Source organism: Perca flavescens, chromosome 17, assembly GCF_004354835.1.
Source record: "Perca flavescens isolate YP-PL-M2 chromosome 17, PFLA_1.0, whole genome shotgun sequence".
Lineage (NCBI taxonomy): Eukaryota > Metazoa > Chordata > Actinopteri > Perciformes > Percidae > Perca > Perca flavescens.
This window is the reverse complement of record NC_041347.1, coordinates 24,781,203-24,882,707: the sequence shown is the minus strand read 5'-3', so window position 1 is coordinate 24,882,707 and position 101,505 is coordinate 24,781,203. Positions and strand designations below refer to the sequence as shown.

Genomic DNA, 101,505 nt, shown 5'->3' with positions numbered 1-101,505 from the left:
TAATTTAAATCCCTGGACAAGGAGACTAGGTAATGATGGGCTTCTTCTTGACAATGCCACAAACAGAGGAGGGTGAAAACATTTCATGCACATCATTTAGTAGGACAAGTACTAAATAACAGAATTAAATGTTCAAAGATAGATAAATATATAAGCCTGCTGTTGCTTTATGATCCTCCACCTGTCAACATACTAAAACATATTTCTTCAGTCATTCAATCTTATGATCCAAACCGCGACTATTCATTTTCAACATCTTTCAGACATTTCAAGTTTCAAAGAATATTTCAGTACAGGCTCTGATTAGATGATATTTCTGCTAAATAAGTAGAAAGAGATCTCCAGAAGCCTTACACAAACCTCCTCCAGGACAGGCATATGTTGGACTATACAGCATACAGTATGTGCTAGTGTACTATTATTATTATTGTCACTCAGATAAATGTGTGAGTAAATGAGTTGGCAGCAAAATAAATACTATGAACAGTATTTTTTAACAATAAGTAGATTTTGTATGATTTCTTACTATTATTCATGTTCTAACATTTTTTTTAAACTTGAATGGCTTCTGGATTTCAACTTTATACCAAATCACTTTATGTTTCTTCATCACTTTATGTTTACAGCTCAATTTGAGGCTTAAATTAATGGATGTAGGGCTGTCACTTTCTTTCAATTCATACATAAATTGATTAAGATAATTGCCCATCACAATTTTTTTTAAAGCCTAAGCCCCATCCAAAACCCAAAGACATTCAATTAACAATGATGTAAAAAGAAAAAAACAGAATATCTTCAAATTTGAGAAACTGGAACCAATGGATATTTGGCATTTTTAACTTAAACAATAAACAAATTAACAAAATTGTCAATTGATTAATTAATTTCAGCACTTAATGAATAGTACATGAAGATGTCCATGTGTGGTAGTGATGGATTTACTGGTGTTCACATTGCCCCTGGCCTCCAAACATGGGGCTGGACACCTCTCTTGGTGGCAACAAAACGTGGTTTTGGTGCCTGAACTGGGTCGGACTTGAGTGGAGGCAAAGAGGCAAGGATACTAAGCTCAGGGGCGCTCTGGAACTGCTTGGCTGCCTGTAGCCCAGTGGTGTATGATACCGGAGTGTAAGGTGTAGAGACTGCAGGGGGCACATGCTGTGTAATAGGGGCGGCAGAGAATTTTGGGAGGCTGGGCAGTCCAACTGGTTGGGAGGGAAGTAAAGCTGGTATTGGGGCATTGACTGGTGCTGGTGTCAAGTGAGGGGCCGGGGTTGGAGTGAAAGGAGCAGGAGGTGGGGACATCATGCCAGAATGAGTCAAACGTTCTCCGAGGGTAGTGGCCGAGCGAGGGGCTATGACCTTTGGAGCTAGAGTGGGAGCTGACATAGGTGTGGGTGTGGAGAATCGCTTGACCTCGAAGACACGGGCTGTTTTGATGGGGATCTGCCTAGGTGAGGTTAATGAGCTGCCCACCATTGTTGCTGTTGTGTAGTCACCATGCTGCTGCCTCTGGGCCTGATAAGAAGGCATGGCTGATAAATTAGCAGTACTGCCACCATAGTTGAACATAGCAGAGTTGAGCTGGTAGGGTTGCCTTCTCATGAAATCCAGAGCTTTGATGCCCTCTCTTTGGGAGACTCCTCTACCCCTGCTTTCTGGCTTGCCTGTATTTCTCTGAGGCCCCGTAGGGATAGAGGGGGCCAAGAGTGGGTTGTACCCAATTGGTGGAGGAGCACGGACATTCGGGGAGTATTTCCACTGAGAGACAAGGGAAGGGTTTGAAGTGGAGTCAACGAGTTGGGCTGCACTGTGCGAGGCCACTTCCTGCTGGTAAGGGGTCTCAGGTGGGGTATCCACTACATACATACCCATGCGGCTCTGCCTGCGGGCAAACAGCTGTGCCCCCTTACCTCCTGCTTGAAGAAACTGTGGGGCCTCATGGATGACCCGAGGCTTGGGTGCCACTGGAGGAGGTGCCCTACCCATGCTGGTCTCGCCACTCCTCTCCTCCTCTGCATCATCATAGATAGCCTCAGACGGTGGTTGGCCATATTTGTGTCGGGTGGACCTTTCATCCAGGTTCTGCACCATACACAATAGATCAGGATTGGGGGAGTTCTTCTTGACATCTGGTAAATTGAACATAGGTTTGGGTTTGCCACTTCGCCGTCGAGCATCAACTAAGATCCCTGTGCGACCTGTTGGACCAGGAACAGGGGTTGGAGCTACAGCTTCTAGCTGAGAGACCATTGACACTGTAGCTACAGGTGCCATAGAAAAGTGAGGTGGATGTGGTTGAGAAAATGGCACTTGAAGTGGAAGCACTGGGTCAACTGGGTTAGGTGAAGAAAGAATTTGGGATACAGGAGGAGCTGGGGCTGGAGCCATTGGTGCTTGCGAAGCCAGGAGCATTGAGGGCATAGACACTGGGGGCACAGCTACAAATGGAGCCTGGGGAACAGTAGTTATTGGTGGTGAGGACTGCATTTTCTCTACAGAGGTAGAGACGACTGGAGGGTAATAGGTAACAGGAGCTTCTGGTGTTGGGGCCAAGGGACCTTGAGGTACAAAGGATGGTGGGGATGTTACTGATGTAGTATTCATGGCTAGTTCAGAGGCAGTGGAGAATGGTAGTTGCACAACAGCTGCTGAGGCAGGACGCTGGCTTGTCTTTGTGACAGATGGTCGAAACGATACAGGTGCTGTCGCAGCTCGCATGCTGATGAAGCCAGGAGTGAAAGGACGTGCCGTTCTGTTGAGAACATTACTAGCAGGTAGTTCTGGTAATGGTGTTTCAGCTGGTGGTGCAGGTCTGGTCAGAACAGTCACTGAGGCAGTGGCTGGTTTGGGTGTCACAGGTGGAGGTGTCATTTTCATGCTAGCTGTACTAACTGCCGAGTAGGATAGGTCCCCATTAGACATTCCATAGGCTGCAACTGGACCTGGAGCCTGGGAGAGCTCTTGCTGTGCTATAGTGCCAGGTGCTATCATCTGCTGAGGCTGGAGGTTTGGCTGCATCTGTGGTTGTGTCTCTGGTTGCAACTGATGCATCTGAACCTGCCCCTGGACTTGAGACTGTGGAGGAGCTTGAGGTTGTGCTGCCTCTACCTTCTTGGCATGCTCAGCAGCCCTCTTTCTTTGCTGCTCAAACAACTGGGCACCCTTGCCTGCGATGTCACTTAACCCTGGACTTGGAGCATCCTCTGCCCCATCCCCACGACCTTCAGTGCCTGCAGTTGCCCTCTTCTCCAGCATATCCAAGTAGTCACTATCCCAAGTTGGGTCAGGAACGGCAGAGAAGCCATCCTCATCAAACTCTGATTCGCTGCCAGGGAATACCCCATCTTCCTCTTGTGAGTCCTGACACCTATCCTCATCCACACTACCAAAACTGGTAAGGGTGTACTTTTTGGAGCGCTGCCGCCTTTTTTTGAACATCAGCACCCCCTTAGAGTGAGGGTTGGGAGCATCAGTCAGTAGGGACGCAATTGTTCGACACTTGGTTTTGGCTTCCTTTACATGCTTGTCTTGCGGGGTATCCCCTCTGTTCAGTTCTGCAGGGTATTAAAGCAATAGCTATTAGGAACAGTTTCACAATATCATGACATAAGTACTACAGTAAGGTCAGAGAATTCTGAATTTACAGATTTAACCTTTAAACCAAGAACTGACTCTGACATGAACAGCTAAACCTGTTCTGATCGCCATGCCTTCAACAGGTGTCCATCTCTTAACTTGCCACAGAAGCACTTCCAGGAAAAATTCCAGGCAAGCCTTCAGCTTCTCACATTAGCTGGAGTGAAGGATACATTTGCACATTATTAGTCACATGACATCTAACTTAACTAGAAATATCTGCAAGCTAGTGGAAAGTTGCATGTTGTAGGTGACTGGAAGGGGAACTTCAAAGGCTAGCCACAACATATTCTTTAACCTGTTATGGTATTAAGCAGATTCATTAATTTGTTACCCTAATATGCACTGCCACGTGAAGAGAGTTCTTAGTTTGTCTTGGACAGGGTAGTATGACATTAGAATGTTAAACTTGCACTCAGTGATGGCAAGGGGGATTTACAAGAGTAAATTTATTCAAGTTCTTAACTTCTATTGACTTAAAATAGCCCAGCTCTGTCCTTTTCCTGAGCTTATTATGGATGATGGACAGAATGACAAGTTGTAGTCAGTGCTCTGTGTCGGTTGTTTTCTCTCTCTTCAAAATTGTGAATAAATAAACTAAAATTCACATCAACATAAAGATTAAGTACTCATTCAGATTGGTACTATAAAAAATGTTGGTATCAATTCATATTGTCAGGCATCAATAGGCTTAAATAGTATTGCTTTAAAACTCATCTGTCTATCTGTAGAATGATTATTGTAAATATGTATGTTCAAATAGGGACAGGTTTGTACAAAATTAAGTCTACTGTTTGATGATACAGCTATCTGTTTGAACAGTCTACAGGGCTGTTTCAAACCAATAGTTGACTCTTATGGAGGTTTGGTTTAGAGATGAAATGTTTGAACAAAGAAGGTAGTGTAGGTAGCAGTATTATTAGCGTTCAAGGTGTGAAGACTTCAACTTACTATTGAACCTTCTGCAAATATCTAGGTTTTTCTCTGGTAGGTTTGGGGGCATATTTGTCTTCAGGTTCAACAAAGGCAAGTAAACTGTACATACAGTATGATCTCTGCCTAAAAAAGTCAATATCACACTGACATATACAATTATATGAGAACGTTTCTTCCATAGAAATAATACACAAAAAATAACATTAAGAAACATGATCAAAAAGAGCATCCTTGAGAAAAATATTAAAATATGAGGAATTTCTATCTGCCATGGGACTTAACAATCTAATGACATATTTATGTGTTTGTAGGGTTTAAAAACGTTTTATGACTCCAACCAGTTGAACCAACCAGTGAACATGAACACAATATGAGGTTGGAATGTGTACATAAGTGTGGAGAACCCATGTAAAGCACAGGATCTCTGTCATTGTTCTCCCTCAGCTGAACTTACTGGCTTGTTTGGCCTTTTCCATGTAGGTTGTTGTAAGCTCCTCATCAAGGGGTTTATTCAAAGGACCCACCATGGGTACAAACTGGCTGCGGGAGCTCAGCATCATGGCCTCCTTTGCCCTCTCAGGGGATACCAGTGGCACATTAGTTGGCTCTAGAAAGCCACTATCCTCCTCTTGACCTCCATCCCGTGGCCCCTGGTCATCTGCTGAGGAGATGATGGAGGAGGTCTCAGTGGATGTCTGGGAGGACCACATTCCTGGTCCAGGAGGCTGATAAATCACCTCCCTCCGTGCCACCCCTGGTAGCCCCCCTCCTCCATCTCCATCTCCCCCACGTTTATCCAATAAACTAGGGTAAAGATGTGCATCTGGAGCACTGTCATAGCCACTCATCTCTGAAGTCTCCCCGCCCTCAGGGGATGCTCTTCCTGTTGGTTTTCCTGGGTTGGAGTTGCTGGGGCTGCGGCGTTTCTGCCGGCGCTGCCTCTCATAGCCCGCCACATCTGCATCACTGTCAGTTTCGCCGTAGTAAGCCTCACTACCAGGTGGAGATGTCAATCCACTGGTTATCGAGGAGTGGCTACGGTTGACTTCACGGACGGGTGCGTGGTGGGAGTGGGTGGGTGACATGGCACGCAGAGCAGCACGGTACTCTTTGTCTATACGGGGAGATGGGGCACGGGTCACAAGCACAACGGACTGAAAACCAGCAGGCACCCTGCAAACAGTGGAGGGTTTAAAATATTAAAAGGCTCAAATGAGGGCCGTTGGATGTGATATTAGAATCAAATTTCCAAAATCTGGGGATATAATATGTAGTAGTATCAAACACATGCACATTGTAAATAGTGCATGTCCTGTGTCAGACTTGAGTCTTTGACTTGTGCATGATATAATTTCTACTTGATCCATTATAATGGGTTGATGATGGTTTATCAATAGTAACAGTATCATTATTTTGTTTCTCTGACCTTTTAACCCGGATGTGTAATATCCCAGGGGAGCTGTCGATAAATTCCATGGCCTGGGCATGGGATAGCGTTCCACATGGCTGTTCATTGATGGACACCAGTTCATCAGCCTCCCTAAGCCCAGCCCTACATGCCTTGCTGCGTTTACGCACCTGCACCAGTAAAGAAAGGCACAATTAAAACACTCACATAGACGACATAAAGTTACACCAATGTTGAGTTTTGATGGGTTATACATAACATATTTTTGGAATGAAGCTAATCTATTTTGAAGGGGGAACATTCAAGACAACTGTCAAGTCCTTCAGGAGACATCCAAGTCTCCATTATGTCTCAAGGGCACAACTCAAGTCAAGTCTTAAGGCCTTGAGGGCAAGCTTAAGTCCAAGAAATGCAAGTCTTTCACATCTGAATACTGACAATTCAATGAAGGGCATATGTATATTTTTATTTATTTATTTGATTTTATATCAAAAATGTCTTGGAACTTAAGGCCAGGTCTCAATTCTCAGGTCTACCTTTGGTGTACAGTAGATACCTAAAAGAGAATATAAAGCCAATTGGTACAAACATCAGCACTCGTTTTTTTCCTGCTATTTTATTAGTTCCCTTAGAATTGTTATTTTTGAATTTTGTGACTGCAGGGATAGAAAACAAAAGCCTTACAGAGATATGCTGGTGTCTTGTCTTGGTTTGTGATAGTGACTGACAGAGAGCAGATTTTGTCCAGACAGCTTGATCTTGCTGTGGTACATACGTATGCCACATATTGCAGCTTGAGTGGGGCACTCATACACACTTAAACAGGGAAATGTCAGCCAGCAGCCATCTTCATTTGGAGCTTTGCTATTTGTGCCCGAGGTCTGTCAGGACCATGGCATTATGCCCAACCTGAATAGCCTCAGGTCAACATGTCCCATAATAAATTCAAATCAGATGTTTGAAAATGTTCAAAGACAATGACTGCAGTGTCGATAGAATTGTGAGGGCACTGCCATGTATTGTTATATTAATATGTAATATTGATTGTCACTTGGTTGACTTAAGATGTCACTACGTCTTCTTAGTTTGACTTTGTAGAACTTTGGTTCACAAATTTAGTTTTCTTTCCAGCTATTCTTGTTTGCCTGTAATGAAATCCCACATCCACATTTAGCTAAGCCTTTCAAAGTGGCCTGTGCTGCTTGTGGTACAGGATGTCAGTTATTCATTCAGTCAGTCAGTCCCCTGTGGTTGCTAGTCATAACAGTTATAATACCCTTACATGTGTGTGTACACACACACACACACACACACACACACACACACACACACACACACACACACACCACTGATACAAAAAAACAAACACGTGCATGCATACCCACAGGCACCAACCCAGCACTGACACACCAGCTCTTTCAGTGAAGCCCCAAACTACTCCACCTGTTAGGGACAGTATAGTATGAGACTTGACAATATTACACCTTCCTACATTCAGGGGTGAAGGAGCACTCTGTTTTGGATGGTCAGACAGAAGCAGCTGTTGTCCACCACCATTAGGTGATTTGGTGTCCTGTGGCTACATACTTCAACATTTGCATAAATCAACTACATGTTGGATTAACATTCTTAATGATAAATACTGCCTTGGTGCATGGCCCATAGCACATTTTGTTTCTGATAAGCAAACCAAAATTACCATCTTCGCCAGTAAATATTCCCCTTTGTCCGGCAAAGGGAAAATATTTGTAAGACAGGTTTTGCCATAAATAATTTGTGAGGTCTGTAAGCAGAAACGTTTCCTTTACCCAATGAGAATTGTTGTGCCAATGTATTAACCTTCATTTGAACATAATCGTGCATTATAGAGAGGTACATAATGGAAAATGCAACTTGTCTTAGATATGTATGAGGTATATAGATAACAAAGATGTATCCTAAGCCTTAAAAAGACCAAAGCAAGTTGGTTTTGTTCCTCCTGGTCATGTATTCACAGCTCATGGTGCCTGAACAGAAATATATGGAATACAATAGAGGTAGCAATCAGGATTTCTTTTGAACGTGAACAAAAAGAAGTCATAGGTTTATCTCCAAGCAGCAAGATACTGAGTTGTGCATGTATAAAAATAGTGTATCAGGGTAATTTTTGAGTACTGAGCTGAAACGCATACCTTTGGCTGACCCCAAAACCAAAAACCAAACCAAAAATAGCCACCTAGAAAAGGAGTTCTGCACAGTCAACAATTATTGAAAGTGTGCATGTATGTCATATGTGTACATGTATTGCATGTGTAACGTGTCTGCACGAGTACTAAACCATAACTATCCTATTCAGAAATAAGATCTGTCTATAATATAGACAGATCTTATTTCTGAATATAGTTATACAAAGAGGTCATTGCAGAGAGAGAGAGTAGGCCCAGGTCTTTTTAAACAGGAAGGACAAGGTTGATAGAGTGAGAAGCAACAGCTGTGGATTGATAATTTTTTGATGGGACAGATCGTGATGACATGGAACTGACTTGATTCTAACAGCAAAGGAGATAAAATATCTCTTAGATGTACTATTTCTTGCTGCTTGCAAGCCAAAATAATAATGTTATAGAGTATACAGTATTTGGCTTACATGTGATTCTTTGCTTTCTCAAATGGAGATCAAGAATCAAATCTGAACTGCGTCACTGGGGCCAAATGTGCACATTACATTTTTATCCATGAAGAATTTGCTTTAGGGCAGTGTTATAAGGTTAAATATTTCCTTTACACAATATTTTTTTTTATTTATCTTTGTTATAAAAGATATAAAAGTAGTCTGCAATATCATTTTTTATATTTTATATCAGAGACACCAATGTGGCTTGAGTCTGGCCTGAGCCACAGGGATTTCCAGAACTGAACTAAATCACTTTCATGACATTCATTGCTCACTTATGTGGTTTGCCCCATGGTACTGTTACAACAGTGTTTTCAGATAGATTTCAGGTAATCTGCCAACTCAAACATGACCAAGCATTGCTGGTGTGATTTGAGTTTCTTACAAAAATAATGATGTAGTGGAAATATGCTTGTTGAATAGCATAAATCAGCTCCCGGTCATGGGTAAAGTGTGTGTAGTATCCATAAGCTCCTCACAATAAAGATAAGTTAACAGTTTATAAAACGATTACCTTAATGTACCAAAAATCTCTGCTATAATGCGCATGTGTAACCGCTCAAAGCACTACCGAAGAACAGCTCCAGTTATTTGTCAGAAAGTAACCAATGTAGAAAAGATCAGATTTTCTGGTCATTATCACTTTAATTTCATTAGAACTTTAATAGGAGAAGCAGCATTCAGTGGAAGATATGCAACAAGGTCGCCCTATATTCCCAGCTGAACTTGAAGTTTTAAGTTCACCCAATCAATCATTGGTGCGCCTCTGCATGAAGACTGTTCTCAAACAAGATGATGACTCATATTCAGGCCCCAAACCAACATGCATGGCAGCCAATATTCCATTTCAACTTTGTTCACAGCTCCTTAAATCTCCGCCTAATATATCCCAGCTGATGTTTCACTTTTCTTTACTGAGGCTGTTGAATCTAACACAGTTTTGTTCCTTCCACTCAGCAAACCATGAAACAACTGCTTCTGTCAAACTTGCTGAATGACCCGCCTTACCTTAGCCACCTGTAGCGGTTTCTGATGTTCCACACCTCCCTGGAGACGAAAGCCCCATGGCGCGCCACCAGACAATGTAATTATCACTTCCTCTGCAACCATTGTTCTGCTCTCTCTGTCTTTTTAAGCGTTTCTTCTTTTTCTTGGTTATTTTCAGCTCCTCTTTGGCTTTTATATTTTGTCTTGGGGGCCCTCAGTGCATTTGCCCCATGGTCAGTGGTCAGGGCCCCCTCAGAGAGCTCTGACGTGCACTTGCCTGCCACACTGTCCGGACGCCGACTTCTCTCTGAGTCTAGCTCTAGCTGTAGGCCGACGCTCACACCTGAACACACACACACAAACACACACATGCAAACACACACTTCTGTGCGCCCACCCATACCCAGAGTGGGCCAACCATCATAGCCAAGGGAAAGCGAGAGAGAGAGGGAGAGAGAAATATGATGGGAGGGGGGTCTGTGTCTGCTTACACTGAGGAATGCCTGCCTCAAACGAGCGAGGGGAGGGTCCAACGCAACACTTGTCCTGTCACTCAGACCTATGTCACTGGGTTGCTGATAGCCCCTCCAAAAATAGGACACCCCTCTGCTGCTTTGCATGCTCGTCTGCAGACCAAGGGAAAGGTAACATTCAGAAAGTCCAAATGGCACTGTTTCATATCTGGCTTTACAGCATTAAGGTCATTAGTAACCTTTAGTAGAGTTACAGCCAGACTCTCAAATCTCAGGGATGAGACATGCCATGATAGGACAGTCCACTGTTGCTCTGATGAAAATTAATGATGTAGACAATAAATTGATTGACTTTGGTACTGATTAGTCTTTAACTGCTGAGGCTGCTGTGTATCTGGGCGGCTCCTCTGGATCTACATGCATTCTAGGCTGTCATCATGGAGACTTTAGGATAAATACTTTTACAAGCCCTGGATAAACAGCCTGCATAGCTACATTGAAATGTGTCCTAAATCCACAGTGTTGACTGAATGACAAATACTTTGCAACACAGAAGGAACCCATGCTTGCTTGTATATAACAGATGAACAATTTTTTTGCAAAATGGTTTCTTGTTGTGTACTAAATCAGAGAGACATAATGATATCTCTTGTAATAGGTGCTAAATGCTAATGTCAGCATGCTAACGTGCTCTCAATGACAATGCTAGCATGCTGATGTTAAGCAGCTGTAATGTTTACAATGTTCACCATGTTCACCAGTTTAGTTTAGCTTTAGTGGTTATACATTTAAAGGTAACTGGTGCAATAAGAGTGCATTGCCAGTTTCATGGATTTTGATTTTGAGAACATTTCCAGACACATTCCAACCCCATATTTTAACATGATATTTCCTGCATTGTTCTGCCCTATATTAGTTGATTTTGATACTGTATTGCATTCAGGTTTCTAATTTTTATCACACACTGCACAGGTGACATTAAGTCAAATTACTTTCCCACAGCCTGGCTGAAACTGAAGGGTGTCTTTTTACCACTGACTGAGTTTTCAGTAGTGGGTAAGATACAAATATTCTTTGAAGGAAACTTCCAAACTGATTAGTTAAAAGTCAATCAAATGAGGTCTATACTCATGAAAGACACTGACACATTTGATCTTAACTTAAACGTCATATCTTCGAAACTGGCTATACATTTTTGAATATACAAATTTGATTCATGAATCCAGTGTTACGTTGGTGCTTCACATTGTTACAATCTCTTCTGTTCTCTTGTTTCCCTCTTGGTCCTTATCTTTCCCGTTTTCTGTACATGTCTTACTCACTCTAATCTTGATTTAATTAAAGCACTGAAAACAATAGATCTAAAAACCCGTCAAACTGAGCAAACAAATCAATCTCCACTGCACACTTGGTCTCAGTGCATGTGAACTTGCTTTAGCTATGTTGGATTTTCCTTTGGGGGCATTGGCAGGCCTTTAAACCTGTTGATAGAGCCTGGATGATCCCCTTGCTGCAAAGGCACCACTGCCATTATCAATGCTACAGGAGGTTACCAATGATAGCTGCTCCCTTTGGCAGCCTTGCTCTACAGCTGTCTCCAGACCTCAGGATAGTAACCAAGATCAGTCCTGGGCCAGACAGTCAGAGAAAATGTCACCCTCTCTTCCTTGAGATGGTATCAGATCTAACAGAGCACCACAGTTAAAACAAGTGATTAACCACACAGATACAACTGATACATTTTATATCAGATCTGTATTTACACAGGGAAAGTGACGCATTAGACAGATATCTGAACAAACATAGCTGTAGAACAGTTGTGCCAACCACTCCCCCTAGTGGTTAAAAGTAGGCTAGTTGTTGCCCTCCTGGAGCTTTTACTTCTCTATTAACTTCTCAATAATTACTGTATTTATAGTTATTTTTGTCTCTTTTGTTGTTAAAGATATCTAACATTAGATTTGACATATTTTTAACTACCCTCTTGTGTTTTGTGTTGGATGTTTCACTTTACACCAAGTTTTATGATACATGACAAGCAGTTTTCAGGGTGCATGTCACTACATTCACAGATCATATCTTCCTAAAATATTTTAGGACATGAAGAAACTAGTCTGCACTAGGATTTTAGCTACACTGAGGTATGAAAAGGTGACATTTTGGTTTCAAATTCAAAATGGTAAAAAGCTTGACTCACGTGAGTTTATAACTCCGACATATCTAATAGCGTTGTTTTTAAAATTTTCACATCCCTCTGAGTCCAAAAACAAAACCCTAATGCTGTCCCAATATAGTTGTGAAAGACTTGAAAGACCTTCTGACTTTGTGAGAGGTCAGATCATTTCCAACCAATCCTTCACAAAAACACTGCCAAAACAGGAGTGAGAACTCTAAGAATAGAAAGAGAATTTTGTGATATTCAATAACAGACTTGTGCAGCTAAAACCAATACAATGTGTTGTTAGCTGTTGTGTTTTCCTGTCAAACTAAACAAAGACACTGCATTGCCCGCAACAACTCAGGAAAAGGTCTGCTAAGTCACTCTGCCACACTCTGCCACTTTTTTACTTTTCTTGAAAGACAGCCCAGAAGTGGGCTGTCTAAAAGTTAAAAAAAAATCCATATGCAGCAGCATGGCAAAAACGTTTTACTTTTCCATGTGGCTCCATATGATTTTTTTGTACTCCATATGCGTTCTATTGTGCCGTGGCATCAAAATGAATTAAAGAGGTGCATAAGAGTGCAGCTGAGACTTGCCGATTGTGGCTTAAACATAGGAAATGGAGGAAGCGGAGTGTTTTTTCCTGTGGACATGGGAGAACTGTTAAGTGAGGAGACAGCTTCCTCCCTGTTCCCGCTGTTAATTAGTTTGTGTCAGCCTATCTCTCCGTCGTGTTTTGTGTTTTTTTCTCCTCCTTTTCAATAATTTTTTACTGTGAAGAGCTTCAGACATTTTCTCTGTTTTCTCTCTCATTTTTCTATTTAATGACTTCACTGTTGGCCAACTTGCCTTCCCAAGACGACTTTGACAGATACATTTGTTGAGTAGCAGCAGGCACAGACCCAGTGGTCTTTAACTGAGGGATCTGTGCCAGCATGGCAGACACTGAGGTGAAAATGAGACTGCCATACAAATACACATGATGTAAGCAGAGCTTTTTGAAACGGCAGTGCACAAAGTAAACTGTGTATATGTTTAATAATAAAAGTAGACACAGAAAGTAAGGACGATGACTATACTAAACATTTGTGTTAATTATTTGCAACTAGTTTCTTTTAAGCAGGAATATTAAGGCACTGTGCACATTAGAGAGGCAGTAATCAAAGGGGATGGTGTGTGTTTTATGTATGCAATTTTATTTTTAAAACATTTTAAACCTTTAGTTTATTTTATCCATCCATCCATCCATCCATCCATCCATCCATCCATCTTCGTCCGCTTATCCGGTGTCGGGTCGCGGGGGGAGCAGCTCCAGCAGGGGACCCCAAACTTCCCTTTCCCGAGCAACATTAACCAGCTCCGACTGGGGATCCTGAGTTCCCCAGGCCAGGTTGGAGATATAATCCCTCCACCTAGTCCTGGGTCTTCCCCGAGGCCTCCTCCCAGCTGGGCGTGCCTGGAACACCTCCCTAGGGGGCGCCCAGGGGCATCCTTACCAGATGCCCGAACCACCTCAACTGGCTCCTTTCGACGCAAAAAGAGCAGCGGCTCTCCGAGCTCCTCACGGATGACTGAGCTTCTCACCCTATCTCTAAGGGAGACGCCAGCCACCCTCCTGAGGAAACCCATTTCGGCCGCTTGTACCCTGTTATTTTATATGCAGGGAAATGCCTGACATATGACCTGTACATGTGAAGAAGGTAATTTTCACAGTGTAGCTTTAGAGAATTGTACTCAACATCATACTGTACCCTTTTGGGAGAGACATTTTATAATACTCTTGAGAGTCTCACATTTTTAAAATGTCAAGTTAAAAAAGGTTAGTTTTTCTTTTGAAGGAGATATAATTCTGACATTTTGCAATATATTTTTAAACTCTAGCTTTTTTCTAAGGCCCATAAGATTTCTTCTTCTTAAATTATATTATTTAAGATGACATTTAGTTCAGATTCCAGCCTCGCTAATTGGTGCCGTCCAGTTCACTTTCTCTCTTTCTGCAAAAACAGTGCTTCCTATTTATTTATTTTTTAATTTTTGGATATATAAATGTTTAAGATGTCAGATTGTATCTACAATGTAATTGTCACTACATAGTAATGTGTGTGGGGCAAAGTTGGCTTCAAGTTGGTCTAGATCTGAGTTTTTTGGTGTGGCAGTCAAATCTCTTTACTGTGTTATGTGTGTTAGCACAATGTTACTGCTTAAAGATCCCATGGCATGAACATTTCACTTTATGAGTTTTTTTAACATTAATATGCGCTCCCCCAGCCTGTCTAAGGTCCCCCATTGGCTAGAAATGGTGATATGTGTAAACCGAGCCCTGGGTATCCTGCTCTGCCTTTGAGAAAATGAAAGCTCAGATGAGCTGTTTTGGAATCTGCTTGTTATGAGGTCATAACAAGCAAGGTTACCTCCCCTTTTTCTGCTTTGCCCGCCCAGAGAATTTGGCCAACCCATCAGAGAGAGACATCATGGCTTTCAAACGAGAAAAGTGGCAGTTGGTCAAGGCCACACCCCCACCCTCCACCTTGCCCCCCCTCCTCTTCAATAGCTTCAGACATAGAAATGGCACATACTAAGGAAAGCTTATTGTGGGACTGGCTCTAGTGGCTGTAATTCTGCACCAAAGCTGAATTTCGGGAAAGAGACTTCAGATACAGTATTCGGGGACCACTAAGGTCTATATAAAAGCATCCAAAGAGCACCATGTCATGGGACCTTTAAGTTTCAGCCACTTGAATTTGCCTCCACCTTTTCCCCCCTAATGCGCTGAACTGCTGACCCCAGTTTGTGACAGACTGTGCTGCATCTCTCCCAGGACTCCCGCTGTCCTGGGAGAGATGTGTCCTGTGTCATCTGTTTCACGGCACAGAGACGGCACAACGCCAGTTGGTCCCTCATAACCTCCATGTGCTGTCACCAGTGTGTCTCACACACACACACACACACACACACACCTGCAAACTCACACAGAACAATGGCGTAAAAAATATACTAGACAACAAGGTAGGCTATGATTGTTTTAGTTTAGTTTAGTTTTTTGTTTTTTTGGAAGCCTGGATTTCAGGTAGTATAATCTGAAAACTAATCGTTGCATGAATAAACATCCTTTATCAGTATTTGTATATTGATGTCACAGTGACCTTTATACTTCTTAGCCAGTCCACTAAACTCATATTTAGTAATACAGTATAACTATTAAACCCATAATGATGTTAACAAATGCCCTTATGGGTATTTGAGATTAAGTAAATAAATACTCACTGATGAGGGAAAATGTGGTGTTTTCTCAAAATATTTTCTGGAATATTTTGGGAACCATCCAAGCCATATCATGGCAATCCATCCAATAGTTGTGAAGACATGTCACTAAAAAACAAAAATGTCAACCTGCCTGTGGCACTGGAAGAAAGGTCAAGGGATCACCAAAGTCGGTAGGATTCATTCTCCGGGGACCCTGAACATTTGTACAATAATGTGTACCTGCCAACAGAAGCCACCGCGCTCTGCAATAAGCATAACGCCATCCTGTTAGCATGACTAAAAATACTGAAAAGGAAAAGAGATGCTGTCCTCAAGCAACAACATTTTTACGAGGCAACATTTTGACCATCAACATCATCAGGAAGAGAAAGAAAAGAAAGAAAGAAAAGAAAGCTGTACATGCATATACAGACATAAATCACAGTTTAGATCACACAATGCATCATGTGGTATTGAGTTTTATAGCCTGCCCTTTCTTCACATTGCCTGACTGAGACCTTACTGGTTGAAATGTTGCCTCATTAAACTTCAGGGGGCTTACAATATTTAGCGTAAAAACTCCCACTCTTTTTCCTTTTGTGTGCTGCTTTTGTCCTTTACCAGCTGGGTTTATAATACTGAAAAGACCATACTTTTAGTCTGTTAAAAAAGAAAAGTTTATTTTATCTAATTTGGCAGATTCTCCTTTAAAATTTAACCTACTTTAATCTGTGAATAATTTGAATGAATAAAGGCACCTAATTGCAAACTTAAACTCTTAGCCATCATTCTCAAGTGCTGCAAATTTCCATTGCAACCTTCTGAATTTACAACATATTTCTGAGAAGCAGGGTCCTTCATTATTCCCCCTCTATCGTATTTGCTATCAATCTGCATGCATTATTCCTTAAATCCTCATGGTGGCACTCCCCGCTGACTGTACCACAACAGTACACACACATACTGTACAGTGTACACATTAAGTTAATGTGTACAACTTAATACATTTTGTATGAGTCAAAGCCAGCACTCACTCTCCTCAGGGAAAATGTCTGATGGGATGGAACAGCCTGGCCAAAGAGGTACTGTAAAGAGCAGGAGGAAAAGTTTCCCTAAAGTTTATTAACTTGACATAAGGCCACCAGCATCCTCCGTGTGGGTGGGTGGTTTGTTTGATGTGATGAGACTAAGTTGTCCCCCACCCCCTCAGCTTCATCTTGTCAATCCATCGCTAAGTAAGGCGAGGAGAAGAGGGAGTGGATTGAGTTTCTGCTGACTGAAAGATGATCCTCGAGTATTTCAGGAGCAGCAGAGCCAGCCTCTGTCAGAGTCACCTCCAGGGCCAGGAGTGACAATGTTTGTGTGATGTCTTAGAGCCCACGTCTGCCTGTTCAGAGAGACCGTAAGCTGTAAACTTGGACCACCTAGCCTTAGATTACACTGTCTGTGTGTGCTTGTATGTCTGTCACCAGTACTTTATATAGTTCCAGGGCACAGTAATGGAAATTGTCAAATTATCCTAAATAAGGTATAAACATTAAGCTGTAAATGTGCTTTGAATGAATACCTGTTTCTTAATTTGTTGCATTTCACAAAATGTTTCATATTTATTGCTGTATGTATAGCTGCTAGCTAAAACGTTACTATGTAGCAGTTATTTGTATAATTGTAAGCATAATTTAAACTATTGAAAGAGCAGCGACAGCCATTAAAAGCTAACGTTGATGCTCTCTGGACTAGTTACATTCCTTTAAGTTCATCAAGGTGTCAAACTAGAGCTGCGAGACAGTATTAAAGGTGCAGTAGGTAAGACTTATAAAACTAACTTTCTGTCATATTTGAGGAAACTGACCCTATGTTCGAGTAGAACTACATGAAGCAGGTAATTAAAATAAACAAATCTGGCTCCTCTGGCACCACCTCCAGCCTGTAGTGTGATTTGCAAAAATCCACCGCTCCCTGTTCAGATGCACCAATCAGGGCCGGAGGGGGGGTGTCTAACTGCGTGTCAATCACTGCTCATGCATTCGCATTCATTCTCCCTCATGGGGGGAGGGTCTTAGGAGACCTTTAGCTGGTCTAAGGGGGGGAGGGACTGAGAAGTTGTTCTAATTCTTTGGCTAAATCCTGGATCTTTACAATCCTACCTACAGCACCTTTAACCAAACAACTTTAGAGCAACACATTTCTCTGTGAGTTGGTCACTATGTTATTGCTTATGTCTGCCTTTGGGAAAACATCTGATGGTTATTTTCTTCACCTACTGTATTTTGCATCCAGGTGCATTTGGGTCAGAGTATCTTTTGGTCATTCGATTTTCATTTCACAGGTATTAAAAAAACAAAAAACAAATGGTTTGATTTTCATTTTAAAATACAAAATTTGAAATTAAAATTCCTGGTCAAAAGGGGATGAGAGATATTTAAAAAATATGCTTTGATATTCATTTCTATTTCATATAATAAAAAATAAAATCACTCGAAAATAGAAACAAAAAAAGGCCTGTTTTTTGATATTCAGAGACCAGATGTTGTCATTTCCAAGGCAACAGCGCCAGTGAAACTCTTTCAGCTGATCTAGTCTTATAAAAGTTTCCGGTGCTGAGTCTAATATTAGTTGCTGCCGTTTTCTTCAAGTAGCAGCTAGCTAGCAGCTAGCCATCAGCCCGTTGAGACCATAGGTTGTAACCCCATCCAGTATGCTGCAGGCCTGAGCGGCGGAAATGCCTTGTTGATGCTAGAGGTCAGAGGAGAATGGGTTGATTCAAGCTGATAGAAGATCAACTTTGACTCAAATAACATTACAACCGAGGTATGCAGCAAAGCATGTGTGATGCCACAACACTCACAACATTGAGGCGGATGGGCTACACCAGCAGAAGACCCCACCGGGTACCACTCATCTCTACTAAAAATAGAAAAATGAGGCTACAGTTTGCGACATTCAGATGGTAGAGTCAGAATTTGGCATAAACAGAATGAGAACATGGATCTGTCATGCCTTGTTACCACTGGGCAGGCTGGTGGTGGTGGGGGTGTAATGGTGTGGGGGATCCCTTTCGCCTTCAGAACTGTCTTAATTCTTTGTGTCATTGATTCAACGAGGTGCTGGAAGCATTCTTTAGAAATGTTGGCCCATATTGATAGGACAGGGTCAAACACAGTATTAGTATAGTGTTCCTAATAATCCTTTAGGTGAGTGTATATTGACTAATGTATATCTTTATATGTATTGCCTCATTTATTCATTTCAGGATGTATTTCATAGCCATATTTATGTATATTTATGTAAAGCGGTGCAAATGACAACATCCGGTCTCAGAATATAAAAAAACAGACCTTTTTTCATTTCTGTTTTCTAGTGATTTTATTTTTTTTTTCTGTTAAAATCATATCAGAAAATATAATGAAAATCAAACTGGTACATATTTAAATATTTTTTTCAAATTTTATTTTTTGTTATTTTAAAAAATCAAAGCAAAAAATTTTCAAATTTTGTAAAAACATTTGTTTTTTTTTTTGTTTTTTAATACCTGTTTATGAAATGAAAATCGAACGACCAAAAGGTACACTGACCATTTTGTCACAGTTTTCTGCAGTCCCAAAATTACTGTTTAAATTCAACATACAGACTTTCAGGTTCCCAGTAACATCACAACGAACGTGGCTCTACTCATTTCTTATTTGCTGGACATGTTTGTACAGATTGTAGCTCATTTAGCAGAGTACAGTATATAGTACAGCAGTAGCCAGTACTGACACCATGAATACATGTGTGCGTATTGTGGACTATTTTAAATACCAAAACAAAATAATGTATAAATAGACTCTTTATTTTTTATGTTTAATATATGAAAGTCATTTTCAGATGTAGTTTGACACACATTCCCTTCCTTTAGCTCCAGCAACAGAGATCCAGATCAAGTGAGTCACTTATTCGTTATCATGAATAAATCCCACCCACTGCTACTCTCTTCTAGTCTGCATCACTGCTTTTTCCAAAACACCAATACACCAACACATATATTCACACACTGTACAAATACACTGGGCTACAGTTGCATTATTTACCCTACACAGAAATTGACCAATTTGTTGCACTGTAGAAAGGGCTTTTGTTGATAAAACTGTACAGAATGCCCTGAAAATGTTGCAAGTGTTGTAAAAATGCCTTTTTACATAACGTTTTAAAATGCTATTTTATATTTGACTTTATTTTCCTTTAAAATTAAAATGTTATTATTGGGTGCCTTTTTAAAGTGCACCTCTGCAGACAACACAGTATATACAAAATAATCTATAACATGAGTTTTCACTTTTGTGATATATACAGACAGTTGAGGAAAGAACACAATCCCTTTCTCTCTTCTCCTCAAGAAGACATTTGTCACTTTCCATTTTTACAGCCCGCCCCCTCACAGCGGTAAAACAGAGTTCATGTCACCCTGCATTTCCCTGAGGCAAACTGATGGCTACTCCCAGAGACCCAGACGTACATACACAGCAAGACAAGGTGACTGTTCCGTTTATGCCACTTTGTTTATGCTGTACTGTCTCACCTCAGATAGTGAGGCTTTCTTTTTCACTTGTGCACATTATTGCTTTCCGTCTCACTGTTATCCCCCTTTTTTTCTCCTTTTCAGTATCCCTTTTGTCGTTTTCACTTACTGCTTAATTTATCTTTTTTATGCTATGTATTCCTTTTCATATGTTCCCATTTCCCCCCAATTCTTTCATCTAATCCACTGTAATGTATCACCCCATCCCACTTTGTCAGCCTCATTCTTACCTCATCGTCATCTTTCCCTCTCCCAGCATATAGATTTCAATCTCTCCAGCATACACTTCACTCTCACTGTGAGCAAAAAGCCTGTGAATTTTCCCACAGGGTGAGGCAACGTGAGTATGCTTCTACAACTTAGTAAATGGACTCACATCTGAGGCATTGATTTCCTCTCAGCATTATGGGAAGGAGATGTCAGTAAAGTGAAGGCTAAGAGCGCTTCGGTCAATACACATTCTCATCACAACACCGGATGTTCTTCCGTAGTCGGATTGGTTTTATTGCCCGGCACGGGCAGTAATTGTCATCAGGTGACTTTATTAGTTGAGCAGTATCATGCAACAAAAAACAGATGAAAGGGGTTATTTGATTTTCATTGGGAATTTACAATATAGTTTGGAATATACAGTACGGGAAATTCTAGTTGATATTTTAGCTGTAGCAGTTGTAATAACACTTTAATAGCAGTGGCAGTCAGAAAGGAATAGCAGTAATGACAGTAGAAATGATGGTAGTAGCAGTAATAATACATATTGCCTTATTATGGATCAGCTTTTAATAGTCAGTTTCTTCTAAGTTACTATTAGGCTACAATGACTAGAGTGGAAAATTACTTTTTATCAAAGAAGTAGTGAAAACAGTTACAGTGAGTTCAGTGGATTACCCAGAGCAGTGATTGCCAAACGTTTTCTGTCATTTCCCACTTTGAACGCAAGCAAAAGGGGTCACATTGGAGTTGTACACATAAAAGACACAAAGCTTTTCTGTTATACTGACAGGGAAATTGAGAGATGTGTTTGCTGTTTTGCTTTCTGAATGTGTGTGTGTGTCTGTGTGTGTGTTTGTATTTCAGTTGCCTAGGTCTTCCCAGCTATCGTATGAGGCGCCTGAAAATACATAGGAATGTAGCAAGGTACTGCAAAGAGAGAAGCCTCTCTCGCTCGCACACACACACACACACACACACACACACACACACACACACACACACACACACACAGTTTTTCTCCACCCACCACAGCAGCTGGCCTCAGCTCAACCCCATCTCACAAAATCAAGAATATCCCCCAGAAAAAGACGACAACTCATACTTAATGGGCAGATAAGACTTTCGGACGAGCTCCTTGGGCACACAGATCTGCCCATTTCTCTGGAGAAGTGATCCGGCTTGAGATTAATTGACTGCAGACTAAGCAGAAAAGAAAATACAGACAAAATCTGACTTTAGTAGATAGCTGGAAATGAGGGGAGGTATCTTTTCTGTGTTTTTCTTGGTGATTGGGGTGACTTTGCTAAGAGGCCTTTCCTGCCTGGGTGAACATGAGTCTATGGATGACAGTTTTGGCACAGAGAAGGTGAAAAGGTTCAGGCCCACACACTTTATCTTTATCATGGTGGATGACCAGGGTTACGGAGACATTGGCTACCATGGCTCAGACATCCACACTCCTGTGTTGGACCAGCTGGCGGCAGAGGGGGTCAAACTTGAGAATTATTACGTCCAGCCTATCTGCTCACCCTCTCGCAGTCAACTCATGACAGGGCGGTGAGTAATTTCTTTATCATTACATAATTGCTAGAATTAGAAAATTCAGTTACTGCATCTGTTCTCATATAATATAATTATGCATAGGCTTTATTGGCTTTTTGTCTTTTGCTAACATCTCTAATGGTGAATTCAGTGACGGGGCAGCTTTCAGTACAAAAAAAGGCCATAAAATAAAAGTACCACAAGTACTGCCAAGATCAAGTACTAAATTATTTATCTCATCTAATCACTAGAACAAAATATATCCATATTCTGAGTTTTATATGGATATAAAAGAAACAAAGAGATAACTCCCATTATACTGGAATAAAAATACAATGTGTTTGATCATGATATTGGCTACAAAAATGATCTGTGTTTTATTGACTTTTCAGTGTGTATATTGCTGGAGAGGTATGTCACAGACAGCTGTCTCACATCATAGAAATTTTAAAACTGAAATGCTACAATTCATCTAATCTGTATGATCCTGAATAAAACACACTGTAAATATATGTATATCTAAGTCTGTTCTGTTGTTTGATACTGAATTTTTATTATCCCCGTGGATAACTGGCCACATATTTTCAGTGCAGATTAAATAGTTTTCTGGTAGAAATGTTGCAGGTTAAAAGTAGGTACCACAAAAAAGTTAATAAAAAGCTCCTCATCACAAAACAATTCTATAAAATCACTGAACATCTCTCCTTAATAAGTAACAGTGTGAGAGTATCCATGGGTGCAATATTTCTTATTGCATCAGTGAAATGTCCCATTATTGTGTTACATCTTATACCTATCTTGCCAGCTACCAAATACACACTGGACTCCAGCATTCGATCATCCGATCACGTCAACCGCTCTGCCTGCCCCCGGCCATCCATACACTACCAGAGCGTCTGGTTGAAGCTGGTTACGCCACACACATGGTGGGAAAATGGCACCTGGGCTTCTGCAGGCCAAGCTGCCTACCCACAGGACGTGGCTTTCAGAGTTTCCTGGGCACACTGACTGGCAGTGGGGACCACTTCTCCTATAGGAGCTGTGACGGGGCTGAAGCTTGTGGATTTGACCTGCATGATGGAGACAGGCCTGCCTGGGAGATGGCCGGCAACTACTCCACTCTGCTGTACATAGAGAGGTGAGCATCCAGGTATAAATTAAATTAAACAGATTCACACATACAGAGACAAAAAGCACTTAAAATCCCTCCTATTTTCCTTCTGTTCAACCAGAGTGAAGCAGATCCTGAGGAGCCACGACCCCCATAAACCACTCTTCCTCTATCTGTCCCTTCAGGCCGCCCATACACCCTTGCAAGTACCAGACCATTTTTTGCACCGCTATGATTCCCAGGGGAATCGTCTCAGGCGCCACTACGCAGCCATGCTGAGCTGCCTGGATGATGGGGTTGGACAAGTTGTCCAGGAACTGAGGACTAGTGGGCTCTATCAAAACTCCATACTGATCTACTCATCTGATAACGGTGGGCAGCCGCTCTCTGGGGGGAGCAACTGGCCGCTGAGAGGTGGCAAAGGGACCTACTGGGAAGGGGGCATCCGGGCTGTGGCCTTTGTGCATAGTCCCCTCCTGAAGAAGAAGGGTGTAGTCAGCAGAGCACTGATCCATGTTTCTGACTGGTATCCCACATTATTGGGGCTGGCTGGGGCCCCACAGTCCCACCGTGGCCTTGATGGTCACGATGTGTGGGGGACCATCAGCGAGGGCCTACCCTGTCCTCGCACTGAAATCCTTTTCAACATTGACCCAGTCTCCAGGAAGCCTGAGGAGCCATATGACAAGGCGTTGGTACTCAACGGCTTTGGGATCTGGGACACAGCCGTAAGGGCAGCGATAAGGGCTGGGGACTGGAAGCTACTGACAGGAAATGTGGGTGACGGGGACTGGATACCCCCACAGGCTCTTCCCGGTGGTCCAGAACGGTGGCAGAAACTTGAGAAGCGGCGGAGTGAGCTAGGGAAGTCAGTTTGGCTGTTTAATGTCACCTCTGACCCCTACGAAAGGTCAGACCTGGCAGAAGCTCGTCCAGAGGTAGTGAAACATCTGCTGACAAGGCTGGCAGAGTACAACCAGACAGCTGTGATGCCCAGGAATCCACCAGATGATCCTATGGCTGACCCTGAGCTCCACGGAGGGGTGTGGAGCCCCTGGCTGGGCCTGGAGGGACAGGAGGGGGATAATGGAGGGGAGGATGGAAGGAAAGAAAGGATGAAGATTAAGCACTGCAAAGTATGCAAATTAAAAGCCTTGTTTAAGAAGGTGGAGTCACGCCTGCAGAGGAACACCCTGTTTTTCTAAATGTCTCATCTAACAAAATTGATTACACTAAAGGCTTCAATATGCTTCAAATTAATTAGGTTGTACATGTGTTGTCTAAGCACATCTGAAGGCAAAACTGTTAATACCTGTTCCCATTGGCCACGCTCAAAGTCGGGGCAAAAAGCCTGCTGTGAGATGCAATGAATCATACAAATGCGGACAGGCGTATATAGTCTCTCCTCAAAGGCATTCATGGTGTGCACGTGAAAAGTGGCAGAAGTAGTTGTGTGAAGAATGAAAAAAGAATCCTGCATACTTTTTCACCTCCAGACTCCTGGTCAGTCACTGTGTAAGTTGGCGTGCTCGTATTGTCAATTTTGGAAAGTTGCTAAAATTTGCATATGCAGGTGGGTGGCGTAGGGGGGCTGTTCAATCACCTGGCAAGGACTTAATTTGAAGCATACTGACACCTTTACCAGGGGGAAGTTAAAGGGAAAAGGAGATGGAGACCAACAAAAATACAGACAAGCAGGCAGGTCAGATAGACAAGATAAAGCTACAATCAAATACTGAAGGTCGGCAGATAAACAGGCAGCCTGATAGAAAAGCAGAAAGGGCTGTGCGGCTGGCTAAGCAAGCTGACTCACACTGCCCTGCAGCCAAACTGCAGCAGGGTGACTTTGGGCCTTCGTTGGACTGCGTAAGGAGCAATCTGTGTGTCATTGTGCATGTATGCCTGTATTTGTGAATAGTTTGACTGCAGATAGAGCGCATGCATGTGGAAGTGAGGCCTGAAGAAATGGAAAGAGGATATAAGGGTGACGTCTCGATGTCTCATCTCCTAATCATCCGAGAGAACCCTTCAAGGATGACACAAAGACACCCCGGGGGTGGTTTTTGTCAAATGTCACCTCGTTCTTTTGTTAAGGGGTTATACAGATTCACTTCTTTTCATACTATAGCACACTCGTCTGCCTTCGAAAGTCCTTTGACCACCACACAATATCCAGTGCCAACCGTAATGACTAACCAACGAAAGCTCAGTAGCTAATGCTTTCAGGCTTTTCTGGACTTTTAAATGTTAAATAACTCATGTATTGTGTTATGGAATGCTGGAAATATAATTCAAATTATCTAAATAAAAAAATCAATGCAAAAAGATAAATCTTAGCATCTCATGACTTCACACAATGTTTGCAGAAACTCATGGACCAAAGCTGTTGCTGTGTTGTGGCACATAACACGTAATGTACTGGTTATAGAGAAAATAGAGAAAGAGTGTCAAATTGGTACACGCTCGGTTTAAACCTATCGCCATTTCTAGCCACTGGGGGACCATAGGCAGGCTGGGGTAATGCATATTAATGTTAACAAACCTCAGAAAGGGAAATTTTCATGCCTTGGGACCTTTAAGGTTAGGAAAAAATTTTATAGGAGTGCAATGATAAATCAGCGGGGTACACTTTTAAGGTTAGGGAAACCTTTATGATAATGTTTGTTTTTTTAAACATGAATTGCAGGTCTGTGACAGGATGCAAACTCAGAGAAGTCAGATGTGCTTAATGCCCATCCACCCCCCAACTCACAACATAAAAGGCACACTACTTCCTGTGTTGGCACTGAACATTGGCAATGGACCTACCTCGTGAGGTGCAGAATCATCTAATATGGATGTAATTCCTACTGTAAGGATACTAGGCTGAGGAAGCCATAGTTTAGGCCGTCTGATTAGGTATGATGTGTCTGCATGCCCTGCTGGTGAAGCTGCTGCTGTGCTACTGATCTGTATCCTAATAGGAATGAATCATAGGTGATGTTGCTTGGTCTAATACAACATGTAACATGTAAACAGCTTCAACATTAATAGGTACTGAGTGCAGCAGCACATTCCTTGACCCCAGCCTTTAGCTATGTGTCTTAATCTGATCTGTGTGGATGTTGATGTGCATCTGTGTGTGTCAGCAAGCAGCAATCCCACACACAGTAGCAACAGAGCTGTAGATTTCTCCTCAGTGGCCTGATAATGAATATTCAACTCTTCTTCACTATTTCTTCCCCATTTTGCCTCCTCCTACCTCCCTGTCACCCTCCCTCCTTTTATTCCTCAGCTCTTTCCTCGTCCTACCCACTTGTTTGTGCTCATTTGCAAGATCAAGTTAGAAGCATTAGCAATGTTTTTGCTCAGAGCTCTGTGGCGTGCAGTTAAATAAAAAGAGCGGAGGAGGGGGCTGCAGGGGGCTGTCATGTCTGAAGTGCTTGTAGATCTGATTAAAATATCTTGTTTAGTGAAATAGCCTCACTGCATACATAATCAAAATCAGAAAGGGCTTTATTGCCAAGTACATTTTTTACACATACAAGGAATTTCTCTTGGTGTTGTTGGTGCATGTCACATTCTCTAGATGTAAGAAGGATAATAAGAATATAAACAATATAACTATACATATATACACACAGTTTCTATTAATAAAGACAGAGAATAAAATGTAAAAAGGAACGGTACAGCAGAGTAGGTACAGTGGCATGAGGAGCTAGAGGTGGAGTGTGGGGAGAGTCAGGGTGGTTTCCGGGCCTTGTTGATAAGGCTAGTGGCGGAGGGGAAAAAACTGTTCATGTGGCGTGAGGTTTTGGTCCTTATGGAACTCAGCCTCCTGCCAGAGGGGAGTGACTCAAAGAGTTTGTGTCCGGGGCGGGAGGGGTCAGCCACAATCTTTCCAGCACGCTTCAGAGTCCTGGTGGCGTTTAGGTCCTGGAGCGGCAGCAGACTGCAGACCGAATGACATGCTGCAGTCTGCCCTTGTCCTTGGCAGTGCCAGCAGCGTACCAGATGGTGATGGAGGATGTGAGGATGGACTCGATGATGGCTGTGTAGAAGTGCACCATCATTGTCTATGGCAGGCTGAATTTCTTCAGCTGCCGCAGGAAGTACATCCTCTGTTGTGCTTTCTTGATGAGGGAGCTGAAGTTCAGCTCACTCTTGAGGTCTTGGGAGATGGTAGTTCCCAGGAAGCGGAAAGACTCCACAGTGTCAATTTTGGAGCCACAGAGGGTGATTGGGGCAGGTGAGGCTGAGTTCTTTGAAGTCTACAACCATCTCCACTGAGAGCACTTAGAGCGTTGAGCTCTAGGTTGTTATGATTGCACCAGGTCACCAGGTGGTCAGCCTCCCACCTGTAGATGGACTCGTCACCATTGGAGATGAGTCTGATGAACTGTTGGTGTACAGGGAGAAGAGCAGAAGGGAAAGAACACAGCCCTGAGGGGATCCGGTGCTGATGGTCTGTGAGTCGGAGACGTGTTCCCCCAGCTTCACATGCTGCTTCCTGTCAGACAGGAAGTCAGTGATCCACCTGCAGGTGGAGTCAGGCACACCAAGCTGGGAGAGCTTCTCCTGAAGCAGAGCCGGAATGATGGTGTTGAAGGCAAAGCTGAAGTCCACAAACAGGATCCTGGCGTAGGTTCCTGCAGAGTCTAGGTGCTGGAGGATGTAGTGGAGGGCCAGGTTGACTGCATCGTCTACAGACCTATTGGCTCTGTAGGCAAACTGCAGGGGGGTCCAGGAGGGGGTCAGTGATGTCTTTGAGGTGTGAAAGCACAAGGCGCTCAAAGGAATTCATAACCACAGAGGTCAGGGCGACGGATCTGAATTTGTTAAGTCCTGTGGTCCTTGGCTTCTTGGGAACAGGGATGATAGTAGAGGACTTGAAGCAGGCTGGCACGTGACATGTCTTCAGTGAGGTGTTGAAAGTGTCTGTGAACACTGGAGACAGCTGATCAGCGCAGTGCTTCAAGCTGGATGGGGAGACAGCATCCGGTCCACCAGCTTTGCGGGGGGCTCTGTCTCCTGAAGAGTCTGTTGACGTCCCTCTCGTGGATGGAGAGAGTCGTGACTGAGGTGGGTGGGGGGTTGGAGGTGGAGGTGGTGACTCTTTAAGGTGGGCATTGCTGAGGTGGGGGAGGTGGAGGTGATGCACACAGTGGCTGGAGCTGTAGGGAGATGTTGTGGGTGATGGTTTCAGGACTGTCCTTTTGTCTTTCAAAGCAACAGTAGAATTAGTTAAGGTCGTTGGCTAGGCATTGGAATAAAGGGAAAGTTGGAAAATCTTTCTGTTAGGATAAGGCTTTTATTATTGTCAACAAATCCCATTAAAGGACAAATCCCATTAAGGACATTAAAGCGGTGAGCTAATGAGTATTTACAGCACAAGGACAGTGTATGTGGGATCGACTCAAAACAAACCACGATGTTCATCGTAATGAAGAAAAATGTTACCCAGTGCAACTGTGTGGATCATCAATGTGTTTTTAACAGTTTTGGACAACAATGGTACAATGAGAAACTCAATCTGTCATTTTAAAATGTACAATGCGTAACAATCTATCAACTTTGCAATCCGAAAAGAGAGATGCTGGTGGTTGGGAATACACTTTGTGGATTTGTGTGTCACTGTTTAGCAAAGAGTTTGTATCTGTGAGTCTAGATAACAGCTTAAGTATTATTAATAGGTACAGCATGTGCGGTCGGAAGTGGACAAAATAGAAATCACATTAGAAACTACTTTAAATTTACTGGCTCACAATTAGAAAGGGTGTGCAAAGTTTCATTGCAAACTTGTATAGTAATAGTAGTTGTTTCTTTTGTCATGCACATACAGTACAACTTTATGAATGGGAATGTCTGGAGATTGGTCGGTCTACTTTGGTCCAGAATGAATTATCTCAACTACTAGTCGATGGACTGGATTGATGGATTGATGACACTTTGTACAGACATTCATGGTCCCCACAGGATGAATCCTACTGACTTTGGTGATCCCTGACTTTTCATGTAGCTCCATCATCAGGACAATATTATTTCAATTTGTCCAATACTTTGGTTTATGACAAAATGCTAAACTAATGGCATTCCCATAAGCCTCAGCTGTACATTGTGTTTAGTGCTAACTTGCACATGTAAATGTTATGTATTAGCATGCTATCACTCTAAATTAAGTAAACATACCTGCTTAACATCAGCATGTTAGCAAGTTCCTATGACGTGTTGTCCGATCACGTCAGAAATGAAACGTTTTTTACATCTGATCTGTTAAAAGCGGGTTGGGATGTTGTTTAAGTATGCGGAAAATTGCACACATTTTCAGAAAGTCTACCCTGGAAGGCTGTCATAGTGTTGCACTTGGTTGTCCACATGAAAATTGACAGAAATAGTTGTGTAACAAATGAAAAAGAAGTTCAAACCCTAGCAACGTTCTAACCCACACAGAGCTGTCAAACCCCTGTGTCACGTGGGTGTGAATGTTGGATTGTCGGTTTTGGAAAATTATAGAAATTGCACACAGTACTCCCCAAATCTGACATCGGAAAGGTGTTTGCTATTCGAATATCTGTCAAGCAGTTCTGATGGAGTCGACTGGTGCCTCATAGAGCCGCTAGCATGGCTGTAGACTGTTAGTCTTATTAATCCCTCTCTAAAGACACAGTATTGCTCTAGCAATTCAAGAGCTGTTTCACAAATGCCAGGAGAAACTCAAACAATTTCTGTGACCTCCACCTTTTTGAGATGTACTGTACTGAAAATCAAACAACTGGTGGCTTTCTATTCTCAAAGAATGTCCATTTACACAGAGTTAATTACTTCCATGACATCACTGCAAGGAGCATTGAAGCTAGGCACTTTGTTCACCTCCTGTATATGTGTGCATGCAATAAACATACACAGAGAAAACCTCACACCATCAGAACTAGACCCCAGTGATGAGATTTGATGAGACTGCTTTGGGTTAACAGTAGGACTGTTGCTCAGAGAGCCTCAGAGTCCCATACATGTGAGAAACTGGTGAAGACAATCGTTAGATGCCCACACATCTGATTCCAAGTATACTGTGATGGCCCGCAGAAATAAGGCACCGTCAGAAGATATAAATCACAGAGGAGGTGTCACACACACACACACACACACACACACATGGACACACAATGCTATCCAGTACGTGGGAGGGAGCTGTCATATCCACTGTTGGGTAATCAGTTGAAGGTAAGGCTAACTTCAGATCTTAAGATTCTTTGGTGAAGTCGTGAAGTTAAACACAATAGGCTCATGAAATAAATATAACTTTTTAGTTCCTTGAGATGGACACTGTGTTCTAGATAAGGCACACTTAAGTAAATGCAGCCCTTTCTTTACACTAATTCAGTGAGACAGAGACTCGATAAGAAGACTCTATTCTCTATTTTAGCAGCAGATATGAGGTTATGACCTCTGGCTGTTGTGTTGAGGAATGATAATGGTCACTCCCTCAGATACACACGCAGGCACACACACACTCACACACGTGCATGCGTGTACACACATGTCAAACAGAAAAATAGTACAGTGAATTATAAATAATGAGAGCCAATTACCTCATCAAAATGAAGTCTGTTGAGCATGTGTATGTTGGTTACATTTTTTTCCCGTTCTCTTTTTGTATTCTGACCTCCTCACTTTACAACTCATGTATCACTCCCTAACCGGCTTCTTCCTCCCAAGGTCTACCTCACCAGGGGTTTCATGGGGTTATAAGATGAGTCTGAGTGGTTGAAAGATTATTAACAGTAAGGCAAAAGAAAAATTTCCTCAGACACAGAAAATGATATTCACTTTTTCTAATCTTTGCTTTTTTTCTGTAATACTGTTTCCATTGTTAGGCTTCTAACAGTTAGCGTACTTAAATAACAATATCCAGTTAGAGGTGAAACCACTTTTTGGGGAAATTGCTCAGAACTCATAGGGATATGCAACTTGCAAGTACACACTTCTTCATTTTGTTCAAGCCTGAAAGGTTGAGAATGGCTGATCTATTCCATTGTTACCACCCACCTTTCAACCTGCCACTGCACAGCCTGTCCAAGACTCGTCTGACAGGCACATCACCAAGAAACACAGCAATTCAGCAATTAATACGACAGTACCTCTGCACCCTCGCTAATTAAGCTTTCATATCAGAGTGGCTCTCTGTAATTATGGCAGAAACTGGTCGCACTGCTCCTGTGCTCACTGCAAGCACTCATTAGTCGCCAGCAATGCTCTCTAAACACTGTTGTAGATGTACACTCACAGTTCAGAAGCGAGGCAGAGAGAAAAGAAGAGATTGAGAGTTTGCATTTACACATATTGAAAATGTCAAAGGCATTGTTCTGTTTTATTTAGCAAATAGCTAGAAAAGTCTCTAAGTGTTTGTCTGTTTTACCTCTTGGTACTATTGTACATGTCATCTTTAAGTAATACTGGCAACAGGAAACAGGACCAAAATGCAGACCCACAGGCAGAGAGGGATGGTTTTAAGGGAACTTTTTTGAGAAAGGGTGGCAAGGTTTCAAACTCGAACAGACAAGCAGGCAGAAATGGCCTGTTTTTTGGGAAATCATTTGATTTACAATTAATTTCCTACTAAAAAGATACTAGAATTGAATCAGTCAAATACAAGACGTGGTCCGTTTGATCATATATTTTAAACTAACATGGATGAGAAGTCCTTAAACCTGCAGACTTGTTTGGCAACTTGGGGCTGTAGGAAATAAGCAGTACAGACCATAGAAATATTATCAACTTAAATTAAGTTGGTATGAGGAACTTTAAAAAAAAAAACAGTTGCTTATTTACTTGTCCCACAGTCATGTTTCTGGTGACCTGTTGAATTCAAGCCCGATTTTTACTCTTTTTTTAACTCTGTTTTTGGTCACCACCAGCACCTGAGGGAAATATCTGTCTCTTCAGCTGCTAAATGCTCCACTATGTTCACTAGCTAGTTTCTAACTTAGTTGGCAGTTTGGTGTTGGCCACGTAGTGTACAGTTTTTAAAACGGAAACAATGTTGATGAGAGCAGTGCGCCTGAAACCGCAACAGTGAGGGGGCTGTGAAACCAGAGAGTAAGCTAAAAGACACTCTGTAGAGCTGAATGGAACAGTAGAGTTTGTCCCTGGTGACACCTTTTTCTCATTTGACCCATTGTCAAATAAGAACATTGACGAGAGCAGCTTTTAAGTAATCAGAAGACATCTGTAGAGGGAGATGATGTGATATGACCAAAATTATCAGAAAGTACTTCTTTTTTTATCTTATAGGACTATAAAAACAAATGTGTCTCAAATCCTACGCAGATCATCAAATCAAAAAAGAAATATGAGAGACAAAACATGTTTTGCTGACATACAGTAAGCTTGTCACATTACCTCACTGGAATGTGTGCAGCTGTGATCACCCACCACAAACACACATATATTTGAACATGGTGCCAAGATGATATATTAATACCCTGCATGAGATATTCATGAAAGCTCAGATAAAGCTTTACAGTGCAGCAGGCCGTTACATAACGTATATAATTCCCTGTCTTTTACAATGATGCTCCAGTTTACAGTTAAAATCCCTAAAACTGCATACGAGTCAGATCGAAGCCTCGACTCCATGAACAGATCTCTGCTGGCTGGTCTAGCTAGAGATAATAAGGTATCAAGGCTCTTTGAACACTGATTTTTGTCTCTCTTTTATTAATTTTAAATTCCGTGGTAAAATTGGATTTTTATAAATCAAAGTGGGCATTAAGAAATGGTCATGACTAAATCGTGATGACAGTTATGATTGTGAAAAGGTAAGACATTGTGGAAATACTGTGATAATGATGAAGATAGAGAGGTATTCACGGGGAAGCTTTGGCCGCACTATGAAGGCAGATACACGTGTTGTTAAAGGATACAGAGGAAGGCATGGACATTTAGCTGTTAAGCATATACCAATGCTCTGTCACAGGGAAACAGCCTTAAGGACAACACTAACAGTGTGAGATCATCATTGTGGTCTTTCAACAATGTTGTGCTGGAGCTGTGCAGAGACATTAAAGCGCCTCTCAGATATGGAAACTAAATGACACATATACAATACAATATTGTGTCAAGTCTTTAAATATCCTCAGAAAAATGTCACATTTCAATGAATAAATCTTTTCTTTTTCAAAACAAAATGTCATTATCAGCATAAATTCAAAGCACCTTTAGAAAAGGTTTATAGCACTGTCAATATTGTAAAAGCTTTAGTTTTTAAAAAGTAAAAACATATATAGACTTGGTTTGATAGCAAGAGTTACGTCATAGATCTGTGATGTATTGTTCTGTTCTGAGGTTTAAAAATGATTTATATTAACTACAGGTGTCTGTTACAACAGATTTCCTTTGTTGAATATTAATATATAGCCTATATACAGTATATACACACTTGGTTTATATTAGGGAGAAACAAACAGTAGATGTGAAACAAAATCTAAATAGTTAGTCATTATTGTCTCCTGGTGCCATATTTTAAGCGGTGATTGATCCTCCTTTTTTGGGAGGCCCAGTTTAGGAAATGAAAAACATAATACAGTGGGCATGCAGCTTATTGCTCTGTGCCAATATTAAAAGATTGCGGCATCACATCTCACTACATGGTCTTTGAAGGATGCTGCTCTTTTCAGCTGTTCTGGTATCAGCTTTATCTTTGTGCAAATATGTCGAAGATGGAAGGGAGAGATGGTGAAACTGAACCTGGATCTGCAGCTCCTGGTAAACCAGAAAAGATCTCTCGCGCGGCTTACATCCTACCTCTACCACTACTGCCAGAGAGAAGACAGCTGAAAGAGGTCTCACTCTGCAATTATTTCTGGTTCGAACCAGCATTTAACAAACAGGCTGTCTGAGAAGATAGTTTTTACAGACTGATGAAAGCTTAAGGGAAATACATTTTCCTAGACTGATGAGCCTAGAAAAGAAAATGTTTGTTGTTTTATGCATTGTTTATTTATGAGAGTATTTTTAGGACATCTAGCCTCCGCTAATTTGCGGTCCTTGTCCCTGGTCAGGCTTTTACAAAAACAATCACAGCAACAAACAGTCTATTGAATTCTCAAAGAATAAAATCAAATAAAAACACCATTAGCGCTCACATCTCTGTTGTTGTTTAGGCCATAGCTTGGCTTTTGTGTTAAACACTTTTAGTTCAAAATTCATATTGTCAATAAGGTCATTGTTAGTTAAAGGAATACGCCACCGTTTGTTGAAATAGGGCTTATCACGGTCTCCCCTAGCTGTAGATAGGGCCAACGCATTTTTTGTGCATGCATCATTTTAGTCCGGTGCAACACCGGCAGCGTCGCCGCTAGTTAGCTTAGCGTAGTGAATGGAATCCTATGTTGCCGGTTAGCATGTTGTGAGTAAAAGTGAGCCAACAAAAGACAAAAAAACAACCTAATTACTTGCACTGAGACAAAAAATGTGTTGGCCCACCTATCTAAAGCCAGGGTAGACCGTGATAAGTCCTATTTCAACAAACGGTGGCGTATTCCTTTAATTTTATAACAAAAAAACAATTAATGCCACCAACATATTATCTAGTGGCATGGCTCTATGGATGGTGATGTCAGTCGGTCCACCACTTTGGTCCAGACTGAATTATCTCCACCACTATTGGATGGATTGTCATTACATTTGGTACATACATTCATGTTCTCCTCAGGATGAATTTTAATAACTTTGGTAATCCCTTGACTTTTCCTCCAGCGTCACCCTCAGGTCAAAATGTTTATTTATCCAATACTTAGGTTTATGACCAAATATCCATGGAGTGCCTTTGAGTTTTTCTTTGTTGTGACCTTTCATGGCAATTTTGATATCCCACTCTGACAATGAGACAAAAATCTATGTAAAGGTTAGTTTGTAATATGCACACATCTGGTCAAGTTTTTTGTTTTGTTTTAGTATCTTGCATGCCTTTGTTGTTAAGACAAAGGGCTCATAAGACAAAGGCCAGAATCTTCTGATGACATCCAGGTGGGAAACAATGCCCTAGTTTAGGCAATCAGGCTAAGATTCATACAGTTGAAGATTACATACATACATTAAATACATTGTAAAGAATTTAGCATGATCAAACAAAAGGGAAGTTGTATGCATGATCAAGGGTAAGCTGAAAAAAACCTAAACGTACAATATGTAATTATCTGCTGCTAGGGGTCTCTCAATCAAAACAATGGATGGTAATCACGGACTTTTGATGACGTTGTGAAGTTGCGTGGAATTATGGGAATTGTATCTCTTCACGGACGAGTTTACCCATTCAAGTTTATTCACGTTACGTTTAGTAACGTTTATTCATGTCATTCTAATAAAATAGCTGCAGTTTCTCCCAACATAACTAAGTTTTTCTTCAATTAATTTGTATTGGTAGCTGACCAGTTTGAGCAAGCAAGCTAACATTAGCCAGCAGCTAAAACCACACTATCACAATATATTTCACATGTCAATGTCACCTTTTGGATGTTTGTTGTAACGTTACTCAATGAGGCTGAGAGATGGATGTGGGTGGGGATGGCTGGCCGAATCTCAGGTCCAGCGAGGACGTTTAATGGCTGATGTTGTGCAGCAGCAGAAGATCTCCCAGCTACCTGGAATTATCTCCCCTTCACTTTTTTGTTATTTTAACTAGTCGTTTTGGTGCCTAAATCCCCTTTTGTCGGGTTAATGTTGCTAACTGTAAAGACAGCTAAATGCGAAGGGGGGAGAAATTAGGCAGGGAGGAGCTTTTTCTAATGGAGACGTATCGTTACGGATGGCCGCTGTTCTGACTCTGGAGCCTGGGTCTGATATGGCCTGATTCCCTGATGGTCCATTAAATTGCCGTTAGCGTCAGGCTAACGTTAACTAGCTAGCTATATGTCCCGGGGCTGTTGTCAGCTTTCATCCCGACTGAAGTCTCTTAGTGAGGCAGACAGACCAAAGTGTGTGCTAGCTGGCTAAATTAGCATTAGATTAGTCGTCTAAGCCAATTAGCCACTTAGCTACTTGTCAACCAGCACATTGTAGTATCAGTCAATAACAATAAATAAGGAATCTGCTGTATTACAGTGTTGCAAAGTGGCATGTAGCTAATCAATGAAAAAAGTATGCCTTGTGGCAGAAAAAAAGCAGTATTATGGTTACTAAGTATAACTCTTTCTGTGACATTGTATGATTTACAATATCTCTCGAAGGTATCATCTGGGTGTTTTGACGGAAGTTAGAGGAAACAGAGGGGTCAAAGGTTATGAAGCCACTGACTAAAGGAAATGTACCGTGTCAAAAATAAAGTTGGAGATTTCTCTGGGTTTGAAAATTTTTGGAAACATTTGGGATAGTGTAAGTACAAAACTCAACAAAACATATAACATAGGTATAGTCATTTTTAGACATTTTAATGCAGAAATGTTACATATTGTACCTTTAACATCGAACTTTGTTGAGTGTGACTTAAAACAAACACTTACTTTACCTACTTACTTACAAAGGAAATGCTCTCTGCACACGTGTACACTACTACATTATTTCAAAAAACTTTAAAATGGGTTCACAGTAACGAAATATTACATGAGGTGATGCATAGCATAAGATGGTTAACTTTTGCAAACCAGTTTTCACTTCCATTTATTATTTTTTCGACACAGAGTGAGTCATCATCCTAATGGAGGATCTTTGTTACTACAGCCCCTCCCCCCTCCCCCCTTCCCTCCAATCTCTCCTCTCTCCCCTCCCACTCTCTGCTCCTCTGAGCTCGAGAGCCTCTTCCCCCTCTCTCTCTGCCTTTACGAGTTCTCCTCCCGAAACCTGTGTGAGGCGGCCACTGAAGCGCGAGGTGATTCCCCCCCTCTCCCCTACAATCAGTCAACATGGCTACAGTTGTTACCTCGACGAGATTTACAGACGAATATCAGCTGTACGAGGAACTCGGAAAGTAAGCGACCGTCACCGCCGCCGCTCTTGTTGCATTCAGTGTGTGTGTTTGCACGTTTTTTCCTCCTCTCTGCTGCTGCTGCTGCTGCCATTGTGCGCGTTTACTTCAGTGTTGACAAGGCAGGAGAGGGGCTGTCAAAAAAAAAAACAGGGAAGGGTAGGAGAAGCACCTAAGCAACAGTAAGCTGTAGGCATTTTCATGTTGGCACTACAAATGCGTGTGTATAATCCTGAATGTGTAGGCTATTTAAAGGTGTATGTCGTACCACTGTGGCAATATTTGTAACGCAAAAGGTGTGAAACCTCCGCGTATTGGACCAACTTGTTTGCCAATTTATCTGCACGCGTCGAAAACTCGTTAGCACGCATCCGTTGACTGGTGGCATCCTCGCGCTGCTGTTAAATCATTCAGCTGTTTTCGTGCATTTCTAAGCGGACTGCAGGGCTACTGTAAATGTAAAGAAAAGGAAGATAAGGCTTTGCTGCCAACAAGACTGTAGCGGTTGCACCTTTTGGCTATGCGTATCACACACGTACTGCATTCAGGATTAAAACATGAAAGGACACAATTGTTGTGTTACGTTACAGTGTATGTTCTGGTAACATCTAATCTCTGCGTGTGGCTAATGGAGCTGCTCCACCTTTCAACACAGCCGACCGCATGAGTTTAAAGGAGGCGTCTGCAAAAATGCAGCCAGGCTGAGAAGACACGATTCAATGTTAATTCTACCTTTCAGTGGCTTCATTCTCCTGTACTCCCGTTAAAGGAACACGCCGACTTATTGGGACTTTGGCTTATTCACCGTAACCCCCAGAGTTACACAAGTCGATACATACCCTTCTCATCTTTGTGCGTGCTGTAACGCTGTCTGACGGCTCCAGCGGCATAAGGCCAGCACAGAACATGGAGGTAAATGGTTCCAGCAATCCTACTGCTCCAAATAAGTGACAAAATAACTCCAACATGTTCCTATTTACATATTGTGATTTGTAGAGTCACAGCATGTACAAAAAACAACGTAACATGAGACACAGCCGTCTTCTATCCGTAAACAAACTGGGAACTATATTCTCAGGCGGAAGAATATAGTACTTGGGCGGAATGATTTGCTTTGCAGCAAGCCTGTCTGAGAATATAGTTCCCGGTTTGTTTACTGTTAGAAGATGGCTGTGTCTCATCAATACGTTGTTTTTTTACTGCGCTGACTATACAAATCACAACATGTAAATAGGAACATGTTGGAGTTATTTTGTCACTTTTGTCACAATTCGGAGCAGTAGGATTACTGGAACCATTCACCTGCATGTTCTGTGATGGGCTGCTGCCGCTGGCGTCGTCAGACAGAGTTACAAGACACACGAAGATGAGAAGGCTATGTATTGACTTGTCTAACTCTGGGGGATACGGTGAATAAGCTAAAGTTCCAATAAGTCGGAGTGTTCCTTTAAGAATGAAACAACCCCTGTCCCACACTAGTAGCCAGGACCTCATCTTCTCACATCTTATACACACACATATCAGACCGTATTAATTATGCAAATGGCTTCCTTTCCCCCTCTCTTTAGCTGTATATGATTCATGCATGCCATGATAGTGTGTGACAAGTTTATGCACTTTCCCCTGCCACACACCAACGTGATGGGAAGTTTTGTTATGTTTTGAAATGGTTTCACTGAGCTGTCATTGATTTCTTCTGCTCCAGGGGTGCCTTCTCAATCGTTCGCAGATGTGTCAAGAAGTCCACTGGCCAGGAGTATGCTGCTAAAATTATCAACACAAAAAAGCTCTCAGCCAGAGGTAAGTAGAGCAGATGTGTAGCTCAGCATTACAGTCCCATTAATTTATGCAGACTAAAAGCTGACGACGTTACGCTGCTGTCCACGCTGCTGTAGTTGCTCCGTGATGTCGGTTCAGCTGCAGGTTTGGTTGTTTATTTCCTGAAGAGCAGCGATCCAGGCGCTCTGTCCTGTCCCTGTCAGCGGAGATTCCTGAAGAGCTGGCAGAGCTGGGCTGTTGCGGTTTAAGTTGTACACTGAAGTTCAGTGGGCTTGTCTGCAAACATTTTTGGTTTGTTATGGTTACCATTAGTTTCTTGCATCAGCTTGACCTTTAACCTAAAATATCCTTTTACAGCAGCTCGCAGAATGAGATAAAGGAAAGTTCTGGGGTCTTATTTTAATAGTTTTGGCCACGGTTTGGCCTGGTTTGACTTTGACCTACTGGACTGGCTGTTGTTGTGAGTGCACACAGTTTCCCTTGGCTCCGTGTTTGTGCCTCTCTTGTATTTGAGTCACAGATGCTTAGTTGTGTAACTCAAATGTAATGATAATACACAATTGGCGTACATTGGGGTTAAATAATTCTGTGCAATGTGTAGGGGTGTCATGATGTTTGATTCTAAATCGAAAATCGATCGAAATGAGCTTTCGATTTTGATCTTCGAAATCAAAAGCTCAAATCTGCCTTTCTCCAATTACAATTACAGTTAGCAGTTTCTGCCAGCCTGTGTTTGTGTGTTCACATGCAGCAGTTTAACACATGTTGAAATATCACCACCTGTGCTGCAGTATTTGTGGCAGATTTGTTGATTGTCATTGTCATCAGTCTGCCTGTTGCTCTGTGTGTGTTCGTGTCATGGCATTCCTTCTGCCATGTAGCCGAATCCAAGCATTTCTGTCTGTCGATTTTTTTTTTTTTTTTTGTTTGCACATGAATTCCATTGATCCTTTACTATATATCTCCTCTTGTCTTGGTGTGTGAGCATGTTGCAGACTCTGTGTGGGCATGTGCAAGCATCAGAAGGTTACACCAAAGGTTGAGTGATGATATGCAGTGCAGATCAGGGCCACTTCTGGACTGATAGGGCAGCTCTTTTCCCAGAGGATGCAGGCTGAATTGCTATGTCTCCCTCTCTGTCTCTCTCAAACCCCCCCCCCCCCACCCATGTCATTTTCTTTCCTTCTTGTGTTCTCTCCCCCCCCCTTCTCTGTAAACAAATGATTGATTTAAAGAAATATCTTAAAACCCCATCTCAGGAGGTGTGTGTGTGTGTGCGCGTGTGTGTGTGTGTGTGTGCGCGCAGAGGGCTGTGTAGTAACCTGGCAACAGCACGGGTGAAACTCTTCATCCCATAGGCTGTCTGGGTGTGTGTGTGGGGGTGTCTCTGTGTCGTGGTCACAAACACACGCACATAGACTGCTCTTTTCTCACATAAAGCACAGTTTCATACATTTCTCTCACCTACCTAACCGTTCTCACACTTAACTATATGCGTACAAGGCCTGTCTGTACACAGTTTCACATTGTGAAATACACACACATTAGACACACACACACACACACTACAGAACTGAAAGAAAGGCGAGGAGAAATGTGTCACTGGGACAGTTAAAGAATGAATTTTGTTATTACAACTTAATTTGTAAGAAATACAATTGTATAAACAACTTATTTTCATTGTTCAGGTCATTGTTTTTTTTAGGTCATAGTAAAGTTCCACTCACCAAGTCAATTCCTGAGATCTGGGAATGCAGCAACATCACTAAAAGGAAATAATATATGAAGCAAGAAAGACGAGCGGTCAGGCGATTGGACAGGTTTTAAACAAACCCCCAGGCTGGCCAAATTGATATGGAGTGGAAAACAAAGACTAACAGTAAAATTATTCACCAAACCATCTGTTAACTGACACCTACTTTCTATAGTTTTGCACGTACACAATTTTCGTTTGTCCACAGTATGTGCCTCCATTATATTTGAGCCACAGAGCTAATGATACAATAACATCTGTTTGTCAGTGTTGTCAACATTCATCACAGTGTCCTTGGTGGTGGTCGTGAGCCTGCACTATAATATACTTTACCTTGAAATAAAGTGGTTTTGGTAATCTGCCATAACTGTTGCTTTGTTTATTACGTGTTCAGTCATCTGATTACTTCTGGTTTCTTCTTCCGTATCAGACATCGTTGTAGCAATATTGCGGTGTTCCCTCATCTCCGCCATTACTTCAAGTACATTGTAATCATAACTGATTGAAATGTTGAACAAAAATAATCCCAATTCCTAGCCAAGATAACACAATCATTATCAGAAATATCTTTATTTACAGTAATGAATGTTGTCTCCATAAACACACACAACATTAATTTGTCAGGATTGCCCAGCACAAGCATACTGCAGTACTGCAGCAGCCGGAGGTTTAGTGCATCTCTCTTTTGGCCTTTTTACAGCTCTAAATGAACAAATCCACACATACATGTTAAGTATGATCTCTGCTTATGTGTTTTTTGTTACAGTTTTCAAACACTGAACATACAGTTAGTATAATGGCTTTGGTGGTTTGACGTTTGGACAACTTTGGAATATAGCTTGTATGTACAAGGTTTGTGTTTGTGTGTGTGTTAAGCCTTATTCTGTGTGGCTCAAGGAGAGCACATTGGCTGGCGGTGAGGTCAGCAATTATGGCTGGGTCATGTGGTGTCGCATGCATGCGCACAGTCGCTCAAGTGTCACACGTGTGTGAATGTCACTTCCACTGACATTCACACACATGTGCATCAACATCACTGCACATCGTTAAGAACACACTACATTTGGTAACGGTTGTAGTTTAAATTTCATCAGTTAAGAGTCATTTTTTTCGATTATTGATGCATTTTCTTTTCTTTTTATGAACCTTGACAGTATATTATCTTTAAAACCAAAAGTTCAGTTTATTAATTCTTAAAAAATATTCTTAAAAAGATGTAGGGATCACAAATAAGGATTATAGATTTCAGTGATGGATACAAAAATGTACAGATAATGCATAAGAAAACAGAAAAAGCATAGAAATGTTAAGACCAGAAAATTACCAGAGGTACATCTTTAAAAAAAATTGATATTGCAGTTGATAGGATAGCAAAGCTTAGTGTACTGTTTACCATACTTTAAAGTTTAGTGTTTCGGCTGAACATTTGATTAACTGATTGATCTTCATTTTCAGACACAGCCAGATAAGAAGATCGATACCGCTCTCATATCTGTCAGTTTTAAGATTCAGCCTGCTGCCAGGTAGCTGAGCTTAGTATGAAGACAGGAAAAAAGGACAAATAGCTAGCCTAAAGTAACGAAACATGCCTACCAGCACCAATAAAGCTCACTAATCAATAGGGGTGTCATGATTCTATTGTAATACTTTATTTCACAAGTGACTTCAACATCAGTTAACAGAAGTAGATAATGATGACAACTATTGTTAGCCTGAAGCAGCAGTAACTGCCTGATAAAACCCTTGGGAAGCAGAAGTTAAGAAGGGAAGTGTGCTCAAAAGCTTATGTTAGTGTTACCTTAGTGGTAGAGGGCTCTCACACGCTCTCATGCACACTCTGATGAAAAGGGGAGATCAGAGTGGTACAGTCCTTTCCGTGGCTTTTGTGATGAGCCATGACTTCTGTACATCTTGTGTAGAGGCTTTAATCCATGTTTCAACAAAGATACAGAAGTCAGTGGTTTGATTTTGAGAATACAATAAAAGGAAGTTTGAAAAAACCTTGCATCTACAGTATATTAGCAAGTCAGCATTTGCTTTTGCCCACTTAGTTTTCGTCTGCAGCTTTCTATCTATGGAGCTCACTGTCACTCTTCACTTCTTCTGCTTTTACAGAATCCACTGATTATGTTGCACTAAATCTTCTAGTACATGTTAATGGTAAATGAAACAAAAAGCACAGCAGTGGGCTGACATTTTATTTAAAGAAATTCAGTGATGTCAAAATGGGGATTTCATTATCATTTATTTGGAGTGTTTGCTCTGTTTTTGGTCTCAACCAACTCCTGAGGGGAATAACTCTGTAGCTACTATATACCAGCTAGTCGCTAACTGTGTCCGTCTGCCATTTGGTGCTAAACAGGTAGTGTACAGTGGGTTTTAGAGCTTTCTTACTGAAAACAGCTGCCTGCTATGGCCGAGTACAGAGAAAATGTACACACAGTTAGCAGATTTATATTGTAAAATGTATACATGTCCCAGTTGTATAATGGCAGTTCTCCCAGTAAATGTAAACATGTACAATGATTCACTTTAACCAAACAATACAATATGTTATTCTGAACTCATTGAGTGTCAAACTCAGGTATTACTTTATAAAAATGACACTGTATGGACTAAAGCATGTTGTGTACCTGCTCAGTCAGAGTTTTTGGTTTCAGTTGCAGGATTTACTCTGTACATCTGAATCATGTCTGTTAGATGTTAGCCACTGAAGCTGTGAGCCAGCAATTGGACATGTCCTCAGTGGCGCCAAAATTGGTAATTTCTCAAGGGACTGTGTTGATGAAAGCATGTTGCTACAGGTAACCGTAAGAACACAAGCTGGGAGGCCGGTTATATCAATATAGCCATGGGTAACACTGCACAGTAGTTTATGTTTTACAACTCAGGAAATTCAACACAATGACATTTTTATCGTCCATCCCACAGTTGTTAGGTAAACAGTATAACTGAAATATCTACTAGGAATGTGTACATGCATGTATTTCATGGACTAATGTATATGCTGTACTGTAAATACTAATGCTAGCTAACGCTAAAGCTCAGCCAAGGAGGACGCCATTAATGTTTACATCTTGCACTGTCACAAGCAAGAGCCTCTAGTCCATGAGTATGCTTCCTTCTGTGCAGTGATATGGTTGTCTGGAGTAGTTTGTTAGAAATAAAACTTTGAATCTGTGGATTATCTTGAGTAATTGGGTCATGGTTTCTGGAAAGAGACATTTACTGTTGAGGTTTTCAAATACATTTTTACAAGCCGAGTGCCATCTATTTGAATTATATTCGAGAGAAGGCAGACATCTCTACGGCCAATATCTCCAACACTGGACAACTCGCACCAAAACAATTTAGATTGATAAATAGCACTGCAGGTAAGAGTAAAAAATATGTATTTTTGATTTTGGGGTGAACCTGTAAGTGCCCATCCAATTTTGGCTCAGCATGTAATCCTGTCATACAAAAATGCCAAAAACTCTGGTTCCAGATTCTGAAATGTGAATAGTTGCTGCTTTTCTCAGCAGTTAATTGAATATCAGTTAATTGAATTCAGGCCCAGTATTGAATGTAGGTCACCCACGTTTGGCAGTGCTCAGAGCCCAATCACTGTAGTTATGCAGTCATAGTAAATGGAAGAAAATGGACTTGAAAGTGTAAACATTTGCTCCAGGTTGCGTTTACCCGTCTATTTTGCGAGTGAAACGCGAGCTGTTGCGTGTCCTTTGTTGACAGCTAGATTAGTTGAAATAGGAGCATATCTCTTCCGGCAGGCAAGAATGAGACTGAAACACACGGCTAAAACGCTTTCTCCATAGACACGCCGTAACGCCCAAAGGAAACCATATCAACGCTGTTTCTTGTTATTTTTGAAGTGAGTGTATTTTTACACTGTTATTAGGTAAGGCCTTGCGATGTCCGGAAAAGGGAGAATGAGAAGGAGGGGAGGGGCTGGCGGCACTCGTCCCACTGTTGAATTATTGAGGTGCAAGGCTGCTCTGCTTTCACTGAATGTGGACACGAGCTGAGAAGTGGACCCTCAGACTCCTTTTTTTGCTTCCTTTCTTCATCTGATTTTTTTTTTTTTCCATGTGTCACCCTTAGCCACATTCTCTTCCTTTTTTGTCTCTTCCTTCCTCTTTCTAGTCCTCTCCTCTACATCGCAGGCCATGCAGACAGACAACGTGTGTGTGTGTTTTCAGGCTTTTGGTGGGCTTTTAGTGCACCCACTGGAGGCTGATTGGTGCAGGCAGATGAACGTAGCAGTGCAGCGCGGTGAATGTTTAATGGGACCAACTGTGAATATTTGATGAGAGTGAGAGAATGAGAGTCATTTATGGAAAGAGAAAGATGTAGATATAGAAAGAGAAAGTGAGACGGTCAGGGTTACATGGTCCAATGCAGAAATAGTGCACTGTAACACTTGAATGGTGTCAGTCCTTCCACAGCATGCAAACCTTCCAATTTACTTCTCAAGGCTTAGAAACAGCACTGTGTGTGTGTTTTTCATATTCATCTTGCCGTCTTTTCTCTTATCTGCTCAACATTATCCACCTTGTCCGAAGCATATGGCACCAGATGGGAGCATATACTGAAGTGCTGGACAAGGAAACAGGTTGCTGATTGTTACGTTTGAGGGCATTCATTTATCACCAGAAAGTTAATCTACAAGTCAGTAAGAGGTGTTTGGTGTTCTAAGCCCCCAACGTTAGGGTTAGGTGCCTTGAAGTCGACAGTTGCAGCACTGCCTTGAAGTCCACATTGGGGGCTTTAAACACCATCGAGCTCAGCAAGACTGCAACAAAACAATAGGAAATGTAAATATAAAAATAGTAAGCAGGGTTCAACATTAAGGTATTTTTTTCACTTTGGACTGTTTGATGGACAAAAACAAGGTATTTGAAGACATCAGCTTGGGCTCTGGAAAATTATAAACTTTAATAAAATGTTCTATAAACACAACAACTAATTGATTGAAAGAGAAAATAATTGGGAGATCAGTTGAAAATTTAAATAATTGTTAGCTGCAGCCCTACTGTGTTTACATCCATTCTGCCTGCACTCCTCACTCCAGGAAACTGGCAAGTTTGTTTCAAAGAGAAGGCTTCCTGCCAACACTTCATTGGATTACACTACATTAGAGAATCACAGGTGTGTGTGCTTGTGTGTGTGTGTGTGTGTGTGTGTGTGTGTGTGTGTGTGTGTGTGTGTGTGTGTGTGTGTGTGTGTGTGTGTGTGTGTGTGTGTGTGTGTGTGTGTGTGTGTGTGTGTGTGCGCGCGCGCATCCTTGTCAGTTGCTGTCACATCAGTGTGTGATTCATGCAGGAGGTCTTGTCCGTAGGTCCTTCAGTGGGAACAGTGGCAGAAGACTTGTTCATGTGTGGAGCTTGACTAATGTCCTTGACTGAAAGAAATTGCACAGACTAGAGCGTGCAGATGCGCATACTTTTATTTCTGTTGTATTCTGGCTCCAACACCTCTAACAAACATTTAACTTGTGCAAGAAGTGTGCTCACTTCCAAGTAGCTCTCGGTCACCACTTTATTTGGTTGAAGCTTCTTGAGGAGGTACAGCACCAGATTCATATTTAGTTGTGAGATAGGTGCAGTAATTACACTTCACAGGGGAAGCAGGTGCTGTCAACAGTGAAGTAATGCTGTTCTCCAAATAGAGAGGCTTTTTATTGAGAATATTTATTGCAGCAGTTGGATGAGTGAAAAGGCAATAAAGCAGGGCACACACATGGGAGAGGCATCCAGCAATAATGTTGTGACTGTGTGTGTGTCTGTGTGTGTCTGTCTGTGTCTGTGTGTGTCTGTGTCTGTCTGTGTGTCTGTCTGTCTGTTTGTGACAATGAGATCCCGTCAGGGCGGTAAGTTCTCAACTATGGCAACTGTTTCTAAGCTTTCTCTTGCTTTTTCTTGCTTTTTCTACCTCTCTGCCTCATAAAAGTTTTACCATGCCGTGTTTCACACATGCACAAAGTCACTGCTTACCATGTGAGCTAAATGAAAATCAAATTTCGTTTTGGTTTGACTTTTACCCCCAAAGAAAGCAAGTAAAAGTGAAAACCAAAGCAAACAACCGATTGGTTAAACTATATAGTATTATTATTTTGCTGATATATTTTTAAACCTCATTTTCACACAGACATTTGTATCATTAATCTTTATTGTAAATCCCATTTTCACCAATTTTTTGATATTCAAAATAATCACTGATTAATTATTGAAATTATGAGCAATAACTATGTCCAGCTGTGTGTATATGTGTAATTGTGTATAAGTGTGTCTGCGGCTCTTCAGACATGCCAGGGGAATAATCTCTTCCTGAACACACAAACACACACTGTCATGCTGTCAATCAAGCAGGGTCTCCATGGTTACAGCTGGCTCACATGCATCCTATTCTTCCCACCTGACAGCCAAGATTACATAAACGTGGCCACCATATTCACTGGGTGTCATGCACAATGCATAGTAACATAGTGCAGTCTAATTCACCATGTAACTCTAAAGTCCTTAAGCCACATTCACAACTCCCGGCTGTCAATCAGACAAATTTAGGTTTTCCATAAAATAGACCTCTGTAGCCCGCTCCTCATATCTGCTTGAGGCTAGCAGCTCGAGGCTACATTAGCCCCTACTAGCACGACACACCCATGTGTTGCATTGTGGGTAATGTAGGTGCCAGATTGTGACAAGGGAGAAAAGTGCATGGAATAAAAAAAGACTGCTGCATCAATTTTGATCCTTTTTAAATTTTCCATCATAAGTTAGTTATAGAAGTGGACTATATTTGGGCATATTTTCAAGTCTTCCTACTGCTGTCTGTGGCACTCCCCAAGCCCATTGGTTCCTACTTAATACCCAAATCTTTGAAAATGGGTCACAAATATGTAGTTTTCTTTTCAGTAATACACATATGGTGCTTCTTAGTTTTTGCACTGAAGTGTATTTAATCCGCCATTAGCCTTCCTGCGTGATTGTTGAATATTGAGGTGTGAGGTTGGACGACGTGTTTAAATAGGTGAAGATCAAAATGCAAAAGCCTTTTGAGTAATGGGAACAACATGGAAAATAAATTAACTTAAAAATACTTTAGACAGAGTGGATGTTTTGATTACTTCAGCCAGTTATGGTTGCCTTAAGGGGGAACTTTGGTATTTCTCAACCTGCACACTATCTTCCCATGCATTTATGTATAAGTAACTAATGTGAACAAAAATATTTGAAATTGGTCCAGTATTGAGCGATAACACTGTAACCGGCAGCTGCAAACCGGGCTGCAATGTAACCCTATGGGGCAGTAGCGACTGGATGTACGTCCAATAAAAGTGCACAGATTGTTATAAGTTTCTGACTACATTATGGAAAGATGGTGAAGTCTCATGCTGAAAAGTGAGGTGACTTGTTGCCGGAAGACAGCGGTGTGGAACCGTAGATGTATAGTGTGGAACGCGAGTATAAAGCGAGGAGTGATCTCTGTATTGATTTAAAAAATTGTGATTATCATTTTGGCCATAATCGTGCAGCCCTATTATGCAAGTATATTCACACACAACATGGTGATCTCTGTAAATATTTGTTCACCCTTTGTTGCCATTATTTCCATTTACATTAAGGTTTATTTTCATAAGGCCACTATTTTCCCAAGAAGAGGACGTTTGACCAGCCACTCACACTGTTTATTTTCCTCTTTTCTATGCGGTTCCTGGTCAGTTTGGTCTGTCAGTTGTTTCACCTTAACAACTGACACCTGCCTGCAGGCTCTTAGCCAAGTTAAAATCATTTGATAATCTCTGCTGAAAGCTGCTCTTCAGCTCTTAAAACAGTTTGTAGCATCCCAATAAAATTGTTGAATGGAGTGTGGCGTGTGGCTACATCATTTGGTTAAAGTGTGTACTACTGTTGATTGGCACACCACCACCGCAGTTGGTGTGTTTGTGTCTGCTTCCAAGGTTACAATCAAAACATTCTTTCATAATAAAAGACTTCTCACAGTACTTATGTTCAGGGCCCGCTGTCTTGACACACTCTTGTGCCGGTGTGGGGGGGATGCAGGTTTTGTCAAGGCTTTAGTGGAATGAAGCACAACTTCTACTTGATCACCAGTGGATTATAATTACAAAATGAGCTGCCACAACAACAGGGGTGTTTGATGTCAGCACTTTTTCCAGTGATCCAGGACTAGGATCATTTTTTAATTACAAAATAGTAACTTGCATCATATTTTTCTCCTTAATTGGCTAAAATGAGATGCTTTTTATCTTTAAGTTGGTATGTATTTAATTAATCAAGCCATACTATGAAAAATTGAAAATTTTTCGACAAATTACTTTTTACATCTGTCATTGTGTCCCATCCTTCCAGGTACACTGCAAATCTTTATTTAGGTCAAAATCTTTTAATCACTTTTGGCCTGCAGGAGAACCAAACATTTACATTTTTAAACATGGCTACAGCTTTAACAGCTGAGCAATAATTGTAAATGAACAATAATTATTGAATAACTGGCGAGTGGCCATGATATACTGTATATGTAAGCAGAATAATCAATTCCAACCTGTGCAACAATAAAAAACACTCCTCAGAGGAGCGATAAAAGCACACACAGCTCATTGCTTACACAAAGCGTTGTAAGCCTGCACTGTGTCAAGTCCATACAATGTCTGATCTGGTGTGTTTGGGTTAATATTTGCATATACAACAAACAGGACTTGTTTTACAACATCGTGGTTGCTTAATAGGAATGGTAGAGAAATCTGGTAAAATAATGTAATTATTTGCTTTTGAGGAGGACTAACTCAAGGCTGTACAATTCACTGCTTAGCTGCTGTCAGACTTGATCCTCGTCAGCTGTCACTCTTTACACAGCTTAACTGGTTGGTTTACATTTGTGTTGTACTCTGGATGTGTGTTCATGTGTCGCTTCAGGTCTTACAAAAAGGACTGGCAGACTCAACACACAATGGAGGCCATTATCCTTTCTCTGGGAATAACCAAGAGATAAGTCAGTGTGTGTGTGTGTGTGTGTGTGTGGGTGTTTGATCAACTCTCAAAGCTGGTCATTGTCAGGGTTGAAGCATGACTCCCTTGAAACAGCCTCTCATCAGTGATTAGTTATCACTAAGCGAGGATCAAGGCTGCACTCTGACACATCAAGGCCGGGAACTCGGGCAGTGTTATTTATGTGCTGGAATAAAGGTGCCACTATTTGCCTCCAGATCTATTCTTAGTACTAATTTGATTCTCATTCTCAGCACATTTCCTTTTTAACATTCCTGCAGCCAAATACAATATGGACATGCAGTATTGAAAACACTGCTGTCATACCTTGAATCCTTCAGTAAAAGCTGTTATTCAAATATGGCCACCACAAACAAATGATGGTTGATTATTAATAAAAGCCAAGTTTAAAAAAGAAATATTGAGGGGTGGTGGAAATAGTTGTACTCAAATAGTTCACATGGTAATGAACATTTCCACTAAAAGATGACGCCACTGATTCAGCATTGCACTCCTGTAAAATTGTCGGACAACGCAGCAGAACCAGAGATATCATATTTTTTTCCCATGCATTTTTCTTCTTTGTCAAAACCTGACGCCTACATTACCCACAATGCAACCTGATTGCAGGCAGTTCAGTCGGGGATTCGTGCTATTCGAGTTATTCTAGCAGCGAATATAGCCTTGTGCCACTAGCCTCAAACAGAGATGAGAAGCGGGCTACAGAGGTCTGTTAAGCTCACTTCTTTCTAACCCAGCCCCAACAACGCTGACTCAAGTTACATTTCTTGAGGCAATTTATCAGACCTCACACAGCTCCCTATGGAGCCATGAAAGGCTGTATACAACGTTTTTCACATATGCTGTACTACTAGAGGTGCAACTACCCAGTGTCAGAGGGGTTTGGTTTGGGTTTCTTAAATCAGCCTAGTGATGGCATCAGATAAGACAACTATTATGCAGTTGAAATTACATTCACAGTTGGGATTTTAAAAAGTACAAATATGGAGAGCCACTTAGCACAGACCTTTTAAAGAGAGAGAGACATGTGACCCTGTAATTACAGCTTCCATGTCACCCAACAGATTTAACCATAGCCTGTATATCTGACAGCACAGCTAACATGAACAGCTAATGGTAAAACAAAATCTATTAATGATTCCATGGTAAACCAGAGTTATTGCATAAGTTATGTTTTCCAGCTTCTTGTCATTTATTGTGCATGCTGCCTTATATTTACCAGCTGTTATTTTACATTAATAAAATTGAGATATGTCATGCATGGGATTAGGGCTGGGCGATAAAACGATAACGATATGTATCGCGATAGACACATAATCAATATCAATAGAAAATGCGGTCGATAAAACGTTCGATAACTTGTTTTTCTTCATCAGAAGAAACCAGAGGTTGTGAATCAAGTTTGGTTGCATGAACAAAGGCCCTCACTCTCTGGCAACCTAGCAACGTGGGGAGTGACACTCTAACAGCCAATCATGTAACAGTATCAAGTTTGGTTGCGCCACATCGCTGTCTCGTGTTCTTCAATAACAGAACCGGCGTGGAGTGGAAAGTGAGTGCCGCAGCGAGCGAGGAAATCGTTGATAAAACCATAGACAGTATAAAACAGGAAAAGTCAGTATGGCAGTTTTGGGGATTTTATAAGTCTGACCGTAGTCAGACCAATGTCGTCAGACCATCGTCCCCACCAACACTGGTACGACCACAAACTTGTTTTACCACTTTAGCCGCGCTCACACTTTGGAGCACAGCCGTATTCGCCATCAACGTCCAACAACATCTGCAGCTGCAACACGGCACAAGCAGCAGAGCACCATGGAGAGTCAGCGCCTTACTAAACGCTACAAAGAAATAACGGAGGCAGACATGCTGAGCACTGTCCAGAAGCCAGGTTACCAACCTAGCACTAAACCTGCAGAAAATAGTTCCTTCTCAGGTTTCTTATATTTAGCTAACACTTTGCACTATTTTATGACACTTTATTAAGCATTTCTTACTTATTCTTTAATTTTGCACCTTAATGTTAAGAGATAATTGTTAAGTGTTCATTGTAATTTTAGACCTGTTTACATTTGAATTATTTGAGTGTTTTCCATGGTTGTGTTGACATTTCTGCTTTTATAACTGAGGGGATTATAATCAGAGCAGGGTTAAGTTTAAAATAAAAATGTTTAAATTTAATATATTTTTCTCCTGGTCCTTATTTTAAATAGGTCATAAAAAATATCAATAATTATCGATATCGACCGATATGAAAAACTTATATCGTGATACAGTTTTCAACCATATCGCCCAGCCCTACATGGGATTAGTACCATAGGGTTTAACCAAAATCTAAATGTAGCTATCAGAAACATTGGCTGCTAGTGTTAGCAAACACTAGCAGCTAAAGTGGGATTTACGGCTAGCTTAATGCAAACCAATGTTGCTGATAGCTACATTTAGATTTTGGTTAAACAGTCTGTTATAGGGTGACCAGATGTCCCGGTTTGACTGGGACAGTCCCGATTTTAAGTTGCTTGTCCCGAGTCCCGACAAAAGTCTGTCGGGACGCTAAAATGTCCCGGTTTACACCAACCTCTATGAAATTGTCCCGGTTAAACGGTTAAAAGGATGACAGCTAAATGGTGTAAAAGTGTGACGGTATTGTAGAGGATTCCAACAACGGGACATACAACAGTCTGCCGCTAAAGCTATGAGCTAAAGACACAAACTAGCTAGCGCTTGGTCACTGCTGTTGTTGGAAAAACAACACCGACGTGAATAAAGGTTGCGTTTACTTAAAACTGGTAAAACTCGTGGCGCATTCAGTTATTGTAAAATACCCTTTTCTCATCTGTTTTTGTCTTTTAACAGTAATTTACTGGTGAAAGAAGTTATTGTTCAAAGTGATTGTTATTACATTGTTAATAAATCATTTAAATTCCCCCCTTTTTTTTGTGCTGATCTGAAAATGTATCCGATTTGTGACTCATAACCGTGATCCGATCCAACTGTGAGTTTTGTGATCTGTTGCACCCCTATACAAAACCCTTCCAAATAATCAAAGTGATGTAAGGCAAAACAGGTTATTGAACTCGTGTCAATTCCTGATGATTGATAAGATATAAAGGAATGAAGTAATGCACAAATCATGAATTAATTCATGCATTAATTCATAATTAATGTACCCTTCCCGTAAAGTGTTATCATAACCTTTAGTTCAAGCCTGTGGCAGCAGTTCCAAATAATTATTTTAGTGCCATGCAATGAAAAATACCTTTTCACAAGTTCAGTGGGTGCATTTTCCAAAAGAATGCTTTAATTCTGAAAAATAAATTTTTTCCCCACAAAATTTACGCAATGTCTTTTAATATTATTTCTTAGATATGTAGGCTACATACCAAGAAAATTCATGAATATTAACTGAGATACCCCATTATGTTGTGAGCAGTAGGCATACATGTGCTGTTGGCAAAATTGTGTCTAATCTGTCTGTGTCTATGTCTGACCTTGGCAGGCACATGTTCACGTTAAAAAGCGTGTGCGTGCACTACTAAATCTGATCACCCTAGTCTGTTAAAATGGATATTTGCAAGCCTCCCAGTTTGGTAGCAAATCTATGCATGATTCCATGCTAAACCAGAGTTATTGCATTAGTTATGTTTTCCAGATTCTTGTCATTTATTGTACATGGTACCTTATATTTTCCAGTTTTCACCTCAGCAACCTCTGTTTTGCATATTCTAAGCTAGCCGTAAACCCCCATTTGGCTGCTACATTCCCAGTGTTAGCAAATGCTAGCTAGTCTGTTAACATGAATATTTGCAAGCCTCCAAGCACAGACGTCACACTTTTAAATCCTACCTGTTGCCTTTCACCATCCACTTATTTAACTGCTATCACATCCCTTGACATGCCATCTCCTTTTCCCTCTTTCTTTTTCTAGCTCCCCGACAGCTTTCTTGCTTTATCCATCTTTTTCCATAGACGACAACTCGCTACTCGTACCTGCTCGCTCAGCGCTCATGGCACCACCCCCCTATGGGGTCAAAGAACAGGCGAAGCAGAATATTTGTGAATGAATGTTTAAGAAGAAAAACTCAAAACAACTGAATAGTCTGTATGACACAACTTTATTGTTGTACTGACTAGAATTAGTGTGGACATGTATCTTACACTGAATTTATCAAGACAACAGTTACACATAGATTAGTTATTTTGAGTTGTATAAAAAACAAACTGCAAATTAACTAGCTATAATATGATCAAATATACTCAGAAAATAAGAGCAATCAGAAATAAAAGCCTGTTTGACATTTGATCTGCACTTGGGTTAAATTGAGTCCTCTGCAAGTGTTTTAGAATTTCTGGATAAATAATCATCTGTTTTTTGTAATAATTGAACCGTTAACATGACGTGTTTAAAATGTGTTTAAAAATGCAGTTCCACAACATCACGTGCTTCTGGCAACAGTAAAACAGGCTGCTCTGAATGTGCTCTTGAATGACTCAAACCATGCCAGTACTTAAATGGCTTCTTTATTTAGTAAAAAAAACCGGAACTTATGAACTCAGTCATAGTATCTGTATAGTCGTTGATTGAACTTGCAACAGGGTCACAGCTCACACAGCTCTAATGCTTTAATGTGACATGACACGGTGAGCTGGCAGAGTAGTTGTAATACATCTAATTTACCTTTAATCTCATGATGTATTTGCTTAGCCACAGTGTAGTTGAAATAACAAAGAGGAAACAAGGACTTGTGGCAGCTGTTTATATTTAGATGTTGTGATGTCAGTGTTTTCACTTCCATGATGCAGTAATGCCAAGTTCATATTATTAAAAAACGAAAGTTTAAAAGGTATTCTACACAAGTAAGCATGCAGAAAATGATGCAGAACAGAGAACATTATGGTGAAAAATAGAGAAGGATACACAGTGTGACGCCACATGTTTTGGTTGAGCCCCACCTTTCAAACCCCCAACACAGAAACATGCAGTACATTCAGAGAGCACAAAAGAATGTAAGAACATTGACTGAGCAAGTCCAGGGGCCTCATTTATAAAACTGTGCGGCAAATTTGCGTCAGAAGTGGCGTACGGATGAAACATAGGATGTGAGTACACACAGAAATATTCAAATTTCCTACGCTGGATTCCCTTTATGAATCACAATCGACTCTAAATGTGGCAGAGCTTTGTTTATTAGATAGTCAGTGAAAGGCACCAAATTAATATTCATCAATACTGACATCATGCGCGCAGTGGAAAACAAAGCAAAGGATTTTTACTCAATGTGAAGTTGTAGTTCTTGTTAGAGAAGTAGAAAAGAGGAAAATATGTTTGGGAGGCACAGTGTGGGCATTACTAATGCCACAGCCTCAGAGGTTGGACCATGGCCCAAATAAAAACGAACTGGTCCGATATTATTATTATTATTATTATTATTATTATTATTATTATTATAATAAGTTGATGCAAAAAAAACGCCTAGCGCTACCCTGAGAAAGTGTTTATGCCACGGGACACCGGAGTTGACCCCTGTTGAAGTGGGACTGGCACGGCGTGATTTCTCCCAGTGCTCCTCTGTAACGCTGGGTCCAAAACAGCACAGAGATCCAACAGGACACCTCAAGGAAGTCGGAACTGGCTATGAGGCCACTCGTCCTCGTTTGCCAGCAAGTCTTCCTGCTCTTGGTCTCCATTTGCCACATCTTCCAACAGTGCAAAACTAGCCATTGTGCGTCATTACGCATGACATGCCTTTACCCATTCATTGGATTGTATCTAAAAAGCTAAAGGTGTCGGAATTAATCTAATTGTAAATGACAAATTGTTTTGCGCAAGAAGCACGTAATTAGTAAAACGTTCTATTGCCCCTTTCACAATGGTTAAAACATGCTTTAGACCTGCAATAAAAACAAACATTTAAACAAAAATAAAACTATCTAAAGCCATAAAAATAAACACTGTATAAAACACTATGATACTGTAGGCTATAGGATGACCATATTAAAACGACGTGCTCCGCCAGACGGAGGCATCGAAAACAGCATCAGTCTATTTGTCCTGTTTGTCGTATTATTCATGAGAATAAATTCCATAACATGCCAATATAATTACAGAACATTTGAGTTTTCTTTGCAAATATTTCTTTGTTTGAATTTACGGTAGTATCTTGTCTGTTTTTCACTGCAGTTGGATCAAAAATGTATTTGTGTAGGACATTAATTGTAAGAATGGCTTTGTGAATTCTTCATATCATCAATAAAGGGATTATTTCGATTTGTTTAACATAATATTCTCAGATTCACACAGTTTCACGTGTTTCATCTATCTTTTTTCAAAACTTCACGCAGACAGCGTTTAATGGCGAGCCGAAAGAGGTCGCGGTGCTGTTTACGTTACACTTCCTCTTAGACAAGCAGGTACAACAGTTGTTTCTCTGCCCTGATGACTGACTGACACACAGGCTGAGCTTGCAAGGCACTTTTATTAAAGTTACTCTGAGTGAGCAGTGTTACCAGAATTTTTTAATTTTGATTCCCAATTAATGTGGAAAATAAAAGCTTTGTTTTTAATGTATTTTTATTGATGTTGAAATGGATTTTAAAACATATGGTATCGAAAAAAGTATCGTTAGGAACCTGCATCGAAACTGAAGTATCGAAATTGGCACCGGATCGAAAGATTTTGAACGATGCCCAGCCCTAGTCAGAGTGTCCGTGGAGGACTGCACATTTTCCTGTCAAGTTTGCCTTTTATAAATCCCAATTCTTGCGTAGAAAGCAGCGTACGTCTTCTTTTGTGTGTACACCACGTTTGTAAATAAAGCCACTGTTCTCATAATCATTTCACTTGAGCAACCGTGCATTTCAAAATACATGACTTTAAATTAGAAATTAGAAACGACTTGGAGCAGCCACTGGGTCAAAACAATTTAAACTTGAATGACAATATTTTGTAGATGAGGCATGCGTGAGAGAATTGCAGAGGACATAAAAGAGCAATTTTTCCACAACTGTGCAAAGCTGTGTTTATTAATGCAAAGCAGAGGTCAGGACAGCCTCATTAAAAGTAGTGAAATCTGTTTAATTTCTGCATCACTGCATGCTATGAACTGAATCCATCAGGAAAAGGAGGGGAAGCAGGTTCACCTAAACATACCGGTATGTAGCCAGGAGAGAGAGAGAGTAGGAAACTGGGAGCTTTTCCACTGGATACTTTACAAAATAAAACAAATTTCAAAATAAAACCACCACAAAGGTTTATGGTGATTTTGGCTGTCTTGACTTCTCAGCTGTGTAAAGAGCGAGACAGGCGATCAGGCACACAGAGCGAGACTGACGGACGGACAGACAGAAAGACGCATGCGCACAAAGAGAGGCATTATCGGAGTGCTACATAGTTTAAGAAATAATAATGCATCATATTTTATTTGTTACATTTTTATGAGTAGAATCTGAATATGCAACGTTCTCTGTCATGTAAATGTAGTAGTGCAATGTTTTCCTCGGAATTACAAGTACACAGTAAGGCAGTAGTTTACAGATAGTTGCATATTAAGTGCTTTGGGGTCCCTCTGTAAGTTATTTTAGAGTACAGTGGTTCTGGAGAAAGCTACAAGCTGCAATACAGGAGGCCAAGCAATCAGCCCATTCCAAACTGGCATGTTTTGAACTGGCACTGCACTAGTTAGATTAAAAACATGCTCATATAGATAAAACCGGTAGACCGGTAAAGACAGAGAAAACACGACGGAACAAGAGACATGTAACACAAGTTAAAACAATATTGTTATGGAAAGGGAAATATTGTATAAATTATAAGTTATAGTGAGTAAAGCAGGTTAAACGGGTGGGTTTTGAGGTGGGATTTGAATGATCATATGGTGTCAGATGTGTGGGGTCAGCCGTGGAGCTGAAAGCCCTCGCACCCATGGTGCTGAGGCATGCGGTGGGGTGGTTAGTACCAGCTTATGAGAATTGTGACATTATTAATATCATCTCCTCCAGCCCTATCCTCTTTGTCGTATTTGTTTTAAATCATTACGCTGTTGGCTTTGAGTAGGCGAATAGAGCCTCAGCATTGGCCCACTGACACCAGACTGACCCCTCACAGCGACGAGACGCCTGACTGGAGTCACTTGTTGATGGAGGAAGCTGTGACAGGAGGTGGAAATGATCAGTGTCAGAAACTCGCCTTCGCCATTCTCGTTTCTCTGTTATCTGTCAGCCTTCTCTGTTTCTGTTTCGGTGCCTCTTACTTTCTGTCTCATTGTGTCTCTGCCTCTCTGCTTGGTGATGCAGGGCGGGCCAGGTCACTGTGATTCAGGGCTGTAAGCCGGAGGAGGATTGAATCTATTTATAGTCTTGTCTGCTCTGGGCCACACTGACCCGAAGTCTCTGTCTGTTTTTCTGTATCTGTCAGTCTGTCATTTATTTATCTCATCACTTGGTCATCCTTTTATCCTGTCATACCTCCTCAGATAGGAAGACATTACCCTCCAGTGTTTAACAAGCTCTATCTTTCTGTAGTTCTCTTGAGGCAATGTCTTCAAGATGCTCACACACATACTTGTTTCTATATTTCTTGTTATCCATTTATTTTTCTTCCTTTTCTTGGGATAAGAACATAAAATAAATTTCCCGAACCAAACACTGATCCTGAGATGAAATGCAACTAACGATATATACATTATATATTTTGATATATTTGACATGATAACAAATGCCAATCTCAACATACTTGAGCTCAGAGTAATGTAATAGGATGTAATTTGTTCTAGCTTCACAAATGTGAAGATGTTCTGCTTTTCTTTGTCCTATACGATGTAAACTTAATATCTATTGTTTTGGTTGGTTTTTTGGGGTCTTTGGCAAGCGATTAGAGGGCATCACCTTTGGCTCAGAGAGAGAGAGAGAGAGAGAGAGAGAGAGAGAGAGAGAGAGAGAGAGAGAGAGAGAGAGAGAGAGAGAGAGAGAGAGAGAGAGAGAGAGAGAGAGAGAGAGAGAGAGAGAGAGAGAGAGAGAGGCTTTTAGTCTTCATTGACGTCTGGAAAGTCGCTAAGGGCTTTAAATGGAATTACTAGGTTATTTAATGGCTTTGTTCGAAAGAAAACGATGTGAACACACACACTTAAGCCACTGAAATGCACATAGATGATCATGATGAAGTTCTTTCAAATAGAGAAGCTGTTCTGTGTGTGCTAGTTGTGTCTAATCAGCAACTCATCATGCTAATATCCTGCTATGCTTACAGTGCAGGTTGCCAGGTCCAATCAGAAGATGGAAAACTGTACCGACCATGGTCTTTTGTTGAGGCAGCTTGTTCTCTGACAGTCCCTGGAGGACTTTGACGGAGCAGCAGACTGACATGCTGAATATTTAAAGCCTGGTAGTGGCAGTTATGACCTATGACATACAGGGCCCTATTTTAACGAGCTAAGCGCACGCCTTGAAGCACCTGGCGCAGGTGCGTTTAGGGCGTTTGCAAATCAAATTGTGCTAGTTTAACAGCGGAAAAAGGGGTCTGGCGCATCGTTCAAAAGGGGTGTACTTAGTGTCTTAATTAATTCATAGCTGTGTTCATTTGGGCGTAACATGCAATAAACCAATCAGAATGTCATCTCTTCTTTAATATCTTTAATAGCCAGGCGCATTTGTACCTTGACGCATTGCTTTTATGATGGCGGATTAGCTGCTTAATATTTTTAATTTTTAATCTTTTGCATGTTTGTGTGTGTGTGTAACAAGCATAGTGTGCACATGCTGTGGACGAGCCTAGGCACATTTTATTAACAATAATAATAATAAGAATAACTTATTTATAAAGCGCCTTTCATAAAACCCAAGGACACTTTACAGAAAGGAGGTTGTAGGCTCCAGGGGATGTAGCATTTTGGATAATGCGCTGTTAAAATAACAATGAAATGCTACGTTATTGAATTTAGACCAGCTTTAAAATGGTCAATGGTGCGATCATTTTCAGCTGCCTCAAGATAGCAATAAGTTATGATATATTTTCTATTCTTTCGAAATACTTAAAGAAAATATATCTGGTTGACAGGAAGTTTGATACTACTAAAAGTAGAAAAAGAAGCCATGTGTGTTAACTGCTACATTAAAGGTGCTCTAAGTGATGTGACGCGTTTTTTAGGCTACAGCCTTTTTCGTCATATACAGCAAACATCTCCTCACTATCCGCTAGCTGCCTGTCCCCTGAACACACTGTAAAAAAAACGCGGTCTCTGAAGACAGCTCAGGCTCCACAAATGGAAACAAAAACAATTTTTTTTTTTTTCACCTTTTTAATGCCAGATTCAGCAATAAAAGCTGCAGACAGTGCAGAGCAAAAATGCCACAACAATGACCACTTGTCAACAAATGGAAAACTATCAATGTCAAAGTGTTTTGGGCTGTTTGTGTGTTTACTCTCTGTGCTCAGTTAGTTGGCATTTATCGTAAATTATTATCTGTCTCTTTCCCTGCAGGCAGAAGTTAATTGATGTACATGGGGGGAGGGGGTATGGATCATTTTTCAAACAGTGGATGTGGGCTGAAAGAAGCCATCTATCCATCCACCCATTCATCCACTGCTCCAGTCTGTTCAGAGCTTCTAGATGAGATAGTAATAAGGGGGTGGGCTGGATGGATAAATGAATATGATGATGTGCCACGCCGTCGCTCATCACTCAATCAAATTGGGCCAAGTGCTGTGTTACTGTGCTTTTCGGAGCAGACCCTATGATATCACCGCATCTCTCCGGAAAGCTGTGCAAAGGGTATGTGAATGTGGGTGGGGATTGTAAAGGCAGGCAATGAGTTTGACTCTTTCACTTGAAATCCTACGAAGCAACTGAAAGAAACGTTGCCAAGGAACATTACACACCAGTTCTTCCTCCATGTATTTACAACTGTAGCCCACCACAGTGATAATGTGATCTACCATGGGGAAATTAGGCTATTAACAAAATTATTTTACTTTTAAAATAGTTTGAATGCTTTTACCTGGTATTCTGAATTGGTCACTTCTCAACTAATGTCCCAAACATTGTTGTTTTGGTTTGGCATTTAGAGACCAAGCTTTACACACACCCTGTAGCCACTGGTTCAGCCTGTTCAGTTTGGTGAAATTGTTTTAGAAAGTTGTTGATTCAACCTTCAACCCATTGTATTTCCTGAAGCTGAGCAATATCTGTTGAGGGCCCTAATGATGCTCTGTTACTCTAATATGTGATATTTGATCTTTAAGCTTGATGATCAACTTGTCCTTTGTGCTGATTTTATTGAAGAATATTTTTTTTTTCTATCATAAAAACTGCTATTTTTAACGGGGTTACCTTATGTATTTGACACCAATCAGCTTCTGTTAAGCTGCAGTCAATTTCTCTTGTTTCTGTTCTTTTCTATACAATATATCCCTTTGAAGCCTTTACATGTTCTCTCATCTCAGTCAGTTTCTAGTTTTTTTAAACTGCCACAACTGTTTGCCATCGCAAGCATAATAAAGCCATTATCTCAGGCCAGCATTAAAAAATAGCCCTATTTTTGCAGACTGATCCAACTTCTAAGAATACAAGCAGCTAAAATAGCCTGTTATGGCTCTGAGAAGAAGGTTGTGGAATGTCTGCATAGTGCTTTGATTTCTCATCCTCTGAACACAGGTCAGATTAAAGCGCGTGCGTCCGTGCGTGCGTCCGTGCGTGCGTGCGTGTGTGTGTGTGTGAGGTCCTAACAAAACCATACCGGATATTGAACTGAACAGGATAGGCCTACACGTCTGAAACATGCAGAATAGATACTGCAGCTGATTGGCTTAGCCCTTATGGGTCAGAGGTTTGGGGTCACACTTGGGATAGCATAGCACAACTCTCCCTGGGGTTTCCTGCAGGAGCTTGTTGGTGGTGAAGGATTTAATAGGAAAGCAATGCACCAACCTTTTCGCCGCTACTCATTTCAGAGTTAATCAACACCTCCTCCCTTTGGCGAATCTCTCAAGGCTACTAAAAAACAATCCTGAACGCAACAGTTCAGAACCAGCAGATTGAGATTTTTGATAAATATTGAGGTTTGTCTAATTAAGATACAGATAACATTAGCCACATGCTTGTAATGGTAGCTTTCCACAACAGACAGTACTATTAGATAAATAGTAATAAATTATTACTGAAGAGAGAGATCACTGATGTCAGTTATATATCACTGCCTCACTATAATCAGTGCCATGTTAAATACAGAAGTGTAATTTGACATATGTTTTAAATGCTTTGTATGCACACAAGACCACAAATTAGAAATTGACGTAGTAGTTTTACATTTTCCGCTGCCTCTAAGGGCCGCTCAGTGTTTGCTGTGAAGGAAGGAAGTATTTCCTTTTCATTCCAGAGTTTTTTTCCAGCCAGTCAGGGAGTTTGAACAAACTGAATCCTTCTCTAACCTCTGTACATATAACTCCATTAGGTTTCTCAAGTGTCTAAGTGTGGAATTTCTGGTTTTGACCATAACTGCTACTTACTGTACACCTCTAAGTGATTGACGGCTTTGCCACCAGAACTGCTAATGATTAGGATACCATGTGTTGACTTCCATTTGTATTTAACTTTGTGTACAACACTTTTTATTTTTGCTATCTAGTTTGCTGACTCACCAGGGTGGAACTTGTCACCATACATATTTTCTCCCAACAAGTTTTAACAAGCCTCTTCTCTTGTCTTGTCTTCTCTTCTCAATTTCTGAAAAGTCTTCGAAATAAACTGCAAATTAGTTCATGTTTCCATCAGCTGCTGTTGTGAAAATATATTCGAGGACATGATAAGATTAGATAATTACTCAAGCACTAATAACATTGTGACATTTCATTGCTGCTTTCCATCATAGATTGTGTTTATGCTATTTTAAGTAGTGTCTCTATTCGGACATTTTATAAATCAAACTATGAATCGATTAAAGGAGGACATAATCTGCAGATTACAATATATTAAAGATTATTACTAGTCGTAGCACTAACAGACACTGACACTGTTTTGGATGGGATTAGGGATGTTCAGTGTCTCTCCCCCTCTGACATGCACATGCGCGCACACACACACACACACACACACACACACACACACACACACACACACACACACACACACACACACACACACACACACTAAAATCAAATGCACATGTGTCCATGGAGGCAGCCCATCTGTCCACTGAGACCAGCAGCTGGTAGATCTCAGGAGTGTACAGTATGAACTTGACCTCTGACACTCATGAAACTGATGTCATCCATTGTATCTATCTACTGTATCTGTCCTACAACCAATCGGCCTGTCCTAAACATGCAGCTACACGCACACACACACACACACACACACACACACACACACACACACACACACACACACACACACACACATATCCTCCCCTTGCCATTAGAATCATTAACTGGATGCTGATTATATTAAGGCCGGACCCACAAGACTAATTTCACTAAGTGCAAAAAGTGTGTGTGTGTGTGTTTGTGTGTGCGCATGCGCACAGTATATAGATTTCTGTCAGTCCACTTGTGCAAGCTCATATTAGTTGACAGCCACTGTCTTGGCCTGTCTGGCTCGCCGTGTGTCTTACCTTTCTGACATCCTGTCTCTGCTGTCCCCTCCAGCTCTAGTCTATTTGATGTTGGTCATAAAATGGCAGGTTTAGAAGAAAAACATTGCTCTGAATTGGAGTAGGAGGAGCAGACGAGATTGGAGGGGGTGGGAATAAAGTGTGTTTGTGTTACAGTGGCACAGTTAAAAGAAAATGTTTAATCAATTCACATAGTAAGTAGTGCAGGCGTTTCTGAAATCCTTCCAAACAAGATATCAAGTTTTAATGGTTGCAAAAATCTTTGCTTTAGAAAAACTAAACAAATGATTTATTATTTATTAGCACTACATCTGTTAAAAATATGTAGAAGATGTTTCCAGAATGCAAGTTTCAAAAGTGCTATTGAACAACGTGAACTGCAGTCAGATTTAGAAAAATAATTTAGCCCTTCTGGTGGTGTGCTTTTATGTTTGCTTTGTGTTCTTCTGTGTCCACTCTCTGTGGGTTTCCAAGAACTTTTTTTTCCCCCTTGTGTTTTGGTCACTGTAACTCACATGTTGGACAAAAACAAAGTATCTTGCTTCTCTTCCTGGTAATGCACTTGTGTCCTTACTGTTTCCTCTCCCTCTTTTCTGTCCTCAGATCACCAGAAACTGGAGAGGGAGGCAAGAATCTGTCGTCTGCTGAAACATCCAAACATAGGTGAGTCATTTTTGAGAGTTTAGTGGATCAGTGGAACGGCTGTGTTAATTCAGAACAATGGGAAAAGAAGTAAAAAGCATGGGGTCTCCAGTTGTAGTAGTGGCTGTGACACACAGCTCGTGGAGGCAGTTAAGGTACAAAAACATTAAAGCCTGATTGCCGCAATTTGTGTCAAAACTCTCACTCATTCTCTGAGTCATAACTGTCAAATCTGAACACACGTGATACACTTATTTTTAGATTCAGTGTGGCTTACACTTTCTGAGGATATTATTACTATATGTCCATTGTGCATTAATCTACTAAGAAATCTTGGAAGAAAAGACTCTTTTTATAATATTATATTAGTATCAAACTAATTCAGTGATAGTTGTCTGCACCACCATGGGTACATTGCAAACAAGAACTGCTAATTTGCCAATTTGCCAAAATGTCCCTGTAGCAATAGATTGTCAGGTAGACACAAGGCTGTAAATATCTTTAAATGTCGTACATCTGTTATATACAAGTGTATCTAAGACTTGAGTTTCATGATATCTTTTACTACTGAAATTAACCCAGACAATAGGCAGTGGCCCCTTGAGAAAGAGGGAAATGGCAAAGTATCTTTGTGGCAGAACTGACAAGTGTTTTATCATACAGTTGTGTGCTGCCCAGTGCGTGCGCACGCGCACACACACACACACACACACACACACACACACACACACACACACACACACACACTCTCTCACTCTCTCTCTCTCAGGGTATGATAACAGCATAATCAGTATGGTTTCATATATTTTCTCTTTCTTCTGATTCGTGCTTCATCATCGTCTATTCTTCCTTTCTTTTCCTCCCTCGGCTGCTCTTTTCTCATCCTGTTCTCAAGGGGAGAGCTTGTCAAGTTTTCCTTTCTCTGAATATAAGCCATCTGAAGCAAGAAGAGAGTAATATCTAACATTTCCAAGCGTAATTTAAAGCATCTTCATCCAGCTTGACACAAGCAGGTTTTTATATCTAAATGAACATCCTGAGCTGCTGGTTAAATAAAGCTGTTGGTTAACAACTTCTCCTGTATGAAAAAATATGCTGATCGATGTTTCCTACCCACTTTTGTGCTTCTTTAACAGAAAGAAAACCTAAAAGGAAATTACCAGTATCACATTAATTATACATGATTAAAATATGGCAACCATTCTGTCAACTTTGTCATCCAAAAGCTGATTCCTGGTTGCCAACAGGCCAGGTGGCACTCAGGCTTTAGAAACCTACTGTCGATCCCTGGAGTGGATAATTTCAGATGGGCAGGGAAAACTGTGCTGCTAGAAAACCGGTATCCTCAGAGGACTATGTATCACTTGACCTAGTGTGTGTTTGTTATGATTGTGTAATAAAATACCATAAGAGCATTGTGATGACTTGTGTTAAGTGTGGTTCTTGTGCTTTGTTCCCACTGGCCAGTGATCAATGATGTATTGATTGTCTGCCACATCAACAATAAGTTATCATTTAAAGGTTACAAAATACACATTGTAGGTTTTCCTCAATAACAAGCTTTACACAATTGTCACAAGGTATTTGTATTTGTTAAATGATTTAGTTTATTTAAGTAACACATAAGTAAATTATTTGAATCATAAACAATAGCACAAATGTATGTTGCTTCAGCTTCACCTGTCCTTATTCAACAATTGGTAAAACTAAATTAAACGCATCAAGAGTTTCTGGAAGGTCGTCTTACCTAATGAACTGATTTCTGAGTCCCTTTCTCCTTCACTAGTACGACTCCATGACAGCATCTCAGAGGAAGGCTTCCATTACCTTGTCTTTGACCTGTAAGTAAATCCCATTAACACACACACACACACACACACACACACACACACACACACACACACACACACAGGTTCAAGCCAGAGTATTGCTCCAGGATTAATTGCTTCACCCAAGCAACAAGAAAGTTGACATTTTCTCAGCCGTATAGATCAGCTGAAAAGCACTGAGCTGCCATGATGGAAAGCTTCATTCTACTCTTAAATTGAACCCTATTTTAATAGTAATTGCACTAAGGTGTTTAATAATGAGAGTTTGTGACTGCAACTTCACCACAGTAATTTGTTACCACGTTTTTCACATGTATAATGTACATTAGCTGTACTCTCAGTGCTCACCATGTTTAGCCCACAAATAAAGATTATCGGAAGAGTTGAGAGCGGCAAGCTTCCTTTTTCATAGTATGAATGTGCCACTCGTGTAACATATACTATATTCTCTCATGGAAATGTTAGGACTGTCCCATGAAAAGAAATAGCATTTGTTATATAACGTTTTACGTATATTCCCCAACTCGAAGTGTATTTACAAAAAATTGTATTTTCTGATTTAAGTTCAGCCAAATTACCTAAAATAAACAGGTACAGTCATCTTGGAATATAACAATCATTAAGTTTTCATGAGTGTATAATCACCTGAAATTAAGAAGCTTTAAATGAGCCCTTCATATCTACTTAGGGAGCGGTCCTCTTCCACGGAACTCGGCATGATATTGCATCACCATGTTTCAGCAATAGCCCAGAACAGACAAACCAAACACTTAGAGAGGGCCTATCACATTTTTATGTTACCTGAAGGTCACCATAGGTTATACTACTTGCTTGGAAAGGAAGGGGTGAGAGGAGGGGGTAATCTGAAACCTCATTGCTCAATGCCACTAAATCCTACACACTGGTCCTCCAAAACAAAATGCCAGATGAAAAAAAGCCAAACTGGTATTTTTTTTCCATTTGTAAGAGCGATTTTTTTCATTTCATTGTTTTTGTGAACAGAAAGGAGAAATAACCAAATCTCTATTTTGTTTGTGTGTCTGTCTGCAGCGTCACTGGAGGAGAGCTGTTTGAGGACATTGTTGCTAGAGAGTATTACAGCGAGGCAGATGCCAGGTACAGTATCTCATCATGCTAACGTGTGAACATGTTATGTAGTCAATATTTAGTGTCACTAATACATTTTGGTGGTAAAATTCTATGCTGCCAAAGCAGTGACGTTGGGTTATGATAGCATGGCAAAATGCCATTTGCCAAATCTGTGTTAATGTACTTGGTGCTTTAGTAGCAGAAGCTATGCTTGTGGTCTGTGGCAGTCCTATGAGGTTCTTTATTTTTGAGTGTGTGACTCAGGGCTTTTAAATTTAATTCCATTAATAAATAATGACAAAGCTGTCCTAGGTTTTGAAACATTATTTAGGGCCTTTTGCCAGACGTTGCAGTTGTTTTTTGCACGGCAGCACATAACTTGCCTGGAGTGTGCAGGCTAAACCTTATCTAATGCTCTAGCAGATTTTGGTCCGTCATGTGGCATTGCAAAACGCAATTACATAAAATGATGCATGGTTCTGCTACACGGCTAGCAAAGCATAGACAAGTTTGTAGAAGGACTGCCAGGTAAACGTAAAGCAGACGATGAATCTACACCAAACTACCAAAACAAAAGCAAGACAATATGTAGTGGTGACCACAATTCAATATGAAAATATTTATATCTACAAAAGGGAGGCTGGGAGAAAAGGTTTGGAAACAAGTAGTCTATAGAATGGACAATTACATTTGGGATTAGTTCTCTTCTGATATCGATATGTACAGGTGATACTACACCAAAGGCTCCATTTGAGTTAGAAAGAATATAGAAAAGAAGAAGGAAAAGGCAATATAAGGTGAAGAGTATTTGAGACCGGGCAAGAGAGAAACCGTGCGGGGGTGTACGATGATAAAGTGAGTAAGGACAGCAGCAAAATAGTCTGATGGGCACTACAGTGTATTAGCTGCAGAAACGGGGAGGAGACTCAAACGTGGAATCAAGATGAAGCCTTTTGGGCATGTCAGGAACTTTTCTTTTGAGTCTGTCTCTTAGAGAGGACAGCACTCTCCCAAAAACTGTCTTTGTGCCCTGACCCTGACTTCACCTCTACTAATCAATTCACTTTCAACTCTATTTACTTTAAACAAAATAATTGTAATTTGAACGGCTCATCAGACCAGAAAAATTGTTGATATGTAAGCTTTTCCCAGTTCATAATTCATCTCAGTGTTTTGACCTTGCTGGCCACAGTTGAGAATACATTTACTTGTATTTATTTTGTTGGATTTCAGGGAGACTCAAATTTTTTTAATAATATGAATTCACCATTCAAAATGTACATAAACGGCCAATGATAAGGAAATTGTCGAGTTCAAATATTTAAAAATTCTCACTAAACGTTTTGTTACTCTCTGTCTGCACTCCATTGTCATCTAATTGAGCGTTTGTGAATTGACAGATGTGTCTCTTCTCTGTTTCTCATCCTCCTTCTGTCTCCTGCAGCCACTGCATCAATCAGATCCTGGAGAGCGTCAGTCACATCCACCAGCATGACATTGTGCACAGGGACCTCAAGGTGAGTTGTCATATACCAGTGGTGAATACTCTCTAGTTGTTCTACTATACACACACTCACACAGACATCAGTGTGACGTTGAGAACAACTGAAGAAATGAGCGTCATCCGTTCCTCTTTCCACCTGCTTTCTCTATTCCCCTCTTCCTCTACGTCGGTTCCCCCTCCCTTTTTCCCTTTATCCCCCTCTTTATTTTACTCTTTTTTTTTTTTTTTTTTTTTTTTTCCCCTCTCCTTATCTCCCCTCCTGCACTGCTGAGGAGTGACGTAAGCAGACCAGCTGCTATTAATAGCAGGTTGGTGGATGAGATGACGCAAAGTGACGATTTCCCTCGCAGCCAGTCTGTTCACCCCTAACAGAAACCAACAGCACATTGACCTCCTCATCTGTGTGATTTCATTTTAATAATAATTAGGTGAATGGAGACAGCAAAGCGAGCCAATATTGAAACACTTGGATAATTGCACATTTCTTTATTTGCCAGTTCAGAGTCCTAAACTTTATTAGTTTACTTAAAGTGGTCATATTATACAAATTTTCAGGTTCATAATTGTGTTTAGAGGTTGTACCAGAATAGGTTTACATGGTTTGATTTTCAAATATTTTTGTTGTACTACACATTGCTGCAGCTCCTCTTTTCACCCTGTATGTTGAGCTCTCTGTTTTAGCTACAGAGTGGGACATCTCACTTCTGTTGTATGAGGGCGTGCCATGCTTGCAGCTAGGCGAGCATTATAATGTGTTACAAAGTGACGCACGTTCATCACAGAATGTTTCAGGACTGGTACAGATCCCTGCACGGACCTTGGACAAAGAAAATTGCACCACTAGGTGGCGCTATAGCAGAGATACACGTTTGGCGCTATACTTCCCAAACCGTACATCACACATTAAAAATACACATATCCACGTGTTCCCTGAATTCAGCTGAATCTTGTGATATAGGCCACACCCATTTCCACCTAGACTATTATGCGCGTAAAATCACGATTTATCGTAATCCTACTTTTTCTAACTCCCCCTAGACCGTGCAACTGATCTGCACGAAACTTGTTAGGTACCATCTCCAGACCGACCTGACAAAAAGTTATCAAAAGAATCTTTATCAGATAAAAATTGCGCAAATTACGCGCGACCAAATTTGTGTAGCTAGCTACAAAAACGTCAACTTTGCCATATCTCATTGGCCACTAGGGGGCGCTACATGTCCCAAAAGTTTATATCTCATTAAAGGCTCATCCGATTTTTACGAAATTTTGAGGATATCATCGAGGGCCACTCTTTAGGCCACCCCTACAGTGGGGTACTGATTTGTCAAAGTGGGCGTGTCCTAAGGTACCCAGGTTTGGATTCATCACTTAAACTAATGTGAGCAACTTCAAATTTAAAGTGTAGATGTAGAATGGTTCATGGACCTCACATACCAAATATTACACATATGGACCACTAAGTGGTGCTATAATAACATCAAATGTGTTTTTGCCTATAACTCCCACATTACACAGCATATTAGAACACCTTACATCCACGTGTTCCTGGAATCAAGCTGAATCACAGGATATAGGCCACGGCCATTTCTGCTAACAAGTTTTTTTTTTTTTAAACTAACTTTTTCGAACTCCTCCTAGGCCATGCGACCATTCTCCACAAAACCTGGTACAAAACATCTCCAGATGGACGTGACAAAAAGTTATCAAAAGAATTTTGCTATGTTAAAGTATGCGCAATTTACAATCAAACAAATATTCATAGCTAGCCACAAAACACCTCACAGCCGTCGTGCTTTGGGTTCTCCTTTCGCGGGCTCCGCTGTCATGGGTTCCGCTTTCTTGGGCTCCGCGTGTCATCAGGGGCGACTCACGCCGGGGTGGCTTGGACCCCGTCATAACTGCTTGCAGTTCTAGTTCACTTTGTAAACCTATAACATGCACAAAAAGATATATATATATAACACAATAAAGGAAAGGGTAGAAGCCAAAAAGCATAATATGAGCACTTTAACAATCTGGTCTATTACTTTAATGTGACAGAGCAAAGTGAAACCATTACTCTAGGGAAAGTAGACAAACCTAATTGGATAATGAACAATCTGGTTTTGTGTGTGAATGGCCTAAATGGATTTTTAGCCTGCATATGAATATCGGTATCGAATAAACTTGGAAAGGGAAGAGCTTTAAAAAGACGATAATGATGATCGATGAGGAGGACAGAAACAAATAACCGGTATAGCCATTAATTTCCAAAAATACCAAATATATATGAATTTGGAGAAAATGTGTCTAAAATCCTCTACAAGACATCTGGAATATTTTTGGAGTATTTATATTGCCATTGCATTTAGCAAATGTTTTTGCCCGAATCAATTTACAGTAAGTGCATTATTTCCATGATGGCTTCAATGAAGAGCTGGAACAAGCTGATACAGATTATTTATCGAAACTGAGAATGAGTGCGAGTCTTCCAATTTTAAACCTGCAATAACTTAAACTCTGTTTTGTTTCTCAACACTCTCATCAACCTGGTTTCCAGCAGCATGTTGCTTCGTATCTGCTGGATGTGTAAATATGCAACTATTTTCCAACAAGTTAGCCACCACAAATGTATACATTTTTTAATGTGAATGTTGTGTTTACAGTGTGTGCCGCTGCCCCCAAATGGACAAAAATAATAATCAGTTGTTACTGTTTTAAGGCATTAGTTTCTCTGTGAAAGATTCTTGGTTCTTGAACAAGCCATCCAATCATCTGACTGCTAAAAAAGAAAGCAACATCTGTTTTCTTCCCAAGAACTTCCTGGAGATAAAGCTGCCAAAAGTGACCTCACACATATCATATGTTGTCTCCCTGTCAAATAAGGAGGGCCACTTGCTGCAGGGAAAACAAGAACTAGAGAGAAAAGAGTTGAGTGCTGTTGGCTGGTGGCAGGCTGAGTTACCATGGTAACTGTTGGGTGAGGTCACACGGCTGCTGCAGCACCAGCGCTCATTATGCCACCTCCCATCTATCTCTCTATCTGTCTCTCTCTTTTCTTCTGTTGCTTTCACTCCAGCTCTCTGTCCCAGTGCAGTTCCCCTTTTTTATTCTCTCTTTCCTATTGCTTTAGGTCTTCCTGATATAAGGTAGAAATGGTAGGAAGGAGGGATGTATACATACATAGATAACTTAATGGAGAGGAGAGACTGACAGCTGAGAAGAAATGGACTATAACCACAAAGACAGTGTCAGACATCTGTCTGTCTGTCAGCATTTTAACTGATGAGGATGGCTAACCACCGCAAAGACTTTTGCCCTCAAGACACACACAACCCACACATCAGTCCTGCCAGTTGGGACTTGTACTATGGAAGATAGGGTCACCACATTTGTAAAGACCCCATTTAGACCTGGTAGAAGTTTAAAACTGAAAATAATGGCAGGGGAACAAAGAAAAAACAAAACAACTGCGCAGCTTTAATCAGTAACTGACCTCGTGCCAAATTACACTTGACCTGACACATTTCCTTAAAATTTCCTTCCTTAAGTGAACTATGATGTAATCAGACACAACTGAAGCAGTTAAGACAACTGAATCACAGTTAATATGTCATTATATTCTGTGCTGAGTTAAAAAAGAAAGTGCTTTGGGGAAGCCTTTGTGGCCTGTTTGACCAAATCATTCCTCATTCCTACTGTAGATGTCAAGTCATTCAGACATTTCCTAAAGGAGGGTACATGGTTATCTCTTTGCCCTTAATTAAATGTATTTTCTTTACCTCTGTTTGCTACAACTTATTTTGTACTATGCAAAATGTTGAGAGTTTGTCCAAGGATACATTTAACAACGTGTTCTTATTAAAGAACTTGAAAATTGAAGACCTTTGGGGTTTTTTTGTGTTGGAAAGGAAAAATATGAAACTAAATTGTGATTTGGCATGTGTCTGTATGCCATTTTTGATATTATATTGACTATAGTTGCAACCTGAGTGAATATATTTAATCTTAAAGAACTATTTATCTTTCTGTGTTGTAGCCTGAGAACCTGCTCCTGGCCAGTAAGATGAAGGGAGCAGCTGTGAAGCTTGCAGATTTTGGTCTAGCTATCGAGGTGCAGGGGGACCAACAAGCGTGGTTTGGTAAGAAATAACACTCTGCTAACAACTTAAATATTTAACCTTATTATATGTATTTATTCAACAGTGTTCACTTTCAGCAGCAGTGTTTGATGCAGCAGGAAAATCATAATCACTGCTTACGGATATAAGCACTTAAATTAGTTGCAAGCTAGAGTTTGTGTTTCAGTACATTATGATAATAATAATATGCTGTATTTTTGTTTCTGTATAAGATAAATACATCAACAAGAGCATACATTTAAGAGAAAGTATTACATATTTTTTTAGAATTTGTCCTGGGGGAATTTCTTTTTAAAACTACAACTATGTGGTGTTTATAGTTTACTTATAGTAAGGTATTATTGTGAATATTAGTCTTATAAAACAGCAGTAGATAGAGGATAGTACTGAATTGTTTTATGTAGTTAAAACATTAAAAAAGAAACCGGACAAGAGGAAGGTGAGGAGCTCAAACCATGCGATAATCAGAAAGAATGATGTATATCATTATTGCGTTATCATAAGAATAGCCATTTTCAGAGAAATCGAGACAAAGTATGTTTGTATTTCCACAGGTTTTGCAGGAACTCCAGGGTATCTGTCCCCAGAGGTGCTGAGAAAGGACCCGTACGGCAAGCCAGTGGACATATGGGCATGTGGTCAGTTAGTCTAGTTTCTGTCTGTTTGTATGCTGCTGAATTCATGCTCTCACAAATATCTATTAGGACAATTATGCCTCTGAAACTACTTTTTACACACTTTGTATATACAGTATGTTCATATAGATTTTGTGTGTTTGTGTGTGTGTCAGGTGTGATCCTGTACATCTTGTTGGTGGGCTACCCTCCCTTCTGGGACGAGGACCAACACAAACTGTACCAACAAATCAAGGCCGGTGCATATGACGTGAGTACTTCCCTCTCATGTTCTTGTCGTTGACTTCCTCAACATTTGTACTTGTGAGCTGCATGTGTGTTGTTTGTGTGCAGAGGTTCAATGCAATTTGCCTCGAAACTGTTAACGTGACATGGCCAGGATTAGGGTTAGATACTGAAACCCTACACAACTGGTAGGAATCGGACCGGATTAGAACGCACATTTCGGTTCCTCATTTCGGTTCCACTTAATGTTTTGACTGAAATATTTTCCCTCCTTATATAAATGTCACACTTTCTCTGTAGTCTACCGTTAGCTAACTACCGTAAATGTAGGCTACTTTTAAAATGCCATATTTTCCCTCTAGGCTCACGAAAATGGACGTAAAAGCCTTTCTTTAATGTCATTTTTCAGTTTTTCAAGAATCGGTTTAGGAATCGGAATCGTTTTAAAAGTACCGGTTCGGAATCGTAAAAATCCAAATGATTCCCAACCCTAGCCATGATATGGAGTAATTCAGTTTAGTGTTGTGGAAATGTTCGGTATACTGATGGAAGACAACAGGTAATTATGTAGAACGTTTTGAGTGTAAATGGAGAACAAGGGTAATTAGAAAAAGAGGCATGTTTTCCTCTGCCACTGAGGTGAAGGCCACTATTTGAGAATTTACAGTACAGTTGATCCATTATTAATATAAACATATTTATTAGTGCAGCTTAAATAAATGCCCTTCTTTTATGGGACTCATACTTGCAGGCTCATCCCAGGTTGGCTGATCCATGATGAGAGTTACGGTCCACAGAGTCTGTTAGAGAGCTCCATCTGTGTTCACTCACCTTGAAATCTAATACATAATCTCAATCATAATTTATGTGAATGTGAAAAACAAGCACAGCCTCGAGATGAGCCCTACTGGATACCTTTAATTTCAAGTCTCGTCAAATAACACTCTGAATTCTTTCGTGCAAGTCATTTGGAAATTTAATTTGAGTTTTGAATTGCTTGGTACTTGTTATTGCATGATTTTTTTTTTTATCTAGCTGTAGAGAAAAGTGATACACTATGACAGAGTGATAAGCTTATTTATTAGATCTTGCCATACTCCTCTGGGAGATAGAAATTTATAACCCGTATTAATTTCCATAATTGGAAGCAACCACATCTAATAAATTTGCATAATGTGAGCATTGATATAAAGTGACTGTTACAAGCACACTTGTTTTATGACTTGTAATAATGTGCTTCTTGAGTATCATTACTGTCATGCAGATGCCTTGAATCTCATTAGTCTTTCTTTTTGTCAGTAAGTGACAACTGACACTCATGTTTGATAACAAATTTTTGGAGTAAATGTCTTTTGACAGCTTGGTTTGATTTTAATAGTAAACATGTTTGCTGGCATTTTATGCTACTTGGATGGAGGGATGAGGGCAGCAGGTGTAGGTGATTGGAGTAAGAGAAACGACAACTGAAAACGCCTCCTGTTACGACTAAATGGCTTCATGCATTGACCACAGTTTGAAAATGACTCGGCTTTTTCCTTTAATCAATGAATGATTTTTTTATTTGTGTGTCATTCTATTGAAATGGCCCATCAAAGAAAGACAAATCCTTGAGTCATTCCACATATTGTGCATGTTCCAAAACAAAAGAAAATAATGTAAAACATGTTTTATACAAAAAACAGACTAATATACAACACATTTTCTTCTCAATGTCCATGCATTGTCCAGATAAGTGAGATAATTGAGTTTGCAGTGTGTGTGGGTATTCAGCAACTGGTTTAATGAAGTATATATAGAAATATTTTAGTATAGTTCTGAGTACATTAGGAAGTATTTAACATGTTCATGGAAAGCAATAAGGAGATAACGTAAGGTGAATCACAAAATATTTACTAGGCTTTCAAAAGAGAGAGAGTCCGAGTGGCAGGTCAAGCACTTCAGAGTGGAGCAGGTCGAGATGGTGTTGATATGTATTTTAATACTAAGCTAATTGCAGTCAAATGCACTCGTGAGTGTCTTAAATAAATGAAAGAAAAGTTCAGTTGCAGCCTGTAGTGATTTTACAGTTCATGAATCGTCAAGTAAAATAAAATTTAACAAACACAAACTAAAACTCCCTGTCCGCTATTTGTTTGTGTTAGATATTTATTACGTCAGTTGTTCCAGGATAAAATGTTCAATGAACGCATACCAGTAATATACATTTTTAACACTTGTTCATTTTTTTATCTCCCTCTTTCTGCAGTTTCCTTCTCCAGAGTGGGACACAGTGACCCCGGAGGCCAAGAATCTAATCAATCAGATGTTAACGATTAACCCTGCCAAAAGGATCACTGCCGACCAGGCCATCATGCATCCCTGGATCTGCGTAAGTCACACTCCTCGTCTTTAAAATAAATCTCTCATGTAAAACAGTGGTGCAGTGTTCGTGCCATATTCCAAAACATTTTCACTCTCTACCTTTTTAAGCAGTACAACCTCTCTCTCACACACGCATAGACTCCCAGAGTGACACTGTAAAATGGCACTGCTTTTCACAACAACAACATAATCACTTCTAATAGTTTAGTGTTAAAATCATGAACTGCTAAACACAGAGGCCTACATTATGTACTCGAGCAGAATTTGTAGTTTTTGGTAAAATGAAACCCATTCAAAGCTCTTAGGTTCATTTGTCTCAGCTTTGCTCAAAACTACATGTAAAAGCTTTAAACATTTGGATAAATGTACAACATAATACCATGACCATGGAAATATGTGGTTCTGATTGGCTGGCAGGTGTCCATTTAAGTCGTATAACAGGACAAAAAAAGCTCCAGTAACTCATAATTCCCATTTTATTATAATGAATAAATTTATAATTTATAATTTCCTTTTATTCATTAGTGGTTTATTTATTAAAGAAAGACGACGCAAACACAATGTATTCATTTATCAGGACTCCTTGTCATTTGGGTTCGATATAGGAGTGAAAAGCTTTGACATGGTTTGCATTGAAGTTAGGTTTACTGTATCTATAATGTTGTCTCCTCTCCTATACATACAGCAACGCTCCACTGTGGCCTCCATGATGCACCGTCAAGAGACTGTGGAGTGTCTGCGCAAGTTCAACGCCAGGAGGAAACTTAAAGTGAGTGTGGACACACACACACACACACACACACACACACACACACACACACACACACACACACACACACACACACACACACGTACGTCAATGTAACACAAATCCTTATTATGTTGATATGTGTGTCTCTAGGGAGCTATCCTCACAACGATGCTGGTGACCAGGAACTTTTCAGGTGAGCTTTGGCAGTGATACTAATCACACATCAAGCGATTCAAATAAAGCCGTACAGAGAAGCACTTGGATTTAGAGAAACTTAGATTTTTTAAAGATATTTTTAGTTTTAACTTTATTGTTAATCACTTTGTCCTGATCTGATACCTAATAGAGGCAAAATGATACAAATCGCTGTTGTTCTTTTACTGTCCTTAACCGCAAATTATTATTTGCTCGTCAGCTCTGTCTGCAGTTTTGATTTTGCACTTCAGGGGTTTGGCTTGGATTTCCTCCTCGTAAGCAGTTTGATCACCAACACTGTTCACTTTTGAATGAACACCCAATTTGTGGGCCAGACGATGGCCTAGCAAGCTAATGCATTGATGCTCTTGGCCCTGTGTTTATATGCTTTCGTGTAAGTAAAGCATCTCCTGTGGATTACAGCCAACTACTTTCTACAGGTCGAGATCGATCTAAAGAAAGCAGACAAGCCAGACCTCTGATTTGCTTAGCTGCAGGCATGTTTATCAAAGGAACGTCCACGGAAATAAGATTAATAATTCCGCAGTGCAAGTATTTTGGTGCCGAGAAGATTTTCCATCTGCTGCTTCACTTCATCCTAATAAAAAGGAGTTAGGTATCAGAGAAAAAAAATCTTGTCTTCAGTAAGCCTTCTTGATCCAAAAACTTTCGGGAAACCCATGTTTTGTCATCCTTGTCTAATACTAGAAATTAAAATAGAAATTTAAGAAATCAAGAAGATAAAAAAAAGGTTTTAGTGAGGCTCTCGACCCACCTGTGCCTCCACATTGAATCCCTCTCTGTCCAATAGTGGGACGGCAGCATACCAGCCCTGCCGCTACCACCAGCACGGCCTCAATGGCGCAGGAAGGTACGTCTGCTTGAGGGGGTGTTGGAGTCGGGCACTGCCAACTTTGTACTCAGGCTATTGGCATGGGGCCTGGGCTGCTTGAACCCCTCCACCTGCTGCCTGCTGCCTGCACACTGATGAACCACTTGTGAATGGTTGTTGTTGCACTGGGTCATCTTAAACATACACAGACACACAAACAACTAAATGGAAACCACAAACGAAGCTCAGCTCTTGACCTTTCAGTACTGCTGCGTGTCTTGATGCTCTAATGAACAGAGCTCCTCTCCAGGACTGGCTATTTAATTTCCTGTGTTGAACACAACAGCCATTTAACTGACACCCAGCATGACCCTCTGACATCCCTCCAACTACCGCAACTGGCACCTAGCGAAACTCTGGTTACACATCTTTGCATTAACGCAACTTGCGCAGGCTGCATATATTTTCCTCTGCAGCATAAACATTGTAATCTTTTATAGATAAACACGTCAGCCTTCAACCTCAGTACCCCTTCCAGTTTGACTTCCTCTGAACAGCTTTTTGTCCACAATACTTGATGCCTGCCTGTGCTCACTGCAACCTTCCCGCCGCATGGCTCTGGCACGAACAGCCAGCCAAGCATGTGTATGAGCGCACAGTACAGTACAGTACAGTATGACAACCTGCATGGGAAGCTGTTCAAACAGAATGCATTCCTTTATTATATATTTTTCTTTGTCTCCTCTCTCCCACCTGCTCCGTTGTGCTTGTGTGAACAGACAAAACCACAAAAAACCTAAAGGTGTCAGTATGCTTCTACAAAGTGTTTTTAGGATCATCAAGCAGTGTCTGAAACCACCTCCCCTCAGATCAGCATATTTATGGGGTCTCCGTCTGATATTTTTGTCACTTTATGAAACCGACAATTCAAAGAGGTCAAAACTTTGGCAACTATGTATGTATGTATGTATGTACAGTACAGGCCAAAAGTTTGGACACACCTTCTCATTCAAATGCGTTTCCTTTTCTTTTATTTCCATGACTATATATATATATATATATATATATGTGTGTGTGTGTGTATATATATATATATATATATATATATATATATAAAAACAAACTATTACGAGACCAATGTGTTTCTGCTTGTGACCTTCATGAGGGTCATCATCATGCAACACATTACAAAGAGGATTTGGTCTATGGTCATGTGGCCAGTTTTTTTCTAAACTGGTAAGGTTATGTAAGGGGTGTTCCTAATGATGGACATGGATAACATAATATATTCGGTCCATTAACAGAAAAAGTGCACCTATAGTGAGGTACCCAACCTTATATAGCAGAGGACTTGACAAAATGAGCCTCTTTAGTGTGGCATACATTGCAAACATTTTACACACACATATATTTATTGTATATAAAGTCATAAATGCTAAGATAAAATAGAATTAAATAAAAAGGAGTACTACAAATGAAATACATTATAAAATCACATGAATGAAGCATTTGGAAATTTTTAAGAACTTGCATACAAACATTATAAAACATACAGTAAATACCTAATAATAGAGGTTTTCATTCATGGATTTATCTTTATCTTTTGAGAAATTGACATGAATATATTTTGTAATATATAATATAATAATATTGAAAAATATTGACCAGGCTTAATGACTACTTTGCCTATAAAAAGACAAATTTTATTCAACTTTCAAGTTTCAGCAACAGAAATCCTAAATGCTGTTGGTGTTCCCATTTGTTATGCTTATTGCCATTTTTAAAACCGACAATCCAACAAACACAGCCACTTCCATTGTCCGAAACTTCATTGGGTGTCGCCCTATTCTATGAGGGCAGCCTTTTAGCTAGACTAGTTTGTATGAAGCATACTGAACCATGACAGGGCGAGCTGCTTGCTTTAAGGCTGTTTATACAGGAATTACTATGGTATTATTAGGGTTCGATGAAGTGGATACTACGCCCATAAGTTGTTAATGATGCATTACTCTTGATGCTCGATTACAATTGTTAAATTTCTTCACTTACTGAGTTGCATACAGTGTAAAAGTGAAGAATATGGTTTTAAATTTGCAGAGATGATGTCCTGAACTTAAAGGTTTCTGCTCAGCTTGGGAACTGTAGGGAATGCACTCCTTGGCATCTCTTTAAAATAAAGACTTTTAAGTAGATGCTGCATGTTTATAAGCCAATGTCGCATTGCATGATCCCACCACCTCTGTGAAAATTATTTAAAGAATGCCTTTTAACACACAGTAAAAGCCTTGCAGGTGTTTGTTCTTCCAGTTGTCGTCTTCAGTTTTGTTTTCAGTTCAGATGTTAAGATGCAGATATTAAATAAGTTACTGTTTTCTTGCCTTCTTCATTGCCCTCCTTCCTACTTTATAAATGGAAGGTAAGGGAGGATCATTGGAACACAACTAACACAAAAATGAGTTTAAACAGTACATGTGTGTTTATTTTTAATCTGTGTGTGTGCATGCATTTGGAGATTATAATTCACTTGTGTGTTGGTGTCATTTCTATGCAAGTCTGCTTATAACTGTGGACAGGTGTTCAGGTGCACATGATATGTCTGTGTGATCAATGTGGGCTAACACCTAACATGCACTGGTTAGATTACAGTTGGTGGTGTTTGACACCGGATATATGTCAAAAGTTTGAATATTTTTCTTCTTCTTTTTCCATATTCCACTTTTCACAAAGTCGTTCTAGTGCTAGTCGTTGGGTGGAAAAGTGTTAGCTAAATTGCACTGAAATAAATTAATTGATCTAGGAGAGGAACACAAACAACAGGTTGTTTTGGATAGAAGCACCTTGTGTTCAGAAAGTAACTCATTCAGTCATTTATTTAATTCATTAGTTCATTCATTCATTCATACTTGCTCCCTGGAGGCCCTCAGGAGGGAGTTGGATTGTCTACAGATCAAACACTAAACCAGGACCAATTTATCAATTATTAGTCATACTGCTTATGTTGTGTACATTGTGACACTGTGTTGAAATGAATGTTGGTGTTTTGGGGGCAAAGTAACTATTATTTTTTTTTACCTGCTTTCAATGTTTATAGTTTTAACTGCTCCTAGAAAATGTTGACATTATGGAGGATGATTTTACCCAAAAAAGAAAATAGAAAATGGTTAACTTTTTGTTGATCTACCGCCAGGAATAAATATGGATAAACACAAGTTCAAAATAAAAAGTAAATGGGAAGGGTAATTTGAAATTTGATTAAATTAAAACTAACATTGGAAAGTAAAAAACACAGTGCTTTAATGTATATTGCTGACAACAATAATATTTATATATAAAACAACTGAAAATAGAACTAGTGCCTCTAAATCCCCAAATTTTCTGTATTTCTGTTGTGATGTTTTCAAATAAGCAGTGCGTGTCAAAACTATGGAGGCTAATTTCTGCCAGTAAAAGAGAAGAATAGATGAATTTATGCATGAAAAAGTATTCTGTAAATCAAGATTAGGAGATACTGGGTCAGGTTATTAGATTGGATTTACTAAAAGTTTTTAACTCTTTTGACCTTCTGTGGCATAATTTTAACTTACTCATAGTTTTTAATGTTGTATCATAATTTTGATTTACACCTATTGTTGATTCACTGAGTCATAATTTGTGTACTATCTTATAATTCAGTCAAACATTTGTCATAGTACTTTACATTTTTATTTTATCGTGTCTAATTTTCCAATCTTTTTTTTTTCTTACTTTTCTTGGCAGAACTCTGCTTCCATACAACATCACCAATGTCCTGTGGAATAATTGTGGGAGTTGGGGGTGTTAATTGGCTCTATAACAAAATCAGCGAGTGTAGGCCTATATTTAAACAAAATAATATAATGAAAAAAGGTTTAATCAAAAAAACCTTGGCACATACATGTTCCAAAAGCAGTTATTTTAATTTGAATTATAAAAATGTTTATAATTTTTTTTTATCTGGTTTTCCATTTCAGTTTGCTATTTCTATATCCAGTAATATATATCAAAAGGCCTTAATTGGCCTGATTATCCCCAGTGGAGGAGAAGTAATACTTTGGGGTTTGATTGTCCGTCATACAACAGTTATATGTGAAATCGGTTGGACACACACCAGGCCTGATAAACCTTTATTTGTCCTGCTGTTCTTTTTGTGCAGTTACATCTCAGACTGTGTCCTTACCATCTTATCTCTCTTTCTTTCAGCATGCAAAACCTTACTAAACAAAAAGTCTGACGGTGTGAAGGTAAGTTCTCTGACCCATGAGGGTTTTAATGACTTTACTGCTTCTGTCTTACTTACTCTTCCTATCTTCTGTTGTCTCCTTTTTGGTCTTTCACCCAAACTACTCTCTAAACACATGTACCTCCGATATTATGAGCATATGGAAAAGCAATTCATTTAACTGGATTACTTTTGTGCTCTGGTGCTCCTTTGTTAGTTTTTCTATAAAATGTGATTTAAAGATTTTTATAGCTCAGGGAAAAGGATTGATCTTAGAAAAAAATGGCCGCTTGATCATGTTTATGAGTTAGCCGTTAAAGGTAGGGCACAGGTAATACAATTGTGAGATTAAAGTGAAAGTAAGGAAAATCGTAAAGACCAGTAGGCTTTTAAAATGCTGTTTGTTTTTTACCACCAGGTTTTCTTTTCTTTTTCACAGTGATTTAAACTACCGTCATGTCTTGGTGCTCATTTTGTTTTGATCGACAGCCAGCGCCAATGCATGCAGTGAAGTGCCATGATCAACAAGGGTCCAAAATAAAATGTCCATTACATATACAGTAACTTAAACAATAACTGAACAATCCCCCCCCCCCCCCCCCCAAAAGATAAAATCCCAGAAACATTATACAACTAAACTGCACAACCAATGATTTAAATCCTTTAGTTCTCCTATAAAAAATGTATTCCCTATATTGTTTTTGCTGCTGATTCTGTTTATTGGCTGAAACCCTCTTAGTGTCTCATTGTTCCTGTGTAAGCTTATACAGCTGTTTTGTTTTTCCGTCTTTCTGGAACCAATCTGGCAGCTTCACTTTTTTACTATTTTGATTAGTTCCTTGTTTCCCCGATGACCTCTTATTTTTTTCCTCCTCCTTTCCATTGCTGTCTGTCAGAAAAGGAAGTCCAGCTCGAGTGTTTGTTTGATGGTGAGATCGGCTCTGTCGTTTTCGTTCATTTTTCATTCTTAGTCTTTTCAAACCTTTTCCCCCCTCTGGTCCTCTCCTCCCCTTCTCTGTTCCCCTTCTCTGTTTCATTTGTTTATTTTATTTTTTTTTAAATGTTGGGGTAAGATGCTTGAGGCGTTGTCTATGACAGTTTTCGTCTTGTTCCGATTTCTGTTGGATTTCCTAACTCCATCCCTGCATCCCCTTCTGCCATAAGCGCCACCAAAACCATTTCAACCAATCACACACACACACACACAGACACACACACACACACACACACACCCTTCCAGTTATCCTCTTCTGATGTCTAAGATCAGGCATTTTGGCTTACTTACCCTGCCAGCATCCCTGAACATCACAGGAGTGAGGTACATTTTAATCACTGTAAACATCAATATACAATAATTTCCCCTTCTTAAATTATTGCATATTTATTGTACCCTCATTATTATTATTATTTTTTCTTTTTTCTTTTTATGAGTGGACTTTTTTTCTCTACCTGTAACTAAAAAGGCTGTCTTGGTCACCTGCAGATAATCAACACAGTTGAACTAGAGACAGGTCAGGACTGATATACTGACGAAGTGCTGTGTATATGTAGTAATAAAGTAAAAATAAATTTTAATTTTATTTTTACATACCTTCACACACACATACACTATTCTCCACAATTAGAGAGAAACCTGTCATCAAGGCCTTTCACTGCATGCACAGACTTGGACTGGTTATCATTATTAAAAACGTATTTTCTGACTCAGTTACGCATATTTTGGCTGTGCTTCTGCCAGAAATGGTTCACTGATTTATGGTGCTTGTTTTAGATGCAAACTTGTGATTTCTCTTTTAATCCCAGCAGATGTTGATTTACCTATTTGTAAAAGTGCTGGGGAAAATACTTAAAATCCAATCTGAAAATATGTTCATTGTTTTAAAAATGCATGTGCTGAATAACTGTTCTGTATTTTCACTTTTTTAATGTTGTGACATGTTTGCAAAAGTTGTAGACATTAAATGCAGGCATAACCCAGGACGCTACACATAAAGAGTCCTTCAGTCACTCAATGCACAGCTTTATAAAAGAGAAATTATTTGCGTGAATTAAACAAGTCAGGAAGCGAGTACACTCACATTGTTGTTGGAGCATAACACTTAATCTAATTCTACTAGTTCCTGATGATCAAAAGAAAAGATTATTTGGAATCTACGTGCTTCCATTTAGCATTGAACCCCAATCCCGGATTGTGCGGTTTTAAATCCTACACACTTACAATATGTTGAATGTTTATATTGGCCGTGCAATTGTTCTATTCCTGTTTTCCACCTGAGATTCCCATCAGCTGGCTTATGGTTTAGGCCCAGTGGGAGCAGCAGGAGTCATTCTGTGTTGTGTTTCTTTGCCCCAGTCGCAGGGAACCAACAGTAAAAACAGTGTAGTAAGCAGCGGCAGCACCAAAGACAGCAGCATGTCATCTTCAGCACCAATGGTACCTCATCTTTATTTGGTTTCTATCACATTGCTTTTTTTACGGCATAATTTCATTGTTTCCATCTTCTAAATGTTTAGTTCTGTCTCCTCCTCATCTTTTTGTGTCACAACCCATATTTAGTGAAATCTTTTCTGTACTTGGTCCTCTCCCTTGTCCTTTATCCTCTTCTTCTTTGCTTCTTTTTTTGAACACAAACTGTGATGTTGGAAGTGGATTTGATGACTTTAAAATTAAACCACTGAGTGTCTCTCCTGGCTCGTGTTTTACCCAGACCTCCTTCAGACACGCTCCTATTTATATTTATTCAGTGCATTGCACTGACAGGTAGACAAATGACTTTCATTTTTTGGTACAAAAGCAGACACAACACTTTAATCACATTCTGCTCAGCCATATCCCAGTGACTCCTTGTTGATGTTTTGCTTTTTAAGAATAACAGGTTTATGGCAATTTCTCAGAAAGCAGAGCTCCAAAAAGTTTAAACCTTTGCATCAAAAGAATGTCTTTTACAAATTTCTCTTCAATATGTGAATTGTAAATGATGAGGACTTCTGGGTAAAGCAAGAGCTGGAGTGGACGGGTATCAGTGAGATATTGTATGAGGATGCAGCCCCTGTGTTCATACTGTACATGTAATGGGGTTAAGCCATGTATATACTACATACAATATAACTTAAACAAGGCTTTCCCCAGGTTTCAAATATGGCAACAAGAAAGAACATCTCAACTTAATGAAAGCCAAACCTCTCCTATTATCAGTCAGTGCATCAGTAAAGTCTACTGTGTCGCCAGCTGCTTTTTAAGACCTGAAATGACCTGAGTTTGGTCCAGCTCTATGGAAAATGAGAGAGGCCAGCACCCTCAGAAAACAAGAGGGCGAAGCCTTTGACCTCTGCCTGCCCCTCCACCCCTCCTACAAAGAGGAGGAAGGTTGGAGAGGTAGAGCAGAGCGCTGAGGTTTGTAGTTCAGGGGCCCTGGTGTTTCACAGTTCTCCAGGGGCCCCCTCTCAGTTTCTCTCCTCCCTTATCCAAGAGGAGGAGAGTCAGGGGCAGAAATTTTCCCAGTGTCACCAAGCACTTTCACCATGTTCAAAAAGGCAACAAATAAAGCCTGCATTCTTACATCCAGGTGCAGAGCCAAGGGCGAAGAGCTCCCCTCAAAACAAAATAAAACACAAAATAAAACTGAGCCAATGTCAGGTCCCCTTAATCCCTGCAGGGGGAGCGCATGCTCCTCCCAGGGCAGACCGCTCCCTCCAGGCCGTGGAGGTGATGTCACTGCAGTGTGACTCCAGGAGCCCCCTCTCTGCCCGACACACAAAGTGAGTAGAACCCGCGCAATGTCCGGAATATTTGGGTCTCAAAATAAACTCTCTCTCCTACCGCATCACGCTATGGGTGGGGAGATTAGCGTCTCTGGTACAATGTCTTCAATGTTCAGCAAAGCTGTTAGGGAGAACATTGAATGGCACATGGAACCGGAGGTTAGCCCAGGCTCACATAGCTTATGGCGGTGTTTCTGGCTCTGAAACATTTTCTGCACATTCTCCACGGTCGTCATGTTTTCATGAAAACAGACAATTCCACTGTGGTTGCGTACATCAACCGCCAGGGCGGCACTCACTCACTGCAGTTGCACAAGTTAGCTAAGGCATTCTAAACAGGGGTGCAGATATCCTTTCACGGGGGAATCCTCTGTACAGAGAGTGGACTCTCCACCCACAGGTGGTAGAACAGATCTGGCAGAGATACAGTCAGGCAGCCGTAGATCTTTTCTCCTAGCAAGGAAACATGCCGTGTACAGTGTTCTTCTCTCTGTCAGGCATCAATGTACTGCTGGGTGTGGATGCTCTAGCTCTATTCGCCCTACATGTCTGCAGTTTGCCCCAGGGCTCTCTAAAGTCTGTTTGCGGCCCAAACCAGCCTTTGAGCCTAAGGTGGTAGAGTCAGCCTACAGGTGTCCCTCAGTGGAGCTCTTGGCTTTTTACTCGCCTCCTTTCTCCTCAGGAGAGAAGCAAAGACTTCACATGTTATGCCTTGTCTGGGCTCTGCACATCAGAAAAGCGGACCAGCTGTTTGTGTCTTGGGCTACTTCCCATAAGGGCAAGCCATTGTCCCGCTAGAGGTTGTCACACTGGATTGTGGAGGCCATATCATTGTCCTATGAGTGTAAAGGTTTGCAGGCCCCCAAGGGCCTGAGAGCTCATTCCACAAGGGGCATGGCTACTTCATGGGCCCTTTTCAGGGGTGTGGCAGTGAAGGAAATTTGTGCAGCGGCGAGCTGGACTACGCCTCACACTTTTTGTGAGGTTTTACAGGCTGGATGTTTCCGGTCTGTCCTTGGCACAGGCTGTGCTGGAGGCTACGGCGCCGGGGTCAGTGTGAATCTCGGTTCAATATGATTTTGGCTTTGGGAGATTCATGCAGTCCGGTGGTGGTCTATATCTCCCATAGTGAAACACCAAACGAAGTTAGAAAAATAACTTTAGGTTACTTAACGTAACCCCGGTTCTTTGATAACAGAGTGAGGTGTTTTGATTTGTAAGGAGCTGGTCGACTGTAATTATATGAGGGGGCGTGGCCCTAGCACAGTTTGACCTGTCTGTCACGGACAGACATGGTGTCATCGGAGCTTCCATTGTTGGTCACGCTGAGGCAATTCCCATAGTGAAACACCTCTCTGTTATCAAAGAACCGGGATTACGTTAAGTAACCTAAAGTTATAGCATTTTTCAAACTATTCTGCTAAAGTAAGAACAGCTTATGAACTGGGATAGTGACATTCGTTGTAACTTCCAATTGAAGCTAAATGCATTTCAACACTGTTAAATAACTTCCAGGTGACATAAATGGGGCATAAGATCTGCACTTACTTACATGCACATACAGTCTATCATAGAAACCCTCCTTCTCAGGCTGGCTGGTGGTGTGTTTAGCTGTTCACTGCTGTTTTCATGCATTTGGAGACTCTAAAATGATCCTGTGAACACAATGCTGGGGACAGACTGACACTGAGCACCTTGACATCTACAGCCATCTATTTAATCACCATAAATGCTCCACAGCCTCTGTACTGTAGCTACTGTGCTTGTTTTGGCGTGCGCACATGTCTGTCATCACTCAATTCGTTGGTATTCCCTGGCATCTTCCCTGGTGCACCCACACACCTACACCCCTACCCCCACCTACCCATTTTCTCCCTGCATGGTAAATTGTCTCCTACCTCCCCCCAGGAAGCCCAGACAACTGTTGTACACAACCCAGCTGATGGCACCAAGGTAAGGCCCTCCCTCCCACCACAAGCCACTAACACACGCAGGTAACTCGTGAAGGATTTTCTCTAAATATACTCCATACATTGCTATCAATACAACTGTAATGACTCTCTACGCTTTGTTGTGCACATAATGTGAGCTGGCTTCTGTCAGCATGTTTCATTATGTCTACTCCTGTTTACCAGAAGGGAGTTGAGGAGAGTCGAATCCTGTGAACTCCCCAAATCTGGAAGCAGATTAGTACAGATCTTGCTTGTAGTGAGACTAGCTGACATTTTAATCAATGTGAAGGTGCACTATTATGGATCCACTGGAATAAATGTAGAGTGTCAGTGTTTTATTGTAATCAATTATTAAATGTAAAAAAACACCATACTGCTTATCCAGGTCTCAAATGAACTGGGATAACATAAAGTTAATTGTAAAGATTAGAATACATGGATTAATTCATTTATAGATATAACAAGGAAATAAAATTATTAATTGGCAAATTTAATGATATGTTAATGATAGTATGTTTTTACCTTGAGTTTATTAAAGTGCTCATATTATTCTTTTTGGCTTTTTCCCTTTCCTCTATTGTGTCTTTTTTGTGCACGTTATAGGTTTACAAAGTGAAAAAGCCCAAAGTCCACCCCAATGGGGACTTACCATCTCCAACAGAAAACACTGTTCACAAACTGCTCCAAACAGCTCTATTGTAGTCCAGCCTTTACTTCCGTTACGAACGTGCGTCACTTTGTAACACGTTATAATGCTCGCCTAGCTGCTAGCATGGCATGCCCTCATACGCTGCTTCTGATTGGGTAGTAGTCCTTACCTAGCTACTGCATATGTGCGACTCCCAACAAAGATGGAACAGAAGTGAGATGCCTCACTCTGTATCTAAAACAGAGCTCAACACACAGGGTGAAAAAAGAGGAGCTGCAGCAATGTGTAGTACAAAAAAAAAATGGTGTTTTTTGAAAATTAAACCATGAAAACCTATTCTGATATAACCACTAAATACAATTATGAACCTGAAAATGATCATAATATAAGCACTTTAATGCATAATTTTAAATGAAAATGTAATTAAGTCAAGTCCAACTGGTCAATACTAACTAATTTAGCCTAATCTAGTCTCGAATTTCCCCAATTTATAAGACTTTGGTGACATTGCGACATGCTGCTCTGATTAATTACTGCAAAACAAACGTATGATGTGATTGATCAATCAGTCATCTGCTCAGCTGAATCGGACAGATATTGACACATCTCAACACATTATCAGTGTAGTTACTAGATGATGGTTTAAATAAATATGTGGCCTTTATAGTTTTATAAGCTTAAGGGAAAACTTAAGCTTAAAAAGCCAAATATGTTTCATAAAAATATAATAATATATTTTTTTCCGATGTTAGCGAAAGCGCTCCCTATTTCAGGTTAGGCACCTCCATTATAAAACACTATGGAAAACCCTGAATTGATTATGATTAAACACTGTAAAAGTATATAATTATTCTGGTTTTACCCTTCAGGTCTATACAGCATCACAGCTAATTTAAAATGTATAAAAGAGAAAATCCTACATGTACAGTCTTTAACAGCAGCACATGCACACTGACTACTATATACTATATCAACTACTCATGTCAGACTTTTTATTAAACTTGGAACCAACTTCCATGCTGCTTGTGCTGTTATGTTGGTGTACAAGCTTGCAAATTGACACTTTGCTCACAAAGGCTTGCTTCCTCTTGAGGAGCAGTTACGCACCGACATGCACTGTTACAATCAGTCACACAATTTCAAATTGCTCATACCCTTTGCTGCTCATATATGTGTGGCTCTCTGCACTTCTCCTCGCTGCTGTCCTAGCTGGTTTGTGCTCCTGGGAGGGAGTCGTCCACCCGTCCATCTGTCCGTCACGTTGTCTGTGTCCATATGGGCAAAGTGTGCAAAGCTTTCCAACCCTGTTTCACCTGCACATTAAAACATTATTTGTCTTGCTATTTCCCTTTTCTCCCTTCATCCATCTTTCTCTTTTTCCAACAACTTTCTCTTTCCATCTCTCTCTGTGACAGGGCTCCACAGAGAGCTGTAATAACGCAGAAGAGGAGGAGATGAAAGGTAGGAAAGGTACTTGTCCAACTTTCACCTACTCTGCATGCCTTTTTTGTTCACTTAATGTGTTGTTAAAGTTTTGTCACTGTGTTTAACTCCAGATCAGAAAATATTACAATATCTAGGGTAGTTGAGGCTTGGAGATCAAGTAAGTTTAGTAGACAAATGCCTTTGAGCATCACAGGAAAGACAAATGTGAGAGGAAGAGTTGGATGTAAACACTGTGCATGTATGGGGACAGATTATAGTGCTGCCATGCCAAAGGGTATACTTTTGCTCTTGTCTCCATTTACATCCTGTTCAATTGCTCGGGAGTCAAACGTCAAACCTGTTTAGCCTCATTTTCATTGTGGAGTGCGTGCATTATTTACACACGCCACTTACGCCTTTAATTAGTCGCCTTTAGCTCGGGGATAACCCTTCAGTGTTTTCAGGTGAATAAAGTAGGACAGAGCTACCTCCAGAAAAGAGTTAATCCAGTTACTTAAGGTAGTTTTCTCTGGGTTTACCGGCACTGATCTTATAGTGGATCATCTCTGACATGCAATAAAGAGGCTGCTCTGTGTTTCTGTCAGGTTGAATGCATTTTATTTTTTTAAGTTTCTTTGGATAAAATAATATGCTAAATGAATGTGATGTAATTTATGTGAGTGAAGTTACCTCTACCACAAAGGTGAACACAGGAAAGGTCACTAAGATGAAGCACAGAAAAAAGCGGCCTGAACGTCACATATTCTTGGTTTTTATGCAGCCTGTTGCACCAGCTGTTAATTAAGTGTAAATGGACACAAATTACTAAATTGTAACTAGTTAGTTTCACATTTAACTCACTTTGATCAGTTACAGAATCTCTGCTTACGCTACAACATAACTAAATAAACCAAACCTTGTCGTAAAGTGACGTTTCATCTGCAGCACTCTGCAGTCAAGCAATAAATTTGGAATTAATGCATTTAAAAAAAAAAATCAATGTTTTGCAGTCATATATTCCAAATAACGGGGAATACTTAACTTTTAACATCTGGTTCTCTTTGACTAATCAACAACATTGAAGTTAAAATGTACAGTATGTGTATGGGATAGTAGCTCTTTGGTTCCACAATGGAGCAATAGTAAGTTCAAGTGGTTTAAACTAAATGGTACACATTTTAAGTTATATCTAAACACCTAAATCGAATTAACTTGTATGGTGAAACCTGTTTTTAATCCCACACTCAAACTAAACTACAGTACACAACAAAGCGAGTGCAACAGGTTGCTGATCTCCATGTGACGTTGATGCTCGTGCTTAAAGCTTCTTAGAAGTTATTCAGTTTGGAGCACAAGTGACCTGAGAGGTTTACCTTGTCCTGCTTATTTGTTTCTTACTTTCTGGTGTCTGAAACAGCTGGTTTTGACTATTTCTGTCTGTGTGTGTACAATTGGTTGCTCTCGGGTATCAGTGTGCCCTCTTTAGTGTGTTGTAATAAGTACTAGACTGTAGGGGTGGTACGGTTCACAAAACCCACAGTTCGGTTTGTATCACGGTTTTAGGGTCACGGTTTTCGGTTCCGTACGGTTCTTGTTATTTTTTCTTTTAATCTTTAACACTCCAGAAATATACTTCCGCATATGATATATAGCTTAATTATCCACAATGTAGGATACAGTATTAAATAATTATATAGTTATATCATGTAATCATGCACAAACTGAATTTGACTTGACTTTAAGCACATTATTGGGACCATCTCTGAGGAGAGCTAGGTGAGATTTTGATACAGCAAGAGGGAAGACATTGATGATTTCGACATGCTTTTAATTTATTTGGCAACAAAAGGAGACTGTGTATTGCCATCTACAGGAACTTATGTGCCTTTTTAGCACATGAAGATTGAAATATTACAGAATGTCAATTGAAATAATTGCATTTATCAAACTGCCAACTTCAGTGTAGCTCTTACAAAAATGTATCCTTTAAAAGAAAAAGAGAGGAATTCTTAAAGCTCCGTCTTTTGCAGTTTACATTGTTATTTCCTATCCTGCCCTGGGCTGGGACACACAGTCATACGGTTTGATAAAGTACTTATTGGACTTATCATTGCACTTACAATAACGAGCGTAGCTATCAGGTCCTCCTGTATGTTTCATCTCCGTTTTTTCCAGCATCCTGTGTGTGTGTGTGTGTGTGTGTGTGTGTGTGTGTGTGTGTGTGTGTGTGTGTGTGTGTGTGTGTGTGTGTGCATCAGTCGCGGGGAGAACTGAGCAGCCCCGCCCGCTGCAGAGACCCGACAGGATCTAAACTGCAGCCGCTTCAGCGACTTTAGAGTGAAAAACACATTACAGTACGTTAAAATGTATACAGGTTGGCAGGACGGCCTGAAATGTTTTGCACGGTCTTTGGCTGTACGTTTTGTTGGTAACTTGTCCACACCTCTTCTTTCGGGCGAACGCACGTCACATACGGGCACCTGACGGGCACGAGGCTACATTGCGCATGCGTTGAACCGTGCGGCACACACACGCTCCGGACCGAGACAAGCGGACCGAGCGGTTTGGATGTTTTTTCATGAACCGTACCACCCCTAGTAGACTGTCATGTTGAAAAATGTGGTCAATGAATTGAGTAGTTGGTGGATGGAAAATAATCAACAATAATTAGTTTTTTATGATCAATTTTTTATTGTTTTTATATTGATAAACATACAGAACAGACAAACACAATTGAACAAGAAATCAACAATAATTTTGATAATTTGAAGCAAACATCTAGTCTCAGATCTCAGGGGTTTGTGGCTTTTCTTTATTTTTATGTAAATTAATAATATAAGAATAATTTTGCTCAGACAAAACAACAACAAGCAATTTGAAGATGTCTCAAGCTGTGGGAGTTTGTGATTAGGGCTGCAATCAACAATTGATTACATTATCGATTAATCTGCTGATCATTTTCTCAATTGTTATGTCTGTAAAATGTCAGAATAAAATGTTATAATTTCCCACAGCCCAAGGAGATGTTTTGAAATGTCTTTTTGTAGTTGGTCAGCTGCAGTCCAAAACCCAAAGATACTCCGTTTACTATCATAAATTACAGAAAAGCAGCAAACCTTCACATTTGAAAAAGCTGGTACTATCAAATTTTTGGTATGTTAGATTAATATATTATCAAAATAGTTACAGCATAAACAATCGATTAAATGATAAACTATTGATAGATTCAGTTATAAATAATTAGTACCAGATTGTGTCCAAGGCTCCCTGTCAGTGTGCTTGTATTTGTGTTTGTCTTGGGATGGGGGCAGTGGCTGCCTCTGAGTCTGAGTCTACTGGTACAGACAGTGCCGTTTTAAGCCAGTGCAGCCCTACAGAGGAACAGACCATGTCTCCTCACTGCGCACCACCCACGTGTAAGTCAGCAGCAGTTTACCTGATTCAACTCTTAGCCCTGCCTGACCTTTGTGTCCTGACCTTTCTTCAACAAACAAATCTACCCTACAAGCAAGATAAGACATTTTGCCATTTAAAAAAGGCTCCTTCTCTTCCCAACAACTTACTGCACCAGTTCCCCTCTGCCCTCCTGTGCTGCCACCTACTGGCACCCAGGCCTGCCTGCAAGCTACTGTTCCCCCTCTACGCTGAGTGTCTGAAGTCTAATTTCCTACAATAACTTTTTCATATACTTTGTACAGAATTAACTGTTTTAAATGCCATGTAAATACGTATATACATGGCGTCTCAGCTTTGCTAAATATAACTTTATTTCACTGGGATGCCTGCAGCTGGTCCCCTGCAGGAGGCTGCTAGCAGCCCCAGTGTCCCTCAGACCAGTCCAGCTCAGAGCTCCTGTCCTGAACCAGAGTCCGCTCTGTCGCCCCACGCAGGCATCAGCCGCAACCTGCAGCAGAGTAAGTGCCAGGCAGGTTGTGCAGTGCTTATGCAAAGGCTCCTGAAGCAGTGTTCATACCATTTGTTCTACCTTTCCGTGCCACCTGATGGCAGAAGGTGTGAGGACTTATGAACACAGAGATACATGCAGGTGTGAAGGATTTGCTAGCTGGCTTTTCTGGCTCAGCAGCTGCATGCTCACAGTGTATGCATGCAGTATGTGCTTTTCTGGTGTGATGTTTTACAAATGAATTAATGCCACATTCTCTGAATTTGGATGTAATGGTTGTGGGTTTGTGTGTGCACAGAGACATTTTTTTGTCTTTCACTGTGTTTGAGCTGTTCATATTAGTTGAAGTCATTTCAATCATTTGTTAGGGCATATTTTGACCTGTGATATCTTTAAAATGCTTTATTGCACTTAACTCAACCCGATTGAGCTATTTCTGACCAGACGTTGCAGACAGCTTCCTTTTCAGGAAGTTAGCGGCAAAAGTTTCACTGTTTGCATGTATACAGTTTGTGGTGACATTCTCATGAGTAATAAATTTACTTTTCGAGGGTTTACTGAACAGAATAACATAAATGAATAACCTCCAAAAAGTGATGACTTTGACATAATCTTATAAAAAACATGATCTGATTGTTTTAAAAATAAATTCAAAGTATTCATACTGTCTGCCATATGATAAATCTAATGTTATTACATTGAATATTTTTAAATGAGTGATCTTTTTTTTTGTTGAGCATAGCTGCTCGGGAACGCAAAAATTACTATCAATGTAAACTGATTAATAATGCCAAATCTAAGCATAATATCAGTTGATGGACAGTGACAAACCTCACTCTGATCATTGGGGACAATACAACTCCTGCCTTAAGGTTGTGTCCAAATGTCAGCGATGGTTTGCAGAAAACAGAAACGAGAAGATGATTTATCACCCAAAACAAAGTGTTGCTTGTGGCCCAACAAACAGATTTGATCTGGTTCTATAAAGACTGAACTGCAGATTACATGATATTTTTGTGAAGACTATTAGGCCTTTTTTATTTAGTTATCTTTGGTGTATGTTGTATGTAACATGTTTTATGTCTCAAGTTCCTGACTTTAAATGTCACTGTTGTTATTTCCAGAGGCGTTGCCCAGAACTTATTTCAAATGTCAGAGGTTTCAAGTAGCGGTATTTGTATGTTGAACTTCCAAATTATCTTTAACCTCTTCTGGTTGTCTTCCCTCTATTTCTTTCTGTCTCTATGTTTTCAGCTCGTAAACAGGAGATAATAAAGATGACAGAGCAGTTGATTGAAGCTATCAACAATGGGGATTTTGAGGCTTACACGTAAGTTTACATAACGTAAACAATACAAGTCATTATCTTTCAAGTGCCCTTTTGAGGCTCAGATTTTTGCCTTGAGAGTATTTTTGTCACTATATTTTCCTGTGAAATGCATACATTATCTGTCATGTACTCTACAGTATTTAGTCCTCCACATTCTTCACTGCAGGATAAATTCTTAAGGTTATCTCTGGTTGGGTTTCTCCTCTGACAGGAGAATCTGTGACCCTGGACTGACTTCTTTTGAGCCAGAGGCTCTTGGAAACCTGGTGGAGGGCATGGACTTCCACAAGTTCTACTTTGAGAACCGTAAGTTGCCCAGTTTTGTAACGCAGTCTTCATCGAGTTACTGTAGTTCTTGATTGATCTCTTTGAATGTAGTAGAACTGTAGTATTACTTTGTAATATCCTAAATTGTGTTGTGTTTACATCCATGTTTGCTAGCTTGCGGTCTTATTCACTGCTCACATTGCTACGTTTCGAGTATTTCCGGCACCAACTCCCAATCGGTGGAATAGCGTTAAACCATCTGTGGGACTGTATCCTTGTGCACATGTATGATACAAACAAAACAGGGAGATAATCTCTCTGCCTACAAGAATTAACAATGTGAAACTTAGTGGTGAAATACAGTTCACCATTATAGAAGACTAAGAAAATATAGCAAATATTCATGTTTGAGAAGCTGGACCCTGTGAGTTTGGGGCATTTTTGCTTAAAAAAACTTATCGACTATCTTAATTATTGCAGATTAATTGACTAATCGTTGCATCTGTTCTTTTAACCCTTTAGAAATCTTTGGTATAAATGTATCAGAGTGGCAGGAATATTAAGCTCTTAAACCCTGCAGTGTGTATTGAAACGTGTACATTTAGGGTCAAATAGAGAGAGATTCCAGCACTTCCAAACACACCTACTGTCATGCTGAATTTTCGAGGAAATGTGTGTAAAATGATAAGTGAGATATGATGAAACATGAAAATGCCCTTTTTATTCAAATACATAAATTATAAATTCACTTTCCCCTCAGTTATCTAACACTTGGCTCCTCAGCTACACATTGACACCTGACCCGCACATTTCCCTCCCCACAGTTCTGAGTAAAAACAGCAAGCCAGTGCACACCACCATCCTCAACCCCCACGTACATCTGATCGGTGACGATGCTGCCTGCATCGCCTACATCCGCCTGACGCAGTTCATGGACGGCCAGGGCCGGCCGCGCTCCTGCCAGTCAGAAGAGACGCGCGTGTGGCATCGCCGCGAGGCCAAATGGCTCAACGTGCACTTCCACTGCTCAGGAGCACCGGCTGCACCCCTGCAGTGAATTGCCAACCCAGGCCCAGGTAAGGTGATAACTCCTCACTGTTGGCAGTCTGAAGGGTTAACGGTTTCCTGCTGCATGTAAGGATTGTGGTAGACCAGGGGTTCTCAAAGTTTTGATGACTCTGTGCCAATTTAGGGAGCTGGCATATACATTTTAATGACATTATGTACAATGACATTTTTATAATATACTATACAATAACTATTTAATAGCATTTTTATCACATACTATACGATAACTTCTTTGACATGTTTTATAGGACTTTTATAGCATTTTTATGACATACCAGAGATGTCCAAGTCTCTCATGGTTATAATGAGTGTTATATCACCTGCTGCGTTTCATCCAGGCTGCTTAGAACACTGTATATCAATAAATAAGGAATTTAAAGCATGTAATATGATATGACTCCTTTATGTATTAGCATACAGTATCAGCTTGAAATAGTTGTTTGGTATATAATTAGTATAAAAAGTCTATTGCAATATGAAAAAAACAAAACAAGAATGCTTTACTTTCAAGTTAATAACTGTATTTTGCCTTGTAACATGAACATACAGTACAGACCAAATATTGAGGAACTAAAAAAGAAAGGACTCGCTTGTCTGTTGCTGAATCAAAATGACAGACCTTGCCTACTATTGTGCAGGCTCTGTGGGGGCATAAGATCAAAAACAACAGCGCCATAATTAACATCCCATAGTATAAACTAAAAAACATCACATTGTAGTTAAATGCAAAACACAATTGCTGCCAAATGTGAAATATACTGTAAGTTCACAAAAATGTTAACACGCTGCAGTTAACTTCCTTATGATAGACAATCATCAAGTATGTTATTTACTAAGTGTCTGGATAGCACAACCTTTAAATGCTTAAAATGTTTCACTGCTTAAACTTTCTATAAATTCTAAACTGACCAACTTAAAATGCTTATCTGTCTAGTACTAAGGATGATATAGTTAACAATTGTATGTGCAACAAAACCCATCTGGAACCACACGGTTCTGAGAGAAGAACTGGATAAATGGTTACAGAATGTTACACAGGGTGTCAGGAAAATATTGTTAAAATTATTAGCAAGAAGAACTAACCTATTTTTCACTTAGAGAGCACAAACATGTAATGTGCACTGTGTCTACAACTATTGACAGCTTATGAAGTACTGTAAATCAGCACATCCCCAGACTCTCAAACCCAGTGTAACATTAACTACTGAAATGACATAATGAAATAAATAACATTCAGCTCAGACGTTTCCTAAAAATAAAGATTGTTCACGAGTCCCACATCTCGAGTCTGAAGTCTTTTGAGGACAAGTCTCAAGTCAAGTCTCAAGTCACTGTGTGTGCGACTCGAGTCAGAGTTTAAAACTCGAGCCCCCATCTCTGTGACATACAATAACTTTGACATAATATACTATGACATGACTTTTTCTCACATTGCTGTTACAACAGCACAAACAAAATTCCATTCACCTGAATTGGAGTAAGGGCAGAAATCTCAGAGATGGACATCTCAAAAGCTCAACATATAAAACCTAAATCATCTGCAGACCAAGGCTAAGAGAGTTTCCACACTAACCGTTGCATTCTTCCGTCTCCAGCTTTGCCTGAACTCTAAAGCTGTTTGGAGCATAATTCTCCGCGGTCGGACCGGTGCCTGGATCCTGGCCGGGAAGAGGCTGCTTGGAAAGTTGTAAAAACAGAAAAGTGGGGAAAATACATAAATAAAAAAGTAAAAAATAAATAATAAAAAAAACATTTCAAAGCTTGACTGAATGACCGACCAACACCAATCCAGTCCAACTCTAGCTAGGTGATGATGGCGCTCGGCTGATGTCAGCCCCTTCTTGCAGATGGTGCATGCTTCTGGTGGCGACACAGGGGTGATGCTGTCCTGGTCCTTGTCTCCCATGGCCTTTATTTCCCCATCTTTGTTTGGTCTGCTGGAAAAGTATTAAACCTGTTTAAAAAAAAAAAAAAAAAATATATATATATATATATATATATATATATATATATATATATATATATATATATATATATATAACAAAAAATCAAATACACTTCACATACAGTACATAGTGAACACAGAACTGGGGGCGACAAGTATAATATCTGAAAAGATTAGATTTTTTTGTTTAGTCTTGAGAGAGCAGCAGAACGTCTACTTTTAATAGAAGTATTGTTTTACAGTTCACAGCTGTGGGTTGGATTTATGGGAACGAGAGCAACAAATATCTACTTACTGTAATATCAGAATTTAACATCCAAGTTTAAGTGTCAGGTTTGAGCATCTGTACACAGTTTTTTTTGAGGGGTTTAGAAATGATTCTTTACTGAAGGGACCTTTTTAATTTTGTGTTTTTCTATTGTGTTCAGCTGTTTTTTCGTGTACGTGTTTCACAGTATTGTTTTGAAAAACATTGTCATTTTTAATCAAAAGGGGTATTTTATTTAATAGCATTGTGTATAAATAGATATTTATATAGGAGTAAGGGGAAACATGTACTTTCAGGGTGTAGGGAGGGAATTTGAGCATGAATGGGTATTTTGTTTCTGTTTTGAGGTCCTGGGGTGTATATAAAAACTACTCACACACCATGCATGCATGCACGCACGCACGCACGCACGCACGCACGCACGCACACACGCACACACACACACTTAAGGTCCCTGTGCTCCAGCCATTGTGGTTGAACCTCTCTTGAGCTTTAGACACAACAAACGTCCAGGCCAGCTCATCCTGAAGTTGCAGAGGGCCTCCATCTGTCTGCCCTGCGGTGTTCGGAGACAATGGGTCAAAGTCTAAAGCTCCTCACATGTCTGAACTACCTAATCTGAAAGCACAGACGCACTCTCACACTAGGGCTGCACGATATTAGGAAAATATCTAATTGCGATTATTTTGTCTGATATTGCGATTGCGATATGATTAATGATATTGGAGGGAATGATCGTTTTTGTATCATTATTCTCATTTCCTTTTTTGCGAGGATCTGTACCAAACAAAGATTTTTATTTATTTTTTTTAGTCTGTAGGATACGATTTGTAGGCCGGGCTGTTTCTACAGCACCACAATACTTTATTTTAGAATGGTTTGACACATATTTTGCCTTTAACAAATATTGCGCCCCCCTGCGATTTAGATATTGCACTAGTTCATATTGCGATTTCGATAAAATTGCGATTAATTGTGCAGCCCTATCTCATGCCAACTTTTTACCTTTCTTGAATCTGTTCTTGTGTATTTGTGATGTGAAGCGTGACATATTTGAAATATCTAATGGCCTGTACTGTTTTTGCAGCCACTTACGACTCAATGCTGTTGTGCTCGCTCTTCTAAGGGAGTGAACCTTTCTGCAACTTCAGGTTATGCTCGCCAAAATCCTTCCCGCCCACCCTACCTCTACCCCTCTTACTTCCATCATTCCTGCCTCTTACTGTATACTCTCCACATCCTTCGCTAACCAGCCCCATTACTGTCCTAGTAGCGCCACGTCGTGTGATGATGATGATGATGTCACCCTTATGCCTGTCTCTTGTTCTGATTGTGTTCTTGAAATTTGTGTGTTGTCCGTCTTGGCTTGCTGTACTTCTGTGTGAAAGCATGTTAAAAAGGTAATGCAGCCGAGGGATTGGACAAAAAAAAAAAGGCATAATGGTAAAAGGGCTATGCTGGCTGGAGGGCTGTGGGACCTTCGCTGATGGCCATCAATGGCTTTGGTACCTTTTGTCACAGTTTCTGTAGTAAATGTTGTAGTTGTTAGTGTTTTGATGTTTTTATCAGTTGTTTTTACCAGAACTATAAAAAAAAAAAGAAATTAAGGGTTGAAATTAATTGAGGCGGAGACTTTGCCACAACCCTTTTTTTTTTACTGCCCGTTTCCCTCTCTCACACACACACACACACACACACCGAATGCTGAAATATTAAGACAAAACACTTAATACACACCTGTGCTAACTATATTGGAGTTCACAACATCCTATAAGCACATGAGATCAAATATTTTCCATTAAAACACAATATATCTCGTCAGTGGTTAAACTTTGCAGCACTTTTTTCACCTTGACTTTGTGACCTTGTACCAGCGGAGGGGTGTCCTGACTCTATGCTACGCTTCTCCACAGTAACTCGTGCTCTACTTAGGCTGTTGCTGGTTGTCATGATGATGCTTCAAATCATCATCACCGTGTCTTTGAACGCACACGGACAGTCAAGTAGATTTAAAAAGAGAAAGGAAAAAAGTGAATCATACGCGAGACCCATCCTACTGTATCAACCGCCTGTGCTTCTTTCTGAGTGCTGTGACATATCTGACATGCCATGAAAACTGTGTCTCCTCGCCCCACACACACACACACACTTTTTGCACCATGACGACGATGCGTTGTGAAACCATTACTGAAACTATGTGATGTTTTTTATGGCTCCAAGTAGATCTGTTTGTGCCGTGGGCACAGTTGTTTGTTGATGCCACCAATCTGACAAGATGCTTTTCTTTTCATTATGTATTTCCACACAATCATGAGGATGTTTTAAATGGAAAAATAGGATGCAGTTAAAACTTTACAGGTTTTCTAAAAGGGGGGACTGATCTGAGGGAATAACCAGCTGCATAGTCAAGTTTGCCGAAGTATTTGGACAGTTGGATCAAGTTCAAATTTGATCGATTTGATATGAAGACAAACAAAAAAGATCTTCACGGCAGACATTTTGACATGTAGCAGGAAAAGCCCAGACAATGACATTGTTAAAGGCTGCATCCCCTTCAGTTCTGCTAGTTCCAGGGTCCTGGTATTGTTCTCTAGTTAATGGAACAGAGCCATCAATAATATTAGTTACACCAGTGTTTTTCTTGCCATGACACTAGATTCAGAATGGACAGATTTTACCTTAAGAATTAGGCAGCTAGTGCAGTGAGCCCACTCATACTTTGACATTTTTTATAGTTGGTTGCATAACTGTGATTCCCAACCTTTTTGGTTCATGACCCCTTACAATCCAGCAGTATCTACTCACTTTTGATGTTTTTAAAATTGCACCACTTTAAAATTACCCTCTGGAAATTTCTAATTTACAAATACATTCACATTGTTGTATTCAATAGTTCAATGTTATGCATACAGTGGCATTTCAATTTTAATGTTCCGAAATAATTATCAGTTAGGTGTTCATTTGCTTATAAAATTGAAATGACATGGCCTGTCTTTGCTTCCGTAGAGTGACCTCCCTGCTTCAGCTGAAGTGGCATCGAGATCCATTGTAACATTGTAAACATGACAGACTTGAGTCTCACTGATGTAAATAGGATATGTGACCAAATATAAACTTAACTTTACACAGAGAACATTGGGCTGATCGCTGCTACAACCTACAAAACAAATATAATTCAAACTAGGTATCAGTAAGTTGCTGTCTGCGGTGCTTCATATAAACTTCTGTAACGTCCATAGTTAAAATACTCCGGCAAATGTCTTATATGTGTTAGATTAAAACGGACTGAACTGGGGGGAAGAAAAGATCCTTGAAATGGATCATTAAAAAACAACTATTTTAAAAAGCAACACTATATATGCAGTTCTACAAATGGAAGAAATATGCATGTCTACTTTCTGGTAATTTTTCACTGTTTATTTGATAAAGAAATTGATCTATGTTACTTGCATCCTCGAGGTTATGAAATGGCTCCGTCTGAGAGATCG

At 40.3% G+C, this 101,505-nt stretch overlaps 3 protein-coding genes across 15 annotated transcripts in view; 2 read left to right on the top strand and 1 right to left on the bottom strand.

Moving 5' to 3' along the window:
* synpo2la (synaptopodin 2-like a) overlaps positions 1–10,043 on the bottom strand; it is an 11,070-nt gene extending 1,027 nt beyond the window's left edge. Inside the window, exons 1-4 of the mRNA XM_028603297.1 lie at positions 9,645–10,043; positions 6,002–6,153; positions 5,030–5,748; positions 1–3,557 (exon numbers count right to left, since the gene is read on the bottom strand). The exon at positions 1–3,557 is cut by the window's left edge and continues 1,027 nt beyond it. Of these exons, the coding sequence (XP_028459098.1) occupies positions 949–3,557; positions 5,030–5,748; positions 6,002–6,153; positions 9,645–9,746 (3,582 nt within the window). The 5' untranslated portion in view covers positions 9,747–10,043 and the 3' untranslated portion in view covers positions 1–948. The remainder of the gene's footprint in view (positions 3,558–5,029; positions 5,749–6,001; positions 6,154–9,644) is intronic.
* An 11,567-nt stretch (positions 10,044–21,610) lies between these two features.
* Positions 21,611–24,129, top strand: si:dkey-174i8.1 (arylsulfatase I). The gene is made up of 3 exons (XM_028602960.1): positions 21,611–21,828; positions 22,619–22,951; positions 23,046–24,129. The coding sequence occupies exons 1-3, from the start codon at positions 21,611–21,613 to the stop codon at positions 24,127–24,129; spliced, it is 1,635 nt and encodes a 544-aa protein (XP_028458761.1).
* Positions 24,130–36,674: 12,545 nt separating this feature from the next.
* Positions 36,675–97,782, top strand: camk2g2 (calcium/calmodulin-dependent protein kinase (CaM kinase) II gamma 2). Of its 13 annotated transcripts, XM_028604084.1 has the most exons (23): positions 36,675–36,866; positions 38,569–38,663; positions 63,627–63,686; positions 65,452–65,506; positions 66,545–66,610; positions 68,028–68,100; positions 72,109–72,211; positions 72,766–72,849; positions 73,002–73,096; positions 75,317–75,439; positions 76,118–76,201; positions 76,334–76,376; positions 77,190–77,249; positions 81,429–81,469; positions 83,801–83,881; positions 86,203–86,259; positions 87,118–87,162; positions 89,226–89,271; positions 93,024–93,149; positions 94,394–94,469; positions 94,681–94,775; positions 95,561–95,812; positions 97,400–97,782. In XM_028604084.1, exons 1-22 carry the CDS (start codon positions 36,802–36,804, stop codon positions 95,791–95,793), a joined length of 1,806 nt encoding a protein of 601 aa, XP_028459885.1. In that variant the 5' UTR covers positions 36,675–36,801; the 3' UTR covers positions 95,794–95,812; positions 97,400–97,782. The 13 variants fall into 13 exon arrangements, with proteins under 13 accessions (XP_028459885.1, XP_028459887.1, XP_028459892.1 ...); XM_028604086.1 differs by lacking the exon at positions 86,203–86,259 and having other exon boundaries at positions 89,226–89,280; XM_028604091.1 differs by lacking the exon at positions 93,024–93,149.
* The last annotated feature ends 3,723 nt before the right edge of the window (positions 97,783–101,505 follow it).

Coding starts and splice junctions, on each gene's coding strand:
- camk2g2 (XM_028604084.1), top strand. CDS start 36,802: ATGGCTACAGTTGTTACCTCGACGAGATTTACAGACGAATATCAGCTG. Junction 36,867..38,568: donor CTGTACGAGGAACTCGGAAA/GTAAGCGACCGT, acceptor CTTCTGCTCCAG/GGGTGCCTTCTCAATCGTTC. Junction 73,097..75,316: donor TCAAGGCCGGTGCATATGAC/GTGAGTACTTCC, acceptor CTCTTTCTGCAG/TTTCCTTCTCCAGAGTGGGA.
- si:dkey-174i8.1 (XM_028602960.1), top strand. CDS start 21,611: ATGGATGACAGTTTTGGCACAGAGAAGGTGAAAAGGTTCAGGCCCACA. Junction 21,829..22,618: donor AGTCAACTCATGACAGGGCG/GTGAGTAATTTC, acceptor CTATCTTGCCAG/CTACCAAATACACACTGGAC. Junction 22,952..23,045: donor ACTCTGCTGTACATAGAGAG/GTGAGCATCCAG, acceptor CTGTTCAACCAG/AGTGAAGCAGATCCTGAGGA.